Below are 144,179 nucleotides of genomic sequence, written 5' to 3'. Positions count from 1 at the left end.
AATATCACATAGAAGAAAAAGGAGAAAGACAGCTGAGGCTTCAGATTTCCAGATTTCCAGTTACAACCTGCTGCTTGTTACAGTGGCTGCTTACATACATGAAGAGATGCATCACCAAGAGAGAGAGAGAGAGAGAGAGAGAGAGAGATGCACGCATGCAAAAAAAAATGTATATGTATATATGCTAATGTATATGTGCTAATGCATATAGGTGCTAATTTAGAAATACTTAATATAATCAGGGGCATGGTAACCAGGAAACCCAAGTATCTGCATAGTGTGGTGTCCATGTGCTCAGTGTTGATGGGCAGCTTCCTGTCCTGTCTTGTTCTTGATCTTTCACTAGAGGTGGAGTATATAGCCCTTTAAATTAGGCACTCTGGACCTTTTTCAGACTGAGAGCTGTACTGGGCCTCTGAATGACATGCCAGGGACCACACTCAGGAGATCGAAAAGGCCAGAACAAATACTAAACTTAAGGTTTATATTTAAATATAATTAAATTGGTTAAGGACAATTAAAATTATTCCCAATGTATTTAATACTTTTCTTATTCTGGCACATTAACAATGACAATTTGGTGGCAGCTGTTGGAGGGATTCTGAGACTGCACCCAGTGTTTTTGAGAGGCCACCACAGTCCTATGCACCCTGTTGATGAAGGACTGTACACTGAAACCACATCAAATAGAAAACTGTCCCCAATGAAGTAGGAAACATAGCAACCACCTTACTGCTAATTTATTATGTATTACCAGGGATGGGTTAGAACTTTCTGCATGTCTGAAATAAACCCACATTAAGGTTAATGTAAAGAAATATAAAACACAATACATACAATATACATGATTGCTTGCTTGTTTTCTTGCCTTCGAATCCATATTGTGTCCTGGTGACTGCCTGGACTAGTCTCTGCAGTCTTCTTCGGCAAGATTTTCAGAAATGGGTTACCATTTCTTTCTTCCTAGGGTTGAGAGAAAGTGACTGGCCCAAAGTTACCCAGTTGGCTCTCATGCCTAGGCAGGACTACAACTCACACTCTCCCAGTTTCTAGCCTGGTGCCTTAACCACACACCAAACTGGCTCTCATATGTAATTTCTGCCTTTGCCTTATTATCACATTCATTGACATAAATCAAACATTATCTACTGAGGGGATAATTTATCTTAGCTAAAACCTGCTTCTTATTGATCTTGTAAGAAGTAGTTACATGTTTGTATTTTGATATCATCAATCTTTAGTTTTAATTTGTGCCATTCAGCTTAAGATTTGGCTTGATAAATGTTGAAGGAAATTGCTTAACTGAAAACAGGAAAAACAGAAAAATAATATTTTTCTGCTCACTTGTCTGAAAATAGTTGAAATCACTTCTATAGGACCTCTTTGTTTCTCCAGGTTTAAAAAAGCTAAATTTTATTTGATGTAGAAATTTTATGGGATTTTTAAACTGAAAAAAGCTGAGACTTATACTAGAAATGACAATTTCAAAGAAAAATGGTATATGGTAGATTTCTTCTATGTTAATAAAGCTTTACCTACACAAAATTAACTTACATTAGGTTGATTTCCAACTGCTTAAATCTCAAAACAGAACTTTAAAGCTTTTATTTTATCCAGTTATTATCTTCATTGCCTGCAGACTTTTTGTTAAATTTAATAACATAGTCTAAGCAACATTTGGATCCAATAGGATATCAATATTGCTTTAGAAATGAAGATAGGGACATTTAATCCAGGAACAGCATATTTTGAGTCACCTTTCAGATAACTAGAGAGGATTGTATACAGGCTTATAAAACCATAAACAATATGAAGGAAGAACAGGAAAACCATTTTTTTTGGGGGGGGGGGTCTTCAGATTACTCCTTAAGAATAACTGGTAGTATAATCAGGCCATAGATGACAAGTCTCTTCACAACTCAAATTATTAACTTGTGGAATATAGTAAAACAAGATGTAGTGATGATCACTAGCTTAGAGAGCTTCCAGAAAAAGGTGACTTGCCCTACTAGTCAAAAGACTTCCTTCTTTCCTGTTTTTCCTTTGTAATATTTTTTTTTCAGTGAAATTAGGAAATGGGAGGTTTCTGAATTAGTAACTGCTTGAGATATATAAACTGGGCTAAACTTTTTACATCTTTGCTTCTGCATGGGCAAACATTTTTTTAAAAATAGAGTTTTACATAAGAGATTAAGGAACCTAATTATAAATGCTAATGGGTTATGACTGGGTTCTAGATTTATTTAAATTGATGTTTTCTTAAGAGCCTTAGACAGTTTGCTTCAAATATTGTTTTCTTTTCTTTCTTTTTTTTAGACATGCTTAAATGAGAGATCTTCTGACCATCATAGATCTGGAAAGGAGCACATAGGCAGACTCCACCTTTACACTACCTGTTGAAAGAATGGTTTCTACTACTCAATATTGAACAGCATTGGTAAAGACAATATTATCAACTAATCTGGTGGTGCTACAAGAAGCTCATCAATAGCACTATCTCATCAAATGGATATTATCATAATACTGTAGATGGAGGATATGATTGTATGATTGCCTTACTCAGTCTGGTACCCTTAGGTTGGGACTGCAACTCCCCATATTTCATGCCTGGTGAGTATTTTGTGAGTCATCAGATTAATCAGATGTAGTTTCAGATCTGTACAGGAATCCAAATGAACTCCCTCCCCACCAGTTAGTCAGTGACATTATTGGTAGCTTTCAACTGAATCAGGTTCTGGCTTCCTCCAGCTGTGATGGTAAAGCAAACAAGAATTATCACAGCAGGAAGAAGCTGAGATTCAGCAACTGCCCAGTGACTGAATTCTTATCAACTAGGATCTCAATTGACTTCCTGTATGGATTTGAAATCATGTCTGATAAGGTCCTTTGTATTGTATCACCTACTTGGTAGAGGTAGGAAAAAATTCAGGGAACATTAGTTCTCGTTTAACCACAACTCATTCAGTGACTGTTTGAAGTTACGATGGCGCCGAATGAGAAGACTTATGAGGAGACAGTACCAGTCCTGTACTTGTGGCTGTTGGAGCATTCCCACAGTCACGTGATCAAAATTTGGGCGCTTGGCAACTGGCTAACAATTATGACAGTTGCAGTGTCCTGCGGTCATGTGATTTCCATTTGTAACCTTCACTGCTGGCTGACAAGCAAAGTCAATGGGGAAGCCAGCAGGAGGTTGCAAATAACGATCATGTGATGTTGCACCTAATAACTGCATGGGTTTTGCTTAACAACAGCAACTGGAACTGCTGCAATTGCTCTTGTAAGTTGGCACATTCATGGGATGTTGCACTTTATGATGTGTCACTTAGCGACGGAGTTGCTGGTTCCAATTACTGTCGTTAAGTGAGGACTACCTTTATTTCATTTCCTATAAGCTGAATATACATAATTTTCTTAGTGTTACGAAGAGTGTCATCTTGTTTGGTGTTTTTCTTTTTAATTTCCAAAAGTATGCTATAGCATTATTTGGACCTTTAACTTAGCAAAAAATAACTGATTGAACCAGCAGTTTCCATAACCAAACATTACAGGAACTGCAATATATAGTTTCAAACTGTAATGCTTCTTTCATGGGCTGGAGAACAGGAGGAAACATTTCTGAAGTGTTTGATGCATGTGTATGCTATGGCAAACTGTTTATTTGGGGCTGCCAAGTCAACCTGCCACCTACTGAATCTGTGGTATTCACAGAAATGATTTCTTGTAAGAACTTTCTCTTAAGAAAAGAGGATTAAATACCTGCAACAGAATTTATATTCATGAAAAAAAGAGACATGAATGCAAAAGAAATCTCTTTCAAGTGGCAATCCTATATTTGTTTACTCAAAAGTAAGTCTTATAGAATTCAATAGAGCTTATAGGATTGTAACCTTAAAGAGATTTCTTTAGCATTTGTGTCTTTTTTTTTCCTACACATGCATTCCTGATATAACAAAATATTATTATTATTATTATGGAAGACAAGAATTATTATTTTTGCAAAAAGAGATTCTATTGTTAGCTGTAATCTAGGAACAGCAGAGTCAGTAACAAGAAAGAAAATGAAAAAAAAAAGAATAAAGCTCTGAAAAAAAGTTTAAATATCCTAGTTAAACATTTCATTGTGGTCAAAAATCCTCCTGTATACTGTACATTTTTTACAATACTGGTAAAACATTTAAAACTACAATATTTCCATGATACAATAGTACTTATAACTTGCAGGATTTAACTGAGAGTGTTATTAACCTCAGAATTAGGTGACTAACCAATAGTAGGTGTCACTGAGATAATCATACTGCTTGCCTATTTTGCTACAATTGTAAATACGATTAATAGGAAAAAAGTCACTTGATTTATCTTTTACCTGTTGCAATGAACTGAGACCCACAGCACCAGTTCGAATCTGACACTGTAGGTTATTAAACAGACTGAGGCAATCAGGAAGTCAAACTATGAAACCATAATTAATAAATAAGTAAATAACAACTGAGCTAGTGGCAATGGCATACAAGGCATTCAAATAATTACTTGGCATTCAGTAGTTACAATTAGCAGTTTCCAGGCTAACACAATGATCTCAAGCAGTTAAAGGACTAAAGAGAAATCTGAACAGTTAATGCTTTATGGAGAATTCAAATACAATCAGTTCTGGTGAGAAACATGGAGGAGTGAGCTAGAATGAGGATTTTTATCAACCAAATAGGTCAAGAGGTTTAAAATTGTTAATAATCTACTGGTTAACAAAGAGAGCTTCAGCAGTTAACAACTTAAAGATTAACACAGATCTCAACTAGTTAGCAGTTTAAAAGTTGACTAAAGATCTTGGGCTATGATGGTCAAGGCCTTAGACTGGCCGAAAGGAAAGAAGGAAGGTGGTGGATAAAGCAAGCTTACAAGAAGAAAGGGGGAAGGAGTTTTGCAGAAGGGGAACTTGTGAGGCAAACTTATGAAGAAAAAGATATTGAGAGAAGTTACTTAGTTTCTGCATCAGAAAATAAATGAAAAGAAGTTTGATCTTTGTTTGATGGCTTGTGGGTATTGGAAACTGGCTTCAATTTCTTTTGGATAAAGAGAAGAGAGGAGAAAGAGAAAGTTGCTCAACTGTGCATAAGTTCCTCTGAATAAAAACAAAAGAGAAAGAAAAAGAGTTGTTATGTTTTCCTCTAACTTGCTGGATGATTGAGGACATTTTAATACTTTTCCTAGAGATATCAAAATTGAATTCTCACTTTAGGCTTTGGGAAATCATCAATAAGGTATCAGACAGAAGAAATCTTCCTTTTCCTTCTCCTTCCTAGGGAGAACGAAGAAGAGTTTCTTTAGCATAACGATCCGGGATAGACGATATATTATCAGATTATCTTTAAACAAAAAATGTAGTGAAGTGATTAGATTTAGCAGTGATGTGACAAATTAGAACAGTGAAATTACAGATTAGTTAATGTTTCAGGATTTGCAGTAGTTTGTTTCTTCCACATTCAACATTGAGGGTTTCTCCCTGTGCTAACCTTTTCATCTCTTTTGACTTAATTAAGAAAGTTCAAATCAGCATGAATCTTACTTGCTGACTATTTCTATAACTCTCGCCTTTAAGCAATATCTGGAATTTTTTAAGTGTTAATCAGAAAATGGAAAGCATTAGGAGAGTGGGGGGTTGGGAGAATACTTGGAAATGTTCATGTATGGTATTCAAAGTGAGTTTTAAGAATGAAGATGCTTCTCCTGTACTGATGCTAAGCTGGGATGGAACCCCTCAAAAAATCAGGCAATACTGTGTTTAGTGTTTTTGGTTCCCAAAAATAAATTAACTTCAGTTGTTGTATTGGATTCAGTTCATGCTGGATTAGTGTATGCAACTACCTCTCAATTGAAGAAATTATGAATTATATATTAGTTAAACAAGAGCCAGTTTGGTGTAGTGGTTAAAGCACCAGGCTAGAAACCAGGAGACTGTGAGTTCTAGTCCTGCCTTAGGCACAAAAGCTGGGTGATCTTGGGCCAGTCACTCTCTCTCAGCCCTAGGAAGGAGGCTATGGCAAACTACTTCCGAAATCTTGCCACGTAAACTGCAAGGACACATCCAGGCAGTCTCCAGGAGTTGACACTGACTTGAAAGCATCCCCCAAAAAGTTAATTAATATATTGGAAGATGACAAATTCAGATGTAATGAAAACTGTATCACATAATCATGAAGCTCCCAGGTAGTCATGAGCCAACTATTCTCTCTCAGGGTGACTCCTCTAGATTCACCCAACAAGTAACAGTAATGAGGACAGGTTTTATATTGCCGCAACCATTGCAGGGTAATGCTAGACTATTTTATAAGGGGGAAATGGACTTAGTCCCATCCATCTTACAAGGTGGTTGACTGACTGATTACGTGCCATTAGGTTGGTGTTGACTCTTAGTGACCACATGGATAAATTTTCTCTAGGCGTATCTGTATCCAACCTGGTTTTTCAGATCTTCCATTGGTGTACCCATTGCTGCTGTAATTGAATATATCCACCTTGCTGTTGGTCATCTTCTTTCTTTCCTTCCACCTTTCCCAGCATTATAGACTTCTCAAGAGAACTAGGTCATTTATAATGAGTCCAAAGTATGACAAATTGAGCCTGGCCATTTGTTCCTCGAGTGAGACCTCCGAGTTGAGTTCAAAAGCATCAATACGCTTTCTATCCCGATTCTTCAAAGTCCAATTTTAACTTCCATGGGACATCAAAGGGAAAACCATATCCTGCACAATTCTGATCTTTGTAGGTATCTGAATATTTTTTCTAAGGCCTTCATTGATACTCTACCAAGTGCTAGTCTGCGGACTATTTCTTGGCTACTGGTTCTTTAAATATTGATAGTTGATCATAGAAGGCAGAAACTGTCCACCACTTCAGTATCTTCATTGTCAGTTCTAAGGCCAGTTGCTGCATCTGTAATCATTAGTTTGGTCTTTATATTTAATTTTAACCCCATTTTTTTTTCATTGTGCTCCTTGACTTTCATTAATACAGCTTGCAGATCCTTTGTATTTACAACTATCAGAGCAGTCTCATCTGCATAGCACAGATTATTGATGATTCTTCCTCCCATTTTAAATCCACACTAATTTTTTTCCAGTCCAGCTTCCCTCACTATATATTCTGCATATGGGCTGATTTGTTTATGAATGAACGAATACTTATTCCATAAGTAATTATAGTGGGGGAAATCCCCACTTCTCGAATGTATTTCTATTGCTAACTCAAGCCACATCTTCATGGCAGCAGCTTCTGTATAAAAATCACAATTAATGAGTTTCATGCTTCAAACATGCATTCTGTGTGTGAAAAGAGGAAAAAGTCTTCTTAAATAATCCTCCCTCCCTTCCAATTTTAAACATAGTCAAAGATTGCTTAAATTGAACTCCAATTTTCCCATCCTAGTACTTTTCAGATGTGCTTGATTTCAAATCTCAGTAGGGCCAAGGTTGCTGAGCCGAGCTACAGCCTAACCTCTCTCTATTGTTCATCTGTTTGGGGAAGGCTGTTTCAATCTTATACCCACTTACTTGACAATATCCTCTGTTGGAAGCAGAGGGAAGTATCTTTGAGTGGGAATGCAAAGAGTTATGTCGTAAACATGGCCATACTGTAGTAAAGCTTTCCCGGGTTGATGATTTGATGAGGCACCATTCATCATCTAGGAGAGCCTTCAGCACTGGTTAGTTGCTTGACAAACGTGAAAGAGGCAAAATAAACAGCAGAAGGTGAAAAGAGTGATTTTATTTTTCAGATACGTAAACAGGAAATTTCTGAACAAAAAACAATATTGCAATTCTATGTATCATAATTCAAAAATAAATCTCACTGTATTTATTGGAGCTTATTCCTGTGGAAGAATGCCAAAGAATGGGTGCTTATTAGTCATTTCTTCCTGGTGAAACTATTGTTAATAATTGTCTGAGTATAAGCTGTAATAGTTGTATTTAACCATGGTTCATCATTATAAATTAATTTGATAAAATCTCTGTTTAAGTGCTGTTCTCTCTTATTCTTAAGAACCCAGTGCTAAAAACAGGCAAGTGTTCTTTTGCTCCCTTTTAATAGAACAAAACATGATACAATAATAGTCTTTCCTGAATGCTGCTGGTATCTAGTGACCTTCTGGAAATAACACTGCTTTTGGGGGGATTAAATTTGATTTTTCTCATCAGTATGCAAGGAAAACAATGCTAGAGCATATTATTATGACTGAAAGAGGCTACATGTCTACACTTATTTTATGTACGTTTTTTTCTCCAAATAACTACAATATGTATACAATTCCACATTTTTATGTACACATTTTGAGTTCTGAATAATACAGTAACAAATATTAGACAATCAGTTTGTAGCTTATTACTCTATCTTACCTTGATTAGCAGTCACTTCTGTAGTAATCTACAAGTAGCAATGAAAATACCAAAGATCATTATGCAAATCCCATTTTTAATGAATTCAAGCCAGCATGTGGCAAATAGTAGAGTTTAAATCTGTTTTATAAGTAAGCTGAACAGTGGTTCTTCTGAGGTTAGTCCATAGGTATGTGCCCAAAGTACACCTTAGTCCTCTCTTTAATTTTTGCTGTGGTTCAAGAGGAAATAGACAACATTCAGTCTTTTTGCATACCTGTGGGGAGAATTAAGGATATGAAGTTTGAAAAATCCTGAATTAATTGAGCAATAAATAAGTAGAAAGATGAGAAGATTGGGATGGTAGATTAATGAGGAGAGGAGTAAATCAATTGAAAGGCAGGGATTTGAATAGACTGGATGTGTATTGGATACTAATTAGTTTGTTTTCTCTACAATGTTTGCTATTTTGTATAATTGGAAAGGCTGTGTAATAAAAAGAGACAACATAAAAGAGCAATTTTATGTTTGTGAGTCAAAATGTAGGAGTTGGCATAGAGAGCTACAAAGGTGACCTTGGAGAAAGTATGCAGCAACAGTTACAAAAATATGTTTTAAGCCTGGGAAACAAAAACAAAAAAAAATTAAAAAGAAACTTAAATTGGTTCTACTTTAATTCCCTGGGGCATAAGAAGAGGGAAGGGAAAACACAGTCAGGCTTTCAAGATTTGGTTACTATAGCCTATGTCAATAAAGCAGACTTGCTTATTCTTGAGGAGTCTGTTTCTTGACCTGTCCTACCTTGAAGGGCTGACAGTTAAGACATCCCAGCTGTCCATTGTGTATGTACATGGCAGCCTCGGGCTACCAGGTTCTCATGCCATCTCTGGACAATATCTAAATTACTGCTTCCAAGGGCTGTTGACCAAATACTGTATGTTGTAGTGTGTCAAACAAGGATTGAGATTTTGCTTCAAATCCTTGCTCAGTTGCTAAGCTTACAAGGGAGCCACAAAGCGTTCACTCCCTTACAACACAGTACAACTTACATGGTTCTTTGAGGAGTGTAAATTGTTTCCAGGAGAAAACCATATACGTGTCCGGAGGAATAGCCTGGACAACAGAATAATTAACAAATGTCTCAGAAGAGAAAAAAAAAAGCCAGAGTTTTGCAGTTGTTTAAATCTCTCATCCTTAAATGTTATGTTCCCACAGATGAACCTTTTCTGAAAAATCTCTTATAAAGCTTAATTCCTTGAAGATGTACTTGAGTTATCTAAAGTGAAAGTCTTGTCTTTTTTCCAGCTGTGCTACAATTGTAGTTTGGATTGTGTTTATCTGTAGCTGACAAATATCATGGCTGAATCACGCTGACTGGTAGCATAGGATTTAGAAGTACATAAAAGCAATGGAGAGTCAACGGAGAGGTAGGATGGAGAGGGTGGAAAGGAGGAGAGCAAGTCATGTAGGGTGAAGTTTGTCTCAGTTTTCATATAAATGCACACACGCACACACAGTATTTAAACTGATATTGGTTTTTATATACATAAATAGCTAATAGAGTAAAGCAGCTGCAGTGGATCCATTATGTATATAATGTAGTGAGCTCCAAAAATCTTGTTGGTGCTACAAAGTTCTAATAGCAAATTCTTATTATGAAAGCCAACCTAATATTTCCACCTATATATACAAATTAACATGTGTGTTTATGTAACATGTAAAATGCATGTCACATAAACCTATACTTCCTACCTGTGAATGATCCTTAAGCCTTCAGAAGCTATAGCCTGCCAGGGGCTAGCAAAAGATGTTTCAAGAACTCAAACCCTCTGAAAGCAGGCTACTTTATTTCTGTATTAAGTGAGGAAAAATTAGATTTCCTTCTTAGAAAGCCTGCTTGGTACAGTTACTGGGTAATCTGTCCCTCTTCTGCCAGTCAGTTCACCTGCAAGCAATACCTGGTCATCTATGGCTCCAAGGCAACTAATAAAATGCAAGTTGATTTAATTAAATTGCCATTCCTGGTAGGGCATTTATTAATAAAGATATTCTGGTTACTAAGTTGATTTGTATGTAGGTCTCCATCAACTTTCTATGTGAATGCATTTTGTATGAATTTGAAGATGCTGACACCGAGCAATCAGCTCTTACCAATAATTAGTTGCAACAATTAGAACTGAATTGTGGACCTAGATTTTTATACCATACATTTTCTGAAGTCAGAATAATCTTCATGTGCAACTACAGGTAGTCCCCAAGTTAAGAACGCCCAGGTTACAGACGACCCATAGTTAAGAACAGAGCCTATTGCAGCAAACTTTGAGTTAAATACGAAATGGTTCAAGTTCATTACACAATACTACTTATACAGTATTATACAATAATACTGTTCTGGCTTATATACAAATTCGACTTAAGGACAGACTTTGAGAACAGAACTCATTCTTAAACTGGGGACTATCTGTACTTTTGGCATCTTGAAGCACTAATGAAGAATGACTACCTCCTGCCTTTTAGGCCAAAACTTAACTGAGATTCAGCTACTCTAGGATGATCCAGAAAGTAGCTCCTTATCTGAGTACTGGTACAATGTAGAATTAAACTGAAGGTACAGCATAGGATTTTGTACAGTAACCTCTAGGTAAAACCCAGTTCAGAGTATTCATTTATGTCTTGAAGCTACTATCTAGGCTTGCTGCACAATAATTGGCACCATTCTCACCTAATTTTTAATTCATTGGAACTGATGCACTGAATCTGTACATCAAACCAGAACAGCTGAAGCTTAGGTTTATGGATACTCTAGCCCAGTGTTTCTCAATCTTGGCAGCTTGAAGATGTGTGGACTTCAATTCCCAGAATTCCCCAGCCAGCCTTGCTGGCTGGGGAATTCTGGGAGTTGAAGTCCACACATCTTCAAGCTGCCAAGATTGAAAAACACTGCTGTAGCCACTTCATAAACTGAAGCTGTGAAATGTAGCATTCTGCCTACATACAAGAATGCCGTATGCATCTAAACCATGCACTGAAATTTTGGTAGATTACAAAATAACTAAAAATCCTTTAACTAGGAAGGGCTTGGTTAATATTAAAAAGGAATATCTTCGCTGTTTCTTTTGTTTTTTGGCAATTCTTTTAAATTTAAAGAGTTTGTGGATCCTAAAAAACTAATGGCCTGAAGTATCATTTTAGCATATTGACCAGTAACTATCTCTGTGATGGACAGATCTACTAATGTTTTAATAGCTGAAAACAAAAAGGAATGTTAATAAGTGCAACAATCCTTATACCTTCTAAAATTCCTTTCTTTAAACAACTACTGATATAAGAGGCCTCTCTTTGCCTTTCCCAACCTAGATTTAGACAGCCTACCTTAGTTTGTGTGTTCTTATTTTGCCAGTAGTATTATTGAGGAGAGTCACAGGCAAACCTTCCCAATCTGTGTAGTGTATCCTGCAGATGTGCGGTTTTCAACTCAGAATTCCTTAGCCACCATGGCTGAGAATTCCAACCATTAAATTCCACACATCTGAAGGGTCTACCTGTAACAGATAAACTTAAGGATACACAAACTAAGTTAAGCGGTCTAAGTCTCACTGGAATTAATAGGGTACAGATATATAGTTAAAGGCTTATGAACACTGGATTTTCATAGGAGTTTAGGATCAACAGCTGAAGCCAAAATTGAATGTTCCAATATCTCACCACAGTCTACCCTTCTCCTTCTTCTTTCACCAGGTTCTCCATTCTCCCACAGCTATCAACCAATAATCCTTGGCTACTGAGGATGTTCTGTCCTTATAGGCCTTATAGTACTCCTCCCATTTACTGTTTGAAGGTAGTTTGTATTTCCGCAAACCTTGGAGTTTTCTCAATTCAGGGTATGCAATTAAGTTGGATATAGATGCTTTGAACTACATAAGGATTGGCATTTAGAAGTCCATTTTTTTCCCTAGTACAAGTGGGTCCTGTAGCATAGAATGCATCGTTTCTATTCTATTCTATTCCATTCTGTTCTGTTCCGTTCCATTCCAGCCTTACCATAACATTCTGAGCATGCTATTGTAAAGAACTTCCCATCCCTCTTATTGTTCTGATACTAGAGGTTTTTGTTGTTCTATCACACCTTGGCAAGCCTGCTAATATTTTTCTCTTGTGTAACATTAATACTATTTTGGCTACAAAGAGTTCAGCACCTGGAGAATTAATTTGCTGTTAGTATATAGAATATATTTTGTTCTTCACTCCTGCTGGTGACAATTGTGCTTAATTAACTGTGTGAAGTTTTCAAATGGTTACACAGTGTGTTTTATTAGACAAAAAATATATTTGTCTGATAAAGTATATCATTTGGTATATTCTTCATTTTAAAGTTAACACCAATTGGGAAAATTTGTGGAATTTTAAAAAACAAGTACATGAACTGTCTCAGTGCTAAAACAATCCCCTCCGTCAGTCCTATCTTTTTAGAAGCTTTGAAAAATATTTTGGATAATTAACAAATCCATTAGTTGGAAATGGCAATTGAATTTATTTTTCTGTTACCAAGGAACATGTGGAAGTAATTACCAGAGTCGAAATATGATTAAAAAGGGATAAAACAGGAGCCAAATGATGCTTATTGATCATGGGGAAAAGTAGAGGTTCAGAAAATCACCATGTAATACACATTGCTGGAATTTTTTTTTTTTTAATGAATTGAGGAGTGTAATATTAATCCCCTCAAATAATTCAATAAACTCCAGGATTCAGCAGCAAATGTAAGATGCATTTTCATGAACCAGTACAGTGGTGTAACTGGAGGGTTGTACCAGAAAAAAAAGCTTTTGTACTTTTAACAATAGCTTGATCTCTGGGAATCAGCATTCAAAAAGCTGGTCATTACCTTTAAAGCTGTTTATGGTACAGCTCTGGGCTATATCTGGCTTTGCCAGAATTGATTCTGGCTGTTTGGTGTAATCATATAGAAAAGGCCTGTTGAGAGTTGTTCCTCCTTGTAAGATACATGGGGTGCTGGCTAGACCACAAGCCTTCTCAGTGGTAGTCTCCAATGTGGAGAACACCTTTCCCTCAGAGATATATGCAGCCCAACCCTGTCTGCATTCTGCAAACAAGCAAAATTGTTTGAGAGTATTTTCTTTTTTATTTATAATTTCAATTTCTAAGGCCACCTACTTGGTATCAACTCTAGGTGGCTTATAAAGTGCGGTTTTCAAGTCAGTTTTTAAGACTTTCCAGAATGATAGCAGGATTAGATCAAGAAGATGTTAGGGGGATGCTGTTCCAAAGGACAGGTACAGTGACAGAGAAGGCACTGCTCTGTGTCTTGCAAGATTATATGGCTTAGTAGATGGGATCCAAAACTTGCCAATCCTGTCAGATCTATGGGATGGGCAGAGACAAATGAAAGAGGCAATCCACTAATATCTAGGTCCTGTGCCATGTAGGACTTTATAAATGACCACCAGCACCTTGAATTGCATCCAGAAGCTCACTGATAACCAGCGTAGCTTGTGTGGCAAAGGTGTTACATGGGTATACTGAGACATGTCCGTAATTACTCACGCTGCTGCATTCTGGACCAGTTGTAGCTTCCAAGTGGCCTTTAAGGGCAACCCCATGCAGACAGCATTGCAGTAAATCATCTGTGAGATGTTTAATGTGTGGATGACCATGAGAAAGTCCAGGAAAGGGCACAACTGGCATACAAATATTATTCCAAGATGCGTTGGGCCCTAGCTGATTGAGAGTGTCCATGACAGTAATTTTGATGTATTGTTTTTATTGTAATTTTATAAAATTATTTTTTACTTTGTTGTTAGCTGACCAGAGTCCATATGAATTGGTGCAGGTTATAAATATTGTCAAAGTAAGTAAGTAATAAAGGAGTTGATTCAAATATGCTGCAGGGAATTAAAGAACTGGATATTATAATGGAAGGCATATCCATTTTGAAAAATATACGGGGTATATTTAATCTTTAAAATCTTGATATCCCTTAAGTAAAATATGGAACGTGCAATTTATTTTTTACCAGGCTCCTTCCTGGATCTGTCCAAATGAGAATCAAGAACTCAGTTTTACTGATCTGAAAGACCTTCTCTCAGAATGGAATACATGAAAGTGGCAATAATTTAGTCTCTCTGAAAATGTTGGGGAATGGTTGTATTATGTTCTCATATAGCCTTTGGAGACAGTCACAACTCGTCCTTATTAGGTCAATTGTAAGACAAATGCCTGAAGGGAGTCAGAAATGAATTGAGTTTTGTAGATTGAAATGATTGTGTGGGACCATTTTGGTTTTAATATATACCCAGGGGAGATCTCCTGGAGGAACATGGGGACTTTATAATAAGAATCATTCCTTGGCTGGAGATCTTTATCTCATTATAGTAATAATTCACTAGGCTGTGTGTGCACGCACATGTGTGTGTGTACGTGCTCATGGGGGATAAAATAGGATTTCAATGAAAAGAAAATGTTTAAGACTGCCTGATAAAATATCTTCATAGATCCATATGATATAGAGATGGCCAGCCGGGATAAAGAGACTAGGGAAGTTATCTGATTTAGTATCAGACTGGCTTAGGAAACAATATACAGGAGGTCATTAAGATCAGAATCAGATTATATAAACTGATATCTAATTGGTGTGTTTAAATCACTACATAGGACATGGGAACTATAATGGTATACGGAATGGAAATCATTATGGTATTGGTGCCCAGGGTTCTCTTATTCTAGATCAGACAATTTCTCCCAGACTAAGTATCAACTTGAGGGAACAATATTTTTTCAAAGATCAAAGCCCTGCCACTGAATGATCTAACAACTGCATATGATATATACTGTATGACTTTATTTTTATTCATTACAGTTATTTCAGACTTTGTTGTTGTTGTTGCAGGAGATGAACAGTCTGCCTCAAAGCATCACAATTTAGTTTAAATTTTCCAACATAGTTCCCTCCAGATGTATTGAACTGCAACCCAGGATTCCCTCCAAGTTAGCATGAAAAAACAATGTCAGACTGAGATGATTAGTGTGTTGTAGCCTATGTTAATTACTGGCTGTTACTACTTATACTGAGACAGTATCGAGATATAACATTTCTTTTTATGTTTCCATATTTGGTTGTATTGGCAGAATCAGAATTCATGCAGAGGTGAAATGAAACGTTTTAAGAACTTCTGGCACACATCCCTAAAATACATTCCTTCTATGAGTAATTTTTCATGACTTCTTTTTAAAGTAAATAAAACAATTTGATGGCTTAATCTAGTAGCATACTCTTGACTAGTTAGACCAGAATGTGAAGGATCTGAATTCAGATGCTATCCCATCTATGGGATCCCTAGTTATTTGGGATCAGACAATGAAGGAGTGCTTTGAAGTAAATATTTTTACAAGTCAAAAAGAAGCCCATTTGAGGGAAAAGGCTGTGAAAAGATATGAAAAATGTTCAAAATAATGGAAGATAAGAACTTTCTGCATCATTTAGTTGTTCTTCCACCATACTTTTTGTACCAATATTGAACTTTTAAAAAATGGTTGTATTTGGAATGCATCTGGAAAATGAGCAAACATATTTAATAATTGCTCTTTGTAGAAGGGGTGTGCAAAAAATAACAAACTTACTCTGAAATATTTATTTTATTTGTATGGCCACCCACTCAACAATACAACTCTGGGCAGTGAACAAGTTAAAATCAATAAAAATATCAACAAAACTGAAACTTATCAGTTTTGGCAGCACACATATCCAGATCAATAACTCCCTAAGCACAGACTCACTTAACTTCCTGGCCCAGTGCTCGGGAAAAAGCAAAGTTTTTAATGCCTTACGAAAGGCCATCAGCATCAGGGCCATCCAAATCTGGGGAAATATGCTGTTCCAGAGGGCAGGCACAGTGACAGAGAAGGCACACATCCTAGGTTCCATCAGATGGCATTGTCCCAGGGAAGGGACCTAGACTGTCAGATCTTGTGGGATGGGCAGAAATAACTGGAGAAGATAAACAGGCCCTGGGTCATGAAGGGCTTTATAGGTAGTAACCAGCATTTTGAACTGCACCAGGAAACACACTGGAGCCAGTGCAGTTTGTGAAGTTGTGATGTTACAAGGGTGTTATCAGGATATGCCCATAACCACCTGCATGGCCGCACTGGATCAGCTGTTGCTTTGGAGCGATCTTCAACGGCAGCCTTATCTAGAATGTAGTGCAATAGGCAAATCCCAGAGACAAGTATCACCACATTCTCCAGTTCTTAATTTGCGTTGCACTGCCTTGAAAACATTCACAAATATTTGTCTGATGGTTCATATGCTGAGTGATGCTTCTCCATGGCTAAAGGAACCTAAAAAATCCTGTCATCCTGCTCACTTTAGCACAGAAAACAGCCTCTCTTCTTGTATAAGTTTGTTTCTTGCATTAAATCCATGTTGGACATAAACAGCAGCTGTAATTCCATGTTAGGGCACATTATCATCTCTGTAAAGTTGTACACTTATTCAGAAGTGCCAGTCTCTAACTAGGCCTCTCTATTGTTTGCAAATTGTTGGGCATCAGCAAACTTTGCTACTAGTAAACTTTTCAAGCAGAGCTGGCCCAAATAAGAGTTTATCAAAAGTGATTCCTTATAAGGATTTAAACCAATTCTCCTTGAGGAAAAACTATAGTAGGCTTCTTGGTCAAAGAAAGTGTCAAGCGCAGAATGTGCTGAGACAGGATTGATTGCCCGTGTCACACCCAGTTGCCAACTTCACTCAGTCTCTTCCTCAAGAGAAGGAGGAGAGGCTACCTTTGACACAGGCTTACAAAAATTCCACCATACATCCTGCAGGCCATCATTCTGTTCTTGTTGATCATGGAGGAATTGTTGGAGATTTGAATTCAGCACGACTCCTTCTTCCTAAAGGATGTGTTCCAGAACATCAGTATTGTTTTGAAAGAATACTAAATAATTAAGTAGTTGAGCATCCTATTTTTCTTAAAAAAGGAAAAGAGTTTTCTTGGTTATAGGGTATGGGCATAGTCCAACTCTCAATTTAATTCTACCTACCTACCTACCTCAGAATATAGATTTATTAAGAAATATATGAGGATAGAAAATTTCACTTCTACCTAAATTACATCTTGAAGGGGGTGGGGGGTGGGGATGGAAAAATTCCTTTGTTCCCTAAAACACAGAGACTCATTTAATGAACAATATGCCAAATGAGAAACAGATGCAGCTGCAGTATATGAAAATCTTTTTCATCATCTACCTCTCACCATTTGCTTTAGTGGTTTAAACAGCTCATAGGTGCAAAGAGATTGTGCCATATCCAACAGAAAGGGTCAGAACTGTTCAACCATTTCTTGTCTTTTTTACTAGTCCCATCTTAGAAGAATCAAATGCATTTTAGGGCATTATTCAGAAGCTGAAGTGCCGGCTGCTGTATTATTCTACAATAAATATGTCAGAAGTTTCATAATGATACCAGGTGAAATCAGTGGAAGCAGTTTTCAGGTTTTTGTCACAAAATGTGGTTACTGCAAAAGAACTTGAGGTTTTTTTCCACCTGGATGTTGATTAGGGTTAGCATCTCTTAATATCAGAAATCTGTGAGCTCTTCAGACACTCTAGAGACATCTTCTGCCTAGATCTCTTAAATGACAGCTGCAGTGTATCTCTACCTTTATCTTTATCTCTCTATCCCTATCCCTATCTTCTTACAGCTTTTGAAATATTTCTCTGAGAATGAATTTTAATTATTTTAAATGCAGTTAGCTTTGACAAAATTTCCAAAGAATAGCTAAAGTTCCTATTCAGTTCATAGGTAGCTCTTCATTGTACAAATTAAATTAGTCAAAAATGGTAAAAAGCTAATGATCCACTTGGGAGTAAAATTAGTTCCTTAATGAAGGAAATGGAGTTAAGAAAATTATAACAGAATGATAGCAGATGTGCCTTTGGAAATTATACATTTGCACACACAATATCCCCCCAAGTAGATGAGTTGAATTATCAGAAATGTGACCCTGGAGATGTGGCATGAGTACATTCTTTAGGATCTGTTCATAGATATGACAATTTCCACTACCAATATGCTGAAGTCTGTGAGTGACTACAGTTCTAAACTAAATACTAAATAGATTTCTGTGGCATTTATTTATTTAATCAATTTCTAAGGACATCAAGGGCTCTAGGTGGCTTACAGAGGATTAAAAACAGATAAGTACAAGTGAAAAAGAATAACAACAAAAAGCAACTACACCAGGGAGGCAAAACCGCCTGTACTACCTCACAACTGATGTGGCAGATTATATGTCATCCCTAATTCAGTGTCTGTGAGAAGGGCCAGGTCTTTAATGCCCTCCTAAATGTCAGCAGGGTTGGGTCTATATGGACCTGGGGGCCGGGGAAGAGGATGCCGTACCAAAGGGTAGGCACAAATACATCCTTCGAGCTGCCATAAGATGACATTGCTTTATTGATGGGACTCAGGACATGGCAACCTCTGTCTGATCTTATAGGATGGGCAGAAACATGTTATCCTTTGGGAATTCATTATATTGGTCATTACATCGTTTTTTATGGAGTATATGTGGCAATAGCATTCAATTTCATATCCAGCATTGTTGATTCTCTTAAGAGATTAGGTGGGCAAGGATCATATGGCACATGAGATAACTTCTTAGCCACTGTATGATGAAAACATACCATCAGTATATGCATACCTGTTGTTTCATCCAAACACAGCAAAGATCAACTCAAGGCATTTTCTTGCCTGCATGGAGGGATGGAATGCATCTTTCCTCCTTCTACACCGAGAAATTAATTAGTTATTTCAACAGTGGTGATGGAACAAGGTAGAGCAGACAGGAAGCACGGCCAGATGAGCTAATTCTACTTTATTGTAAGGTTACATTAACAGAGTCTTGAAAATCCAAAAATATGTTTCTCCCCTTGTCCCCTTTCACCTTTACAGCCCAAAAAACGAGGGAGAGTCCTTTCTGAGCTGCTTGCCCCACCCATATTTCTGCTGTGGGCTAAGTTGCCTTTTATCTGCTCATTCCCTTGGCTGTATCTCTTTGCCCTGTCTTCTAGGGTCATTCCCACATACCATTACAATATCTGAGGACAGTCAGCAAGCCAGCTTAGGTAGTCCACGGCAGACTGTGTAGGATCAATACAGTAGCTTTGTCTTCCAACATCTCACTGCTGCTCTGTCAGGACCTGCTTGGGTCAGCCACCATTTGCCTGAAGATAAGGGTAGCCATTACACTATCTTAATGAAAACAGAATTTACCTCTGACTCTCCTCCAGCAACATTCACATTAAGACTGTTCCATATCACTACTGACATAAACCACCAGATGGTGGGAAGTGCATGGAAATGCACTCTAAAATGGGTAGTATCTGTATGTTTAAGCTAGTGTCAAATCCAATTTCTCTTCCCAATTCTTTCTTCTCTTGGACTGATCTCTTGCTTCCAAGCTAAACAAACATGATAGCCTCTGCCCCCTTCCTTACACTGTATGTATTGACAGCTAGACATGCAAATAGGTTAGAGAATATAGTTAGGAGTAACAGTGACCAATACCACACAAAACATATATGATTCCCTAAAATAGGAGGGAATAGAACTATATCTAGTACTATGTTAGTAGTAGTCACAGTAACAAATATTTAAATAAGACTGTACTCACACAAGCAAATGTGCAGGGTCTCAAAAATCAGCAGTCTTGTTCCTAGTTATAATACCTGATTGATAAAAGGAAGAAAATAGTGATCTGGTTCACACATCAAACTAAGTCACAGTTTGCTTATCCATGGTTTATTGAATAGGCCAAAACTAAACATTATGGCCAGCGTGATGAATAAATTCATCCAGTGAAATACAGCCAAAGAGATTCAAGGAAAGCAGAAAAGGGTCATAAAAAGATGACTTTTTTCTTCCTTTCCATATTTGAAGTTTAACTACAGCAGGGACAGGCAATCTACTGCCTTCCAAATGTTGTGAATGTCAATATTACTTTCCTCTGTTATTGGCCATGCTAGCTGAGATTGATAAGGCTGAAGTCCAAAACATTTGGGGGAATATAGTTTGTTGTTGAATTAAAGCATAATTCACTTGAGTATGCTGCATGTCTTGCCATGCACAGTACACACTACAGCAGACACTGTATGAACAGATGTTATTCACTATACTAGCTGTAATAAGGTTAATAGTGTATCTGATGGGATCAGTTCCCCAAATCTTCTGAATCCAGATAGTAGTGCCTTACTTCATGTACCTGCATTAAAAGGATAAATGCACAAGGCAAACACTTGTTACAGATCTAGAATTTTCTTTTTGCTACCACTCAGTAAAAGATTTTACAGAAGTCAATTTTATTTCAGGATGTCCCCTTATTTCTGAGTTTTATTGTTTATTAGTTGTAAATCTGTTCAGAGTTAAATAGTTATAAAATCTAAAATACTGTAGACTCCAAAGTCTATTAAAATATTTAATAAGGGTGTTATTAGAAAGGAGTGCAACATCAAGAACAGTTTATGTAAATTAACATGGTTTCCTAGAAACAAAGTATATCCCAAACATCCCAAACATTAATGGAAAGTACTGTCTCCTCTTTACTGCCTAACAATGATATTCAGATAGACTGAAGAAAGAACCAAAATGGAAAGAATGTGATTTTAAAGCCAGGAGGAAAAAAATTCCACAAAGAAATTACATATTGTGATCATTCTCAGCTGTTCATGGAACAATGCCTGGTTTTGGGACGTATGGGTGTCAAGATGGAATAGGGGTGAAGTGGAATGAAGAATGTCCTGAAAAAGTGCACAGCTGCAACATTTTGTTGCTGGTCCTACTGTTTTTCTACTGAATGTTCAGTAGACATTGTTAATATACACAAGGTGGCCATCAAACATTGAAAGTACAAAATACAAATCGAAAAGTAAAAAATAAATAAAACAAACATACTTAAAAGCCTAGCAGAATATATTGGCTGGTCTTCTACAGCCAGATTGGGAGTGGGGTGCTAAATCAATTCTTGAGGGAATGAACTACCTAGGAATATAACTGAACTCCTGAGAGCAGAGACACCTCCCAAAGGGCTTCTCCTGCAGATAAATGGCCAGACTAGTTAGAAACAGTCCCTCGTCTAGTCCGGGCCTAAACCAGGGTGCTCCAAAGTGGTCAGTATTGACCCCCAAGGGACAATGGGACTCTCCAAGGGGTCAATATTGTTTTTATTATTGTTGTTATTATTATTCCTAGTACTAATAACGTTGTATTTATTAAATTATTTCCATACAATAAAAGTTTGGGAGTTGATGAACTATCTACAACTTAATGAAGGCGTCAATGAGCTGAAAAGTTTGGGGACCCCTGCCCTAAGTGGTAGCCAAGTTAACACCAACATCTTAAATTGGGGCCAGTAGGCAAGTGCAATTGGAACAGATCTTTCACTACAGGGCATCATATGGTCATTACATCAGGTAGCAGCCTACAGTGGCTGCACAACCACAATTTCCATATAGAACACCTTGTGAGATGGGATGTAATGAAGATGTGGATAACTTGACCAATCTGATCAACTCAGGAATGGTTGCAGCTGACGCCCTAAACCTAACTGTAGAAATGAACTCCTTACCACACACATCACCTGTGACACCAGTAATACCCAAGGAACAAGGAACAACATGTGACAATGAGCCTGCTCTTTCAGGGAGAATACCAAATTGCCTGAACTTCAAACTCTGAATCCAATTTCTTATTGACCCAACAGTACTTCTGCCTTTTCTGGATTGATTTTCAATTTGTTCTATTTCATTCAAGTTATTTTTGAATTTAGGCAACGTTCACGTCTCATAATGGCTCATAATGGAGGTGAATGGCAAGCAGCAGTATTACTGGCTGTCATCAACAAACCGATAGTACTCCTTTCCAATGCTTTAACTCACTTCCCTCAATGGTAGATATTGACAGAATAAGGTCCACAATGGGACTTTGTCAGCAGCAGCCTAGGTGTTAAACAAGTGTTCCAGCACTATCTTTCAGAAAAAGCCTAACAGGAAGGACTAGTATCAATGCAAGCAATAGCCTTAAGGCCCAATTCTGGCAGGCAATCCAGGAAGATACCATAGCTGAGGGTATTGAAAGCCACCAAAAGACACATGCATACACCAAACTGACCAAAACATTTTCAGTAATATATCCCAGTCCAAAATGAATCCATTTAATCTGTAATCTGTATTCACTAGATGTGTTTGGAGTTGAGACCCACCATGTTCTAGGTCACATTCTCTAAAATGAATGTTGGAGATTGATCTATAATTGCATGGATCTTTCAGGCCAAGGAGGGCTTCTCCAGTATACATTTTATAACCACCTCCTCCTGGCAGTGGGGAGCATATGCACTTGCAAGGAGGCATTGATCATCTCCCTTAACAATAGGGCCCAGTACTGCAAGCTAGGAGAAGCAAATGAGGAAATAATAGATGGTACCCCTATTTCTCCATATACATTGCACATATCCAAGTACTGACAAATGTAACATTTATACTACAGTTAAAAAAAAAAAAAAAGCACTGGCTTCTTTCTCAGCTCCATTTATTCTGCTGCTGACCATAAAGGCTAGGCCCAAAGATTGTCCTCACCCAATTTATTTTTCCTTGTCCCTTTTCTGTATACTGCAACATTTTAAACTATAGGGGATGGCTACTAAAGAGAAGGCCTTTTCTGTGGTGGCATTCAGGTTAGCCATGTTTATCTGGCACTTTATTGTTACCTTTCATATACAAGCAAAATCAGTTCTATTCTCACTGGCTTTGCGAAGCTCTTTGTATTGATTTTTCCATTTCTTTTTATAGAGGTGCTCAGCTGCTGTTTAATTTTTTATAGTTTCTATTGGAATGTTTATTTATTATGCTTTTATATAGATCTATTTTAGAAGCCACCTTGAGGACTTTTGTTGAAAAAAGGGACATTAATCCTGTTAGTAAGGGACTAAATAAATCAGACTTAATAGAATGAAAAGGACTTTGAAAAGGCAGGTATATATGTATAAAGGGCAATATTTCCCTGAATAAGAGGTTACAGCATCATTATAAAGGCTCACAAATCTGCTAAATACAAAAAGGACTATGAGTAGAATATAAATATCTACTAGTTCTCCTCTACTAATGTTTGCACAAGAATTATTGGAGAAGTTGAGCTGATCCTTGATAGACAGGTCTATAGCTCTCTTATGCCATCTGTTATACAAGCAGAATGAAATATCTTGCCTTTCACATAAACTACTGGAATATGGTCCTTCAATGACTACTGGTGCATTCTATCAAGTGAAGGATACATCTGAATACAGCCCACAATTTTTTGGGATTGGAAAAAATGCTTTAAATAGTTTTAAGGTATTAAAGTTGCAATTCTATGCATGTTACCTAAGTTTCATAGTAATTATTTATGTAAATGGGCATAACATTGGACTGTGTAATTATTTCTAGGGAGTTCATTAATTTGAAATTAATGTCTATTATGCAATTAAATAAGCATGGATGTTTATAGCCAGGTTTGCTTTTGTTTTTTGTTTAAACTTTTCCTTTAAGTGAATTCCTGTCCTATAAATGCACTTTATATATGAATAGTTAAGAAGAGAATGTCAGATATAGGCTATCAAAGCTAGCTAGAGGTACTAGAATTCAAGAAAATGAGAAACAATCTGAGTGGCTTCAGAATGATGTCAGTCTTAACAAGAACTTGGGCTGATAAGAACAAAATATATCACAAATGTTAGATAATAAATCTAAATGCAATGTACCAAGAGAAAGAGTACATTTTAAGTGGAACAGTAATTCATAGCAAGTGGAGCAGGAAAGAAATTTGCTCCAGGAGTTATTTTAGTAAAAACCTTGCAGTCATTAAGACAATGTATGACTCTTGTATAAAAGACAAGTCAGATACTGGAGTGATAAAGGAGTAGAATATAAATCACAATAAATGGTAAGATTACTGCAGAAGGCACCTCACATCTTCATTGTAATGCAATACTTAAGTCACCTTCTCTTGAAAAAGAGCATTAAAACTCTGCTGTACAATCTCAGCTTTGAGAAAAGGTTTCCTACCAATGCAACTTTTCTTACCGGAAAAAGAGGAAATTTGCAGTAAATATATAAAAGCATTCAGATAATAAAAAAGTAAATCTGAGACTGGTTCTTGATTTCAGTTCTCAGGACTGGCATCACATACTTCTACATGCTTCTAAATATATATATACAAGACAAATCATGTTTGAAGAATTGTTTCACAGAACTCATGGCACAAGGCCTGGTTATTGGAGGGACCACCTATCTCCAAGAGTTTCTACCCACCCAGTAAGATCAGGCAGAGTTGGTGAACTGCAGGTCCCTTCGATTAACCAGTGCCATCTATCAGGACCTAGGAAGTATGTTTCTGTCATAGCACTTTTCTGTGACAGCATTTTCCAGAAGTCCATATGGCTCTGACTTGATGATATTTCCAAAATACCTTGAAAACCTGGTTGTTCTCCCAGGTGTTGGATGTTTGCTGAGTCTCTGTTGGTTGCTTCTTTGGTATGGTATGTATGTTTTTTCCCCTAGACCAGTGTTTCTCAACCGTGGCAACATTAAGATATGTGGCTCGGGGTAGTCCACACATTTTAAAGTTGCTAAGGTTGAGAAACACTACCCTAGACATACAATTTTTTTCCTGTATTTCTTCTATTTTGTTGCTTTCTCTCTTTTAAAGTGTAAGCTGCCTAGAGTTGTTTGGAGTTGGGCAGCTTCTAAATTTCATAAAAGAAATAAATAAAATAAACTCAGAATTAGGAGAGTTTTTCCTTCCCATCCCTACAATGGAAAACAATTTATGGTTTGTGTCAGTACAATTATTGTAACTATTGTTGAGGAAAATCATATATTGATTTTTTTTTTAATTTTAGAAAATAATAAGTATTTGCAGGACAGATTTTCTCTCCATGTGTCCAGTTATGTGTAATAGACACAGACATGCACAGAGCTATAAGGAAGCTAACATAGACACAATAAATGATTAGACCTCTATACAAAGTTTTGCATCAACATTTATGCTTGACAGAAGCCTAGTTTCAGAGCATACATGGGAATCTATGGGTGTGTTCCCCCTTGTTCCTGGCAAACATGCTCTATCAACATTTATTTTTCTGGCATGACCCCATGAAGTTACCTTACTCTTGTCCGTAGCCTATAAGACAGGTTTAAACTGTCCTCAAGTGCATGAAGTATGTTAGTATTCTTATTCCAACATGGTCCAAGGTATGTAAGATATATTAGGTGTTACCACCCATTACCTTGGAGGGAAGTTATATAATTGTACTCTACAGAAGGAGTAGAGATAGGATAGAAATCAGCAACAGGGACAGCAGATTTCATGCCAGTAAAAGATGAGTAGAGAGCATGATTAAGTTGCTTATGGGGAAGGCCCTACATGTTCCTCCATAATCAAACTAAAAAGTACACCCAGGTCTTGACTCTAATACTTGCCAATTAATTGCATTTATTTATTTATTTATCAAACTTATCCCCACCCATCTCCCCCCAACGGGGGACTCTGGGCGGCTTACAACAGATTAAAACAATAAATAAATACATAGTTAAAATTTATAAAAAAACACATTTACACAAAGTAAAAGGAAGAGGAAAAATCCAGGAGGCCGATGGAAGCAACAGCAGGCCTCTAGGGGGCTAGCCAACCCCATATCTAATGACCTCCCTCCCCACCCCAGGCCAGATGGCAGAGCCAGGTCTTCAAGTCCCTCCGAAAGGCCGGGAGTGAGGGGGCCTGTCTCACTTCCAGGGGCAAGATGTTCCAAAGGCGGGGGCTACAGCAGAGAAGGCCTGCCTTCTGGACCCCACTAATTGGAGTTCTTTTGCTGAGGGGGCCCAGAGCATGCCCTCTCTGTGTGATCAGGTGGGATGGGTTGAAATCATTTGTCATTTAATTGTACTCAGAGTCAATCTAAAGATGGCAAGGGATCTGGGGAAGGTAAGGACACTATACACAGTCAAGTTGAAAGAGGGGTTTAAAGAGAATTTTGTATTAGAACTCAGGGCAGGTGCACCCTGTTTGGCCCATCACTAGGATGGTCCACTCACCACAACCTGCATGCAGGAACTGATAGCATCATTTTCTTCCCACTCACAGCCCATTGCAGATGCCCCCGTGCACCTGTGTTTTCCAGCTTTGATTCAAAAGTGCTGCTTTTGACCAGAACTGCCTTCAAAGTGAACAGTTTGGAGTACTTTGTTTTATTCAAGTAGCAGCCCCACATCTCCTTCAATGACTGGTTACTGCTGAGGTGCTATGTTCTCTGCTGACTGGCAGCTGATGCTCTTTTAATAATGATCAATGGCCTATTAACTCAATGAACTATCCTCAACCTTCTGCCCAGGCTGGGTGAAGCATACTCCCTTGTTTTCCACCTCCTGTCCACAAATACTGCAAAGCTAGTACTTCCCTTCAAATAATAATAATAATTATGTTGCAACATAGGAATGTTGCTACTTTCGTTCCATGAAGCTCAGTTCTTCCATGTTACAAAGTTTCCATGGACCACTGATCAAGAGGCAAAGCCCTAGTGATAGAAAATTGGCTGGCTTTGAGTGAACTTTTTTTTCCTTTGCTCTCACGGGACCCATCAAAGGTTCCATGAAATACTGTTTGGAAAACTCTGCCATCAGGGAAAAAGAGAAAAAGAAAGGGTCTGCATCAATGTTAAAAGAGGTACAGGTGGTCCTCATTTAACCACTTGTTCAATGACTATTCAAACTTACAACGGTGCTGAACCAATGGTAGTTATGACTGGCCCTTGCAATTATGATGTTGCAGCATCCCGTGGTCATGTGATTGCCATTTGCAAGCTTTGCCAACTTCCTACGAGCAAAGTCAATGGAGAAGCCAGCAGGAGGTTGCAATTGGCAACCACATGATGTCCTCACTTAATGACCTGTGGTGATTTGCTTAACGATGGCAACTGGAAGTGCCAAAACTGCCATTGCTAAGGAGTGTGGTCACATGATGTTGTGCTTTACAATCATGTTGCTTAGTGACGGAAATTCTGGTCCCAATTGCGGTTAAGTGAGGACTACAATACCTGTAAAGTGAGGTGAGGGATGAAGGTATCTATGTGTGCAAAGCTAAGGGCAGTGATGGCAAACCTACGACACACATGTCAAAGGTGACATGCCACGTTTTGGGTGACTCACCAGTGTTCAGCAATACCCAACAACTATTCTCCCTGCTTGAGTTTGTTTTACTCACATTTCATTTTTGTAATTATTTGATGTTTCTTTATATAATACATAGGACCACATGATTGGACTGTATTTTTTTTTAATAAATGAATACGTAAAGAATTGTTTCTCTTTTGTTCAGGGGTGGTGACATGCCAGCAGAGTCAAGTTAGGCATTTTCTGAATTTTTGACATGCCAAGTCCAAAAAGTTCACCATCACTGGCCTAGGGACCAGTGAAGATGAAACAATCTCTAAAAGGAAAAGGATGCAGAGGCCAGCCAGGAAGGCTTCCCTTTGCAGCATGGATGGGAAGGGCAAGAAGAAGGGAACACACAATCTGGACTTGTGGTGACCTTAGTTTGGACTGAGCACCAGTCCAGTCCCATTGCAATCCAGGCTGGAATTTCTTAGGTTGGTTTAAGAAACAGCTGGGAGCAGCATGGGAGAGAAGCATCTTAGCCTGCAGTATGGAATTGCCCTCAGCTTGAGAAAACAGTTGTTGAACAGAGACCTTCATTTGTTCCTTAAATTAAATCTGTCTCTCACTTCCTATGTTATTACTGCAGATATGGAATTAAAGACACTCATCCGCTTCCTTCCCAGCTAGTTTTGTTCTGCCAAACTATAAACAAGGCTCATATGTTTGTACATGTGTGTGCACTTTGGTAGCTAATGAGTGATTGCCACAATCCCTCTTCTACAGTACACACAAACATCTACGTTTTCCGTCGGATGCGGTATTAACCAAGTGGGAATAATGCAGTGCAGCGGCTCAAAACTGATCTTGAAAAAACACTCAGGCTCCCTTAAATTTAACCAGTTTCATTCTGCCCCTTCCCTCTTTTTCATTAAAGACACAGGCCCTTCCAAGAAAGAATAAAAGAGGGAGGCCAGACGTTGCAAATCCTGGTACCGGTGAAAAACGACCACTTTCAGCAGAAGGTTGTCACCAAGAGGATGCTAAGAGTTGGTCCCCTTACTAGCGCCCCACTTTTTAACCTCAGGTCATTTCTTCCTCTCTTGATGCTTGTTGCCGTTTTTAAAACTCTCTTGCAGTTGCCTCCTCCGTGAAATCGCCACAAGCCGCGTCATTCTGAATGATTTTGCACCGAAAGCCGCACGTGCGCGTCCCGCCAGCCGTCTTCCGGACTCCCGCTCCGCGCAGAGACGGTGTCCCGTCCCCCTCCCGCCCAGCAATTCTAGAGCGGCGCGTGCGTGCCGACGCCCTCCGCCCGCGAGGCAACTCTGGCAAGCATGCTCGGCGGGAGCCCTTGACGGAGCGAACCACCTGACGGCCTCTTTTCTCACTGGCTGCTGCCTGTTGCTAACCCACGTGACGGCCGGGCGGCTCTTGCGATCAGAGCAAGGGGAGGCTGCTGCTAGCCCGGGGCTTTCCCGATGGGTCCTTAGGAGCTTCTGGCCAGCCTGAACTTTAGAAAGTTAGACGCTGTTGGTCTCCTTCGTCAGGCTTGATTCAACCGAGGCTTTTCGAAGCACGCCACGGGGAACCTGCTGTGCTCCAGGTGGACAGAAGGTGGCGCTGGAGGTCCTTCTTGCTTCCTCCCCCCACCAGCTCTTTTCTTTCTTTAGTACGCCAAAATTGGTTGACTCATTCCTAAAACGTTTAGAGATGGACACGAACCAGCTGCACAGTGCAACCCATCCTTGAACGCTAGCATGGGAGGCCTTTTTTTTGGAACCGAAATGTGGATCCAGATGTGGTGCCTCCTCCATCTACCTGGAACACAATCCCAAGCAGGCTAGTTCGGGTTGTTTTCAGAGCTAAAATGATTTCTAACTTTCTTAAAATCTTAAGGGGGCCTTCTTGCAACCTCTGGGGTTGGCTGTGTGAATAAAGACAGCCGTTTGCTTATACCATCAGGCTGAGCTGTGGACCACTTGTCTAATCTGGTCCTAGATTAATTCCCCCCAGCCTGGTGCTTTCCAGAAGTATTGGATTACAAGTCCCAGAATTCCCAGCCTTGTAGCCTTCTGATTTGGGGCTTGGAGGAACTATAGAGGATATAGGAATGGGAAGGCTGACCTGCAGAATGTATTTCCTGGTTCAGCATCTTGGAGGTGGGCTGCAGAAAGCAGAATGGACTCTCCTTAATGGCACATGTATGTAGCCTCTTGATGTTCCTTGAGCTGTATCTTTGTTCCAGATTAAGTGCGTGGCAGCTGTAGCTATATAGCCTTTTGTTCATCTTTACTTGGGTAGGCCAGCTCTGCGTGTTTCTGGGATAAGCAGATTTTGCCACAGTTGTTTTGGTGAAAAATTGGTATTAGCAACAATCAATTTTTTTCCTAGTACTTGTCGGTATTTTAGTGGCTCCCCATTTCACCAGTTCTGGATTATTTTTAATTGGAAAGCCCCAAAGAATGTGGAACTAACTGAAGGACTGTTTTCTCCCACACAAAGCTGCTTAGGTTCTCTGTTCATGAAGGGAGAGTCACATTCCACTTCTTTTGTCCTGTGAGAAATAGGCTAGATCAGTGTTTTTCAAGCTTGGCAACTTTAAGATGTGTGGACTTCTAGAATTCCTGTACATGCTGACTGGGGAATTCTGAGAGTTGAAGTCCACACATCTTAAAAACTGGGCTAGATTCACACATGGTGCTAAGCTATAATGTGGTTTGAGTTTGACTTAGTTTGCTGTGTGAACCCAGCCCTGGTGGCTACTAAATTATGATTTGCAGCTTTGTGTGATCTGTTAACCCTGGTGATAGTGGCCTAGTTAGCAAACTCTGGTTAAAGCAAGAATGATAAGGCAGTATTTGAATCCAGTCATAATGGAGGGCCTCTCATTGGTGCTATATAAAGAAGTATTTATTCATTCAGGTCTTCCCCTGATATCAGATTTTAGTATTTTGCATATATGTATATGTCTTAATTGGACATGCTTGAATTACCTAAGATCAGGCAGAATCTATCACTCCTCAGACCTAATCCTTAATGGGAATAGTGACTTGATCCAAAAATTGATTGTATACTATTTTGCTGGTTTACAACAGGCAAAAGAATGCCTACCTATATCTTAAGTATCTTCATGTTAGATCTGAAGAGCTGCCTATTTTAAGCCTGGAAGCTGTTCGTTGGCTGCCTTTCATTTTGGTAACTACACAGAATTCAGACTCCCATCAATAAATATCAATCTACCACCACCACCACCACATAAACCAATAGAGAAATACATTTTACTCATAATCTTTGGAAAAATAGGATGTTTGAATAAAAAATAATACTCCATAACTTTAAATAGGGATAATTTAATCAGTGAAACAGGAAAAATAATCTTTGAAGTGAGCTCTTTTGCTACCTGTATTTACTTCTCCACATCATCCCAACCATTCATCACACGTTTCTGCTAACAGTGGACAAGCTTCTTAAAGATTTTGTAAAGATTTTTTAAATTCCTCCTTTATTATTTTTATAAATAACTCAAGGCAGCAAACATACCTAATACTCCTCCCTCCTCCTATTTTCCTTACAGCAACAACCCTGTGAGGTGATTTGGGCTGAGTGAGAGTGACTGGCGCAAAGTCACCCAGCTGGCTTTCATGCTTAAGTCAGGACTAAACTCACAGTCTCCTGGTTTCTAGCCTGGTGCCTTAATTACTAGACCTAACTGGTCACAAAAAACCCCACACTTAGCTCTTTAGCCAGGTATAGACAGTCCTTCACATCTCTTCATTTGAGTCAAGCAGATGCCCACAAAGGTATTCCTTCAATTTTGAGAAAAGGTGGAAGTTGCATGGTGCCAAGTATGGATGGGAGGGTGGATGGGGTAAGACAGTGAGATCTAGCTTCACAATGGCCTCTTGGATGGTCTATGAGATGTGAGGCGTAGTGTTGTCATGTTATAGCAAGTTTTTCCTCTTGTGCTTCCAAACTCTGCTTAATTATTGTGTGAAAGCTTTGAGTATTTTGATGTAGAGTTCTGAGTTGATAGTGGTGCCAAGTTCAAGGAAATCCATATGAATAACACCATCTGTGTCACAAAAAAGGGTAACCATATGTTTTCCTGCTGAAACTTGGGGCTTGAATTTTTAAATTGTTTTGCAGGTGAAGCTTTGTCCATTGACACTTCATTTCTGATAAGCCCATATTTCATCAGTTGGCACAGTATCTTGAAGCTTTCATCTCTGCCATCAGCATGCAAGGAACCCATTTTGCACAAACTTTCCAATATTGAAGAACACCATATATGCTTACCACACATTGCTATGAAATGCCAAACTTGATAGCAATTTCCCTTTGAGCAATACCCCGATTGTCCTTAATCATTTCATCAGCTTTTCTCATCTGAAATTTGTCAGTTGCTCTCATAGGTTGTACATGCTGTTCTTGATCACACAAATCAGCTCTTCCTGGTTTACCATCTTTACATTTTTGACCTAGTGACACACAGTAACAGGTCAACACTGTCATCACTATAAACCTGCATTTGGCAGTGAGGGACTTTTAAAAATACCTGCTTATTGCTTAAAGCAGACTGATGAGTACTCACTGTAGGCTTTCATTTTACAAAAAATAGCAACACAACCTTTTCTTACAGCAGCTGAAGTGGAAGAGCAGATATTAAAAGAACTTGTCAGAGCTTTTAGCATGTCGGTACTGCCATCTGTTGGTGACTTTTAACATTGGAAACATTCCTTTTCATCCAACCCTCATTCAATATATGTTAGAGATGTGCATGAAACAGAAAATGTGGTGGATTTTTTTGAGCTTAGAACAAAATATCCCACCCAGATAATTTCATTGAAACATTTTGTGCTGGCTGAAGATCAGTGGAGCAAAACTCTAATCAGTGTTTGGATTCATAATCAAATCAAATCACGTTTCGTACTTGAATCAAAACTGTTCTCTTTTGAGTACTAAGCATATGACAGCAGATGTTTTCAGCTTGAACCATTTTGCAGTTCTATTACTTGTTATTTCTGCATGGTTTCCATTGCATGAAGTATATGTATAAACACCCATAAAACTATAGGGAGAACTCTCTTTATGGATTCCTTCCAATCAGCTTAGAACATATTTAAAACACAGTTCTCTGAATCTATTTTTAGAAACATCTTCCCCTCTCCAGCATTTTTATGGTAAATGTTATTAACATACAAATTTGTACTCCAAAATGAAAGGGGAGGGGGTTAGCCAATCCTTTATAAAACTATCACAACCTGTAGATCCTAAAGACAACGTGAGATTCCTCTCCAGCCTCCTCTTTCTCCTCCAGCATCCTTCCATTAGTTTCTGTGAAAGTTCAATAGCCTCTAAAAGGGGTTTATAGACCTTTTTATTTGACAAGTGAGTTAGTGTAGGTCCTGTTTATCCCACCCTACTCTCATTAAACTTGGCAGTTCCTAGATCAATAACTGTTTTGTGCTAATTATGGATGCAGAGTCAATTGGTCATATCGTCTTTTGTTGTTTTAAATATGTATGATTGTTGTCTTTGGTTTTCTTAGTTAATATGTGTTTACTGGTCTCTGTTCAGCTGTGCAGTAAGTTTGTAATTATGTTTTTCTGATAATACTACAAAGTAGTAAAGGCATGTAGTAAATTATTGTTGTTGTTGTTTAGAATAGTTTTATCTTTCTGGGGTTGAGGTGGTGGGCAGACTTTCAGGCAAAGTACTAATATATAAAAATATCAAAGAGGTGTATTGTTAAGAAAGATCATTATGGTCAATGGTGGAGGCATTTAGCATCTGCCCATGGAGTATACCAGTTTCCTGTTTATGTTTCTTAGCAGTCAGGCAGCAGAGGGACACTGCTGAACGCCATGGATATTGGTGCTTATTGCCTACCTTTATTCCAGGTCAAGACAGCGATCTCAAAGCAAATGTTCCAGTTTCACGACTGTACTCTATTCAGCAGCCTAGTCTGTCTCGGTTCAGCTAGTAATCAGTATAGATAGAAACTTCTGTTTATTACGTGATATACTTGCTGCGTGACTGTACTGGGCAGTGGAAAGAAAGCCTGGAGGCAATAATATTGCCTTCAAAGAAACAGGCATATAGCTTGTCTTTCAATAAAAGCATGGGGTGACAAAGAGGGCCTTTGCCCACTGTTGGCTGATGTGGCAGCTATGACTTTACCTGGATCAAGATAGCCTAGTCTCAGTTTTCCACACCCAAACAACCTTTTGATTGGATTACTACAGTGCACTCTGTATGAAGCTACATTTGAAGATGGTTCAGAGGTTACTACTCCTGCAGAATGCAGTTGCCTAATTGTGACATAAGGTGTCTAAATAGGACTCCTAATGCTGTCCCTGAAAATGCTGAACTGGTTGTCTGTGAATTTCTGGCCCCAGCTTAAAGTGTTGAAATTAGACTATAAAGCCCTAATCTTAGCACAAAGATACTTAAAAGATACTTAATCTTCCAATACTAGCCAACTCCTTCATCAGAATCAGTTGGAGACGTCCTGTTTGGGGTCTTACAAGGGTGTTTTGCTCATACCGGGGTGGCTGGGAGTAGGGCTTTCTCAGTTGAAGTGCCCCAATTCTGAAACTCTCTCGTAATGGGCATTTGACTGGCACCCAAGCTGTCATTTTCTGATTCCTGCAACACAGATCTTGCGTTTTATGTTTTATTCTTGATCCAACCTATTCTTATAAAAAGCATTCATTGACCAGGGAATGGGTTATCAACAAATAAATACATCCCATACATTCATAATAATGGGCAGTGTCCTAAAGAAAAAGTTAACTCACTGCATAAATTAGTTGTTTCAAATCATTCAGTGCTTTAATTAACAGAAATGGTGTACTTTACTTCCTCTGCAGCATGTTAATGAACTGCCCCTAAGGGCAAGTTGCATCAAGAAATGCATCATTTTACTTTAACATATGCTTATAGTAGATGACAGCAGAAAAAAGAATGGGTAGGGAGAAATAAAAAGAAAATACAATAATCCTTAAGTAATTAGTTATCAGTGTAAAAAGTGACCTGTCTGATGAGACATTGATGAACTATTTAATATCCTTAATTGACCTGTAATCTCAGTCTGGAAATAAAAATTATTATTATTATTATTATTAATAATAATAATAATAATAATAATAATGAACTAAGTGTCAAATCCTGTACCTCCCAGAAACAACTTCAACTAGATTCATGCATACTGAGCATTTTGATTTTTCCCCATCATTTCTTTTTTATGCTGTGCATTTTCCTCTTTCAATTTAGGTGGTTCCAGGGTTTTATCATTTGGTCCCCCTGCCCCTTTTAAAAAACATTAGCTTTCCACACAAAAATCGGTTAAAGAAGAAAAGATAGAATGGCTGAATTCCCAAATTGCACTAAATCATGGTTTGGCTGACCATGTTTTATTAAATAAAACATGATTAAAATCAGTCCACACAACACACTACATCATACAGTCTGGTTTTTGTTGTTCAGTCGTTAAGTCGTGTCCGACTCTTCGTGACCCCATGAACCATATTGCGCCAGGCCTTCCTGTCCTTCACTGCCTCCCTGAGTTTGCTCAGTTTCATGCTCATTGCTTCAGTGATGCTATCTAACCATCTCATCCTCTGCTGTCCTCTTCTCCTTTTGCCTTCAATCTTTCCCAGCATCAGGGTCTTTTCCAAAGAGATCTCTCTTTGCATTAGGTGATCAAAGTATCTGAGCTTGAGCTTCATTATCAATCCTTCCAATGAGCAAAGGGTTGATTTCCTTACAGTCTGGTTTACAAACCACAATATCTGTTAGACATACTAAGCTCAAACAAAACAAATCATGTTTGTGTTTAACATTATATGGGAATCTGCTAGATCCCATTTAATCAGGAATTCATTAGCATCATGATCTGAATAGTTCAGTACATAGTTGATTATTAGGATGTACATATGTACTAAATTTAATTTCTCAAGCTTGATGGGAGTCTGTGTAATCTTTTATGCCACTGCACAGTTCTGTTATTTGGTTTCTCAGTCTGCTTGATAATATACCCACATGATTCTTGTTTCTTTAGCTGCTTTCAACAGGTTAGAATTTCCTTTCTTCTTTTTAACCAAAGAGTATGAGAATGTGTAGCTGAGATTAATAAAAAAAGTTCAAAGAGGGAAGAAATATATCATTTTTCTTTTTTGTAACCTTATTTGGGGAACCCCAAGTCACAGTGTGTTAGAAAGAGTTAGGAGAACAAATGAAAAACAAGGATGAAAAAAATCGTACTTATAATTTAAAAATCATAATGGTGTTTATTTAAAAAAACACTTCCATACTTTTTACGTTATGATGTAAGCATTATATAATTTTGGAACATCTTTTGAATGGAAAAAAAATAGTTTGTATAGAAACAGTGATAACCGTTTATTTTGGGGGATTATATTGCTGAGTCTCTTGATTGGTTTGGGACCATGAGGCAAAAATAGAAAGGTCTGGAATTATTTAGCAGAGAAGGGTGTTTTGTGGGTAAAGTAGTAATTTCAAAGACTTTAAAAGTTCAGGAATTGGCTTTGCATTAAAGCAAAGCAGATTAAAAAGGGATATTGGCATAATATTATACCATTAATCTTTGGGGAAAGAATCAATTTGGTTGGAGAATCATAGGAATTCCATGTGGGTTGTGCAGTAATAATTTTATGTGAAATGGCTTTGTAATAAATGGAGACTTGTAGGCTTCGTTTATTTGTAGTAGTTAGAAATTCATTACATATTGCATTCTGAGCACTATTTAATCTACTGTTTGCAGTCCAAGAGTACAGCACATGAGAATCAGTGTGGTATGCTTCTTCAAATGTTGGATTTGGAGTGGAAAGATTAACATTCACTAAGCCATGAAGCTTACCAGCTGATCTTCAGCAAGTCAATCATGGTATTTGCATACTGTGCTAAGCCACGCATAAACAAGCATAATTGTGTCCATAGGTTTCTCCAGTGAGTAGCTGTGGCCAATAAAGTATATACAGCTCCCTCCGTGGCTTGTTTACTATCTTGGGTAAACCAGGAAGTCAAAGAGGAACAATTATAGAAGAAAAAAACATGGTTCTAGTTCTTTCTTGCCATTCTTCTTGGAGTTTCCAATAATATAACATGCCAAAGATGCTTGTACTTTATAAGCAGTGCCCATGCATGGGAGAATCCAGCAGGCACAGTCTGTCCTTATTTGAGATTAAAGCATTGTATATCACAGCATGATATTCAAACTGGTTAGTGTTAGCTCCCCTCTCCGTGGACTAAATACCGTACTATGTTTTTAGACCTACAAAAATTATTACCTACCTTTGACTAGTTGAAAATTTACTTCCCTCTGAAAATAAGGTTTTAGAAAAGAAAAAGCCTGAGGAAGGTGCTGGAATAACCTTTTCTAATCTCTGACCAATGCCCACATGGACCAGGCTTGATAAAAGTTTGAATCCAACATCTGGAATACCACAGTTTATCTTCCATTGATGTATACCAGAAGTAGGCAATCTGGTGTCCTTTAGATATTCTGAAGTACATCTCCCATAATCCCTTGCCATTGGACCTGCTGAATAAGATTGATGGGAGATGGAATTCAGCAGCATGGGGCAGGGGGCTGGGTGGAAAGGGTTTCTGTACCGTTGGAATACATGATCAGAATATGCATCAATTTAGACATCTCGTTACTCTCAGCAGACATGGATGACTCACACACAATCCAATCATTATGCAAGATTTAAAAATGGAGGATTTTTGGCAGCTGTTCAGAGAATGATGGGTTATATTCAGTGCAATATCAGCAGAAGGAAAGAAAGTAGGTCATGAAAGTTTATCCCTCCTCTTTTTCCTGCAAACCCCAGAGCCCTCAAAAAGCCTGTCTTTAGGGTTAATACATCATCCTATATAGACAAGGTATGACACGTGGTAGTTGAGAGGGATCCTGCAAATCAGGTGAGGAGGTATCTAATGATGTGTGCTCTGCCTATTAGCAGAATACTGTTGAATACAATCCCAAACAGTGCCCTGTCCATGCCGGGCAACTTGATGCCTATCCAATGCTTTGCATTACAATTCTCATAATCTATGGTTTGGCTAGGCTGTCAAGGGTTAATGACGATTGTGGTCCCAAACATTAGGCAGTGGTTTGCCTACCCTTGGTTTAAATTGATTCTGTGGCCCTTTCTGAAACCTTGCCTCCATTAACAAGGAAACGAAAAAACTTTTTTTTAAAAAAGCCTCTTTATATTCAGGTAAAAAAGAACAGCTATGTAACGTTCCATGTTAAACAGGCTATCAAAAAGACAGTTCACATATTTAAGTCTTGCAGTATCTTTTATAGTTTACATTCCACAAGAATTGCAGCTTTTATCTTCTTCTTCTGCACCATATTTAGTAATAGAATTCCAGATAATTGGTCCAATTAAAGGGATGTCAAACAAGGCTGTCACTGAAGTCAAAGATATGCATTAATGCCAATACTGTAATATTAAGAGTCTTTGGGAGCCAGGCAGCATACAAATTCAATAATAAAATTTATAAAATAAAATAAAATAGTCTGGTACAACATATTGTCCCACTGACATCCAAATACGTTTTCATTTCAGGAAGTTCTTGCCCTGTGAACTGCTCTTTATTGGCTGATAAATATACTCTATTGTTGGATTTTATGGATTAATGTTATCTGCTGTTATAAAGTAATGTTTGTATTTTTAAAAAATTATGCTTTTTTTTTTCTTTTTCGTGAAGTGGCTTTGACACAAATGTGGAAAGGCATGCCATTGATCTATAAAGAAATATATCATCACCAACTTGGTATTCTTGAACTCATATTTTGGGAAACACAAGGTAATGACATTTTTTCCACATTACATTTGTGTTGGGTTTACAGGAATCTCCTTAAACCTGGTACTTCAGAGTTCCCAATCAGCATGTCTGGGAAATAACATTGCTTAAAGCTTCCAGCTCAAAGGTTAAAGGATCTTTTTCTTACTTATTCCCACAGACATGCCCAGCTAATAGCAATAAACTGATGATACCAAAATTACGACACATGCATGTTGAAATTATCATGCAATTGGTACCATTATGTTATTGCGCATCATAACATCTAACTCAGGTATGTAGTCTGTGGCATTTATCTAAAGACATCACACACATTACATCATTTGTTCCCACTATCCCCCTCCCTTGTAGAAACTCATGGAGAGGCAACCTACTTTTGTTGTTGTGACCCCAGGGCATTGCTTTCATATTGTCCTTGTTCCATGAATGAGACAGTCTTAAGTTATCCTTATCTATAGGGTGTTAAACTAGAGGTTTCCTTCTTATTCTGACATTGTCCAAAGGTAGCTTCAAGGTGTATAAAATCTGTTAGGCTCTGTCACTTATTATCTTGGAGGAAAGTCAAGTAACCACTGTGATTGAAACAGAGGCAAGAGAAGCAGCATAGTAATTAGCAATGAGGACAGCATATTTCATACCACTACAATTTTTTTCTGCTAACTCTCAAGGGACCTTTCCCAGTTGGGTAGAGAACACTGTAAGTGATTAACAGGGAAATATCGATCTAATGAAGGAAGTGTCAGAAATATTCAGTTTTGTGTCCTGGCATTTTTGCCTACATAATCTTGGTTGTGGATTAACTGAGCCAATAATGTTAAAAGAATTCTGTTTTGCTTGGGAATGGAAGCCAATTTTTTTTTTCAGTGCTATTCATAAACTGTTCTCTCAGGGATCATCACAGTGAAGTCTTGCTGAAATCTGTGGAGTCGTTTTAGGATTACTAAACTGATTATGTGCGGTTTTGATATTGCTATTGTAGTTCAGCCAAGAAAAGCTATTTTAGATACTAAAAAGCAGATCACCTGGACAGAAGTTGGCATGTGTGTTTGTTTATTTAAATGTTGTGGTAGACAATTTGAAAATACCATCTGAAATTACAGTACTTTGTCATCCTCACTTGATTAGCAAAATTAAATTAGAACTAATTTTTAAAATTAAATTATTTTTATTTATTTTTTAATTAAAGGAAATTAATTTTTCAGGACATCATTTGTTACAGAAAAGTCATAATAAATTAGTACTTAGTACTAGTATGCAACTAGATGTAATGACAGAGTTCTGTGACAGGATCTCAAAAACAAAAGTGAATGCCAGCTGCCCCAAAGACAGAAGTATATGCACGCACGTGTCTCTTGCTTGGAAACTGTGGCATAAGGCTTTTGAAAACCCTTTTCCTTTGAAAATCATTCCTCCCCGATGCATATTTTTCCTGAATGGAAAAGCCATTTAATGAGGATTATTTTAGTTTTTAGAAAGTAGCATATCAGGGCTGCAGCCTTGATCTGAATTCCCCTGCCTTGTCTGCTTTTACATATTTTTTAAATGGAAGATTCTGTTCATATGACAACATAACAATGAAGTAATTAAAATAAATCAACAATAAACAGTTGCAAAAAGCCACCAGTTCAGAGCCAACAATCAAGGAACACTAACTTTTGAAAGCTCTGCTGAAAGCTTGGTCTTCATAGTTTTAGAAAATGATATCAAGATTTGTGCCTGAAGGAGGCTGTCCCAGAGAAACATTGTTTTAGGGTCTGCACAGTTCTTACTTCATGTATAAGGTACATTAATATCCTGTGGGCAGAGTATTAACCATAGGTCTGAATTATTGAGGAAACTCCTTCAAGCAAATCAGTATTTCTCAGTTCTTCCATCTGTGAAACAGTCATAATGATTTCTTTCTAACTTAAAGGACTTGGCCTCCCATGCCATTGCAATCAACCTCTCTGAGAAAGGGATAGAGGATAAGGGATCTGGGGCTTTCTGGTGAAGGTAAAGCTTCAAACTATCTTTTATTTTCAGGATGTTGCTGTTACGAAGGATATTTTATTTACTTGCTTGCTTGCTTGCTTGCTTACATGATTTTATATACTCCATGTAGTGTATGTTTAAAAAAAATATAGCAATCATATAGCAATCCAAACATATAATCATAACAAGACTCGCCCAAATCATCACCAAACATCCACTGAAATAAAACTGTTGTCACAGTTTTGCAGAAAACAAATAAGGAGGGTGCCTAGTGAGCAAGGGGCCCACTACAGAGAAGAATTGCTTTTGGAATCACGATCCTTTGACCTCATATAGGATGAGACTTAAGCATCTCCTTAATGCATGCATACATGAGATAGGCGGATTCCATCTGGCAGACACGGTCCTTAAGGTAGCGTGGAGCCAAGCTGTATGGAACTTTATAGATCAAAACCAGCACTTTCACTTGGATTCAGAAATCTACTGGTAATCAGTGGCAGTGACCAGGTTAAACTGAGGGTTTATATCCACCTTCTCTAAGGTGCCCTCCAAGTGCCTTTGACTATAGCTCCTGCCATCCTCAGTCAGTATAGCTGGTGCTCTGGAATTATGCTGGCAGGGGGCAATAGGAGTTGTCATCCGCATATCTGGAGAGCACAGGTTTAAATAGCCAACTGGCTCCCCATCTGGCCAAGAGACGCTGGATTAATTTCTCTTAACATGACACAGTAAATCATGGTAAGTAATGCACATTGAACAGAAAACAAAGAGCGAGAAAAATCACTTTCAGAATTTCTTTCCCACCAGACAATCAGTTAGATGAAAATGACAGGACCAGGCTGCTCCTTGGGGACCTGCAAGAGAATTAATGACTTCATGGGGGTTACCTCAGTGTATCAGCTCCTCTCAGCTGGTCGTTAATCATACGCAAATGCCTCAAGTGCCGTTTATTCTGACTTGAACATTTGAAAGCAACCTTAGTCCAGGGAACATCTTTTTCACCCATGTTTCCCTGATGAAATGTGAGTAGTTACATCAATATTATAGATAAAGTGACTAGATGTGTTGGGGCAGAGTCTCAGTGCTCATGTGGGGAATCAAGTACACTAAAGGCTAAACAAATTAAAAGCATATTTGATGGTGAGGGGTGGCTGGCTGTGACAAAGGAAACTTACACTTCTGGTACATTTAGAACATTGTGGTTTTCCCCGTTTTTAAATGAATGCTTCAGTTCTTAGTTCAAGTTGTGAGTTATTAGTGCTTGATCTGCCACACAAGTTATTGATGGTGCAAGACTCATAAGATCTGTGTGTCACTCACAATTGGGCCTGTGGTCTTTCATGCCTGTCTACTACCTATGTTCCAGTTCTATATCTTGAGAACAAAATGGCACCAAAGTGAGGAGAGAGTGTCAAAGGAAACAGCAAAACCAGAAGGCTGCAGTCCCTAAGCTGGCAGAAAAGTGTGCTGGCATAAATTGTGGTACCCTCAATGCCGAATCCTATTCTGCCACAGGCGGAAGGCTGGTATCTGATGATATTCTTACTGATTTAATGCAAGACAAACTAAAGTAACTGATTGGTGGATTCCACTGGCTTCGTTTCCCCACCCATTAGATATTGCTTGTCAGCAGGAAAACAACCACCAATCATTCTCTCTAATGTGGAATGAGGTAAGACTAGACAAGTGTAAGCGGGTCCTTGGAATGGCATGTTTATGTGCCCATCAAGTTGCCTGGTAAATAGGTTGCTGTGGAGGTGTTCCATGCCTGTGATCAGTCAGTTGGGCTATTCCTGAACTAATTTAAAATTCTTCTGAAAGAATGCTAATCCTTTGTCTAGAAATAGCCTAAGTAGCAGCCTTGGCAGAGAGAGCAGGGTGAAGAAGGAAGGAGTGATCCATAATGAGTGAGCCGCATCCTTGATTGGCATTGCACAGGAATGTCAGTACTGGCAGCAAATGACCAAAGAGCCTGGTTCTGACCTCATGGCCAGTAGCATCCTGAATGAACTAATGGACTGCTATGAAGAACATGCAGTTGTGGTTGGCCTGTGCCTAATAACATTAATCACCATAGCACATGATAATGCCAAAGCTGGAAAGGAAAAGGCAAAAGTAGTAAAAAAAAAAAAAACAGCATTAAAAGTACAGCCACACAAAACCCTTTATGGGCAGAAGCAGTGGAAAACTGATAATGTAACCAATGGAGACAGAGCCAGTAACTCAGAGCAGGCAGAATCTGGTTGTCTCTTCCTGTTTCAGTTGACCTTCTATGCAGCATAGGACTAGCATTCTCTAAAGAGAGTCTCAAGCTGGAGTTCTGCAGATGTTAGCTTTCATAATCTCTAGCTAGCATGACCAAGGACACCAGGTTGGGAAACCTTCTTTTTACTTTCATAGGATTGCATTGCTTCCTTTGAGAGGTTACTGTTTTTTTATTCCTTAGACTCAGGGCTCTAGCCTTTAAAATGCTTAATAATGTACTATTGATAAATGTTGTAAAAGTAGTAGACTTGCACTCAGCAGAATAAGACATTATATTTTTGACCTCTGGTGTTGTTTAATGCCATAGAGTTGGTTAGGTGGCAGCGTAATGCAGTCGTTTAAAACAGGAATGATCAGTTGATAGTCCATTAGTGATACCCTGCCCTTGCCATTTTTTATCTGTGCCTTTCACCTTTCTTCATGCTACAACATGACAGGTCCCATTGATTTAAAAACTTTCCAAATGATGATAGAAATTAGAATTAGCTTTTAGCTGTTTAAGATACTTTAAAATAATAGAACCTTAGTGTGAACTAGCAGTGTATACCTCCCTTTCCTGCTAGAAGGGGAGGGAGAAGTTGTTACATAAAGATGGGGGATATAGTTGAAAAGTGACAGCATATTTTTAAAGGAGTCACTGTACAAGGGGAAGGAATGTAATTCAGTGATAGGGTACCTGCCCTGTGCAGATGGTCTCAATCTCTTGCTGCTTGCTTCAGTTAGGGCTGAGAAAACCCCATTCTGAAGTCCCAGAGAGGTGTTCTTAGTCAGCATAGTCAAGACTGTTCTAGTGATCTCATCCATTATTAAAAGTATTTTCTTTTATAAAAGTGTGTGAAGGATACCAGGACAGGGACCAAAGACATGGCACTGACAAGTCATCTTCTCTATTCCTCTTATTTGGAGCCCTCTATGCATGGAAAGATCACCTCCTTCAATGTGGAGATTCCTTTGCCCAGGGAATCCTCTGCTCAGGGAATATATTGGCTTGTCGCTAATATACAGTAATTTAGTGCTTGCATAATCAATGATTTAAATCCTTCAAGGAGGCTCCTCATTTCAGAAGTTGTACCTTTAACTTTGGGAGAGGTGTGGATGAGGAGGCATCTTCATTATTGGAAGAATTGAGAATGCATGGGGAGAGTTACTGTGTTTCTGTGAAAGTGGTTAAGGGAGTGTTTAGCCTGTATGAAGGAATATTATAAAAAAAAAATCAATCAGTCTATTTTTTAAATTTATTCAATTTTGTCCTGTTCTCAGAGACTGTCCGGACAAGTCCCTGCAGTTTTCTTGCCAAGGTTTTTCAGAAGTGGTTTGCCATTGCCTCCTTCCTAGGGATGAGAGAAAGTGATTGGCCCAATGTCACCCAGCTGGCTTTGTACCTAAGCAGGATTACAACTCATGGTCTCCCGGTTTCTAGCCTGATGCCTTAACCACTACACCAAACTGGTTTTCATCCATCTCTCTCTCTCTCTCCCTCTCCCCCTCCCCCTCCCTCCCTCTCAGAGGATTCTTACTTCATGCAGACACACACAAGCACACAGTGTTTGTAAGGTGTACCTCCAAAATTCATGTCTGGTAGGTAGAACTTATTTAAAGCAAGCCCACCCATTCAGTGTGAACTGAATTGAAATATAGTATAAAGGTCAAAAAGTCATGTGAAGAGTTACAGAACCATTGCTTTTTGAGGCAAAAAGGACCTTCCAGTGCTTTATAACTGTGAGAGACATGGTGTCTGTGATTTTAATACAACTATTGGATGTTTCTGGTGGACAAACAAGACCTTATATTCTACAGTAACATGATGTGATCTGCTCCTGTTAGAAGCTGGATTTCACAAGTCTGTCCTCAGCTCAGAGTGACCATTGTGATCAGTTCACCCCTTGTTTGCCCTAACCCTTGTTTGCCCTAATTTAGAAGGGTAGTGAAATTATGAGGATAGAGACTCCCATACATTGATTGGGTAATACAGGAGATGATAAAAGAGACTGTGGAAAGGCAGAGCAAGAACAGGTCTCTGTCAAATTGCTAGTACAAGGAGTTACTGGGAGATATGGGAATGCTGGATAAATGGTTGCTAGAATTCAAAAGCAAACAACAATATCATATGAGCTACTTGGTATGGATAGTCCCAAACTCAGAGTAAGGGATGTCATCTGGTTTGGGGGATACTGGGATTGCTGTCATCTCAAGGGGCTCCACAAGATTATCAAGATGGGAAAGGAATGTCACCCTTGTCTCCTAAGGCAACCAGCCATTCTAAAGACTTAGATAGGTCCTTTGTGATCATGCATTGGAGACAATTGATACCCTTTCAGCAAGAAGGAAATTCTGTTTTTCTTCCAGATATGCTTCGGAACCAGGAACAAATCAAATCAGACCAATGCAAGGCAGAATTCACATTTTTAAGTCTCAGATTTGACTTTTGAGCTGAATTGGGCGATCTGAAATTAGCATTCCTAGCAGCAATGGGCAGCCCAGTCCCAAGGAACCCAATGGCATGGGCTGTTCAGCTAACATTAGACTGGGTGAAGCTGTGCTATGTCATATATCATCTGTACTGAGACTGGCGTTAGAAGATTATTGGCCAGACCAGCTGCTTACTGTGAAAGGGAAAAACTGAAGATAAATTATAATAAAACAAAGATAGTTTTTGGCAAAAGTAATACTAAACACAGATGGTCAATTAATGCCCAACAAATAGAGCAATGTCCTCCTTTTAAATACCTGGGCATCACCTTTCGTAAGTCCCTTTTATGGAAAGCACACTTATCTACTGTCTTGGCAACTGCCCAGCGTACAGTAGGTGCTATTCTGACATTTTTTTATTCTGAAGGAGGGCAGTTAGTAGCCCCTGCACTTGAAATATTCCAAAGCAAGATGATAGCCCAGATGCTATATGGGGCTGAGATTTGGAGGTGGGATGAGAAGGTCATCCATTTTGGAAGTAGTCCAAAACAACTTCATAAGGAAGATCTTGGGCCTCCCCCAGGGTACCCCCGCTGCCTATTTAAGGATGGAGGAAGGGCTACCTTCCATTGCCATTAGAATTCATCTTGCATTGTTGGGGCACTATACACAACTAGAAAGCCTTCAAGAATTCCATCTTGCCAAACTCTGGTTTCTCCATTACACAGCTGGGAAGCAATGGACTAAAGTTTTGTCACCCATTCTGCAAATGTGTTACTTACCACCTTTGGGAGAACTTAGACCTGGGAATAGAGGAAATATTAGAGACTGGCTTTTTGAAAGGGATGCTAATAAAGATGCCACTGGAGTACAATCATCTTTCACCTTGGTATCATCATTATAAAAAACATAGAACCCTTTCCCAGTACCTGATTAACATAACCAGTGCTTCACTGTGAAGGGCTTTAACATCCCTTTGCCTGCAGACCAGATCTTTCCCTCCGCATATCTCAAAAGGAGATTTTGTAAGCTGGTGAACAACGCCTCTGTCCTTGTGGTGTTGGTCAAGTGGAGGACATTATCCATTATGTTCTCCACTGTCCCATTTACAATGAGATCAGGGCCAAATTATTAATGGCAGATGAACTCAAGGGCTCTGACCTTGAAACATTGAACTATCTTCTTGCAGATGTGTTTCCAACTGTTAGCAATCAAGTTGCTACTTTTGCTCTACTGTCATTTAAACTTAGAAAGAAATACTTAAGTTCTTAGTTGTAGCTTTGGCTTTATTTTTTTGTAACCTTTTTACATCTAATACTTCTTCTGTTACTCTATTTTATAGTTTCACTATTTTATAGTTTGTTATTTTGTTGTATTTTATGGCATTCCTATGTTATGACGTGGTGACAACAATGAACTTCCTTCCTTACTATACCATTACCTCAGTCATTTCAAGAGAATATAGGATTTTTTTTAAATAGCTCCAGCTGGATTGGAAATTAGTTAGGGCAGCCTTCAATCCATCTTATCTCAGCAAGTGGCAACACCTAGTTAAGCTTGGATGATCTTGGAAGCTAAGCAGGGTCTGTCATGGCTAGTACTGGAATGGGGGTTAATTTGGCAATTCCAGGGCTCTTGGTTTGACTGGAAATTAAAAAAAAATCCTGTAATAAGGCAGCAGAGGCCACTTCTATAACACTGCCAAGAAAACAGTGGGTGCACTTACCAGAAGTCAAGCTCAACTCAAGTGCATCTTTACTTTTTTTCCTACCATCAGCCTAACTATCTGCTGGGATTAAGGGTTTGTGCATAGAGATGGATGTTGCAGAATTTGGTTGCTCTTTTGCCCCTCCCCTTCTCCATCCCTTTTTTTTGGCTCTTCTGTCAGTGTGATGTGACCAGCAGGGCAGCTCTCCTAACAGATCTCTCTGTCAGCAGTTCCCTATGGCACGTAACAAAAGAGGATTTCTGCTGATGGACATAATTTATGCTTCATCCAATCACACTCAGCTTGTGCATCTTTAAATTAGCGTGGTGCTGTTAATTGGATTGCAGAACTGTAAGAACAAGTAAAATATGATGAAGCTGCTTGGAGACCCCGCTTGCCCCGTAAAGTCAGATTACAACAAAAAGAGAAAAAAAATAGCTTGACAACATAATAAAAACAATGGTTAGTTCCCAATGGAATATAGAAATGAATTCACAGTGTCAAACACTGTCAGGACAACAAGTACTCTGTGTGTGTTGGGGGGTGTGTGTAGTAAATCAACTGATGGACTATTGTGGGAACATCAATTGAATTACATTCCACTTACTCATTTAGGGTGTATATTCTATTTTTCCTGAGCTGTATTATTATTATTACATCCAAGAGAAGGAAATTTGAACTGGAAATGAAGGATTCAGGGGAATTATTATATATGTATCTAATGTAGACTTCAAATAAGGTAAACAGAAATTCATAACAAATAATTGTAAATGATTGTGAAAACTGGCACCGATGAAGTCACTTTGCAACATTTAACCAATGGCTTAAAATGGGGGTTGGTTGTTAATTTAACAACCTGATCCACAACCCAAATAAACCGCAGTAGCTGAATTAAATTCAGTTTAGTTTGGGAGGAATTTGGCATAAATACAAAGTATTGCTGATGAATGAGACTGAAAATTTGGCTACTCACTTGTTTTCTACTGTTTAATTTACAAGTATACAAAACAAAAGCAAACAACATTGAATTAATGGTACAGCCTGGATCTATCAAATATGTAAGTTATGTGGCTACATCTAATGTTTAGGATACATTATTTTTAATGTATTTGTCACTTTTGTGCCAAAGTGCCAAAGAATAGCGAAATTTGAAATAGTGGCTTAATTATACAACACTTTCTTCTTGGAGTCAGGCTGGTACCAGTCTTAGTTTCTTTTTAGTGCTAAGCTATTTGCCCTAGTTTTTGTGTCTCATTTTTATTTATTTATTTATTTATCATTTATTTATTTATTTTATTTATTTATTCAATTTATATGCTGCCCATCCCGCCCCCAGAGGGTGACTCTGGGCAGCTCACAATTAAAATCAAACCTCAAAAACAGTTAAAAATATGAATATCCACATTAAATTAGCTAAAAAATCAAAACTATATAAAAAGACTATATACATAAAAATACTATAAAATTCAAGATGATGTTGGGGGGGGGTAAAATCAATTACCCCTTCAGCCAATTCCAACGATGTGAGCCCACATCAGGCCCACAGGCCATCTGGCATAGCCAAGATTTCACATTCTTCCTGAAGGCCATGAAAGTGGGGGCGCACCACACCTCAGATGGTAAGTTGTTACTTGTTATAGCCACCCATCTCACAAAAAAGTGACTCTGGCAGTGTACAACACTCAGTTAAAAAAGGAAACCAATAAATACATATAAAACATTATTAAAACTATAAAAACGATTAAAAAGCACACAGAACAAGAGAGGATGATATTAACCACAATAAGGGAGCCATTACAAAATCTCCCCAGTCCCCTGGGATCCCCAGGCATGATCACATAGCCAGGTCTTGAGGGATGGAACTAACCTCACTTCTGGAGAGAGAAGATTCACAAGGTGGGTGCCTTGGCAGAGAAGACCCGCCTCCTGAGACCTGCCAACTGTAATTCCCTAACAGATGGGATCCACAGCATGCCTTCTCTGCTAGACCTGATGGAACAGGCAGATGTAATCGGGGAGAGGTGGTGGTCAAATAACCTGGCCCCATGTCATGAAGGGCTTTAAAGGTCAAAACCAGCACCATGAATTGGACCCCCGGAAGCAAACTGGCAACAAGTGCAGGTTGCAGAGCAGAGCAGAGGTGTATTGTAGGGGCACACATAACTCTCTGCGCTGCTGCAGTTTGCACCAGCTGAAGCTTCTGGATATGTGCTCTACAAGGGCAGCCCCATGTAGAGCACATTACAGAAGTCCAAACGAGAGCTGACCAAAGCATGAGTGACTGTGAGCAGAGCTCCCTGATCCAAGGAACAGGTGCAACTGGCACACAGCACGAAGCTGTGGAAAGGCCCTCCTAGTTACGGCTGCCACCTGCTCTTCAAGCAGGAGTTGTGAGTCCAGGAGGATCCCCAGATTGTGTACTGGTCTGTCTGGGGCAGTGCCACCCTATCCAGCACCAAAGATGGTATAGTCCTAACACCGGAAGGTCCCAAAGCCACTCAGTCTTTCCAGAGTTTAGCTGAAGCCTTTTGTTCCCCATCCAGACCCTCACAGCCTCCAGGCACCGGGATAAGACACTCACAGCATCGCTTAATTTGCCAGAGGCAGATATGTATAATCGGGTATCATCAGCATACTGATGATACCTCACCCCATGGTGACAGATGAGCTCACCCAATGGCCCCATGTAGATGTTAAACAGGAGGGGGGAGAGTACTGAACCCTGCAGCACCCCACATAGTAGGGGCCGAGGGCAGGATCTCTCTTCCTTAACTACCACTGCTTGGGTTCGGCCCCAGAGAAAGGAGGTGAATTAGTACAACGCTGTGCCGCCCACCCCCAATCCTCTGAGCCGATCCAAAAGGATACCATGGTTGATGGTATCAAAAGCCACAGAGAAGTCAAGTAAGGCAAGGATGGATGCATAGCCTCCATCCCGCCTTCACCAGAGATCATCTGAAAGTGCAACCAATGCTGTTTCAGTTCCATACCCAGATCTGAATCCAGACTGAAAGTGATCCAGATAATCCGCTTCATTCAAGGTCCTCCAAAGCTGCAGCACAATCACCTTCCCCAAAAAGGGGAGGTTGGATACTGGATGAAAATTGTCCAGTATAGGGGGGTCCAGGGATGGCTTCTTGGGGGGGGTGAACAAAGCCTCCTTAAGAGGTGAAGGAACAACACCTCTCACTCAAGGAAGCCTTAACCATCACTAGAACTCACTCACATGACACCCCTTGGGCCACTTTAACCAGCCAGGAGAGGCATGGATCTAAAGAGCAGGTGGCTGAGCTCACAGTCCTAAGGACCATGTCCACTTCCACAGGTCCAGCAGGTTCAAACTGTTCCCAGTTAACAGGGCAAGATTCCACCCTAGGCATCTCCTCCAGACCTGCAACAAAGCCAGGTCCAACTGAGAACAAATCTGAGCAACTTTGTCCAACAGATGCTGAGCAAATTCCTCTGCATGCCCCTGAAAGAGGTTCCCCAAACCTCCAGGATGGCTCATGTCACCAGAAACAGGGCTACAGGGCGGGTCTTGTTGACCACACTGTGTGGTTATCATTTGAGTATTCCTTGGCAGCTTATTGTTTTTAATTGATTGTATCCCTCCATGACTTCTACTGATAGAGTTCTACTGATATAGGATAAGTTACAATATAGGGTAAGTTTCATTTGATAGTTCAAATAATGCTCAATTAATAGTTTAATTAATGCCTTGTTCTCTTTGAAAGGCTAGAAATGGCTAAAAAGTTATAATTTATTATTTACTTATTACATTAATTTATATCCCACTTGCACTCAAAAGAATATGGATAGTTCACAGTCCTTACAGACACTCAGGTAAAACAATAGCAGGATCATCATAGCTTCAAATTCAAAGGAATTGCCAGTTAATATGAAATTAACAATGACTGTAAACATGCTTTTCCACATTAAAAAATATATTTCCTTACAGAAAACTATGTGTGAGGAGAAGATGAGCTTTAGCCTTCTCTTTGACATCTAGTTCAGGGATTGTTATGATGATAGAAACGATTCTGTGGAGGAGCATCAAATCACCTGAACTTCTACCTGATGTAGAGAGGGTCAAGAAGATCTCCCTGTTTCTGGAATTCCAGAGTATTTGATCTGCTTCATCTCACCAACTTGATCAGTATCACACATGAAAGATTATTGAGCAAAGTAGTAACCACCCACCTTAAAATTAGAGAGCATATATCCAAGAAGACATTTCAATGGACAAGAGTTAAATGGAAACAGGATAACAAACTGAGAAACAAAAACCTTTCCCTTCACTGAATTTTGCCTCACTCACTATATTAACAAATGTAGTACAATGCCATCATGTTCAGTTTAAACACCAAATTATTTGTCGTCATAGGCAAATGTGAATTCAAAGAAACTGCCTTTATTCAGCCTTGGTTCAGGCTTGACTTGATTGAGGAATAACAGGAGTGAGAAAGGTGCCACAATATTGCAACTGTACATGAAACTCTTGATATAGAATATGTTTACCAAAATAACTTTCCAATCTTTTTTTTGAGAAGCATGCATTAAAGTTAATTGAAGCCACATAGTATTATTTTCAAGTTATTCAGGAAGTATAAAAGTGCAGTATTTATTTCTTCTCAGACCTCCTACTTCGAGTCTTACGGCATGTATTTTACAATATTGTATGATAATTGCAATTGTCAAAAAGTTCATGGCAGTTTATTCCATTTATATAATATTCCATTATATAATATTAATATATTATGTAATTTTATAATACTATATATAATAGATTTTGGTGCCTTCAAGTCATCATCAGTTCCTGGCAGCTGCCTGGACTAGTCTCTGCAGTTTTCTTGGCAGCATTTTTCAGAAGTAGTTTGCCATTGTCTTCTTCCTAGGTCTGAGAAAGAGTGATGGGTCCAAAATCACTCAGCTGGCTTTGTGCCTCAGGTGGGACTAGAATTCAGTCTCCTGGTTTCTAGCTGGGTGCCTTAACCACTACAACAAACTGGCTCTAATATAATATTAAAATATACTGTTACATTAATATATTATTAAGTAATATAATATTGCAATTTAATACTATAATGCTGTTGAAAGATGAGTAATCCCAAAGGAAAAGTTTCAGTAATGCATTGCATAGAAGAGCTGTCAAAGGGGAAATACTATTCCCACTTAAAATCCAAACATTACTTCTGATCTCTAAATTGTACTGCTGTAAATAACATCAGAGCCATCATTTGATACTGTCTAGGAACTTTGTGAATGAAAAACAATTATTCATACATCAGAATCAGAATTAGCAGTTCCAGTTACCTGTCACAAATAATTAATGGCTTGACACATGCTGGAGGCCACACCCTAGATCTGGTGTTTCTCTTGGGGAAGTCAAGAAGTGATCTGGCAGTGGAGGACACTAGTGTCAATCAGTTGCCATGCACAGATCATGTCCTGGTTGCCTTTTGACTCACTGGCAACACCCTACCCTGTAGGGAACAGGGCCCATTCAATCAGTTCACCCCAGGCAATTGGTGGATCCAGTGGGGTTCCAGGGACAGCTTTAGGTTTTCCTTAAGGATCTGGTGGGTGGTTTGGCTGAGGCCCTAGTTGTTGCCTGGAATGGGTGGGTGGCCAGGACTTTGGACTATATCACCTCTATGATGCCTCTCCCTGTGCACCGATTACGGGGTACACCTTGGTTCACTGAGGACCTTGGAAAGATGAAGTGCCAGAAGTGATGCGTGGAGTGCTGTTGGAGGACATGAGTAAGAGCCCATATTAGGGATTAATATGGCAATAAGAAATACTGACATTTCCCCACCCTTAATGCATCTGTCCAGCAGCACTGTTCAGGGTGACCCAGCCCCTATACAGTAGGGAAGGCCCCTCAAAACATCTGCTAGACCACTGTGGAGATTATTTAGACCATCTGTTCAATAAAGTTGCTCAGATCTGCTCCAGTCTGGACTCTGACTTGGCAGGGCAGGCTGAGGTGCCTGGGGCACAGTATGCTGGTGTGATCTGGGTGAGTTTGAGCTGGTGACTCCTGAGGAAGTGGACAAGGTCCTCTATACTGTTAACTTGGGCACCTGTTTATGGGATCTGGGCCCCTCCTGGGTCATAAAAGCAGCCAAGGAGGTGACCTGCAGTTTGGTCCATGCTGTGGTGTCATCTTCTTTGATAGAGGGGCTAGTATCTCCTGCCTTAAATTTGCTTGTTACAAGAATAATTTGTCATGTTCCTAACGAAGTAGGGTAAAAATTGTAGATTTCCTTAACTTGGTACCCTCAGGATGTATTAGACGGTGTACAGTGTACGGTATACAGTTTGGGGGGATTATGACAATAGAAGTCCAAAAGATCTGGAAGGCATCGAATTGGTAAAGCTTGTTGTAACTGTACCAAGCTACAACAACCAAGCTGTAGCTGAACTGGAATGGTTCACAACTGCTGAAAGTTCACATTGGATAATGTTTACCATACACTATCATTTAGGATTCCTAAACAGACAGCATTTTGTAATAGGCAGTGGTGGTAGGTATGTGTGAAAACAAGCCAATGCTCAGTATTCATTAAACTTAATAATCTAGGAGAGAGAAAGAGAGGTAGCTTTTAGTTACTTCGTTTCAACTTTTCAAATGAAATCTAAAGCAGACTTCAAACAGTGTTTAAAGTGGGCAGTATTATTTTCTCAGCAAGGAAGAGGAAGGATGAACAAGTATTAATGCACATCATTCTTAAAATAATTGCAGACTTGACATATCTAAATTAGTTTCCCAAAGAAAATGTGGCAGACTACAGCTTATTAATTAGAGGAATACCAAGATTGTAGCATCCAATTCTAGACTAAGACTACCTGGAGTCACAACTAATAACATGAAATGCAGCTCCCACAATCTTTTATAGGTAGGAGAAACTCCCCCCCACCATCTCTCCATTTTCTGCATTTATGGGTAAAAAAGTCCATCTGCCCTAATTTACCAAAGGTATTCCAGTTTGAAGAGCTATCTATATCAAGTCCACATGAAAGATGGGTAAATGTAAATGTTAAATAATATATGGCAAGCGTACAGACTCCCAGTTCAGATTGGTACTATCATATGTAGTTTGGAGAGGCTTAATCTTCCTCCTCTCACAACACTATGTTTGGAAGTCTTCCGACACAATTTTAAAGAAAGAAAGAACAAAGCATGTTTTACTTTTAATTTGTGTACACATAGGGTGATGGGAGATTAAAAAATGAAGCAGGTTGGAGAGGAAAGGTTTAATCCCCACCAAATATACATAGTGGCTTTGATCTAAGTCAGGAGGTCACATGCTATACCAAAGTTTAAAAAAAGGTTAAAGACCGTACACACATCCTTTGTATGTAATGCAAATATACTATGTAATAAGAAGGGGGAGCTGCAAGGTCTTGGTCCATCAGCAGTTAGTATCTGAATAACAGACTGAGCAGCAAGCCTTCCAGCCTTCCTGCCTTCCAGCCTTCCTGCCTTCCTGCCTTCCTTCCTTCCTTCTTTTTAAATCTGCCTCTATAAATTAGATATGCACATTTTTAAGAAAATTGGTGGCCTCTTTTATATTTTTTCTCAGTAATATATCCTTGATTTCATCAATGCCCAAGTGGCTATCATAAATGTGTAAGTTGCTATGAGGCAGTATTGTGGGTCCCATAAAATTCAATAGGTATGCTATCTAGTAGTATTAGGGAGAGATACTTCATGATAGCAAAGGCAGAGAGGTTGGTACTTTATGCAGAATTTATGAAAGTTCTCTGTTTCTCTCTGTATAGTTAGCAATTACATTTCTATCTCATTTGTGTTATGTTCACATACTGCAAATATTATTTATCTCTCTTCATGCTTAACTTTAAACTACAGCACAAAGCCCTATGCACTTTGTCCAATAAATCTGCTATGTGACAGTGACACAAAATGGCTTGAATTATTTGGATTTCTAATAGTTGGGCAATTTAACTTGTCCAATTTCAATTCTTCTAGAGCCCATTCTAGACCATCTCTTCCCTAAATCCCCTTCTGAAGAGTTAATCAATTCAAAGTTAGCAACTGTTGGGAGGAATTAATTGCTAAACAGGGATATATTCTCATTTTGTACAGACTTCGTGTAAGTGAGCAAGAAAAATGACAGAGAATATCTGCAGAAAGTTTACATTTTCTTTTTTATTGTGTTTTTATCCTTAAAAAATTAAGTTTGATATAAAGGAGAACGTCAAAGGTTATTGTTTCATATTGTGTTACCAACAGAATACATGTAGCTTAGGGTTGAACTGTGGAATCCTTGGTGCTCTCTGAACTTGGTTGTTTGGTTGCAGATGTTTCATTACCCGACTAGGTAACATCATCAGTGCTAGTGAATGTGAGGTCTCCTCTACCAAGGAGACAAGTAATCAAACAGAAAACAATACCCTAATCAAGGAACTACCAAGGAGAAAACCATACACCCACCAACACTGGCAAGATAAGCTACTGTATACAAACAGGGAACAAACCCCACATTCACTAGCACTGATGTTACCTAGTTGGGTAATGAAATGTCTGCAATCAAACAATCAAGCTCAGAGAGCGCCAAGGACTCCACCGTATTATGTGTGTTATGTCTTTTATAACAGCTTTCTCCAAATTCTGCCTCATGCAAGTTAGATTGTAAATCCTAACTCCTTACGCATTGGCCGAGATGATGAGAACTCACATCACATATGAATTGTAAGTTGGGAAATACTGGTTTAAATATATTATCTTAGCAAGTACGCTTGAGCTGTATTATATGTAAGACACTGAAAACACAAATTGACTCTAATGGCTGACTTCCACAACTGTGGAAGATGTTTACTTGACAGACTCCAAAAGACTCGCAACCTGAAAATATCATGGTGATTGATGAAGATGAAGAAGGAGGAGGAGGAGGAGAAGATTGTTGCTGAATGCAGCTTATAAATATGTCCTGGTTAAGAATTTTGTTCTGCTTCTGTGCCAATGTACAATTTAGAATGTCAACAAATCCTAGATTTCACATGGAAAACTATCACAGGTGAAAGACTAATGAAAGACAGTACATCAGACGATGCTGGAGAGAAGCTAGTATTTTTAAACTTAAATTGGATGACATAGACTGAGATCTTAAGTCTAGCCTAGCCTGTAGGCAAGATACTTACTTAATTAAATACTCCTCCCACTAAGGGGGGAAAAATTAAAACCTTACAAAGGGTTTAGGATTAGGCCTCTTTTCCCTAATGTTTTCCACATGTTAGGAACGTACATTTATACATCCCAATTTGCTGCTTTGTCTTAATTAGGGTAGCCCAGCCACAAGTTTACTCCTTTGCTGAGAGATAGATCTCTGAATCAGAACAAAAGCAGGGGTAGGGTGTATAAGCAACCCACCTTAGGTGCTGCAAATCCTCCAGGGACAGGAGGTCTGTGGATGCCCCATGTAAGTAGCTGCAGTCTATTGTTCAAACTGAACAAGGAAGTCAGGTGATGCAAGCAAGAAGGATGCTTAGCAGCAATGTCTGTTCATTTGTGACTTCTCCTCAGACACATCTTGTTAGCTCACAAGTGAATCAGGTCTGTCATGCAACTCATATTCTGTCACAGTTGAAGTGATTGATGTTAATGCCATTCTGAAGCTATTCACATAAAAAGGTCAACAGTGAAATCAGATCAGTGGGCATTAACATATTCTTTATGCATTTCCTTTCCTCCCCTCTCCAAAGTGAAGAGGTTTGTAAGTCTGCATTCCTTCTGCCTTCTCCTGTTCTGATGCAGTTGATTATATTAGAAGCTGCTGCTGCTGCTTTTTTTTAAAGTGAGGAATGTGCATTTTCTTAAAAGGACCAACAAGCTCTTAGGTGCCAAATATGTCCAGTTAGGACAGCTCATAAGACAGCTGTCTTCTTAGCAAGCAAGACAGTTGCCATGACAACTTCCAGACTTCACCCATCAATTGACAATTCTGAAGAGGACTATGAAGGAATTTCAATTAGAGTAAGCACTAATATATTTAAAGAACAGTCAACTTTTTTTTAAAGTAAAAGAATCCAGTTAAGGTAATACTAACCCAAATCACATCACGTTTCCCCCCCCCCAAAGAAAGTGTTAGTGGTAGAAGATGTAGATGAAAAAAAGACCAAATATTAAATGCCAAAGCTGGTTGAATATAGGGGATTTTTGATGCTCAGCATGTGTGGAACATGGTGTGTACAGCACAGTAACATTTTGGGACCAAACTCTTGGCCAAAAAGGACAATGAAATACTGGAATTTTATCAATGTACTGAAAGTGTAACATTTCATTGTATTTATTTATAATATGTATATGCCATCCGGCAATAGTGTTTCCTGAGCATTAATCAAATCAAAAATAAAATATAAAAGCAACCAATAAAACAATTAGAGAACAATATACACTATGTCACTATAGATACACAATATCACTAAAAGTACAAAGAAGATCTAAATTTAATAGATTGAAAAAGTATGGTAAAATAAAAACAGCATTCACCCTGAGTTAAAAGTGATAAGCCTTTACTATAAGCAAAATGTCACTACCCAGAAAAAGGCCTCTAAAGATTAATTCATTAAGTAATTCTTAGCAACTAGGTTACAAAGGAATGCAGTCTAAGGACATTTCAAGGCATACTTGTGAAGGTTCAAGGACCTACTTTACAAAATTTCAGTAGGGGGGTGTATACCTCAGATATAATTAGGAGAAGTATTTTGAGCCTTGCAGGAATGTGAGAATTTTTCTGTTATTCATTAAAGCAGCCATTTCTTGTTTCAAGCTTCTGTTGCAAACCTGAAAAGTGATGGGGATGCTTCAATTATTTTCTGGAAATGAGTTGAATTCTTAAACAATGGCTTCTGTTTAAAAATGTCATGTCTGTTTTAGTTAGCAGCAAAGAAGTGCAGTTTTCACTTCATTTTTGAAGCATACACAGTCTTACCGAGCAGGGCCATCACTTGCTGATACTAGATAACAATTCTTAGCTGAATCCTGGTACATCCAGTTAAAGAATTCTTTGGAAAGAGTAATTTTGTGGAGTAACTGCCAGAGTGAATATATCTTTCTGAGCTAAATTGACCCTTAACACATCTCCTTATAGAGCAGCTTCATTGGATTTTCCCCCCAAAATAAATGACAGCTTAGGAAAATATCTGGAAACTAGAAGCAGATCTGGACTTAATCTCTTAGCCCATTATCAGAACTGGTTGACAACCATAACTGGAGGGCAGCAACCAATGATGTCACCCTCCATCCAATAGAAGGGAATATGTGTAGCTCAGGGTTGAACTGTGGAGTCCTTGGGGTTCTCTGAGCTTGGCTGTTTTCTTGCAAATGTTTTGTTACCTGGCTAGGTAACATCTTCAGTGCTAGAATGGAATGGGGTTTGCTCTCTGTTTATATACAGTGGCATGCCCTGCCAGTGTTGGTGGGGGTGTGGGTTTTGTTTTGTTTTATTTTTTCCCTCTAGTAGTTCCTTGATTAGGATATTGATTAGGCAGTAAACAATACCCTAATCAAGGAACTACTGGGCGGGGGGAACAAAACAAAACCCCCACCCCACCCCCACCAACACTGGCAGGGCATGCCACTGTATATAAACAGAGACCAAACCCCATTCCATTCTATCACTGAAGATGTTACCTAGCCGGGTAGTGAAACGTTTGCAAAAAAACAGCCAAGCTCAAAGAATCCCAAGGACTTCACCCTCCATTCACTCTGAAAGCAACCGCCAAACTCAATTCTCTGCTCCACTTCAAAATATACTTCTCCTCCCTATGCTGGCTCAAGTGGTCCCATCCCTTTGGCCTAGAGCACTTTTTGTTTGATGCAGCCTAATTGGCTGCTTTGCAGCAGAAGGACCACCCCTTCAACTGCAGTGCTTTTCAACATCCTGTTTACAGTAGTACAATACAAATAGTACATTGTTGTTGTTGTTGTTTAGTCGTTAAGTCGTGTCCGACTCTTCGTGACCCCATGAACCATATTGTGCCAGGCCTTCCTGTCCTTCACTGCCTCCCTGAGTTTGCTCAGTTTCATGCTCATTGCTTCAGTGATGCTATCTAACCATCTCATCCTCTGCTGTCCTCTTCTCCTTTTGCCTTCAATCTTTCCCAGCATCAGGGTCTTCTCCAAAGAGATCTCTCTTCGCATTAGGTGACCAAAATATCTGAGCTTGAGCTTCATTATCGATCCTTCCAATGAGCAATCAGGGTTGATTTCCTTTAAGATTGACTGGTTTGACCTCCTAGCAGTCCAGGGGACTCTCAAGAGTCTTCTCCAGCACCACAGTTCAAAGGCATCAATTCTTCGGCGCTCGGCCTTTTTTATGGTCCAGCTCTCACAGCCATACATTACTACTGGAAAAACCATAGCTTTGACTATGCGGATCTTTGTCGGCAAGGTGACGTCTCTGCTTTTTAATATGCTATCTAGGCTTGCCATAGCTTTCCTCCCAAGGAGCAAGCGTCTTTTAATTTCATGGCTGCAGTCTCCGTCTGCGGTGATCTTGGAGCCCAAATAAATGAAGTCTGTTACTGCTTCCATTTCTACCCCTTCTATTTGCCAGGAATTGATGGGTCCAGATGCCATGATCTTAGTTTTTTTAATGTTGAGTTTCAAGCCAGCTTTTGCACTCTCCTCTTTCACCCTCATCAAGAGGCTCTTTAGTTCTTCTTCACTTTCTGCCATTAGGGTGGTATCGTCTGCATATCTGAGGTTGTTGATGATTCTCCCTGCAATCTTGATTCCGGCTTGTGATTCTTCCAGCCTGGCATTTCTCATGATGTACTCTGCATATAGGTTAAATAAGCAGGGTGACAGTATACAGCCTTGTTGTACACCTTTCCCTATTTTGAACCAATTGGTTGTTCCATGACCGGTTCTAACTGTTGCTTCTTGGCCTGCATACAGATTTCTCAGGAGACAGGTAAGGTGGTCTGGTACTCCCATCTCTTTAAGAATTTGCCACAGTTTGTTGTGATCCACACAATCAAAGGCTTTTGCATAGTCAATGAAGCAGAAGTAGATATTTTTCTGGAACTCTCGTGCTTTCTCCATGATCCAGTGAATGTTGGCGATTTGATCTCTAGTTCCTCTGCCTCTTCGAAACCCAGCTTGTACATCCGGTAGTTCTCGGTTCATGTATTGCTGAAGCCTAGCTTGTAGGATTTTGAGCATAACCTTGCTAGCATGTGAAATGAGTGCAATTGTGCGATAGTTTGAGCATTCTTTGGCGTTGCCCTTCTTTGGAATTGGAACATAAACTGACCTTTTCCAATCCCGTGGCCACTGTTGCGTTTTCCAAACTTGCTGGCATATTGAGTGCAGCACTTTAACACCATCATCTTTTAGTATTTTAAATAACTCAGCTGGAATACGGTCATCTCCACTAGCTTTGTTGTTAGCAATGCTTCCTAAGGCCCACTTGACTTCACTCTCTAGGATGTCTGGCTCAAGGTCAGTGATCACACCAGCGTGGACATCAGGGACATTAAGATCTTTCTTGTATAGTTCTTCTGTGTATTCTTGCCACCTCTTCTTAATCTCTTCTGCTTCTGTTAGGTCCCTGCCTTTTTTGTCCTTTATCATGCCCATCTTTGCACTAAACGTTCCTTTCATATCTCCAATTTTCTTGTAGAGATCTCTAGTCTTCCCCATTCTATTGTTTTCCTCAATTTCTTTGCATTGTTCATTTAAGAAGGCCTTCTTATCTCTCCTTGCTATTCTCTGGAAATCTGCATTCAGTTGCTTATATCTTTCCCTTTCACCCTTGCTTTTCACATTCCTTCTTTCCACAGCTATTTGTAATGCCTCATCAGACAGCCATTTTGCTTTCTTGCATTTCTTTTTCTTTGGGATGGTTTTAGTTGCTGCCTCCTGTACAATGTTACGGACCTCCATCCATAGTTCTTCAGGCACTCTGTCTACCAAATCTAATCCTCTAAATCTATTCATCACCTTCACTGTGAACTCACAAGGAATATGATCTAAGTCATACCTGAGTGGTCTAGTGGTTTTCCCTACATTCTTCAATTTAACCCTAAATTTTGCAGTAAGAAGCTCATGATCTGAGCCACAGTCAGCTCCTGGTCTTGTTTTTGCTGTCTGTATAGAGCTTCTCCATCTTTGGCTGCAAAGTATATAATCAATCTGGTTTCGGTATTGACCATCTGGTGATGTCCATGTGTAGAGTCGTCTCTTGTGTTGTTGGAAAAGAGTGTTTGCTATGACTAGCTTGTTCTCTTGACAGAACTCTATTAGCCTTTGCCCTGCTTCATTTTGTACTCCAAGGCCAAACTTGCCTGTTATTCCGATTACTCCTTGACTTCCTACTTTAGCATTCCAATCCCCTATGATGAAAAGGACATCTTTTTGGTGCTAGTTCTAGAAGGTGTTGTAGGTCTTCATAGAAGCGGTCAACTTCAGTTTCTTCAGCATCAGTGGTTGGGGCATAGACTTGGATGACTGTGATATTGAATGGTTTGCCTTGGATACGCACTGAGATCATTCTGTCGTTTTTGAGGTTGTACCCCATTACTGCCTTTCCCACTCTCTTATTGACTATGAGTGCAACTCCATTTCTTCTAAGGGTTTCTTGCCCACAGTAGTAGATATAATGGTCACCCGAATTAAATTCACCCATTCCCGTCCATTTCAGTTCGCTGATTCCCAAGATGTCGATGTTCAATCTTGTCATCTCATGTTTGACCACATCCAGCTTGCCTTGGTTCATAGATCTTACATTCCAGGTACCTATACAATATTGTTCTTTACAGCATCGGACCTTCTTTTCGCTTCCAGATACATCCACAGCTGAACGTCCTTTCGGCTTTGGCCCAGCCGCTTCACTCTTTCTGGAGCTACTTGGAATTGCCCTCCGCTCTTCCCCAGTAGCATATTGGACACCTTCCGACCTGAGGGGCTCATCTTCCGGCATCATATCTTTTAGCCTTTTGACATTGTCCATGGGGTTTTCTTGGCAAGGATACTGGAGTGGGTTGCTGTTTCCTTCTCCGGTGGACCACATTTTGTCAGAACTCTCTGTCATGACCTGTCCATCTTGGGTCGCCCTGCACGGTATAGCTCATGGCTTCACTGAGTTACGCAAGCCCCTTTGCCACGACAAGGCAGTGATCCATGAAGGGGAAATAGTACATTACAATAGTATAATCAGTAACACTTTTGCCTTGCAATTCAGATGTTGCTGGTATTAAACCCAGCAGGAAATTGTTTTGCTTTGTTTTATGTTTTTCTTTACAAGATTCCTCCTTTTTCATTTGTTTTATGACTTTTTTCATTAGTGCAGTCCCACCATTTCACTAATTTTCCATTCACTTGAGGCAGAAGATTTTCCTATCAGCTTTCATATAGCTCAAATAACCTCTTGGCTATTTGAAGACTGGATGCTGAATGACCTTGGGCAGTCACTCTTTCTCTGACGGAGGGAGAGTCTGCAACAAGCTGGCTGAAGAACTAACTACTCATTGCATCGTGCTTTGATAGCTTTGCCATATGAACCAGGCAAGCGCATTGCAAAAAAACCCACCCCACCCCCACCCCCCGAAACCGGAACTTGCAGCTAAGGAGGACAGACATTAAGATGAAGAAGAACAATAATTGTACTGGCTTCCAGTGTGTAATCCCAGATACAATATATTACAACGCATTAACATTAATGAATTGAGAGCTGGTGTGGTATAATGGTTAAGGTGCTGGACTAGAAGCAGGGAGACCCGGGTCTAGTCCGTAGCCTGCCAGCTGGGTGATTTTGGGCCCTAGACTGGGAAGTCAAGAAAGACGTATCTATCTATCCGCACTTGACCAGCGTGGTAGAATATGGTCCCTAGCCTTCAATGAAGAGGTCTTCATCCTGCAGTGGATTGATCTGGGCTATAATATTATTTATTATTAAAATAAAAATATATCGTTATACACATATAGAAGTATATACATCCAGGATGACCCATCCACAGGAAGAAAAATGATTGGCCACTGTTTTCCAGAAATAGAAAGATGGTAGGACAGAGCAGCAGAGGAATTGTCTAATGGGAGGATGTGGTAGCCTGCAGTCCAGACTGAATCCTTTAAGCGGTTGCCAAAATGTCTCGGTCTGGACAGGATTTTCTTAAAGCAGTTTAGGGTCAAGCTGGCATGTGCGCAGGATAGGAGCAGCTTAAATGTTAAGTGAATAATGCCCTAGAAATCAGTCTGTCCCACCCTAGCTAATGGAGAAACAGAAGCTGTTCACCCTCCTTTTTAATTAAAGTAGGAATGTGCTGGGGCCAGGGAAACAGGGAAAACACATACTTTCAAAAACAAAAAGAGACAACAGAAGCAGAAAACTCTTGTTCCTGATAGTGTATGAGGCAGTGATGAATACCGTTTTTTGTGTTGGTACATACATACAAATAAGTGTTTGCTCACAGAAGAACGGTGATTTTTCAGCCTCTTGGGCAGTAGGCACCTTACATTCTTACAAGCAGTTGTTTTCCCACAATCTCAGAGAGATAGGAACTGGATTTTCCTTACCCTTTTAAATAAAGCAATATGTACACAGTACTCTGTAACTTGATTGTTATACTATTTATTTTAAAAATGTGTATATTGTGCCCTTCAAAACAGGGTTTTATTCCTAACAATTATAACTTTCTGTTGTCCAAAATCCAATTTAAATTGATATCGTTTTAAAAGATAAAAATGGAGTTGTGATAAAGAGCCAATAAGACTTTTTAAACAGAAAAAATATGTTTAATTACAACTTTTTGGCCATGATGCCAAAATACAAACTTACAATACACATTCTCTGTGTAAAAGATCATACCTCATGCAGTGATAATGTTTTGGGGGCTTTGAGTGAAGTTACATATTAATCTATTTCTAAAAGGATTTCTATGTAATTTAAATTACAAATACAACTGCTGGATGCCTTCAGCATTTCTAACCTAATAATTTTTAGTATAATACTGTAGGGAACCTCATGCTGTGGAACTAAGAGCTCTTAGATTGTTCTGTTGTAGCTCCTGAATTTCTTCATTTTAAAGTCATGTTATGGTGAAAAGAGTCTTTATTTTAATGAAATAAATGTTTTCTGCTTCTGCTTTATGTTTTTTCTGAACTGTTTTATAGCTCAGTTATCTAGATGTGGTCGTTTTGGAGGCAGGGCATTCACGCCCGTTACATTTTCCAGTTGAAATATTGGGTGATTCTAAATAAGAAATGAGACAATCACTTCAGTCTAAGAGAAGCATAGATGCATTAGTAGATGCATTAGAAGCATAGATACATTTGATTTTCTTGTCCTTTTTTTATGCAGTGGATTTGTCTCACTGTAATTTCAGATTTTTTCCTTAGAGCTTTTAGGCATCTTTTTTCCACTGAGTATCATTTGCCCTGAAAATGCGTATTTCTAATCATATTTATTCAGAAGATGGAACGTCCAATGGGATTCACTCTCTATTAACACATTTAGGATTGTAGTTCAAATCCCAACCATACACACACATTAACTTAATATGTATGTGGTAATATATTCAGTGTACTTACAAGAGCCTCTAGTTCTATCCAAGCATTTAAAAAGGAAAAAAAATTGGAAAAACTTGTTTCCAAGGAATATGGTGGTACTAAGAAGCTCCACATTATAATCACTGAGTAACCTTTCCTCCTTATGTCCATGCCCATAAGAAGACACCATAGAAAATAAATGTCGTGTATACAGCTGTACATCCTTTAGTTGCGCATGGGGAATCTGTGACCTCTGAGATGGTGTTAGACTCCAACTTCCATTAACCCCAGTTAGCATAGCCAGTGATCTGAGAGATGATGGGAATCATACTGTCTTACTGCCTGTTTATAAGGTACAGAAGCCTGTTCACAGATAGTTGGGATATTTTGCATAGTTCCTGCCAGGAAGGCAGGAAATGGTGCAAGCAGACAGGAGCCTTATTTCTCACTGTTAGGTCATTTCCCCCAGTTTGTTGGGCTTGTTGAATATGAATACATGCATACCTGCATACCTGCTTTAAATATAAGCCAAACTAGGTAAAATGTGCAAAATAGTATTATAACTATCTGTAATCCCTTTTACTCCTCCCAAACGTAGAAGAAAGAGAGCGACTGCAAAGTTAAGACAAGGGTCAGTGACTTCACTGGCCAGGAGCTAAAGTTGGAACAAACTATAACAAATATCAGCATTATGTCTCAAGTTTTGTGCAATGTATTCAGAAGTCAATCCACACCAGTCTTATGTATTATAAAATATTGTTAATATAAAATATGGTATGTATTTATAGGATGTGGAATATTTGAGTTTTGATTTTAAAAACTGCTTTGATACACGTGGGAGCATGAAAGTAACACCCCTTCAGCTGTTTAAAGCTGCCACATCTTTTCCCAGTATCGTGTGGCAGCTGCAGAGGGGATTCACAAGCATGGCAGTAAAGTGATTCAGTTTGACATGCCAATTTTGTTTCTCTCTCGCTCCTTAAAATTGAAAAAAGCAACATTGTATTTTTTCTGCAGTAATTGGCACTGAAACACTTAGAAGCTATAGTATTTGAAAAGTCACTCTGAATCTCAGCTCATGGGCTGCTATAAATTTCAAGAAAGTCAATTAAAAACTTATTTAGCCAATATTAGTAATGGATAGTGGGAGCATTGACATGATTGCCAGCATCTGGATTTATATTATGCCCCAAAGTATATGTTATGAAATTTGGAAGCAGTATAAAATTAGGCCTATGATTAGCATTATAAAAGGTCTATAACATAGGATAACTGCTTTATCTAGCAGTGGCTGGATAAATAAATATTTATATTGATTAAAGAAAAATAACATTGACACAATGTACTTCAAAGAATCTAAGCAACCTCTACAAGAAGAATTTAGATGTTATCTTGTTTTTTTTTTCCTATGCCAAAAATACAACTATCATAATCTTATAGAGTTTGAAGGAACAATGCTTAAAGTAGTCAATGAACAGGTGTGGGAGAGGAGCTGTGCAGTCTCCCTCCCATTTCACCCATTTTAGCTCCCCCCAGAACTTGTCAACTATTAGTCATATTCCTTTTGGACTCACCTGTGCAAAACATTTGTGCGCGGCCTGGAGCAAGCTTTGACAGGTGGCTAAATCTGCTGGTATAGCTCTCCATCAAAACTTGCCTCCTCCCCAGCAGTGGCTGCATCACATCCCATGTGAAAGAGAGGAGTGGATATTTTCCCACTAGCTAGTGACATCTGATGTGAGGGGAGGGAGACAAATCTGGAGTAATCCACCAATCTCTTCCCTTAACATGCCTTGCTCACATTAAACAACGAATCACCATTTGGCAATATACCTGTGCAGGACAGGGGTTGCCAGTAGGGGCAACAAATGTTATGCCATTATAGTTTCCTACTGGCTCAAGGATGGCACCTTAAATAAGCTCTGAATAAGAGCGCAAGTTTAGATTATTAACTCTACACTATCTTCTGGTAGATACAGTTTTCTTAGTACTAGCTTCATAAATGACTGAACCCTAAATTACAGTCAAACCACATATTGTAATCCATAAGTCCTATGATCACCCTGTAATGAAAGAATTATAACAGTTGTGGATTTAATTTTCTGATTTCCTATAATTTTCTGATTTCCTATAATTTAGTCCCTTACGCCGTTCTACTCCATTATAAGCCAAATGACGTCCTTGTGGCTAGAGGCAGTGTACTTTGCTTCTAACATATGATGCCCATTGCTTGTATACTGGATTAGATATGAGCCTTGATATGAACTAGCCAGTAATTCATATATTCTTCATTGTGCTTAGATCTTGAGCTAATGACATTTCTTTAATATATATCTGACGTGGAACCAAGCAGAAAAAAGAAACCCTTGCCCACCTTTTTCACAGACATCTTAAAATGTATTGATAAGGTAGGGTGGCCACTTAAGCATCTGTGAGAAAGAAAGAAAGAATGCGTCACCAAAAAAAAGAACAGAAGAGGACATAGTTTTGAGGAACAATCATAAAAAAGGAAGGAAGGAAGGAAGGAAGGAAGGAAGGAAGGAAGGAAGGAAGGAAGGAAGGAAGGAAGGAAGGAAGGAATGAATTTGGGGAAAAATTATTGTAATCAGTTAACTTGGATTTAGTCTGTTGTCCAACAGCACATTGTTGATTGGCAACTTCAACTCTTCCTCTTTATGAATCTTTGTTTTTCAACCAACCTTTCAAAGAGAGAATTTATTTGATTACTTTGATTAAGAGTGTTGGGGAACAGGCAAAATATGAGGCACTATTGTAGTCTCCTGGTACAAACTTTTGCTGAAGCATGTTACTGAGCAGAAAATGTTAAGTTCCTGAAACCACAAACTTGCTGTTCTGACTTCAATTAACTGAAGGAATGCTCTGGCTTTTTAGTGAACTGATGTGATTTTCAGGGCATCCAGGTGTACGATCTTTTGAGAACTGCAACATGGCAATTATACAGAATCCATTATTTTATACTTCAGACTTACAAAACAGTAGAAAGATTGATTTATATACAGACTTTTCTCCCTGAAATTCTAAAATGATGAATGGTTGAGAGGTTTTTCTTAGCCAAGTATGCAGTGCCCAGTTACTAGTGAATAGGTTTAATGGAACTCAGTGGAATTTTCTTCTCCATCAACATACTATCGAATCTCTGCCCATCCACTTTCACTTTTATTTCATGTTTTGTTAACAGCCTTTAAATATTACAGGATGGGAATCATCAGGAGCAAAGATATTTCAGTGGATATACTACATTCTTCAGAAGATATCTGGTTGTGTTCAGATTCAGTCATACATGGAGTCAATCCATTCAAATTAACGAGACATAAATTAATCATTCTCAATACTGACCCAGTTGATTTTAGTAGATCAACTTTATGTATGATGAAATCTGCATCCCAATTCTGGCTCTAAATCTTCATTTTTAACAAAGAACAACTATGAAATATACTGTTATGTATATTTTGTCTGTTATGTATATATTTCAATGCATAACTAGTATGTTTTCATTTGGGATTTTGGTTATTTGGTTGAAAGCAAATCAAACATTATAAATCTTATAAGTAAATATTTGGCAATATAGTATTTACAAATCAGAGAGAAAGCTCCTTTGGAGGAAGGTATCAAGACCAAATCACACAAATCTAAACAGGTGTACTTAAACTCTGATTGCTTTTATTTTGGAGGGAAAAAGTGGATCTGAGTCCCAGTTTGGAACACACTGGATTTAGTTTGGCCGTTCAGACAGGATATAGGAATGAGACAACTTTGGCTGTCTCAATCAATGATCTAGCTGGAAGATGAATGTGGGGATTTCAGCCTTCTTAGTTCTCTTGAACCTCTTGATGGCTTTTAGTGCCACTGACCAAGGTGTCCTGGGCTGCCTGTGAAATTGGACTTTGAAAGTACTATTTTACAATGGATCCATTCTTTCCTCTTGGGTCATGTGATTCTGGGTACTACTAAAAATTCTGGGAATTATTGATGCTGCGGTTACTGGTTTGTAGTATTCTACAATATTCCATCTTGTCCTCCATGCTGTTCAGTATTTATATCAAACTACTGGAAGAAATAGTCCAGTGCTTTAAAATAATAATACCACCGATACACAGAAAACATCCAGCTGTGTTGCTCTTTGCCATCAAATGCTAAGTAAGCACAGTCCCTTGATCATTACTTAAGTTCAATAATGGGCTGTTTGGGAAATTAACAAGTTGAAATTAATTGCTGGCAAGTGGAGGTCCTGTATATTATTAGGAAGCTGAAATGGGGTTCAGCCATTTCATGTATGGAGTTGCCCTTCGACTGAAAAGAGTCTGGGAATGCTCCTTGACCCCTGCTGTTTCTGGATTCCCAGGAAATGCTGGTGGCAAGGAGTGTGCACAATTATATCTAGTGCACCAGCTGAGACCATTCCTGAGCTGATCAGACCTGGCAACAGTTATCTATACCTTAGTTACATTCCAATTTTATTAGTGCAATATGCGCTACATGGGGGTACCTTTCAGGAGTGTCTAGAAGCTTCAATTAATCATTGGACAATACCAGGAACATATTATAGCCAGTTGTTTTCAGGGCAGAATTTAAGGGGCTGGTTTTAAACTTTAAAGGCCTGAATGACTTAGAGATTAACTATCTGGACATCCATTTTTCTCAATGTGAACCAGCTGGATGCTTAATCAGCAGGAGAGACTTCTTAAAAATGCCTTCACTTTGTGAAGTCCATTTGCTTAGCAAACAGAACAAAGTCTTCTCCCATGTTCTCCCAAATTATGGAAATGCACGTGCTTAGGCCCTACTTCTACTTTTAGAACAGCATCAAAGATCTTCCTTTTTAGAGAGAACTTTTCCCTTTCAGCTAATTTATGTTTTTAACTTTGTGATGTCTTAAATGTTTCTGATGTATTTTTATTGTTGTTAGATGCCTTCAGTGCCTGAAAGCAGAAAGGGAGAATAAATATTGAAACAACAACAATACCAATAATAATTTACTACTGAATTGAATTGGATTATAGTGTGTGTTATAGTCTGCAACCAATACAGAGTTCACTACTGAAAATTGCCTGCTACATGTTTGAACTCTGCCCAGAAGATGCTGTTTGCTGCAAACCAACTTTTAATGACAAAATTGGTGAGGAATACGTTGCATTTTCTCTTCAGGATCACTTAAAGCCATCCCATTTTGTTCTTCCATTTCCAACACTATATATCCTTTCTTGCTTTTGCAGTACTGTGGGTGAGTGGGGAGGGATTTATTTATGTATTTAAATATTTCCAAGCCACTCTATATCAGTAGTGTAGGTCACAATATAGGGCTCATTCAATAAACAGTTTGGTATAAAAAAAATCTGCAATCCATCATAACTACTATCAATGAATAGCCTTAGGCTGTCAACAAATACAATAAACCCATAACCAGAGCTTAAATAAAATTAGCTGTGTGGTGTTCTTACCTTAATAGCAGTACAAAAAAACTTTGCAAACATTTCAGTTATATCTGGGCTCACATCTGCAAGACAGTAGGCTACCTGAAATAAATAATTTCTTCTTGAAAGCCTCAAAAGTAGTGAATCTATAAATTCCTTATATTTTGATAAAGACACAGTATAGACGTATATGTGTCACAGTTTACAAGGCACCAGAGTTGCTGAGACAGATACCACTAGAGGATTGGTGCTCTGAAAGCCTCTTTTCTAGGATCAAAGTACATTAACACTGACCTCTGTAAACACAACACTAAACTTGGAAAAGGTAAATGAAAACAGGTAAATTTGCCTTTGTTGTCCAATGAAAAACATATACCAAAATTGAGAGGAAAGCAGTTCCTCTGAGCCGGAGATAGTAGATTCTGACACTCAACACTGGAGAAAGATAGGAGAGTTTCTGTATAATAGAGCTCATTATAATCCATCTAGTGCCCAGGCTTTGCATACGTTACAAAACAGTCAGTTTCTAAATACAGAATAGTGTATGATAGGAACCCCCATAATGGCTTTAAAAAAACCAAAACCCAGATCAAATTATTTCTAACTTGTCTGCAAGAACCTGCAGCCATATGGGGGCTCCATAAAGAAGCTGGGATAAGATCTTTGAATGAGAAATTTGGTGTCACAAGAACAACCTGATTATCTTTAGAATACTGAAATTTGAGGAAAATACTAAGTGTTCCTGGCAAACAGCAGGGTTGATGACCGTATATACTCTAATTAGAATTCCACTGAAAATGATGCCTAAATATTTATATTTATATCTATTCAAATGTTTTGCATATACTATCCATTCATATAATTTCCAGAAGCTGGAAAAGACCAGTATCTTAGTTTCAGAATAATTTATAGCTTACCTATTATCAACAGGAACAATGCAAATCAATAGCAAGCCAGAACTTAGTTAATAAAATCCAAGGACCTGAATGAATATCCCAAATTTATCTTGGCACCAAAATAAAGTTAACCACTGTATGCCAGGCTGTCTTCCAGGGATAGGCTATTAATGGTATGCTAAAATCTGCCTTCCTGCCATTTTTCTTCCCCCTGAAAGATTCTGTTTTTCTCCCTTATCTTGGGTATCCATGGCTGGGGTGGGGGGACAAGGGGGTAAATGGCATCATATGTGTCATGATGTCACTGCAGAAATGACAGACCTTATGTGATTTGCAATCATTTGCTCTATGATGACATGACCTCATCAGGTGTCACTGTGGCTTGTACAGGATGCCTATATAACTTATTCCCTTGGTGCCTGAGAATGTGTTTATTTTATTTATTGCTTAATTTATTGTTGGAGGTGGTTTTCTTTTACAAACTTTTCCATCAATCTGGGAACATTTTCTGGCTGACCACGCTTTTGAATGTGAAAAATCCCAGTGGCAGGATTCCCTCCTGATGTCTTCCCTTGGAGTTCAGTGGTAACATGGGAAGCCAGAGAGACTGCAGATCACTAGAAGGCTTATTGTAGAATGAAAGACAGTACATTCACAAACATCACTTGGCCATCCCATAACCATACTACACCCATGAGAATTTAACTGAAAAATTGCTGGGCTTTGAAAGAAATTTCAAAAGCAAGTTCTCTTTCATCAGATTGAGTGAGAACTGGTATAAGAATGTAGGATTATTTTTTTCTGCATGGCACTAGAGGGCATTCCATAACCAGGGCACCACAGATGAGGAAGTCCTCTTTTATGTCTCTACCTAATAGGCAATCTTAAACAAAACACAAGGATAAGCCCTAAGGAGATCTTAATATTTATGGAGGTGTACCATATAGCACAGCCCTATATACTTCTACTCAGAAATAAATACCATTAACTTTCCTGGTTTTTTTTAACCAGTTAATTATATATAACATTGCAATGTTCATTATATGTGAAGGATCTACTGGGCAACAAAAGCATCCTCCTGCTCAAAAACTGCAGAGAATTTTGATTGCAATATGGGATGGTGGTTGTGGGACAGAAGAAGGCAACTCTGCCCTCTATTACTTAAAAAAATTGATGGCATGGGAGATGGTTCCAGCCATCGCAAGAATAAAAGCAGAAACAATAAGAGACATTGTTTGGATTTTAAATCCACCTAAAATCCTAGCTAAGCAAACACTTTATTAACCAAGCACATTAACAAAAAAGGGTATGCAAGCGTTCAGATTTTCCTGAATTTCTTATTAGGCGCAATGTTATAAAAATACAGAGAAAGTAGGAATAGATTCAAAAATTAATTTGAAATTGATTTCACATATTACACAAGATTTGTGACAGTGTGTGTTTTGCAGACTGTTTGGAATTGAGCTGAAAACTTAAGCAACATGTTGGTTCTTCTAGCAAACAAATATGGTAGTCAAAACAGTCATATGCTCCATCACCTCTTAATTTATTAGCAATTCCTGTAAAATAAATTAGGTATATCAGTCTCCTTCAACTGGATGTTGTGAGAAGGAAATCAAATTTTCTCCACCACCCCCCCCCCCCATGTCAGCAGGGAGTCAAAGCTCCCATTTGTCTCACCCTACCATTGTTTATCTTAAACAGCAATCAAAGCATATGGGTAAATTATAGTAAGAATGGGCTCACCTAAACCGATTAAGACTAACAGAAAGAATCACGAGTCCTCCACTCTAGCCCCAAATTAAATAACTAAAGACCTGGCAGGAAAGGCCAACATTCCTTAAAACCAAAAATCAAATCATAAAAAGATTTCTTCCCCAAGAGATTTACATTCTCATTAGACCATACCAGATAAGGCAAACACAGGAAACCCCAGCTCAGTAGGGTGCCTAGTCAATTGCTCCCAAGTCAATTTCACCAGCCAGGCTCTCTCTTGGAATCCCAGCTAATTACCTTTTCTAAGAAATCCTAGAGAGCAGGTTTCCCTTTGCACCTTTTAAGGATCTTCCCTATAAAAGGGATTCCTGGGAAGCCCCAAGCACTGCCTGACAGCTGATTGTCTTGTGTACCTGGCTCTCAGAAATAAAGTCTTCTCTCTCCTTCAAGCAACTGCCTGCATGCTTATTCTGAGACTAACCTCCTAAGTTTGCATTCTAACAATGTCTTCCAGGTATTTTGGACCACAATGCTCAGAATTTCCATCATATTTGAAATTACAGGTTGGGGAAGTCTGGGTTAAATATAACTCAAAACCAATATCCTTTTTCTTTTCCAATGACAAGTGAGTCATATTTTTATTTGTTTTGAAACCCTCCAACAGTGTGTTGCCTTTCCATTATCCTGTTCCCACATACTTTGCCTCTGGGTTTAAGTGGGCAGTTAATCTGCCAAATGAGAACACACCATTTATTTAGATAGGATGTTTAATTTTAGCAGAGGTGGCAGGATTGAAGAGTGACTGGAAGTTCTCCTTAGATGCAGAAGGGTTGTTTTCAATGACTCAGAGGGAAGGAAAAGATTTGGTGGCTATTCTGCCTTTATCACTGCTTCATCGATATTAGGCACAGCCAAGACATTGATCCAGGGCACCAAATCTCTGTACATATAGCTTGACTGTAAATGAGTAGACGAATGAAAGAGAAATTATTTATGAAAGAGATGAATGAAAATATTTATGGATTAAAACATATTTCTGCATACCGGTGTATAATGTCATGCGATGACAAGATAAAAGGCTCATCTAGCGACAGTAGAAATTTGCAAATGTGTTTCTGAAGTTCATAATCCAGACACTACATCTCAACCTGCAAATCTCCTAAAGCTGCTAAAATGCCTGAGCCACTGTTTTCAAAATATCAGGTAGGAAATGGCACAGTTCTGTAGTAATGTAATGTCAGCTGTGTTACCTGAGAAATCTGGTGCGATACATTCAAGTAGCCTTGTAGGTCTGTGCCATTATCTTTGCTAGACAGAATGAGAAGTATCCACTGATTCAGAAAGCAATTCATGCACCCCAAAAACTAAATAAAAGGGAAAAAGAGAGAGCCTACTCAGCTCTTTCAGAAGTGTGAGAACTCCAAAGGGAGCCAAGTCCAAACAGCACAGGCTGTTAAAACTGGCCAAGTTAAACAAGTCACAATTAGAGCTAAAGTTTCCTCACAAACTCTCCTTTACGACTTTATGAACCTTAAGGGGCTGAGTTAAGCCATAATGGTCTCTTGTTTCTTTTGGCCAGTTATAAGCACTAGCTCACACTTCCTCTCTCTGGTTTTATATTTTTGCAGATCTCATATATTTTAATCTGAGTGCATTATCCACAGTTTTCAAATATGTCCCTCATTTATTTTTATTAGATGAACACTAGAGAGTGTTTTTTAAAGATCCAACCAGTTAATATTTATCAAGAGATGAGCAATGTTTAGATATTTGCCTTTTTCTGAAAAGCACCAGGATTTTGACATGGACTTGTGATACCTAGCAGAAACAGCCTCCTACACAGTTCTCCTGATACTCACCTGGAGACCTGGTAAAGAGAGCGTTCAGTCCCCTTTCTAAAAAATATTTGGATCAGCTAGCTTGATAGTTTGAATAGGTTTTAAAGGCACTGATATATAAAACCCAAGAAAATCAGAGCATTTTGAAATTAAATTAGTAAAGAGCAATTGTACTTTAATAAATTTAAAAAAAGGTTTAAACCGTGATCAACCATAATGCTTTTATAAGTGACACTATAGATACATATCTATAATAGCCTTGTCATGGCCTGTATGCAAGAGGAATATTAAAAATGCAACAGAAGTTCTTGGGGTGTTATAAAGGACCACATACCAAAAGTCAGCCACATTTTGAATTTTGCCAGGGAGATGTTAAATATGTATTTTTTATTAAGAACAGTATATTAAAATTTGCAACATTACATCCATGTTATATTAAACCAGAGTTTATTCTCAAATATGGGATTAAGCCACCATAAATGCAGTGGGGAAAGAACCATGAGCAGCCAAACACTATTAGTAACTTCAGGGACTTTTTTTATCAGAGTAAGCTTTGTGTTCTCCACTGATTTTTAGTACATCAGAGAGATGCAAAATGTTCACTTCCTTGAAAGAGCTAACTTTGGAGAAATACAGTGGTACCTCTACTTACGAACGCCCCTACTTACGAAATTTTTGAGATACAATCAATTCCGGCCCCAAAAATTTACCTCTACTTATGAATTCGCCTCGACTTACGAGCCATTTTCTGCCCGTTCTACGTGGTCCGCGGCCATTTTTCCGCCCGTGCCACGTGGTCCGCGGCCATTTTTCCGCCCGTGCCACATGGTCGGTGGCCATTTTCCGCCCGTTCCACGTGGTTCGCGACCATTTTCTGCCCGTTCCACATGGTCCGCGGCCATTTTCCCGCCCATTCCACGTGGTCCGGGGCCGTTTTTCCGCCCTTGACACATGGTCTGCGGCCATTTTTTCCACCCTGCCGCGTGGTCAGTGGCCATTTTTCTGCCCCTGACGTGTGGTCCGCAGACACCGGAACGGATTAACGGTAATTACATTGAACCTTATGGGAAAATTTACTTCGACTTGCGACCAACTCGACTTGCGATCAGAGTCACAGAACGGATTAAGTTCGTAAGTAGAGGTACCACTGTAATCTTGTTGAGAGAAAACTTTAAAAATGCACTTGTATTATGCCTCCTGGTTTTATTTACTCACTCACTCACTTAGTTACAAGTGCTTCTGTACCACCCAGCTCAATAATACTTCCTGTGGTTTACAAAAAGATTACAGCAAAATCCAAAAATAAAATAAACAGAAATAAATATTGCCACTCATCAGTCAATAATCTAATTCCCAAATGCCACATATGTGAAAATTTGTGAAACTCCTTTGTGAAATAACTAGCAAAGCTGTGTTTTCAAACTGAGAATTTCAGAGATGGGAGAACTTTTTAAAAGAAAAACCTTGTTGACGCAGCTCATATTTTAATCCCTTTGGTTACTACACACGTCATACTATTTAAATGACAGGTTGTGATTAATGTTTTACAGGATAGTTTGAGGGGAAAACAGTTATACATAAGTTTTCAGTTAAATAACAATTAGCCCTCATTAGAAAACTTTCCACTTGGTGGTAATTGTTTTAATACTACTACCAAAGGCCATGATTTACTGCAACCAAGATGAAAGCCAATCCTGTGAATATGTGCAAATTGAATAAGAATGTGTGTGTGTGTTATAAGTTCACCTGTGTGCATATATAACAAGGAGAAACAGGAATAATGAGCAGTTAAATGTTCTTCACTATGCAAATATAAGCATAACATTTTCCCCTCACTATTGGTTGTGTTTCAGCTGATCTTGTTCATAAGATTCAATCCTTTTGCTGTTATTTTACCTTTGGGGAAGATGACCTGAGACATTTTAGAAATACACTACAGTAGTAATATTAGCTCACATAGATACACACTGGGAATTTTCCAGCCTCCCCAATCTCTTGAAATTATATTCTGTGATGGGGGAGATTCATCTTTACATGCCTGCTACATACAGAAGTACACACAAGGATGCAAAACATCAGTGGATGGTTTTTCTTTCAACCTTCTGGATTATAAATAATATAGAGTGAGTTGCAATAGCTCTGTAGTAAATGCAACCAGATTTGTTGCAAGATTGAAATATGGCCCTAAACACTTGGTGGTCTTTGCAGGAGAACCCAGTTTATCTGCAGGAAGGATGACAGTTGCATGTTATGTGTCCTTCAGATTTGAAGGATGAAGGGTAATTCAGCATCTGTAGCACCTATCTTTAGATCCTTAAACCCGTGTGATCCCTACAAAGACCCAGCTGCTTTAACGAGTTGCATACAGGTGTTATGTAAGCATCTCCTGCATGCTCCAAAATGCCTTCTGGCCTTTGAATCTGAAACACTGCATAGTTTTCTATGTATAATAAACACAAATAGTGTCCTCCAGTAACAGGTTCCTGATCTGTATCTATGTATGAGTATTTGTGTATGGACACACAGCACATGCATATGTGGCAACATACAGGTCATCTTCATTTAGTGATCACAATTGGGACAGGCAAGTTGGTCGTTAAGCGAAGCGATCGCTAAGTCAAACCACGACTGTGCTTACAATCGTACTTTCCTTTCCTTTGCTTTACAGACCTGCAAGGTCGTAAATGTGAGGATTGGTCATAAAGTTACTTTTTCATCACTGTCGTGAGCAGTCACTAAACAAGGACTACCTGTATAGGTTTGTGTTTCTGGTTAAGGTGGACCAAACAGTCTATTTCGTGAGCATTTCAGTTTTACTCATAGAGTATTCATCAATAAGCCAAACTCCTGCTTTGATATTTGGACGAAAAAACGTGTCCCAATGAGCGTGTATTTCAGTATGCATTTGGTCTCTAGATATGTCTTTCTAAATGTATTTAAGCTTAAACTATAAATGTACATCTTAATATGTACTTAATAAGTACTTTGAGCGAAAAAGTACATCATAAAAAATGAGCCAAGTTGGAAGCCTGAAAGATAGCCTCAGGCTATTTCCTCACTGGTGAATTATACTACAGTATATTCTAGAGTTAATATACCCTTGTTTTGCTGTTATATCTATTTATCTGTCTGTCCATCACCTGAAATGGCTGAGTGATACTGCAAGTTGCTGTAAATTACTGGTGGGGAAATGCCGTAACAGACGTTGCTACCAATAGGAAGCCACTATGTCCCATAGCTCCAAAGCAAATGCAATGAAACTATTGTCACATTTGCTCTGGAGCAGCAGTGGAGCTGATTAAGTTAAGAAATTAATTAGCTTGGCTTTCCAAAACTGCACTTTGGGGTATGCTGTCTCAGATCAACTCATCCCTTGTATGTGGAAGAGTCCTACAACTCCCAGCCCTCAGTTCATTTATTGTACAAAACCACAATTCCTTTAAAGCAAATACACATTCTACACGCTTACCAGATGCCTTCTTACTGTTTTGAATGGAGGGATATCTTCAAGTAATCAGAGACATTGGATAGGAATTGGCTATATACATTACATTTTAAATTTTAGAGCAGTCTGTATAGTGTAATATTCCTTCTCAAGCTGTGTAATTGACTACAGAGCATTCCTTTGGATGAGATGGTGGCCAAAGTAAGTTGCATCAGAAGTGCTTACAGAAAGTAGGGATCAGTTCCCAGACAGGCACAAAGGTACAAATTACATTTTTGGTCCCTACAGTGATCCTAATACATGATCTTTCACATTTATGTTTCAGAGGGGAACATATTTCCTGCCAAGGTATCCTCATTCACCCTTGTCCATGTTTTAACAGTAGAAGAATAGGCTGTATGAACAGTTGTGCTAAGGCACCAAAATGCTTGTACATTTTGGAAAAAAAGATAGGTCAGTCTTGTTTCCAAATTGTAGTTCTGTTCATTTCTCAAAATCAATCCATTAATACTACAAAATGAAACCATGGCTGTTTTATAACATCTGTACATTTTATGAAAACTCTGCATTTTTCTTCTTCCTATTAAAACTGAAGTGGAGCATTGAAGACCTCTTCACCAGAGACTGGAAAGCAGTTTTTAAATGATAAACAGAGTTGTGCAGCTAACAGAATTTGCTTGGTGTATTTTAGCGCTGGCAAGGATTGGCTTGTGGTTACAGGTTACTTTGGGCATTAAAAGCTTCCTTGTCTTTTCACCTCCCCCTACACATTTCATCATTTCCTATTCTAACATTGTTTCTGCCCATTGCTGTTCACTATACCATTACATCTTCTTCTCAAATTGAAAAGCTAACATTTTCAGTTCAGCATGCAGAAGATTTCATATTTAATTATTTTTTCAATTTTGTAACCAATTTGTATTTCTCCATATGTATACAAACACAGACACATGCACGCTGCCACCTCATATTTCTCTTGAATATTTTGTTTTCTTGAATTTGGGATTTATTTTCTTACTCGGCTCATGTAAATGATTTATGTATCTGTGCTTTCTAGATGGATTTTATTATCATCTTTGAGTCGCTATTGCTTGTTTGCTTCATGACAGAAAGAATATGATATTAAAGACGTATGTTGAAAGCAACTGGTAAGTTATACTTCTAGAGCCGATAAACCAATTATCAGAGCAGTCACGTGGGACAGAATTTCTGCTAGGCTAAAGTATTTTAGACTATAGGTAGAATGGCATGTTTGATTACTTCCCCAGGCTTAAACAATCTGGCTGTTCATTCTGGGGAAAAGGTCTTATTTCAGGCTTCTAGGTGATATCCTGCCCTTGACAGGAGTGGTCCCACGATTACATTTACTGTTTTATTATAAACTGCCCAGAGAGCTTTAGCTATTGGGCGGTTTAAAAAAATTAATAAATAAACAAATAAATGAAATGTTAGGTGAGGGAGGCAACCATCTCAGGTGGCCGGCTTGGCATCAGCCCACCTGTTTCCCTAAGTCACATGATGTCCCCTATTTCCCGCAGGTGCAGCGGAGAATGCTGTACCATCATTGGTGTTAAGGGATAGTCCAGGCAGCCACCATCTATGGCAGTGTTGTCCAAACTTGGCCACTTTAAGATGAATGGACTTCAACTCCAAGCATGGCTGGCTGGGGAATTCTGGGAGTTGAAGTCCACTCATCTTAAAGTGGCCAAGTTTGGACAATACTGATCTATGGTATGGGGAAGGAGAATCCTGCCTTGAATTCTTTCATACCTAAAGGGCTTTAATATTTATAGATTGAAATCCACTGCTAGTGATATTTCAAGCAGAGCTCACTGTATGTGCAGATGACGTGGTTGAACTGGCGTCAAGGCAAAGCAGAATTGTTTTAACATTGCCATTATTTTGTTTACATACAGTTCTCAAAGTTCCTAATGTGAACAGTAACTCCTTTTGTAACTCTTCTCCCATGCTGTTTAAATAATTAAATGGCTAATTCCTCCTCTCTTTATCCCTGTTCCTTTTCTCTGCACAAAAAGACAAGAGAGAGAGCGAGAATGAGAGAGAGAGAATTTTACTTTTTATGTTACAAAAGTCTTTGGCTACCAAATAGTTTGCTGTTAGTAAAGCAAAGAAAGTCTTGCTGATAAAAAGCCAGGAATTTCACAATTACACTTTAGGTTGCAATAATTGATTTTAATTTGCACCTTTTTACTTCTGTTTGTTGGCACAGCAGTTATGGTTAAGGTCAGCGTGTCAAGCTAGGCTTAAGCAATTGCTGCTTGTATTGTAGTGTGTTCCTATGGGAGCCACCAAGATTATGATAGAATGCAAGATTATTTTTTTCTTCTCTGAGAATGGCAATAAACTTGAAAAATCTGTAGTATAACGTACTGTAAGTGTGTTATAGTAGTTCTGGAATTGTGGGCCATAATAAGCAAATAATGATACTCTTCATCTGGGGAGGGATTATAAACATAGTGGTATCATGCATGATTGTTTTACATGCTAATGATGCTGGTTTCAATCCCTGCCACCTGCAGAAAACGATCCTGGGTAATAGATGATGTGAAAAAATTCTGACTTAGATGCGGTTGCCAATTAAGTGTTGATCAGAGGACACCTTTGGAATTTAGAGAACATGTCGTGAAAAATTTCACAAAATGATTACCATGTGGGAGGGTTTGCCCTTTCATAAAATAATGACATGGAATCACAAAATACCCATATATCAGTACAGGTGAGGATGCTCTTCATAATCCCATCTAGCTTTTCTACCCAACAACCCCACCGCACTTTGAAGCAACTGGGGCACAGCAAGTCACTATTTTTTTATTTTGTTAGATTGCCTATGGAGGATATTCAAGTCCCAAAGACATTCTTTAAAATACAGTGTATTCCAGAGGCTGAAGCTTTACTTTGCAATATGCTAGCTTCCCAACTAATTTATATTTTTATTAAACTATCTAATTTTTAATAGAATAGACAGTACTTAGATTAATAGTTGGACCTCAAATAAGACTGCTTCCTATTAATTATATTTATACCTCAACTGTCCTCCAAGGATTTCAGTCTGGTATATCCGGATCACCTGTCCCCACAACGGTCCTGTGAAATAGATACAGCTATGAATGATTGGCGCGATATATCCTGGTAAGCTTAAGGACAGAGGGGAGTTTCTCCAATCTGAGCCCAACACTATATTCAACACACACTTTATGCCTTTGGGTTCACTTCTAGAGACCACTGTCTTGATGGTGATTCATTGCTCTACCCTAGATTAATTCCAATTAGACATTTTCAGAAAGTGTTTAATTCAACTTTGTTTCTGTCAGCCCTCAGAGTAAACCAGACAGGAAACTTGACCAGATGAACTAAGTCTACTTTACTGTAAGGCTACATTAACAGAATCTTGCAAGTCCCTATTTACCGCCTGAGCAGTTAGGGCAGGACCTTTCTAAGTTTCCTTCTCTGCCTGTTACTCAGTTGTGGGCTCCTCCCCCTTTTATCTGATTGTTCCCCCCTCCCCCCGCCCAGTCTTCCAAGGTCATTCTCACATTCAATTACAGTTGCTGCATCATGTGTGATTATGTGATTATTCAGTTGCTCCCAGTGCAAATGTATATCCATCTACTTGTCTGTAAAATAGTGCTCACTCAGAAGCACTGTTACATCCCAAGTGGCAGAAATGGCCTTGGAGGAAAGGTTGGTGGAACAGGATGTGGAGGACACTGGTGTGCCGTATGCTTCGCCAGATTCCTCTTCCAGTATTGACATGCCCAGGAGACTTGAATGCCAGGCTAGTCTAGCCTTTGTGTAAAGATGCCTCACCATGTGGAAGTGGGCAATATGTGAGTAGGGTATAAGTACTTCCAGACACATTTAACAGCTAAGGCTCTACAGCTATGTAAGCCTAGCTAGCAGGGTACTTAAACCAAGCCATCACAGTCCCCCAGTTGCTGTAAGCAGATTTCGCATCCAGATCCACCTTGTACTCCTGGCCTAGATGATCTCCAATTTGCTCCAGAGAATGACTTCAGTTCAGACCTCATTATAGACAATGTTACTTCCTGTGCTTCACTGACTTGACTTTACATATGTTCACTTTATGTCAATTCCTGTTCTCCACTGATCTCAGAGTACCTGACCATGCTTCATGCCTCCGCTCTCCCACATACAGTCTCTTGGTTTTTGTGCTGATAACTCAGCATGTAAGCGCAAACACAATGCTCATCTGCCTGCTCTTCATGCTGGTAGCTTGACACACAAGCGTATATATCCAATCTTGTACCTTCTTTGCTCTGTGTTTCCAGCAGCTGGACCATAAAAAGCACAAGAGTTGGCTCCTTTGAGGGCAAATGGTCTGCAGCCATATAAGTACCATTCTGTTTTCAAATAAATTTAGAAAAAAATTGCATCAATTTCAGTGGCACAGAAAGTTGCCTTAGGCTGAGTGAGTTTGCTGCTCTGTCTAGCCTTGCATTGTCAACATGGCTGGCAGCAGCTGTCCAGGATTTAACCAGATATTTTTTACAGCCTGAAGCATTTTTAGCCTGAAATAATTATGGGAACTGAATCTTGGATTTTCTACATTCAAACCGTGCCTCCTTCCTGGTGTATCATATTGGTGGATACTGTTCAGATAACTTTTAAAGAATCTGCACAACATAATCCTCCTTGGTGCTCCACATTGGCTTTCTTTTTCACCAAGAATAAATGAAGTTTTTTTTTTAGATTTTTTTTTATCCCGCCTTTATTATTTTTATAAATAACTCAAGGTGGCAAACATACCTAATACTCCTTCCTCCTCCTATTTTCTCCACAACAACAATCCTGTGAAATGAGTTGGGTTGAGAGAGAATGACTGGCCCAAAGTCACCCAGCCGGCTTTCGTGCCTAAGGCCGGACTAGAACTCACCGTCTCCTGGTTTCTAGCCTGGTGCCTTAACTACTAGACCAAGCTGGCTCTAAGTTTGCATTATTTATCATTGCAGTTCAGTTTAATCCATGTTTTTTCAAGTCAAAATTATGGGTGTATGATCTGCTGTTAAGGCACACATTCTGAAATAATTCCAGGCTGTTTTTTTTACTAAATCAGAACTAAACCATTTTATTTTTTATTGATTTGCATCCCAATTTCTAAGTCCTTGTACAAAGGACAGTTTGTAAATGCAAATGTGATTGATGGACAGATACATTTATATTCATGAGAGCTAAGCAGGTTAGAGTTATTGTACACTCCCGTGTTGTCAGTAATAATCAAGAAATAGGGGGATTAATCAGAAGACGTGTAAATAACCGAAGTCTTTAATCTGATCATATCACTGCTGTTGAGCTAAGCTGACAATAAGGGGAAAATATTTTGCCTATGGATAATAGAGTTTTTATCCTAATAGTTATTCTTCAGTTTCTTACCTATAATAACTGAGGAAGAGGACAGATAATTTGTTTGGTTACTTGCTTTATTTGTTACTTCTCTTATTCAGGTCAATTTTCATGAACTACAATATAAAAGTTTTCAGTAACAAATGGACACAACTGGAGTTGATTTGGGTCACTGATTTGTCATCAGTTTGGGATAGAAGGTACTACTTTTTAAAAAGTAATTTTATTGAAGTTTTTAATAAATATAGTAAAAACTAATAGAAACTAAACTAGAAGAAGAAAGAAAAATAAAAGTTCAGAAGGTGCAGAAAAAAGAAAAAAAAAGAGAAAAGAAAAGAAAAAGAAAAAGAAAAAGGCAACAAAGACAATAATAAAGATGTGGTTTCCAACCTTCATCATACCAACCATAAGCTAATATAGTAACTTTTCACCCTCTTTTAAAGTTACAAATAAAAAAACTCTTCTCCCCATAACCTAATTTTTATCTATACACAATCCAGAAATCATCATCTTTTCAGTCCTTGTTCAGCAAAAAGTCTATTAGGGGTTACCAGAAATATCAAACAAATAGTTTATCCTTGATCAAATAGTCCAAATTTATATTCCTTCTTTTTGCTCTTCACAATCTTGACCTTTAAATCATTCCAATGGCATTACAAATTTTGATCTTTTATTAATCTTTGGCATTCAAGAGGAATCTTCAAAGCTTTCACCAGCCTCCTTTGTAAAACCCATAAAGAGGCATTGTCCAGGATTTCTTGTTGCAGCTGTTCCACATCCAGATCCTTTTCTTGATATGTCTTTTGTGTTACTATTTTGATAATCTCAATTTTGTTGTCTTCCATGTCTTCAAACTCTATGTCTGTGTCAGGTAAAAGTTTTTAAAGTTTTTCTCATCATCTTCTAAAATTTTATCTATTGAAGTCTGTATCCTTTCTGAGATATTAGTTATTAATAGTCCAATTAAAAAAAAACTCTTTAAGGTAAGAAAAAGTTATAGTCAGCTTAGCCATTTTAACTCTTTTCTGCCTGGTCCCTTAGTTCCCCCAGGGTTCATTTGCAACCTTTATCAAGCCTCAGCTCCTAATATGGGGTTAGTTCCATTTCAGTAGTTTCCCACAAGTATATTATTTAATTATATACTTGTTTTTCAAATGTGACAGCAAAAATAACCAATATTTCAAATCTCTTTGGTCTTCCAATCCATTTAAAACTTTCTTAAATCAAAATCCTTTTTTCTTTTTTCTGGTTTTTGCCAATTGTATATTATTTTAAATTCTTAAGTCTCTGTTTAAAATTTCTTAAATCCAAAGAAGAAGGTAAAACTCACCAGGTGTCAAATTAAGCTTGCCGTTTTGAAGGTCTCTAATATCCATAGTGGTTAAACTGGACATTTCCAAATGTGTTTAGAAAGTGAGTTTGGCTGGCTTGGCATTCTTATTAAAGGCTTCACCACTGCTGAGAGCAAAGTCATGGGGGACTGCTGTTTTATGGTCTCCTCACGAGGAGCTGCCATTCAGAGCACTCATGGGTGATCTCCCATTCTCTCCTTTTCTGGAGAGATTCAAAGGACTGGTCTGCTCGACGGTCCTTCATTCTTCTCAGTGGTTGCTGTCTCCACTCATTCACAGAGATGTCTTCAGTCAGCCATGACTCATACTGGAAGCTGAAGGTACTTACTTTTTCAGGTGGTTGCATAGGGACTGCTCAAAACCTACCTCTAGACAACCATCATCTTATGTTCCTAAGATGCTCCAAACACTGTATCAGTAAAGGAGGTATTTAATAATGAAAATAAATTTAATTGAAAAGCATTTTATAGTTACTGGGCAGCTATGTTTTGGGTGGCATGTGATTATTGTAATGGAGTCCTATTGTTTAATATGTGGTTGTTTCTGTCGGGAGTTGTTTGAATGGGTGGTATATTAATTTCTCTAAACAGTTTTCTCTCTCTTTTTCTACAATGCACTGTATTGATACAATGATAAGGGAAATGAATTCTGCCCATAATTAGATTCTCTCTTTTTAATTAATATTTCATATGTTCTAGAGCAGAAATAGGAAACCTGAAATCTGGGGGTCATGCATAGCTTCCCTGCATCTCATTTGCACTCTTCCCCTGGCACCATAAGACCTCACTACTGAATTTTGGCAGCATAGTTGATTCATTTTTGTCAGCCCTCTCCCCAGACAGACTGAATTTGCTAGTTTGGGGGCAGATTTTGATCTGTTTTGAGGATAGGGCTGGCAGGTAGGAAGCCTCTAGGTACCAAAGCATGTCCATCCCCATCTTTAATGCCCCCTGTCTTGACATTGCCCTCAGTGGAAATTTGGCCTGTTTGGGAAGGGGCGTAAAGGTGAGGATAGGATTCATTTGCTTCCCAGAAGTCTACTCCCATTCCTATCCCTCAAACCCCCAAAACTGTACCCCCCAATCAACCCTGTCCATTCCAGTGATTTTATTACCTCACCAGGTGGCTTGAATCTCCTGTAACCTTCCAGAAGGTCAAGAAATAGGGTTCTTGCCTCCAATCCCTCAAACGTTCCTCTCATATAGAATCTAGTGCATGCTGGCTGGGGAATTCTGGGAGGTGACATCCACATGTCTTAAAGTTGCCAAGGTTGAGAAACAAGATACAGTGGAACCTTGGGTTATGAACGCTTCTGTTAATGAACTTTTCAGGTTACGACCAGCTCCAGCCGCAAAATTTTGCTTCGGTTTGCGAACTCCGCCTCGGGGTATGAACAGGATATGTGGCCATTTTCTCTCCCGTGACACGGTCCGCGGCCATTTTCCGCCCCTGACACATGGTCCGCGGCCATTTTTCTGCCCCTGACACGTGGTCCACGGCCATTTTTCCGCCCCTGACACGTGGTCCGCGGCCATTTTCCACCCCTGACACGTGGTCATAGGGAGGGGGACTCTCCCTCCAAGCAATAGCCGCCTCCCTGTCCTCCACGCCAGAACGGATTAACGGTAATTACATTGAACCTTATGGGGAAATTTGCTTCGGGTTGCGACCAATTCGAGCTGCGACCAGAGTCACGGAACGAATTAAGTTCGTAACCCGAGGTACCACTGTATAGTCCAATTCTATTGCAGTTTTAGCTTTCAATATAGCTCTGACAAACCTTGCTGGCAATTATGTTCTAGAGAGGTGGATCAGGGTTGGACAACCTCCAGCTCTAAGAACTATAATTGGTAATGAATGAACTACATAGTCTATGCAGTGATCCTACCCCATTTTGTTGCCCTGGCACCTCTAAAATCACAATCTAAAATCCTGCCAAAATTTGGTAGGAAATCACCAATATTTAGCATGATTTTTTTTTTACTTAATAATTCAGCCAGAGAGGTATGTTACAACAAAAGTGGGGGAATATAAGAAGCCACTTCATATTCTTTCTGTTTATCATTTAAAGTTGTATCTGCATGGACTGGTGATACTCCTTAGGCAAACAAAAATCTTTCCTACCATCTACCCATTGCTTTTTGCTAGAAATGGCATGAACTGAATCTGGGACATTTTGCAAAGCATTTTACTCTACCACTGAGCTTTCCTAAATGTTCTCTTATTCCTAAGGGAAAGCATGTCCTCATAAAATATCAGTGTGTGAAAATCCCTAAATTGGGAAATATGTTCTCCTGCAAAGACACATTAAACATGAGGGATTAAGGATTGGATGGCCTTTTTGGGTTCATTCTGTCCAAGTTTACAAATATCACATTTTCATTTCATGTTCTAGAAGTGGTTATTTTTTTTCCTAGTCCTCAGTTTGTTTTTTGAACTTGCAAGATAAGTCAAATACAGTAAATGGCATGAGCAAAAACTGGGTGTGTTCACTTTGGGTACATTTCTTATGTAAAAATACACAAGCTTGCTGTGTCTACAGGTGGCATCATTTTTTTTTCAAGATGGTGTCAAAAAGGATGATCAATGCTGTGTGGACTTAATGGTGAAGAATCGTTAGCTGGAAGAATATGTTTTGGACTGAGTTTTGGTATATGTACAGGAAAAGACTTGATCTGGAAGGCTACCACAGAATCTCATAGAGCCTTCAGAGAAAACTGGCTGATCTGTAGATGGTCAAGAAACCTGGAAGATAGAAGGAAAGAACAGTCTTGGATTGGAATTTAGTAGTAGTAGTGCTGGTAGTGACACTACTGCATTTGGGATGCTAATGTGTGGTGACTGCTATTATTGGAAGGAAGCTGGCTGGGGCTGGAGCAGCAAGCAGTGGCAGCAGGGGAACAATTAGATATGGGGCCACCATTGCTGCCATCATTGGAAGCATAATCAGAGTATTGGTGGACTAGCTGCATTTAACTGGATGTTATTGCAGACAGCAGAGCAGTGGAGTGAGGTGACCACTGCAGCTGAGGATTATGGGCTGGAACTAGAGTGGCGGCAGCAACAGCAGGAGTAATGGAATGGGGGAATTGGGTATCTTTTGTTTTCAGGGGCTACAACAGCAATCACAGGGGAGAGTGGTAGAAGCAGATCTGAATTTGGACGAAGAGATTTTGATGGGATTAAGGACTGGACTCGAGAGGAAACCAACCTGATAAAGATGACTGCAATGATTAGACTTGGGAGACCCACTTGGACTGGCAGAAGGTGGGGAGGTCAGGAATGTAAATCTCAGACCACTCACCTAGTTAGCAGTAGAAGTAAATGAAAGGTGGGTGCTGGCAGAGAGTGGAGCATGGGACATGCAGATATTTGGGAGTCATGTTAAGGGTCCTGGGGACTCTTACTGTGTGAGACCTGGTGTTCTGAGTCTTGGGTGGTCAGGTGGGGTCTGTGAGGTTGGTTCCAGTCAGTAGTTGTAGGAGAGGAGAGGTTGGCTTGGTGGCTGCTCCATTGTGAGGTGCTTTAGGGGTCAGTTCTGTTCCCCCTCTTTTATTTAATATATAGACAAAGCCACTAGAAGATATCATATGCCAATTCCTGGTTTGATACAATCATTATGCTGGTGATACCCAGCTTTTTGTTGCTAGGCTTTGTTGGTGATGCTGTTGAGGTCTTGTCCTGTGCCTGGAGGCTGGAGGGTCTAGACGGGGAGAGAATAGGCTAAAAGCGAACTAAAGAAAGATGGAGTTATTGCTTATCCATTGGGCGGCTCTAGTGATGTCTCTGGATGGGAACCACTATCCCTGAAGTAGCAAGTCACCAACTTGGAGGTCCTCTAGGACTCATGGATTCTGTGGAACAGCAGGTAGAAGCTTTTCCCAGGGATCCTTTGCCCAAGCTTCAACTGCTCTGCCAGTTGTGGCCCTACTGGGAACAAGAGGACCTTGCTACAGTGACTCATTCCCTCATTCCCTTGCCACACCCTCACTTGAACTAATCCAATGTGTTCTACATGGGGCGGCCTTTAAAGACCACTCAGAAGTTTCAGGTGGTCTGCAGTGCAGTGGCCATGAATTATTTGGTATCTGCCAGTGGGAGCACATTACACCTGCTCTAGTCTTCCATAGGAATCCAGGTGCAATTTAAAGTGCCGGTGTTGACCTATAAAGCCCTTTATTGGTCAGCACCAGGTTACCTTCATAACCCCATTTGTTCACTAGAATTGGCCTGGCCAATTCAATCTTGCAGGAGAAGCATCTGGAAGTTCCCCACTTACAGGAGATGTGGGGGGTCGAAGCTTGGAGGTGCTGCTTCCCCACAGCAGCGCTGGCCCTCTGGAATGGAATGGAACCCACTTGAAAATGGGTTAACTGCTTTCAGAACCAGCTGAAAACAGATTTCTTCCAGAAGGCATTTGAAACACAACTCTATGATTTTGGTGTATTCTACAGTATATGCTTTTATTTTTTATTCTGGACTATGGATGTTATAATTGTTATCATACTCCTTTAAACCACTGACAATCCTGTAGGATTGTGACAGGGAATAATAATAATCAATCAATCAAATATCTTGTGTGTACCTATGTCCTTCAACTTCTTATAGTAAAATGTCATTCTAGGAGATATCTGCCCAGTGCCTTCTGTGGGAAAGGAGAAATAAGTGTACTTAACTATTAATTCCAACACCAATCTGATGTTTTTTTTTAAAAGCCTCCATTCCTTCTACATCTCCTAAAAAAAAAAAAAGAATTCCTTTGAATGGGAACAAGAAATGCCTTTTATTTTTCTTCATTTCAATCCACACCTGGGAGGATTGACACTGGGAGGGAGAATGGATGAAGGATTCAGCTTTCCAGCTAGGTTTCTGTCAACCTGTTTTCTCTGAATGAAATTATTTACAATTAGTTTTAATGATTTTCATAATGTTATGGAAAAATAAAAAATAAAATAAAAATGGATAAAATATTAATTCATAATGACCCTGTGGAACCTCTTGCCAGAGGAAGCCTGAGACCACCATTGGTGGGATCTGGACACAATAATTTAGATCTACGCTACAGAATGTCTGCAACTGAGTGTACTGAATAAACCTATAACAATACATTTTTGTGCTTGTTGCTTTTGAATCCCTCCTAAGGATTGCCTAATGACAAAACACATAAAAAGCAAAGATTGCCTCATTAGTCTGTAAGGAAGAAAAAGGAAAAGCCACATTGGGCAGTGTCTTTATCAGGATCAATCACAGTGTGAGCTTCATCAGGATCAGTGGAATCAAAGGAAAAGACTGGAAATCCAAAGATAGAACCAGATTTTGTGGCCATGAAGTCAACATGGATCTTATGGGCGGCCAATAAATTTATATACATAAATAAATGCTGCTGCTGCTGCTGCTGCTGCTGCTGCTGCTGCTGCTGATGATGATGATGATGATGATGATGATGATGGAGACAGCCAAGTGAGGGTAGAATACAAAGACAAGGCCTCTCCAAGGTATTTTGCTGTCTTGGAGAAAAAGACTCCTTGACCATTCCATGTATAAAATCTGGTTAGATGCAGTTGCAGTATTACTTCAATTCTTCTGGTAGACTAGCATTCTCTTCTTTCTGCTATCCCTGGAAACAGCATGCTAGGGAAATGCAGAGAAGTGGTGTGGGGAGAATGTCACAACAGTGCCTCCTCTAGCATCTGCCACTTGAGGCAGTTGTCTCACTCCACCTAATGGGAAGGGCCAGACGTGTCAATCACAGTTCTGCTTACGGAACTGCTTCTATCAGCAAAATTTGGAGGCAAGTAATTCCCCCTCCAATTGCATGTTCCCATAATAGTGGGTTTCCTCAAAATATTATCTGGAGATAACCATCCCTGAACAAATAAGTTGCTGCTAAATGCTGCAGGTGTCACATTGCACCTGAGATTCTAGGACAAAAAAACTATCTTTGGTTCCCCTTTTTGACAACATGAGGGACAGCTATAACCCAAATCTGTCTTTCACCTTAGCTGATTGTTTGAGATTACTGGGTAAGCAGAGAAGAGAACTAAAGAGAAACCTGACAGTCTTTAAATATGCAAAGCTGGAGATTCATTTTGGTGGTATGCTAGATAAAAAAGTAAATCAGATCAAAATTGTGTAGTATTATCTACTGATTGGAAGAAAGGGAAACCTGTAAAGTACAAAGTAATCCCATTAAAAAAGAGACGGATAAACAGTTGGCTGCCAATTGATCTCAAAATAATGGCTTCTTATGTATAAGCAAACAGAGGGATTATTTTATTAAACAGTAAACAAAATGGGATGTGGATGTGCACAAAGATTTTTGTATGTTTTATTTTAAAAATTATAGCATAGCCAGAGTATCCATGGGGGGAGGGGGGTGATTAAAAAAAATCAAAGTAACAGCCATGATTGTACAATCAAACCCTGTCTCTTTTTTATGTGCATTGCACATACAACTCATGGAAAAATAGCACTGGGCTTTGATCTCACAGTCGCAATTGCCATCCTGACTTTTTTTGACAATTGCCCCCCTGCCAGATGCCTCTGAATGCAGGTCCACACTTGGGAGAAGCTGAGACTAAGTGACCTGGGACAGGCAGCTTCTGGACCCCTGCTCATACTCCTGAGCTTTAAAACAAAGTTTGATTAGAAATTGCTTCAGATAGAGGATTGCACTATGAAAAGTGAGACACATGACTGTAATAGGGTGTAAGAATAACCTTGGGAGACAGGAGGAACAGCTGCAGCCTAGGCAACAGTCAGACAAAAGGTATCAGTCAGATAGAAGAAATGGGTGGAGAAAGCATCTCAGAAGAGACCCTCCCTCGTTCTTTGGAAAGTAAAAGTAAAGGAGGGGAGAAGGGCTTTCAGACTTGCAAGATTCTGTTACTGTAACCTTACATTAAAGGTAGTGTTAGTACTCATGGTTGGTGCTTCTTGTCTGGACTATCTCAAAGGGCTGACACGACTGCCCTAAATAAGAACTGAAGCTGATCTATGCTCTGCCCTTAAGTGGTTCAGAGCATAAGGACAACTAAATAATCTGGCAATTCCACTGAACAGTTCTTAACACACAAGCCCTTTTTCTGTGCTTAATGCCCTGCTCACCAGTGAATGAACTGGTCTGAAGCACAATCTAGCAAAAGCCTCCGGTGGCTTTTGTACTTGAATCTTTAGAATAAAACTGCTTTCTGAAGCTGCAGTTGTTTTGTACTGTTCCCTGCAGTCAAGACAGGGATGAATTTCTAGCCCTGCCTCTGATGAATAACTTGCTCCATATGGTGCTCAGTTCCCATTCCCAGATGCCCCACCTGAGCCCAAGAGGAGCCTGGGGGTAAAATGAAGGAGAAACACAGGAAGCTTGGGGAATGGATGCTCTCAGGTTTCTTCACATTCCAGTTCAGATCAGGTTAATTGTTTGCTAGATGAACAACTACCCTCTTAATTAACATTTTTAAAATTTGCTAACAAAGGAAATTTTAAAATGTCTTAATTGGGAAAGATTTCTAATTTGCAGTGAGGGCATGTTAGGCAAACAAGACACAGATCTCCCTTTTCTTCACCAGCTCAGCAGCAGCAGAGATTACGTTATATGACAAAACAGGTCCTAGGTTTGCCATTTATCATTCTACAGTATAGCCTTTTACACACCCAGGAAATATAATTAGTGCCTTGGCTAATTTTTACCTGTGATATTGTTTGTCTTGTGACTGGGAGAGATGAGATTCTGATGATGATGTGTGATTTAGACTAGAGCAATCAGCTGGCATGTTGCCCTAGGCCTGATGCCATGTGACTGCAAGGAAGTACATGTACTGCAAAATACAGGGAAGCTTTCACTGACTTAATGTAGGTAATTGTATGGTACAAGTTGAACAGCTCCCTTTAGTTTACTTTTTTTCTCCCCTTGCTAATGTGTGAACTGTTTCTTGGACAACATCAAAATACAGGTAGTCCTGGGGTTACCACGGCAATTGGGACCAGAATTTCTGTCGCTAAGCGATGTGGTTGTAAAGCACAATGTCATGTGACTGCATTGCTTAGCAACGGAAATTCTGGTCCCAATTGCTGTGGTAACCCCAATATCGTGTGGGTCGTTAAATGGGAAGAGGTGGGAGTCCCAGGCAAGGAATGTGGGAGGGTGCATGGGTGCTGCGGGCAGGCGGTATGGAGTGCAGGCAGGTCAGTGGGGGCTGTGGGCAGGTTGATGGTGGCCACAGGTGGGCACTATGAAGCATGGGAGGGTTGGCAGGGGCCATGGGGGGGGTGGGAGGGCATGCACTACAGAGTGTGGGTGAGCGGTGTGTGTGTGCTATGGAGTAGGGGATCCCTGTAGCAGGGCTCCTCAGGAGAAAAAGTGGTGGGAGCGACATACAGGAGCAACTTGTGACTTTCCCTGCCAGCTTCACCATTGACTTTCTTGTGGGAAGCTGGCAGGGAAGGACGCAAATGGCAATCACATGACTGCGGGACGCTGCAACCATCGTAAATGCAAGCTGGTCTCAATCACATAACAGTGGGGGTTCTGCAAATTCCTGAACTTCAAGGGCTGGTCACTTATGAGTATCGCTTGTTCGGCACCATCGTATCTGGCATTTTCTACCTTTTCCTTTGGAGGTAATGTCAGAAAACGACAGACACGGGTTCGGTTGTCCAGTAGACAGAAGTTGTTTTATTGGGCACGTTTGCAAAGGTGGGTCCCTCCCGCAGCAATGGAGGAACCCCGAAACAAGGTCTGACAGGTTTTTATACCCCCTATCTGTCCTCCCCCTCCTATGAGGGCTTGGCTCACAATCTCACCTTTTTTTACCGCCCCGGAGCGCCGCTAATTAACCGCAAAACCGCAGACATTCCACTTTCCTAATCCAATCAGCTCAATACACATTGCAATACCCACTTGACCCAACAGCCGCCCCCTGCCGTTTCTCTTCACTCTGGTGCGAACGTGCCTCCTGCCCACAGTTTTTCCTCCCTCCTGCCGTCCCCCCCAAGGCTGCCCCATGGTGCACAGCGCTCTCCCCTAGCAAACATGGTTCGTTTGAGGCCCTCACTTCTCCCTGCCTTCTCACAATCCCCCCTTTTTCTTTTCATGCCTCTGTTGGGCCTCAAACCTGGCTAACAGGATTGCTCCCTCGTCCCGGACCCGGGGCTTCACACACTGGGACAGGTAATTCCCACAAGCAGGGAGGCATTGCATTAAGCAACATACTAGGACCAGTAAGGCAATGAAGCCAATAGCTAGCACAGAAAGTTGTTTTAACCAAGCAAAGTTAGGTAACCAACTAGTGAGCCACAACCAATTCCATCCCTCTGGATCCTCGGATATGCGAGAGGCTAAGGTCTTCAACTTGGCTAGTTTTGCTTCAGTATAATTCTCATTGTTGGTTAGGTTAAAGCAACAAAGACCTTGAAAAGATTCACAGCCTTGTCCTGCCCTTAATAGGAGATAGTCTATAGCTATCCGATTTTGAATGACCGCCCTCCTGATCTCAGTGACTTCTTCAGTGAGAGCTGCAATGAGAGAGGATGTAAGGTTGACACTTTTAGCCAGGAGGCAGGCCACCTTCCTTAGGTCCAGGTAAGCTCTTCCGCTTAGTGCAGGAACCCCTACTAAGGAGAGGGCCAGAGCCATGGCTTCTGTTTCGGACAAGAGTGTCACATCACTCTCACAATCAGATGGCAGCTCCCTTTTTCTTTTTTCTTTTGATGGGTGCGCTTGCATTGGAGGCAGGGCATATAGAGAGGTCAGGCGCCCTACAGCACAAGGGCCCCCTGAACTATAGGCTGTAACATAGGTATAAGCTTCATGTCCACACAACAAAAAGAAACCTTTAGGTAGGTATAGAGGGGTTGAAGCGTAAGGGATATTATAGACCCCTCCACAAGTGAAAGCAGGACCTTTTGAGGGCAATGGGTGGGTACGGTTCTGGGTATTGTTGAAATATACACATTGAGTTGCATTGGTTATCCCCAAGAGATTTAGAGCCATTTGCCTTTGATTAGTCCAGGGTCTTGGTGTGGGAGAAGACCCAAAATGATAGATCATCCCCCCCCACGGGGGATCATCCCCAGTGATATCAATATTCGCTATCTGAGTAACATTCTTCAATGCTTCCAAGCTGATGGGCATTCCAAAGAAACAGGTGGAAGTGACACCATTCACAGTCAAGAGTTGCCCCACACAAAAAGTTGTGCTGTTCAAAGCTGTCTGTGCCAATTCTACAAAAAAATTGTTGTTAGAGCTGTGCTGTAGAGCATCTAAGCAGTGACATAACAGAATAACCTGGATGCAAGCCTTTACGTTGGTCATCTCCTCCCCTGCCTTAGTTCAGTTCCTTTTAAGTTTTACTTTGAGTCCGTCTCCCGGTTGGGCAGTCCACGGTCGGGGGTCGGGAGCTCGCTTATCCCGGTGGTAGTGGGTCCAACCCCCCTGTCGGGTCCGAACCGCTGATTCAGTTGTCAGGAGAACTTGGTATGGTCCCTCCCAAGACGGTTTCAGCTTCTCATCCTTCCACGTCTTTATCAGGACCCAATCCCCTGGCTTGTGGGGGTGTTGGTCTTTCAGCAAGGGGGGCCGTTGAGTGAGGAGTCCCTGTTTTCTTAAAGACAAGAGAGATTGTGACAGTACCAAGAGATACTTTCTTAGGAAGGCATCCTTTAGCTCGGGGATAGGCTCTCCCATTGGAGCCAGGAAAGGTCTTCCCATCATCAGCTTGAATGGGGAGACCCCCACATCCTTGCGAGGGGCTGTCCGCATTCGAAGCAGGGCAACCGGAAGTGTCTTTGTCCAAGGTAACCCTGTTTCCAATCCCAGTTTGGTGAGATGTTGCTTCAATACCCCGTTAGCCCTTTCCACTTTCCCACTGGATTCAGGATGCCAAGGGGTGTGGAGTTCCCATCGAACCCCCAGGCTTTGCATGACCTCCTGCAGCACCTTGTGGGTGAAGCAGGTCCCCCTGTCGGAATCCAGACTCTCTACTATCCCATACCGGGGGATGATCTGTTCCAGGAGAACTTTTGCTACTACCTGTGCAGTTGCCCTCCGGCTGGGCACCGCTTCCACCCAGCCAGTGAGGTGATCTTTGAGTACCAACAGGTACTTCAACCCAGCCACAGGAGGGAGTTCCGTAAAGTCCACCTGGACTCGCTGAAAGGGCCACACTGCCAAGGGCCTTCCTCCCCTCTCCCTTCTCCTCATGGCTTTGCGATTGGTTTTCTGACAAATCAGGCATTTCCAGCACACAGCCTGTGCCTCTGTCCACATCCCCAGGCTCCAGTACCACAGCTTTACAGTGTCTACCAAAGCCTGCACCCCCCAGTGAGACCCTTCGTGCAGTTTCTCCAACATCCCCCTCATGTCAGCACGGCTCACTACTGGGGTCCCCTCAATGGTAACCCAACGACCTGCTTCCTCCCTGCAACCTTCCCTTTCCAGCAGCACCTCGTCCAACTTCCCCGGCGCCCAAGCCGGAGGTTCTTCTGTTTGGGGGATTGCAATCATGATGGCAATGGGGACACCCTCCGCTGCCTCCTTTGCTACTCGATCAGCAAGTCGGTTCCCTCTTGCCTCCATCGAGTCCTCCTTCTGATGTCCCATTACATGCACCACTGCAATCCTGTCGGGTTCTTGAAGAGCTTCCATCATCCCCTCTATCAGTTGCCGAGCTTTCACCTCCTTCCCAGCAGTTGAGAGTAAACCCCGTTCCAGCCAAATTTTCCCGAAAGTGTGCACTACTCCCCAGGCGTATCGCGAGTCTGTGTAGATGGTGAGGGACACTCCCTTTCCCAACTCTAGTGCCCGTTTCAAAGCGTGCACTTCACACAGCTGGGCCGACCAGTCCGCTGGTAGTGCCCCCTTCTCTACTGTCTCTCCCTCCGCTGTCACTATCGCATATCCTGACTTCCTTTGTCCCTGCTCTACTCGGCTAGACCCATCCATAAACCAGACCTCACCCTCCTCCAGCGGAACCTCCTGCAGGTCCTCCCGGGTCTTTGTTTGCAGCTGCAACAGGGTGGAGCACTCGTGCTCCGCCGGCTCCCATTCTTTCCACTCCCCCGCAAGAAACTCCGCTGGGTTCAAATTCCTGTCTGTTCCTACCACCACATCAGGACTTATCCAGAGAAATGTCTCATATTTCAACATCCTTCCTTCTATCATCCAAGCAGCCGCCTGCTGACTAAGCACACTTAAGATCTGATGGGGCGAATGGACAATCACGGGGCTCCCAAAAGTGAATTTTTTCCCTTCTGTCACTAGCACAGCAGCGGCAGCCAGTGCCTGCACACAAGTCGGCTATCCCCTCACCACCGGTTCTAGGGCTTTGCTCAGGAAGGCCACTGGTTGATATTTCCCAGCCCGTCTCTGAGTCAGCACTCCAATGGCGGTTCCCCCATGGGCTGTAACGTACAGGTGAAAGGGGAGGACCAGGTTCGGTAGAGCCAGAGCCGGGGCCGTCACCAGGCTCCTTCGTAATTCTCCCCACTTCTCTGTGTCCCCGTCTGTCCATTCTACCCTGTCAGATGATCCTTTCAACTTCTCATACAGAAACTGAGCCTTGCTCATGTACTCATCTATCCATAGCTGGCAATATCCTACTAGACCCAGAAACTGCCGCACCTCCGTTTTAGTATGAGGGGGCTTCAACTGCATTATCCCCTGTATCCGAGAAGGATCAATCAACTTCTCGCCCTTCCGGAGTACATGTCCTAAATACTTGACCTCCCTTTCCACAAATTGGACCTTCCCTTTTGACACCTTCAATCCTTCCTCAGCCAACCAGTTCAATAAAGCCACTGAGTCTTCTCTCACCTTTACCTCCTTCTCTCCAGACACCAACAAATCATCCACATACTGCAGCACCTGAGAACCCCCGGGGGCCCGGAACCCCTGGAGTTTCTCTTCCAATGCCTGTCCAAACAAGAGGGGGCTCTCGGTGTACCCCTGGGGCAGCACCGTCCATCTCAGTTGTTGCTTCCTCCCAGTCTCTGGATCTTCCCACTCAAAGGCGAACAGATCCCTACTTTCCTCTGCCAGAGGGCATGACCAAAAAGCATCCTTCAAGTCTATCACCGTGAACCACCGATCCCCGGGAGGGATCTTCCCCATCAAAGTGTAGGGGTCAGGCACTACCGGGGTCTGGGCCAAGACCAAATCATTGACCCTCCTCAGATCCTGCACCAGCCTGTAACTATTGTCCTTCTTCTTCACAGCTAAGATAGGGGAGTTGAAGGGAGACATAGCCGGTTCCAACAGCCCTTGCCGCCTCAGCCCATCTATGATGGGCTTCAGCCCGCGCCTCCCATCCTGGGACAGCGGGTATTGGGCTTGCCGCAAACCCGTCACCCCCGGTTTCAAGGGGATGCTAATTGGGGCGATGCGAAACCGACCCACCCCCCCTGCCCATACCTCAGGGTTCACAACCTCCACGTCCGCCTCCCGCAACAAACACATCCTTTCTGCCTGTTCCACATTCCACAACTCCACTCCTAGACTACCCATTAGATCCCTTCCCAGCAGGTTCACTCCCGCCTGTGGGATCAGTAACACATCTGCAGTTACCTCCTTCCCATTCCACTCCAGTCTCACTCCCTCCAGTACGTCTGCCTTGACCGGAGAGCCTCCCACCCCCATCACCGATACCGACGCGCCCCGGGATTTCACAATCCCTGGGATCGGTTGGCACAGCGATGTTCGAGAGGCTCCGGTGTCCACGAGGAACTGCCGTTCCTCGCCGGTGGGACCCACCGTGATGTTTACCAAGGGTTCCCCATGGGTCCTGGTTGGGGAACCATGACCCCCCTAGTCGTACAGGGGGAAACTCCTCTCACCCGTGGGGCGATCCACCTGACAGTCCCGAGCAAAGTGTCCTACCCGCCCGCAGCGGAAACAACCTTGCCTATCCCCAGTCCACCTCTCCCTTCTGGGGTCGACGCCACCTCTCCGGGGCCAAGGTCCCCGGACCAGATGGGGAGAAGGTCGCGCCTCCCTCAGTCCCTCCCCCTTCGTCTCATTCTTGGCCGCCGCCTGAACGGCTGCCATCATCATTTGAGTTTTCTGCCTGGTCTTCGCCTCCTCCCTCCCCACATAGGTCTGTTGAGCAATCCTTAGGAGTTCCCCTATCCCCTGTTCGGTCCAACCGTCCTGTTTTTGTATCTTCTTCTGAATGTCTGGCCACGCTTTGGTGACGAACTGCATTTTTAACAAGGTCTCAAAGGCTGGGGTGTCCGGAGTCACGCCCGAGAATTTGGTCAGGCCAACCCGGATCCTCTCACAAAAATCTCCGGGCGATTCATCCTTCCCCTGGGTTACCTCAAAAGCCTTGGTCAAATTCTTCCCCTGGGGCACTGCTGTTCGGATGCCCTCCAAAATCATCTCTTTCATGTCTCTCATGTTCTGCCGATGTGCGGCATTATTGGGATCCCAATTTGGGTCTGCCAGAGGGAATTTAGTATCCACGGCCGGGGTATTCGGGACGTTTGCATTCCTTCGCTCCCAAGCCCTGAGCGCGGCTCACCGAATCTGGCCCCTCTCTTCTGGCGTATAGAGGTGGGCTAAAATGTAATTCAGTTCCCCCCAGGAGTATTCCACCGGGCCGAGAAAAAGTTCCAATTGTTCGGTGGTGGTATGGGCGTTCTCTTGCATACGAGGGAGGGTCCTTTTTAATTCCCTCAACTCACTGGGTTTGATGGGAACCGTTACGTAACTGGTGACGGCCATCCCCTGTGCGTTCGTTCTGTTCGGGACCTCCCGGACGGGGAAGGCACTGGCCGACCTTAGAATAAAGGGCAAGTTCTGAATGTCTTGGTTCAGCTGGTCCAGCTCTTTCCTCAGCCCGGGATAGGGTGGGGGTGCCGGAGGGGGAGCGGTAGGAGGAGGAGGAGGAGGAGGTGGCGGCCCCCATTGGGGTCCAGTCAGCCAGAGGTCCTCCTCATCCTCCTGTTCTTTTTGGACAAAAATTTTGGCTAACTTGGGTCGAGGCCCCTCCCAATGAACATGGAACCAGACTTCCACATAGGGTTCCTGTGTTAACAATTTATGCTCCACAATGTAGTTTTTTAGTTGGGTCACCCAGTAATTACTGGGGATTCCAAGAGTATCCCAATGGTAGGGGAATTCGGGGTCCACTAGTGGATATTTTGGCCATTCTTTAGTGCACAAAGTTATCATGGTCAGTTTTTCCAGACCCCTGGTGAATGGACACAACCAGGGTGTCTCCCATTGTTGCAACAATTGTCCTAATGGAGAATCCATGGGGATTTCCCCTACTTCATTTTTCCCACTGGCCCCTGGCCTTACACTCTTACTCTGCGCCTTACCCATCCTTCCTGACTACGTTTCCCACCTTACAGAAGGTCCCGGACTCTTCTGTCCCCTTGAGGCGTCTAACACCTCGTAACCACGCTAATCTCCCTGAGATTATGGGTCGGCTGTACTCACCAGACCTCCCGGAGGTCCCCTCGTCAGCCGACTTCCTCTTTACTTCTGTTTGACTGGCGATTGGAGTCCCGTCCCGGACCTGACTCCGGGGAAAACGGGAGACACCTCAACGGGGTGTTACGGCCGATTACTCACCGGTTCCCCACAGTCCGGTCCACGTCGAGGACTCCTGGCTGGCTCGCCAATTTTGTCAGAAAACGACAGACACGGGTTCGGTTGTCCAGTAGACAGAAGTTTTTTTATTGGGCACGTTTGCAAAGGTGGGTCCCTCCCGCAGCAATGGAGGAACCCCGAAACAAGGTCTGACAGGTTTTTATACCCCCTATCTGTCCTCCCCCTCCTACGAGGGCTTGGCTCACAATCTCACCTTTTTTTACCGCCCCAGAGCGCCGCTAATTAACCGCAAAACCGCAGACATTCCACTTTCCTAATCCAATCAGCGCAATACACATTGCAATACCCACTTGACCCAACAGCCGCCCCCTGCCGTTTCTCTTCACTCTGGTGCGAACGTGCCTCCTGCCCACAGTTTTTCCTCCCTCCTGCCGTCCCCCCCAAGGCTGCCCCATGGTGCACAGCGCTCTCCCCTAGCAAACATGGTTCGTTTGAGGCCCTCACTTCTCCGTGCCTTCTCACAATAATATTTCCTCTAAGATAGTGTCACTGGTCCAAAGTCACCCAATAAGCTTCCAGGCTTGGAGATTATTTGAATTTGGATATTCCCAATTCTAAACCTGTTGGTTTACAACAACAACTATTTATTAAAATTGTATGCTGCCCGACTCTCAATGACTCTGGGAGGCTTACAACAATCAAACAAAGAGATTACAATAAAACATAAAAAATAAAGAAAAAAAGAAAAAAAGATGGCAAGCACAATGAAGTCAGGGATCTCCTTTTCCCTTGGTGAAGGCCTGGGTGAAGAGCCAGATCTTGACAGCTCTTTTAAACAACAGCAGAGTGGGGGCCATCTAGATCTTGGGGAGAACCTCATTCTAGAGGGTTGGCGCTGCTACAGAGAAAGTGCACTTCTGGGGTCCTGAGAGATGACATTTTTTAATTGAAGGAACCCAAATTGCACTAACCTGGCAGGATTGAACTGGCCAGGCAGAGGCATTCCTTCAAGTAACCAGGCCCTATGCCAGATTGAGTTTTACAGGTAACAACCAGCACCTTGAATCACATTCAGAAGCAAACTGGCAACCAGTACAATTTGCGAAGCAGTGGTGTTATATGGGCATGCCGAGGACCATAATATATCAGTATAATGTGCCATAGATGTATCGGTCCTCTGGTAACCGATAAGGTCAACCCAGAGTTTTGGCTGAAAAAGAAATAGCCCAATCTGAAGCAACTAGAAGCTCCCTGAGATTTCTTTTCACTGCTCAGGTTGTATCTACTGTTGTTCCCACCCCTTTGGAGAACAACTCCAAAGTCACAGAGTACTTTCTAGTTGTCTCTAAAATGCTGTAACTGTTCTGTTTAGATACTGATGGGTTTTTCTTTTGCCACCCATCTTGCCACCCATTTGCTATCTTACCTGGAATCTCTATGCACTGCTTTAGCACAAGAAATTGGTCCAGGATTCACTTTGTTTCCTAGTTCCTTTTTTGTAACATTTATCTACCAACATCTTTGCTCTGCTCTCATGCAACCCACAATTTAGGGCCAAAGCATTTCTCAACACATTTGTTGCCTCAGTAATCTAGGGAGACCCATTTGCTTTAAGAATGCTTGGTAAAGTACTCTATCATAAAAGCATAAAGTCAATGAAATTGGGCAATAAAAAGTGTGGGTTGTGAACTGCTATAGCAGATATTGTTTGTACCCTCCTTTAAAAGAAGATTATGCATCCATTATTAATGCAGTGATGGGGGTGATGATGATGAAAATAATGAGGATGATGTATATTTTGTTGTTGTATTCTGGTGACAAATGCAAGTTTGTTTTTTTTAATGACACATGCAAACATTTTAATTGTACATAATTGAAAGCAAATCAAAGTCTTGACAACACAGGCCTCTGGAGTTTGGGATTTAGCAACAAAGTGAAACGTGACAGCCAGTAATCTAGAGATCGGCAGATAGTTTCATAGAAGGCAATCAAGGCAGGAATGAACACAAAGAAGTGGGTCATTTTATTCATGTGAAATAAGTTGCTGACACAAACAGCTAAAATAAGAAGCATCATAAAGCCAGAAGGGATCCTCTTGGTGCCTTGTGTCCCTGCTGGGCTGGAAGATAAGACGGTCATTCTCTGACCATCTGCAGCTGCGGCACTGTAGCATGGCAGATCAGCAGCTTCTGTTGCTAGAAAGCTGTCAAAAGACAGAGGAAATAGACCGAGCCTGTACATGTGATGAAACAATTATTCTCAGATGAATCAGATCCAGAACTGGAAGAGGCTGTTTAGGAAATTTGGCTGAGAATTGGGCTGCTAAACAGAAAACTTCTCGCTCTAACCAGAAGGCAGTGAAAATTCCTTTCTAAAGAGAAGATTACAGAAACAGGAATAGTAGAAAGAGCTTACGAAAGACAAAAAACCCCCCAAAAACGAAAAACACAGATCACGAATCCGTAAAAATGGAGAAACCCAATCCTTCTATCTTATCTTCTTTTACCTTACTTTACCTATTTTTCTATCCTTCTAATTTCCTTTTGCTGGTTCCAGCCGTCAGCATTCCAAATTCATGTTACCTTATAACCATGGTTTGTGCTATTTGTGTTTCTTTGAAATTTTGAATTAACTGACTTGGCAACTGATTTGTGATTTGTCTCAGACTTATCTCATTTTTCACTCCGGAATGATTCTTGAAATGAAAACTTTGATCTTATTTTATCTCTTGAAGGAACTCTGCTAGAGATCTGCAGCTTTGGGCAGACAATCCTATGATGTCGTTTCAATGTTCTTGCAACCACATGGGAACAGCTTATGGATTTGCAGCCCAATGTGGCTGGGAGTATGTCCAAGGAACTTCTCTCTTAGAATAAAGAGAGGGTTGTTGCAATTACAGGTGAACTACCCGAACTTTCTCCGTGCATAAAACAAATACATAGAAAACGAGGATATAAAACAGCATAGGTGGCTCCTCTCTCTTATAATCTATTCTTTGTCTCGTCTCTCTTTGCCTCTTTTCTGCACATTGATCCTATGTGCTGATATCATCCGAACAGGACAGTTTTGTAAACTTCTGTATCTCATTATCTTTGGAATAACAACATTCAGGGCTATATCTGTTCATATCATACATTTTTCTTGTGATCTTATACACAATTATTTTTGCAGAGAGAAAAATGCATACGCATGTGAATGAAAGAGAAAAAACTTATCAAGAATTTGATAAAAATAGCAAATAACGGTTTTTGATAACAGGAATGCATTTTGATTGATTGATTTGCTCTTCCAGAGTCACGTGCAATTTGGGAGCTTGCCTCCTGGTTATTCTCTGTTACAGTCTGAAAGTGCCACTCTAGCTCCTTCTACTTGTTTGTTTGCCTGATGATACTGTAGATGTAAACCTCATCCTCTTGTCTGTCCCAACATTTCCTCCTTGACTCTTTTCCCTTTTCTGTTCATTTTCTCATGCTGAGATCCCTTTTCACCAAGTAGCCTCAGTAATGATAATTTCAGTCATTTCATCTTCTTTCGCAGTTCCAAATCTCATCAAGCATATAAAGTTCCCTGAGCTACATTAAGACTGTCAAGACAAATTCTTTGCTCGGCTTCTGATGTTACCATTTTTGCTCATGGGAATAAGCTTATAAATGATTCCCATGGAGAAAAATTTATATTGAACAGACTCATTCTCTCACAGCTACTGCCAAGTCAGAAAACATGACAATTGAGCCATGTCCTGTTCTTGTGTTGTGTGTGTTGAATGTACATTTTTACACACAGGATTAAGTATTTTTTATATTCTCACATGTGCTGTTTGTGTGCAAATGTTTATAAGGTAAGATAGAAAATGAAAAAGTGTTATTTATAATTTGAAGTACATAATGCTATTTATTTTTCCACTCAATTATAGGTGGAAACAAGGTTTATGTATATAGGTTTCATACATGAAAATAGCCTATTATTATTTAGTCATTCTACACATGACACTGTAGATTTTCATATGTAAAAATTACTTTAAAACAATTGTCAGGTCTCTCTTCCTTGAACCAAAATGAGTAGATTATAAATTAAATTTATACCCTTCCATCTTCAGTATCTTTCTTAGAACAACAATAAAATGCTGTTGAGGGCCTCCTGTGTTTCTGGTCTCAGTATACCATAAATTAATAAATATTTACCAATGCCCCATAACATTCAAATACTGAACTTGTATAAATGGAGACATCCCTCTTTGGCTAAGAACAATGGCAGATACAAATTGGCTCATTTCATTAAACAATTAGGCAGAATATTGTCTGCATATTTTATCTCATGTCTCTGATTCCATAGGATCAGGTCATTCATTTTGCCTTAGCTAATATAGTTACATAACCTTGTACTTACTTTTTTTTAGTGATAATGTACTACCAGGGAAAATTCCTTCCAACTATTGTTGTGAAGGTGATGTTGCTTTATGGTGTGGTGGTCTCTAAAAACGTAGCTGCCATGTCATGGTCCCTTGAGAGTATACTAGATACCTTTCTGAATGTTCAGCTCTTATTTTAAAGTCAGTAGTTTTTATACATGTGATGATATAACAAAAAAACATGTAGGTGGGTATGTAAGTAAGTCTGAGGTATTAAATCAGTATATGTCCATGCTTTTCTTTATATCACTACAAGTTATATGATTTAATACCCCTTTAAAAAGTCAGCTTCTCCATTTATATTTCGGTTGTTTTGCAATAAAGCTTCATCCCCTTAGGCCTCACCTCCACAACATTTATGGTTATGGGCCTTATGGCTTTTGGAAATATATCCCTTCAAAGTCCAGCAGAAAATAATACGTCGCTTTAGATGAAGGAGAAGATGTTACCCCTTTACCACCATAAGCTGACTGAATCTCAGTACTGGTGATGGTAATCTCTGCCACCTGACTGAGATGCTAATCACTTTTAGGGGCTCCAGGATAGCTTATGTAACATACATACTTTTTTCTCTCAATAGAGGCAAATATTGGAAAATGCGAGAAACAGCTTTTGCTGTTTTTTCTATTCTGTCCAGTGATTGGGCCTGATCTTCCTTCTTTACCACAGCCCTGAGGGTAATTTAAAATACCAAATTTTAACAGGAATTAACTTTTCTCATAATTTTTCAAAATGTTACTGTGTTTCTAATCTGGATTATTTAAATAGCATTGCTAAATTTGTAACCTAATACAATCATACTATGAAAAGCCAACTGTATATTTATGTTTTCTTCCTCTCACTGAAATCAAACCAGGTTCTGGAAGTTTCGTAAGGCAGTAGGGATTAGTTCTTTATTTAAATGTCATTGTTGATTAATTACTATGATATATGAATCATGTCCCCTTTGACATATTTGATATTTACTCTTTTACAGTCTGATTCAGTCAGTACCAGAAATCTAAAGCCAACTTATCTTTAGTTCCCTGGTTGAAGCACACATGACATGGACTTGTGGCAGTTCTGTGGTTCTGAAGCTCCATTTCTTCTCTGAGGTTCTCCATTTCCCACTTCTCCATTGACAGCCCCTCTCCCAAATCTTATGCAGTTGCTTATGTGGTTTTGCAGATAAACTGCTAATCACAGCATGAGAATGAATTTTCTTATTGCAAAAGTGAACAAAGATTTACATTAATATGCACAAACCGCATTTATGCAAATTTAGAAATGATTTCTAAAACGTAAATAGAAATGTAGCATAGAAAATCCCATTTTCACCCAAATGGGAAAGACTTTTGACCAGGTGGTTTGTTTTCTTTCTCAGTCTGCTGTCTCAAGCTTTCCCTTCTTCTATTTATGGGTCAGGATTGATTAAGATGATTCCAGATATTGCTTTCAGCTCTGCAACTCTGCTTAGTTCTTGACACTAAGCTTCCTGTGAGTGGAGCTATCAGTGTGGGTGCCCTGAGGCAACATCTCTGAAGACCCGATAACAGCTAGTTGATAACTGATTCCATTCTGATGTATGTTTCAGTGGGAGCTCAAATGGCTCAAGATGTTATGGGCACTTTTATAAAATGGCTGCCATGGTTTGATTAATTACAAAAAGCATTTGTTTGCCAGAAGGCAAACTGGTAAAGTTATTCCCCACCATCCTCTGCAGCCTTCCAGGATGCTGCCTGTCACCTGAGTTTGTTTGTTTGTTTGTTTCTGGCCAGGCAGGCATACTTTCAGCGAAAGGTCTGGACTGCAGCGCCCGCTATTTTTATTTTCTATGAATACTTCTGCAGTCTCTATGGAGTTTAGAGACATCTTTGGACATAAATATTATACTGGAGACTAGTACTTTACTTTGTAACATGTTAGGGTTCTTTTTTCCCCTCCTCTGTCTCAGGTAGAATTGGGTGTCTTATGAGCACTGAGAAAGATGTTGCTGGGTGCAGAGACCATGTTCGTGACCAAGATTTTATCCTTTAGACTATGGATTTCTCCAGAAATCTGATGGGCGACAAGACTCATTGGCATGTTAATGTTGTGAACCTTCATCCTACACTAAGTGTATGGTACTTATATCACAGAAACATCCCCAGCCTTCTGTAACCCATCTTCCATGGACACCGAAAACTCAGACCTCTGAAACGTATTACTTGGAAATGGAATGCAAATGAATAATAATTATTTTTATGTGAAGCAGATTGGGCAGACCTTCCAATAACAAATGCCATTCAGGTGAGGACTCTGATAGCCTTTCAGACAGAGGAGTGTATTCTGTAGAGTAGGACCTATGGTGAAACATAATTTTCTACACAGAACACATGAAGATAATATGTAATAAATAAATAGAATGGGGCACTGATTTAAAACAGGGCATTAATTTGCATCAGAAGCTGGTCCAGAAGCATTAACCCTTTGCCTCTTTGCCTGTTTTTACCAACTGACCACTAGAGGCATTAGAGTAGAGATAGCAAGCAAGGGACATCCTCTTGTTCCTCTCTGTCTCTTCTCTGCTTTTCCCTGATTGGAAGGCTCTTAGGTTCTTCCCCTTTAGCCTGATTGCTATAAAAAGAATACTTCACTCTTTCTTCTTCTCCTACCATGAGGACTGAAAGTAGAGAGATATAGGCTGTGTCTTGTATCATGTAACTTCTTCAGTAAACAATATTGTCTTTTTGAACCTAAGCATATGTCTCTAGATACTCTTCATGGACTTGGTTCTACTCTCACACAGTATGTTTTGCTAAATATTAATCTCACAGGATATATTGGAGGCTTCCACCTGAATTATCTTAATCTTTCCCCTGCAGAATATTGGGATGATATTACACAGTAGGCTGGTTAAAGAACTGTAGTAGTTAGAAGGTTGACCCAAAATAGGTGGGACTATATCACAAGTAGGATTTTCCATATTGTTCTGGGTATTGCGGAAATTTGTATTTTTCTTTCTTTTTTAAACCTAAGCTTATTTTAGGACTTACACATCCATTTTCTTTTCCTTCTCAAAATGATGGGAAGCTATGCTATCAACTTTCAGTAATGATATTGTTGAAATTTGGAGACATGGTCAGAGAGGGTTCCTGTGGCTATAAAAATGGTGTTTGGGGAGCCATGAATGGTCCTGGCCAAATGATGTTATTATCCTGATTACACATGTACAGCACATGACAGACAAAGCAATTGATTAAATCTACTGGCTTTGCTGTCCTCCCTGAGCATGTCGCTAGCCAGTAAGAAGAAGATCTGTCAATCACAGTACTGCAGTAAAAATGGAATAGGTGAGACACCAGGACTCTGCCAGTTTTCTGTAGACTGCTTTAGCTGTTCTTCCTGCTAAACCCCATTCTGTCAGAACTCAAATCTAATAAAGTGAAATGTGAAGTAAAATAAAGTGGAAAAATGAATTATGAATAGAACTGAGATGAGTATATTAAGGGGCAGGAGTGTATTTAGGATTCCTCTCCCACTCTTTTTTTTTTTTTTCCTGTATAGTCATCAATTGTAGACCTGCAGATTCTTCTGTATTATGTTCTGGAGATTAAAGGGGAAGTTGGTGATGTCATTTCACTTTTACACTGTGACTGTGACGCTATTTCAGCCTTGCACAAACTCAATAAAGCTAGCAGTAGCAATTGGACTGGTCCATCACTCATGTGCAAATCTAGTGGACCACCAACACAAAAGCAGCTAGATTGGTGCAGTTCTTTAAAGAGACAAGGGCAGATGCTTCTCTCTCATGCTGCTCCCAGCTTCAGAAATTTCACTTTGGATTGCAATAGGTTGGCAATGTGGCTGGGCTGGTGTCAGTCCTACGAGGTAAATCAAATCAGGAAACTGACTCCAGAGGAAGACTAGAACTATACTTTATTAAGATAGGCTATGCTAACAGAATCTTGCAAGTCTCAATGTCTTCTCCAAGGTCATCTTCATGGGTCCCTATATCTGGTCCTTGCTCTGCACTATGACTACCACAAGTTCTGATTGGTCATTCTGTCGGGCAGAGTGATAATCACAAACACTCCTGTTTGTGCAGAGCGCAGCAAAAACTCCAGGAAGATATTAGCCATGACAGCAAACACAATGCAATGTCCATTTCTTGTTTCCCAAAGAAATCCAGTCAGAAAATATATACTAACTGGTGTTTATTGATAAAAATGCAAAATTCCATAAAATGCAAATATCATACAAAATATAAAGAAAAACACATCTTCTCATTTAATGTAGCATCCAAGACTTATTAGCAACACAAGCTTAACAAAATCTCTAGCTACAAACTCTTAGAGAAGAGGTACACTACTTGGTACTTTGTTACAACTACGTAGCCCATAAAACCTACATAGTGGCTAACACTAAAACAACTAACAACTACTCAGAGAGGCTGCACATTTTCCTCCCTTTGTATTATAGCTCTATGCCACCCCCACTGGGTAACTAGCATACACACGCCAATAGGTGGCAGTAAATAGCACAATACACAACACACAATAACAGGTGTTTTTCACATGATCTCTGTAGTCAAAATATTATTTGTTATTGTTGTAGAGATAACGGGATGAATCCTTTCCCATGAGAAAGACAATCCTGACACATTCTTCTGCTTTTTGCCCTTCCCATCCATGCAGAAAAGGCCAGCCTGGCTGGCTGTCTCCTGTGTGGAAAACACCAATACAGGTGCCTATGCAATTGACTGGGAAGGGGAAGAAGATGTCCTTATCTGTTCCTGCACTCGTAATGCTGGGTGGTCCTACTGGTAATGGGCCAAGGAGAAAGTGCAGCTCTGCCCAATAGCAAAAGAGCAGTAAACAAGACTGACTGGCACCTGATGGGAGGAAGCTTGCCTGCATCAGCCTAGAACAGTCAATAGGTGCCACTGTTTACACCCACTGTCGGCCACCTAGCTTTGCCTTCAGTGTAATGGGTTCCAGAGCATGAGAGATTTTGCACACCTTGAGAAATAATGGCATACAAATGAGGAAATACTAGTTTAATATGGGTACAGCTAAGGACAACTTAAGCCTGAGGTGAAGACAATGCCATGTGGAAAAGAGGGCAGTTGCTCTTGTCAAGGAATGGCTGGGCTGTGGTCAAATGCAAATGGGGACTCAGGCTAAGTTACCTGTGATAAAAAGGGCAGAGATTCAGTTGCAAGCATAAATAATAGCCTAGCAAGATGGAGTGAGAGTAGCAGTCCTCTTGCTTCAAGAATGCAATTCTTGCCTGTCTCATTAGGTCTAGATAAGTCAAATGGCTCACCTGTTTTCTATAAAATGCAACTTATGTTCGTTATCTTAATAAGAAGATTGTCTTTGTGGCATTTTCTTTGAGATATTTTCTTCCTTGAGAAGTTTCTTGTGGCATCCATGAAAGGACAGCCCGCTGATAGGAATAAATTATGCTAAGCATCAGGATACAATCTTGAAGAAGGCTAAATAAATAAACAACAACATCTTTACATTAAATGAATAATGTCAATGTATTTAATTTTTTAACTTGCACCAAATCTTTTGTGCAAAAAGATAGTTCCTGATTAAATATTGTTACAGTGTGCTGTTAATACAATTTTGGCTATTTGGATAATGAGAGTCAAAGCGAAAGGGAATTCACATTTTTACTATGTTCCTCCAATTAAAAATTAGCCTGACAGTCTATGGTTTCTTTGAAGGAACAACTCCACAAAGGTTTTGCAGCACTTCTGAAGCAGCTCCAGACCTTTCCAATCTCAGAACATTGCTTGGCTTGTGAAACTGAGTCTATTTAATTCAGTACTGTTTTATACATAATCAGAACAAAGATTTTTTTTAAATTGTTTTCCTTTGTAACGTTGCAGTTCTGCAGAGCTTGTGGTAGACCATTTTTCCAGTGAAGGATTACTTGCTTCACTCCATTGTCTGCTTCTTGGATTCAAGGCAACCATCTCTCTCTCCCCCCCTTATCCAGAGCTTTAGTGTCCTGTCCATGAATGTATTTCCCTCTCTCCTATCTAGTCATTGGAGCAACATACAAACTTGATTACAGATACTGGGAACAGCATCTGGACACAAAGGATGCATAGCATGCAGGGACATGCAGGGCCTTTTAAGTGCAATAGAGGAAAGGTGCCTTTGCAGCCAGGAAGCTTTCTTTCTAAGCAGCTATTCAGATGTGTGTGTCTTGTTGGAAAACAACCAAACAGATTCACACAATATATATTGAAAATGTGTAAGAGAAGCAAGGAAGAGGTGCTAGCAGGGAAATGAGGGGTGAGTAGCTCATTTTGAGGAATCCTGGTTGAAGGTTAACTCAGACTATGTTCTGAAGGATTGGGAAGTGAAAATGGTGTGGTGTGGTATGGAAATTGCCCTGAGCATTGAACCATAAATAATAGTTGTTATGGGTGCCTGAACACCCATCACTGAAAATGATATCACATAGTCAACATGTCCATAACAAAGATCTCTGTAAATAATGTTGCTAGATTTGTCTGTATCCCATATGCTGGCTGTTTCATTTGGAGTCAAGTGTTGAGGAAACAGACACTTCATTTCAAATGAATCTGTCCACAGTCAGGCTGTTCTTAAATGCTGTCAGGTTTGCTGGAGTAATGAAGTAATGAAGGTGGAATCTGTCTGTACTGTAGCTTAATGTTAAAGTTTCACCAGGATAACTGAATATGTGAACAGGTTTCCATATACTGGCAATGCTGGCTGAAAATTTTTGAAATTGAAATTCCAGAGTATTTGGAGGGCATCAAGATAGGAAGGGCTGCAATACATCTTTTCAGAATAGTTGTGTTTTTCATTCTGGGTTACCAGTAGCCTGCCAACATGATTGAAACAGCCATGTTCCTTTTTATGCCTTCATCACTTGCTTTGGTACTGCATTAGTTTGGGAAATTTGCCTTTTGTACAAAATAGAGATGGACTCCACTGAGCTTTTTATTATATTGCTTTGATTGCATTCTGTCAAATGTGCACCAACCCAGGCATAACTCTAATGCAACATAATTGTGGCTATACCTAGAATGGATTCTCATTAGTCATCTAGAATGGATTTTCATTAGTCACATCCATTGAAAAAAGCAAATGAAAGCCGTAATCTATCAGTCTGAGTGGAACTGCAGGACCTACAGATCAAAGCCCTATGTGATACTTCCTCCCTCCAAAAAAGATTTCATGAGTTACTGTTGAAAAAAATTGGTTCCCAGAATTTATCTTTTAAAAATGCTAATATCATATATTCACTCAAAGAGGAATAAAGGAAGGATTTATCTGAATGTACCAGTAGCTGTCTGAGCAACTAGTATTGTATGGCAAGGATTTCTGACCAACAGCAGCAATCAGATGACTGTCTTCCATTGTATTAAAATACAGTATTCCACTAAAATAAAGAAACCATGGGTAATCAGGTGTGGATTTTTGTATTGAAAAAATATGAGCTGTTTTATGTATGTATGTATGTATGTATGTATGTATGTATGTATGTATTTATTTATTTATTTATTTATTTATTTATTTATACAATTTGTCACTGCCCATCTTGTTAAAAAGCAACTCTGGGCAGTCTTAAATAAATAATAAATAAATTCCAAGAATGATGGAATTGGCGAATAGCTCAGGGAGTATCATCAGGGCGCCAGCCACCCTCAGGATTGATTAACATTCTTATCACCCCATGCAAGCTGGAGAGCCAGGCCTTTAACCCTTTCTGGAAGGCCAGGAGGGTAGGGCCCTGCCGCACCTCTGGGGGGAGGATATTCCAAAGGGTGGGGGCAATGGCAGAGGAGGCTCTCCTCCTGGGCCCCACCAGCCAACATGCTCTCGCTGACGGGGTCTGCAACATGCCCTCTCTGCCTGACCAGGTAGGATGGGTTGATGTAATGGGGATGAGACAGTCCCTCAAGTTTTCAATTCTGCTAGTCAAAATATATTCTTGGGATCAGAATTCTTTCATTCTGAGTAGATTTTTTGTTTTTTGCATTACACTGATTGAAGGATCTCAAGATTCAGACAGCAAATATAACAGATGCTACATATCCAGAAAGAATCTCTGGGCCTTCCCCAAACCCCCCTCCCCAAGAGTGCTTCCTTCTTATCTTCCACAGCCAATGGCTGTGCCAGATAAATCATGATTGCTGTAATCCAGCATGTTCAGAGAGTGCAGCTTGGGAAGTCCTCTAAAGAGCTTCAAGGGAGTTGTGGTCCAATATATTTGGAAGGCATCCACTTGACAGTTTCAGAAACTATAGTTGTTTTTAAGTTTAATTACTATTAAGCTGCAGCCCAGGCCATCTTGACTTTCCTTACTGCAGTGCCTGTCCAAACATTCCAAAACATTAATCCAGATGCTTCATTTCTGAGAAAGCTGAAACTAAATGAAAGCCAAGAGCCAATTTTTATGGGGCAACCAACTTTCATACCAACAAATGGTAGCAAACAGAATTTATCCTTGTAAATGCCAAGTATCAGATGCACCAGAAAATACTTTTTTTTTTTTGCATGGAGTCTAATAATTGCTCCCTCTTTCTCCCCCCACCCCTCAACCAAAATCATTTCAGATCAAGCAGAAAAGCTTTTCAAGAGGCAGGCAGAATTTTGGAGAAAAACAAGGATGCAGTAAGTCAGAAGAAATACACTGGGCATGGGGGCAGAACAGAATAAATATATAAATATTCAGCTTTATTTTTCATGTCGGAAAGGCCTGGTTGTAAATTCTGTTTTTGATATTCATCCCAGAGCCACTTTAAAGCAACCGATGGCCTCATCAGGGAGACAGTAAACACTAAGTCATAATTACTTCGTAAAAACAAGCAGCCTGTGCTCCTTCCACATGCTCAAATGTTGGTTTTGTTTCACTAAAATAATGTTTTTAAAAAGGATCATAAATCTATTATGCTCTATCTTTGGCTTCTTTCAATCCAATTAGTGCTTATATTAAAGGAAATTAAGACGAGAGTCTGAGTATCCAAGCTTCCCTTTTCTAGTGTGAAAAGTCTGAAAGGCTGGTTCTCTGCTCTCATTAAAACAGCCATTTATTCCAGGAGAGGATGTTGCGTGGCTGTGAAGGCTTACATTCACACTGAACTATGGAAAAATGTCTCCCCTTTGGCAGCCTGAGGTAACATTTCTCCAGCAAAGGGACTTCTCTTTAACACAATGGCACTGCTTTATGAATTACCATGCAATAAAAGAAAATATTTTTGACACAATCTCATCTCAGTTTTAATATCCTACCAGGTGACATCTGACACTGTGCTGGGGAGAATAACGCCTCTCTAGGTAGTCTTTCCAGCACAGCCAGAAAATGAACAGTCTATGCCATAAATATGGCCAACATAATTAGCAGAAACAGTGCAAGCCATGTTTAAAAATAAAGATGTTGTTAACATTTCCTACACTTTTCCAGTATCCAGTGTTTCATCTCTCCAATTTTGCAGCTTGTCTTATTTCTGGGCCTGCCTTGAAACTAAATGTGAGGTGGTCACTGAGAGTGCAAAGGCATGATCCAAAGTATTCATTCCATCAAAAATCTGGCAAAGAATCTTTTTTAGGACAACAGTCCCTGATTTTGAAATCAAGTTTCTAGCTTTCATAAACATGGAGCCAAGCTCTGCAAAAAGATCTGATGCTCAAAAAGCTGAGCTTCAGTTCCTTGTCTCTGGTTCATATTCATACTGTAGTGTACATTCTTCTATTACCATGTTGATCCGTGCCAAGTATTTGTCATTTATACACTTTTAAGAGAAAACTTGGTCCAGAGGGAATGGTTATAATTTTTCAACCTGCCTCGTCTAGAAGAGCAACCAAGCATTTATGTGTGAATACTGTATAGCATGATTTCACTGTGCTATAGTCTTACCATACAATGAATATAACAGATCATAAGTGTTTCACTTTTTTCTCTCCTTTGGCTAATATCAGCAAGCCACCTTTTATTACCCATTTCCTGATAGGTGTTGCTCCATTCTCCCACCACTTATCTTGCTTGTAATTAAAGTGGTGTTTTTAACCATCAGAAGAGAAGAAGTCGCCTTCTTTTGTCCTCCACATAGCATTTTAAATGATTCAGCTAGTCCTCATTTGGTGACTACCTCGTTTAGTGACTGTTCATGGTTACAGTGGTGAGGAAAAAATAACTTTACAACCAATCATCACATTTACAACATTCCCAGGTCTGTAAAGCAAAGGAAAGCTGAAGTAAGATCATAAGCACATTTGTGGTTTTACTTAGCGAGCACTTCGCTTAATGACCAAGTTGCTGGTCCCAAATGTGATTGCTAAATGAAGACTACCTGTATGTATGTATGTCTTTTCTCCCTCTTCCCCTTGCTATTTCCTGTTTTAAAGTTTTATTGGCCATTTGCATTTTCAGCTGAGTACAAAACATATTTCCTACACTGTGTTGGTTTTTCAAAAAAGAAAAACAAAGCTCTGTGGGGCTAACATTGTACTTTCTGGGAGTCTAAGTGGGGAATTACAACAGCAGAGGGACAGGTAAGAGGGAATTAAATCAGGAATACCTGCTCATGGAGAACTCAGATGAAAAGTAGGGAAAGCTGTCCTGAACAGAATAAACACTGGCTGCACAGGGTGGAGAAAACTAACTTTTCAGTTCCTGCTTTCCCTGAACCTACTTAAGTATTAGCTGCCTTAATTGGCTCAAAATGATAACACTGATACCTTGATTTCCCCACTTCTGTTTATTAGTTCACTTATCCCAGCACATGCTTTCATGCAAGGCATCAAATCTCATTCATTCATTCATTCATTCATTCATTCATTCATTCATTCATTCATTCATTCATTCATTCATTTCTGCTTTATCTCTGAGAGTTCAGTGTCCGTGAGATATCTTTCCTTTTTATCCCCATAACCAAAATCCTAAGAGGTAGGGCAGATGAGAGTGATGTACCCAAAGTCACCCATCCACTCTGTGGTTGGAGGAGCTGTTCTGATTCAAGTCTAATATACAGTGGTACCTCGGGTTACGAACGCCTCTGCTTACGAACTTTTTGGGTTATGACCAGCTCCGGCCGCAAAAATTTACCTCGGTTTGCGAACTCCGCCTCGGGGTACAAACCAGATCCGCAGCCATTTTCCGCCGTGCCACATGGTCCATGGCCATTTCCTCCCCGTGCCACGTGGTCCGCAGCCATTTGCCACCCGTGCCACATGGTCCGCGGCCGTTTTTCCACCCTGGCGTGCGGTCCGTGGCGGTTTTTCTGCCCGTGCCGCGCGGTCCACGGCGGTTTTTCCGCCCTGCCGCGCGGTCCGCGGCCGTTTTTCCGCCCTGCCTCGTGGTCCGCGGCCGTTTTTCCGCCCTTGACGCGTGGTCCGCGGACGCTGGAACAGATTAACGGTAATTACATTGAACCTTATGGGAAAATTTGCTTCGGGTTGCGAACAAATCGGGTTGCGACCGGAGTCACGGAACGGATTAAATTTGTAACCCGATGTACCACTGTATTGACAACTACACAGAAACAAAATGTCCAGAAACAACTGTAACTACATTCAGTTGTGAAACATCATTGCTTGCACCCAAACTACTGCATACCAGAAAGTTGAAAGAAGAGTGAAGCAGTGAGGTACAAGAAGAGCTACAACAATGCTCAGTACTTTCTGTTTTTCAAAGCCTGATTGTCTAGACTCATTAAAAAAGAAGAAGCAGAGGGAAAACACAGGACAGCAACAAGTTGGTTGTGAGATTGTATGGTGATTTTGTAAAAAATTTTTTTAAAAATGAAACAATTCCATGTTAAATATCTTATGTGGAATTGGCCAAATTATTTATTTATGTTTTATTTATTCTCTCCTACTTTCCTCTGGGAGCTCAAGCCAACACATGTGGCAAGGCTTCTCATTTGATTCTCTGGTTGGGCTGAAAGATACAGACTGATCCCAAACCAGACTGTGAGCTCCACAGTTGAGTGGGGACTTGACACTATATCCTAGTGAATCTCACAAACGTTTTACAAATAGTAGTTCATTTTTTTCACAATGGCCATTTCAGATTGGCCACCATTCTTTCAGTTTGCTAGATAGGGATGTCAAGCTAAGAAACAATGTTATGTAGAAGGCAAGTAATGGCTTTGAAGCTATGGACATCAGTCACAGACTGGACTAAGCCTATTGGCAATTTCCATTCCTTTGCTATGCAGGTGTGTCTGCCAGGGAGGGTCAGAAAAAGAGCAGGGCTTTTTAAAAACACAACACAAAAAAGGGGCAGGGCTTCAATGTCATGGTCACAGCCACCATCCTGACTTTTTGGAACCTTCCTCCCCATGCCTAAACCCATGTCCCTATGTCCTTTCCATTGGGTTGAATCTCTTGCTTAGGTGCAAAAGACAGATGTGTATTTATTTATTTATTTATTGGGAACTTCCATTTTCAGCAATGAGAAATGCTGCAGAAGTGATTGTGTTTTGCCCTACAAGTTTACAAAGGGTATTCGTGCAGTCATCAGAAGGAATACCTAACGTATCCGCCTCCAATTCCTGATCTTCTGGCATCATGGGAGGATAGCAGGCCTGAGTAATGGGAACCACATATATATGTCATATCAGGATGTATGTCACCAGGATAAGCAGATAACACAAATCCTATTTACTCTCTGTTTTTCAGTGTGAAACTGAGGGGGCAGGATGCTTAGTAGCTGAGCCCTGATTGGCTGAGAGATGTCTGCTGGCCTATAGTCCAGGAAAGGCATGTTCTGATTGGCTGTCAGTTCCCAGGGAGGGATGCAGCCTGGCAGGACAGGAGGTTCTCTAAGATGGTGAAAATTGATCATTCAAGCCCTGCTTCATCTCTACACAGAAATCCAAAAATATGGGCTCAGGAATGATGGTTGCCCAAAAGTGTTCTGTATCCCAGCACCAACCAGACTGAAATTTAATAATCCTGTTGTTCCTTTGCAGGAAAAATCAAGTCATATGGCATGACAGTGTGAAGCCTAATAGCAAATGAAGAAATGAATGCATTTCTCTCCTCAACCCCACCCTCCGTTTTCTTTTCTTTCTTTTCTCCTTCTCTTTCAGGCCAATGGAATCACTTATGAAAGCAGCTCTAGGAGTTCCTGTCATTGTATATTCCATCTCAAGGAAGCTCAGTCTGAAAATTGACAGTGAATGTACAATGGAACAACCCCAAAACTGACTAAGTGGAGAGCCCACTTAAAAGAAATGATTCCAGATTAATTGGCCGGTATGTTAGAGCAAGAGCCTTGGCTGCACATAAATACCTATGGAATCAGAAAACAAGAGCCATGAATTAAGATGAGAAAGGTGACATGATGGCACTCTTTGGAGAATGTCTGTGGACACATCTTGGCATATAATGGAGCTTATTTGGCAGCCTCACAGTGAATTCATTATGGATTTTACTGACAATTCTTGCATGAGAACTGTGCTTTTCTGGCTTATTGCAAAGGGTACTGTTAAAGTCACAAGCAGGGCTGCAAAAATTCTCCAGGATGTGGTCAACATCAGAACTCATTATATGTGTTAAAGGAATCATTTTCTCATAAAAGACCTGCTGATACTCACACTGATTCACTCTATCACATACAAAGTAAAGCTTGAGTGCGATATTCATCATTTTTATGTATGTGATTTAACAAGATTTTCTTAATTATTTCTCTATAGGAGTTTAGATTTGGGGAGAATTCTTTTCTTTTACGTTGTTTTTTATTTAAACATACAATGATAAAAAGTGCAATTGTTAAAAAATTACCTTAAAAATAGAAAATTAAAATTAAAATCAGAAAACAGAAATCACACCAAAGCAAAAAAAACAAAGAAGCAAAACAACAACAAAACAACCCCACACACAATTTGTGTGTGTGTGTGTGTATGTATGTATGTATGTATTACATACATTTGTAATCTTACGGAGAGATACAGAATTGTAAACATTTTCAAAATTGCTACCAAAAAAGATATATTAAAGGAAGCAAGCTATTATGAATTATTTTATTTCTGTAACCAAAAATGGAATTGGGGCTATTTCTGTCATAAGATTTGACACTAATTCAAAAGTTAACCATATAAGCATTTCCATGTAGAAACTCTAGAGACTGGATAGCCAAACCCCCCAGATATAGCTATGAACTGGCTTCTAGATTTATATCAGATCTTCCACATCAATAAATGTGCATAGTTGATTAATAGTCACATAAAGTTTCCATGAGGGAACACTGGTCATGAGGAGTGGCATAGCTGCTTTTATAAGCCTGGCTCTTATCTGCAAATATTATGCTAGAAATAGCCTTTTTGAACAAAAATGAGTGAAACTGGCCCTCCAGATACCATTGAACTACAACTTTCCAAAGTTTCAAGGCCAGTGATGAGGAATGCTGAGAGTTATACTTCAGCCACATCTGGAAGGTCACAGATTTCCCACCCTTGTTTTTAAATGTGGGCAGGCAGTTTCTGGAGACTGTTGTTCACATTTTAACATTCTTGGCCCCTGAGGATTAGTGGCAGATGAAATGGGAGCAGATGTAAGACAGGAGGATTGACATTTTCATCTGGTTTGTAAAATTTGTTGGGAGTAGGGTAGGATGGGGGGGTTCCAGAGTTTCACTCCTTATTTTTCCAAATACATTGCAAAAAATGATGTTGGAACCCATGTAGTCCACAGCCTGCAGGTTGCCCATCCCTGCTCTAAAAGATCTGAAAAATTCATTTATTTACTCCAAGTTTATTTAATCTACCTTCATCCTAAACTATGAAGACAGCCTTCAAGAAGCATAAAACCAAACATGTCACAAAATAATACAATAACACACTGTCACAATAAATATAAAGGATACGAACAGGAGTGAAAAGAAAACCAGCATAATACCCCAAAATACCTGCTCAAATAAGTAAGTTTTAATCTGACATTGAAATAATGGCAGTGGTGTGCTATTAAACATCAGTGGGAAAGTGTTCTAAAAATAAGATGTCAACAGAGAGAAAAATCTTCTGTGGCCTATTTCTACTATACTGAATTTTTCCTGGCAAAAGGGAAAAAATGTGTGGAGGATAGCTTCCTCTAAAAATGCTTGACAAAGGCAGTCTGGAACAGAATAGATTCTTTTTCAGCTATTTGTCTCCTAAATGGTTTAAGGCTTTAAATATAAGAACTGCTACCTTGAATTAGGCTCAGAATTAAAAAGACATTCAGGGGGCTTCACAAGGTGGAGTGACAATACATGCATCATATCATCAATGTGCAAATGATGTAAATTCCATACTGATGTCATTTTACATCATGTAAATGTATACAATGTCATTTTGAGGTCATTGTGACTGCTACTGGATGCCTGTGTATATTATGGTCCCATCTAATTGTGCCAACTAAAATTCTGCCTTTAACTTCATTTATCTTCAAGGGCAGCCCTATATAGTGAAAGGTTACCAAAGCATGGCTTGCTGTGGTTAGGTTTGCACTCAGTTTGTACTCAGGCAGCGATAAACAGATGCAAAGCACTTTTTTTTTCACTGATTATTCTCAATTTTCTGTGCTAAGAAGATGTGGTATCATGTTCCTGTTCTCTCTTTCACTCTTTGAAAAGTTCTATTTAATACAAAACTCCAATTGTTCCAAAAGCCAGAAGAATAGGCTGCTATGAATTTGTAGTAGATTAATCCCAACATAGCCTGTTGCTTTCCAAACCCAGAATTCACTTAACTTATAGTTGAAAGCTGGCTTGTTAGAATTAATCATATTTAACATTTGTTGTATTTCAAATAGCACAGCAGGCTATGGTTAATCAAAAACAGAAGTTCTACATGAGAAGAGCATAGCATACTGTATATGCGTGCCTTTTCTTGCACACACACATATTATGCACCATCCAGTTAGATCTCCAAGAACTGCCTCATCTGATTTTGCAGTTTTAGGGTACAAGAAAGGGTAATCTCACTTTTGCTATGGAGCTACATGCAACCTTTCACAAGTGTACTTTCTTTTGCATAACATAATTTTCCCCTCCCTTCCTCTCTTCTGAAATCTGTATGTTCTCAAAAACTGCTCCAAACTTCTAGAATATATATGAGGGTTTGGGGGTGGTCCTGAAGGGAATCGACAGAAGCAGTTGTGTTGGGCAAGAGGCATCTATTGGATTTTAACTTTGTTAAAAGAATTCATAGTGACTCACAAGCATGTGTTAAAGGTTGGGGAAACCACCTTTGGAAGGAAGTTATAGAGTATTCTGCAATAAACAGCTGGAGAATTTAACCTTTGTATGAGTGTATCCGGACTGCCAGTATATAAGTATTTGGAGTAGTGTGCCTAATGTGAAGTAGTCCACATATGGGGTGGGTAGAGGGAGGGAATGTGTGATCTCTCATGAAATAAAGAGAATGTGTGGTCCCTGCTGAATTGTTGAAATGAACTCTAGATGAACAAGATTTTTTGTTTTTCAGTGAAGAAGTAACAAGGGAAAAATAACTCTGGAGCTGAAAAGAGAAATAATATACTACCTTTAGAAAGCAACATCTACTGTTCTTGGCTTGGACAATGTACTAAAGCTAAAGTGCAGGTAAGCCAATAGAAGTGATGTCTCCACGGCAGGTACTTCTGAGACTCACTTGTGTGGGTTGAAAGAGTCTGCTCCAATCCGTGGGTGGGGAGCAAGTTTTTGTCATGACACTGCAACATACATTTTGCCTCTTACAAGTTATACGTTTTACTTCTAGGCAGCACTGCAATGCACATACAAAAGGATGGAGCTTGAATTGTGATCTCAAAATGCAAGTGTTGTCATTCTGGCATCATCGGGGTTAGGAACAGATGCCTGTGGCCTACATTTACCTCATTCTCTAGTGCTAATGTAGCTGGGTACTGTGAATCCTAAACTCACCCATTTAATTTTCTATTTAAATAGGAAGGTTTATTCCATACAAGTAATGATAAGGTCAAGGCTGAAGCTTTTCTAACTTATTTATTTGGACTCAGCACCACCATGGATCAAAAGCTTAGAAATAAGTTCCAAGCATCCAGGTGAGATGACACCAGAGGATTCCAGCCTGGCAGATTTATGGAAACTTTAGTTCAACCTGGATCAGTTCAGCTGTCTCCAGGGCTCCTGCAGTGGCAGTCGATGAAAAAAACATCCATATTGGTGGAAGTCTGCTTGCTTAGAAAATGTTTTTACAATGAGACTAAGAAAATATATGAAGTGGACTCCAGTGACTTTCTTGCTTCTTGTCACTACAAGATTCAGAGGCACCACCCCACCAGTGGAAAAAAATCAAAAGAATACTCTGATTTACTGTGTTATGGAAACCATCACAATCTCTGCATAAAAGGGAAGGGAAATGAAAAGGAAACACATCTGGTAGGAGAGAGAGGGTAGGCGGGGGAAGCATCATTAAATCTATAATTCTTTAGTGAAACTTGTCTCTCATGGAATGTTAGTGAAACTTGTCTCTCATGGAATGTTACAGGGGAGAAGAAGTAGGAAGACTCTTGTGTCATCCTGTCCTAAATGTACGCAACAGCTCGCAACAATATTTCAGTAGCAAACATCCGGTAGAAGTGAGAGCCACTGTTGGCCCTTTGATGGTCACTTGTTTTCTAGAATTCACAGATCCATTATATAGCTAAGTGTGATTGTTGCATGAGCTTTCTAAATCAAAAATGGGGGGAAAGGAAAGTTTTTGAAATACAATTAGGCTAACCAGACAATAGCATCCCCACAGCAGTTCTTCTGCTCTTTCTTGATCATGCTGTGGCTTTCCTCCATTTCTCCTCTCATTAATTTGTAACAAAGCTCCCTGCCAGTCTCTCAAGCTCAGCAATCTCCAGCAATTTAGGAGCTCAAGCACAACCCCTTTCTTAGCCCCACAATTTAAAATTCTGCTTCTAAGATAAGATCCTCTCCAAGGCACATTTTCTAGGGATGGGGGAGAAATTAATTCAGTATCTGATTCTTCCCCCAAACTCATCAGTTATGTGAGGCTTTGATTTTCTTCAGTCAGGTGCTTTGTGTCCTATGATTCTTGTTGAACATGCCTCTTCTCAAGGCAGTGCTTCATGTCCTCTTGAGGCCACATCTGGCAGTCCCAGGAACTGACTGGAAGAGTCAGAAGAAGCTTCTCTGTCTCCATAGCAATTAGAACTGCTGGGTGAGAGCTCTAGGGTGACAGTAAGACCACTTTTAGGGGCAAGATGGGTGCATGGGTTCAGAAACCAGTTTCCAAGGGCTATTTTGCATGGTACTTCACAGAAGAAAAATTTTCCTTCAAAGCTTTGCATAACCTTATGATAAGTCAATATAATAGCCAAACATCTTTCAAAAAATTGTTCTGTACTCTGCAACTTAAAATAGGTAGGCAAAAATGCATATATTAGAAAAAAGAACAGGTAAATATTTGTACACTAAAGGAGCAAAAAAGCACAGCCTAGGGACTGCATGCAGCCTACCAGCATCCGTTTTGTAACCCTTGGAGCTCTCCAAATTAGAGGGGTTCAGGGGCAGGAGGGTGCTTTAAGCCTTGTAAATTTTTATAGTCATAATCTGTTTGGGCAACATGATTTTTTATTTTAAAATGGGAATGGGAATGCTCCCATTTCTATCCTTAAAACCATCCAAAAGTACTCCAAATGATGAAAAACATCAAAATGTTTCCACTTTATCCCTTCCAGTGACATCTCAAAGTTACCATGTGCAGCTTGAGGGCATTCAGGAGCAGAGGCATTGGGGGAAGGGGGAATGTCAACATGATGGCTGAAACCACTTGATTGAAGCCCCACCCTTTTTATTTGCACAATAAACAAAACAATAACAAAACCTGGCTTGGCACTTGTGAACCCCTCAACACGTAAGTCAATAACAACATCACTGTCCAATTCAAAGAAGGCTTTTAAAAATCAATTCTTACTTGTTTTATACTGAAATCTTTGAAGTTAATTTTTTAAAGAATGGGCACTAAAATGGTAAACATTTTCTGTATGAAGTATAGTTGCATTGTCAGCAGAACCAAGAGTGTGAAGAATGCTATATATGGGAACCCACTATCACATGGTCAGCCCAGTTGATGAGAACATAGCTTTAAGTCATGTTCTACTAGATCATGACATATTAATCAGTTTGTAGGGTGGGGTGGGTGGAGAGATTAATACTTTGAACAGTTGAAACAGACTACCGAGATCTTTTATATTTTGGTGATGCATTTCCTAGATGTGCATGGTGCAATCCCATAAGATAAACCAATTGCATCAGGGGTTTTCCCCCCATTATATCATCAGCAAGCTAACCTGGAAGATGCTGACTGAATGGGAAAGGCTCATGTGATTGGCTCCAACCACACAATGGATTCATTGCTGCCCAGTGAAATAAAACATGGACAGCAGCTCCTAATCAGTTGTGGCTACATGTGAAGAAGGCCTGATGTATCCTAGCTTTCCCAGTTGCCAATACAGAGTGTCAAATAGAGTTTGCCTAGAATTAGTCCCCCAAATTCCTAAGGATTATGATCAGTGTTCTGAACTCTCATCTCATACTGTATCATGGCGCTGCAGGCCTTCATGATCAGTCTGTTTAAATTAGCAGTGTAAGTGATACATCAGACATATCACAGAAGTTGTCAAATGAATTTTTAGCAGGAAGTGCTATTACCATGGCAGTTTTCTGTGAATGGCCTCTTACCTGTTTTGTTATAATTCATCCTGGATTGTTATGGGCATCCCAATTTTCTGAACACAGCCATGCACAAATAAAGCTGATGAGAAGTGAGAGGTTGATGGCCATTACAGTTCAAAAAGGAGAAAATTCTTCACTCTGTTCCCTGCAGGCACAAGGGTACAGAGAAAGCAAATGTGGTTCATCCAAATATCACTAACTTGTAATATTGTGGGCATTTAGAAACAGATAAGCTGAGAGACATTCAGGCAGATAGATGAGTGCATGAAACAGGAAGTGAATGAACAACATAAAAGCCCATTTGTATTTCTGACAATCCTCACCATTCTGAATATGTTTATGTTTGCATGATAGCTTTGCCTCCATCTAAATCAAATATTTGCAAATGGGTAAGGGCCTTTAGGGCTCCAAGATAACCCATGTGTAACAAAAATGTATGAGTTGACATGCAAATGTCCGATAAGTAGCATGTGTTTTACATAATAGTGAAAGCGTGTATTGCCGAACTTAAACCTATCTATTTTTATACGTTGCTCTTTGAATTGCTGACAGTCTGCTGCTGCATATTTTTTAGAGGCTTGTAAGTTCTGTCATTTGGGCCTGTTGTGCTCTCTAGGTAGATGTTCTCCAAATATCTTTAAAAAACAAACAAACCCAAACCTTGCATTTGCTTCCAAATCACTGATGCTGTAAATGAAACGCTACTACTTCAGTTCTGAACTGCTGCCTGAAACTTTGATCTGAAACATATCCATCCCCTGATCCAGAGGAGCAGGGACAGAGGAGGAGGAGCTCCATGAACTAATCCCCCGTCCCCCCCTTTTTTTAAAAAAAATGCAAAAATGCAAAAAGCTGTTAAGCAGGGAAGGACAACTGGAGGATATAGGTAGAGATCTCCTTTTGCTTTTCCTGCCAACTGGTCAATGGATGAGATTTTTGTTTTTACTGTATAACAAAGCTTCATATGCATAATCCCGTCTAATGGATTGGAGAGAGGAACCATGCATGCAGTACTTATCTGGGCAAGTGGATTACCTCCAAGTAAGTACTTGCTTAAAAGCCTGCTGCTTCTGAATACTTGCCTATGTTTGTGGTCGTATTTTAGAAGCAATATTTGAACAATTATTCTGCATCTGTTGATTTCATTGTTCTGTTAGGGAATTGTAGTGCCCTGTACAGAGCAAAGACATTTCCCCCCTTTCTTCCTGCTACCTAAGTACTTAAATGTTCTACGTTATAGTCAGCAACACAGCACTGGATTGTATCACACTTATTTTTTTTATTAAAACTTTTATTAAGATATATAAAAAGTACAAATCAAATACAAATCAAAAAGAAGAGAAGAGAAAAAAGATAGAACTAAAAGAAAAAGGCAGAAACTAAGATAGTGAGAATAGTTAGAAAGATGAAACAGAAAATGACTTCCGACTATCTCCAATACAGATATGAATACAAATTTGGAAAAAGGTTATTTCTTACCACTAATTAATCCAAATTCACATTATTTCTATCAACACAAAGCACGTGTCACACTTAGATGTCATCAGTAGATCCCCACATTTAAACAAAAATATTTATTTATATAATTTATTTAATTTATAGGCCACCCAACTCACAAACAACTCTGGGCTGCTTACAACTAAAAAAACAACATATGAAAAGAATGCAACAGATCAGAAGAGCAAAATACAAGAACAAAACTAATTAAAAAAAAAAACAGGTGAAACCAAACCAAACAGAAAGGGCTTGACAGTCACCCTGTCCCCAAGGCCTGGAAGAACAACCAGGTCTTCAATACTTTCCTGAAAAAATGAGGGTGAGAGTCACCCACATCTCTGGAGGACAGGAGATCATTCCAGAGGGCAGGAATTTCCACAAAATAGGTGTGCTTCCTGGGTCCTGCAAGATAACATTCTTTAATTAATGGGACCCAGAGCACTCCCATCCTACTGGACTAAACAAGACAGGCAGAGACAACTGGAGATAAGCACTTCCTGAAATAGCCAGTCCCTATGCCATGAAGGGCTTTAAAGATGATCACCAGCATCTTGAATTGCACCTGGAAGCCAACATGTGCATAGCATGGTGCCCTCATCACTGCCTATGCCAACATGTTCTGGACCAGCTGTAGCTCCAGATGATCTTCAAGGGCTGGCCCATGTAGAGTGTGTTACAGTAGTCTAATCGTGAGGCAACTATGGCATGAGTGTCTGAAGGTCTTCCCAGATCAAAAAAGGATGCAACTGGAGCACTTCAAGGTGGTCCAGACAAGAAGTACCAACCATGAGTACTAACACTACCTTTATTGTGAGGTTACAGTAACAAAATCTTACAAGTCTGAAAGTACCTCTCCCCTCCCTTACTTTTACTCTCCCAAAAACTAGGGAGGGTCCCTTCTGCGATACTTTTGCCACCCCCACCCCTCCTTCGGACTCAGATTTTATTTATCAGACTGTTTTGCAAGCTGCAGCTCTTCTTCTTGTCTCCTGAGGTCATTCCCACGTACCAATACATACCTGTGCATGAGTATCCTCTTGGGCACAGCTTCTACCTGCTCTGTGATCCAAAATGTTTAAAAAAATAGTCAAGGCCATACTCTTTAAAAAATTAAATCATCTGAGATCTCACAAAATTTGGCCATTTTTTGAGATTTCAGGTGATTTGATATTTAAACAGATCTTCTAGAGGCTTGCACCTGATATGGAGGTAGCGCAAGGCAAAGATCCAGATTTTCTGCTCCTGCTGTAGGGCATAGCTGGCAGTTGGCAGTACTTGAATCAGTAGAAAAGTATGCTGGCATAAACTGTGCTGTCCCCACTGCCAAGGGCATTCTGCCTCAGGAAACAGGCCGTGGGGTGGTGCTGTCCTTACTCTTTTAGTGCAAGCCAAACTGAGGAAAATGCTTGGTGTACATACAGCTTTCCACATTACAAGAAGGTAGCTATTATTTTTCTGTTGAGAGAACTGAAACCCTTGCAGGGTTTTGTAGCATCTGAGATGCATGTGAATGAATGAATGCAGATGTGCCTTTTGCATTTCTTTTCAAGGCTGAAGTTTATTCTTTTTCCTAACAGGATAATTTTAGTCTTGGCCTGGTCTTGGGAGAAGTTCTGCCTTTTATGAGTAGAGGACTTCTATTTATAACCAGCTTTTTTCTTATCCTAGATAGCATGTTAAGCTCACACGAACTCTTTTCTGGTAGTCAAAAAAGCCAGTATGATACAGTTACCATTTCTTTTCTGTTTCCTTTCCTGGTCGTGACTTGGATCTTTCCTCTTAAGTACATGGAACTAGGTAAGCAGGGAGTTTCTCTTTCTGCTTTTATTTATTATACAATGCAGGTTCAGTGGGCCATAAAGTCTCCACTATTCAGGCTTTAATAAAGGATGATCCTCTACTCTTCCCTCCCCCCACCCAACCCCCAGCTTTGCATGTATAACCAAGCTGTGGTCAAAAAATGCAGCTGGTCCTTTGTTTGGCACATTTGGTGAAGAATGACCTTAGGGAAGGGGTGGAACATGGTGGAAAGCTTTGTTATTTTCCTCCACATTTCAAATATTCAAGGATTAGAACTGCCAGCTGAACTGACTTTGACAAGACACTCCTACCCCCAAAGAGACTCCATTATGTCCTGAATTAAAAATACCCCTTTCAGAATAGGTATGAGTTGGGGGCTTTATAAGTTGTATATCAAACTATGATTGAATACTGACTGAAAACTGAACTCCATAAAAAAACCAAGATGCTCCTGTTTGCTCCCCGCTCACAACTGATGAAGATTCCCCAATAGTTGAATATGTTTTACGCTAAAAAGCACAGATTCAGTCTCTGGTATCCTCAGTAAAAACCAGGAAAAGCTTCTGTCCAAGATTTTGGAAGTCCAGTATCAGTTGGAACGGGTAACACTAAGATACAGGGATAGATAGTTTAACTTGGTAGAAGGCAACTTTTCATATTCCAAGACCTTTACCAGCAGCCATTTTGAATTTCTGCAGCAGGCAGTTTGACATGGGAGTGGCAACAGAAGAGCAGCAGTTGAAGAAAACTTTGACTTATGCACTGAGTGACCATAAAATAACAACACACAAAAAACCCTTCCAAAATTAGACCTTGACATTTGAGGTAGTTTAAATTATTCCTAATTTAACTAAGGATGGTTGTGGTGAAAGGTGGATATGAAATACCCTGGTAGTTTTCTTTTGGATCCAAACTATCCAGGAATTAGTCACTGAAAGTGTGACTTTCATTCAACCTTCTAGTAAGTTATGAAGTGGGATGGAGATAATTCAAAACCTCATTGGTAGACCCTACTAATTCCCTTGCTTGCATGACCCCTTATGAATGATGATGATGGTTGCTGAAAAAATTAAATTTTCTCCAGTTTTGCATTGGGCAATTTTGTGGGCAAGTGATCAGGTGTACACATGAAAAGGTGGAGCTCTGTCACAACTTGCCCCACACCTTGCCTGGGTAATCACTGAAGTTGGAAGAGACTTCAGAAATCATCTGGTCCAACTCCCTGGTGGTGCAGGATCTGTTAAAGTATTCCGGTCAGACGCTATCAAGCCTGTTTGAACATACCGCTTAATGTGGTAACCTCACTGGGGTTCCTAGCATTATCTTACTTAAAGACCAAGTTCAATAACAAGTAGCAACTTATCTCCCAGGGCTATCCCATATAGAGGCAGAGACTACAAGGATCTTGAGAATATGGAGCCTTTAGGTCTTATGTTGTCATGGGAACTCAATGGCGTGTAGAGGCTTTTTGGAACTTTTTGACTCCATGTTCGGTCTGTATGAAAGTCATAATATCCTCAGAAAGCTTTAAAAAGCAGTTATTGTATATCCAGATCCGTCCCACTGTTCTTCCAAAAGTTAGCCAGATTTCATTCATCCTATCTAGATTATGTTTATCTCGTAAACATAGGAAAGCTATTCAGTTAAGTTTTCCCCATTTAAAACTAAAATTGCATAAAATTTTTAAACATTTCTCCTTTTTGGAAAGGAAAACTTGTGCTGTTACCCACTTCCATTAATGCTGGGAAACCTGCCTATTTCCTTCCTTTGGTTCTTAATTCAGTGCAACCTAGTAAAGAGAACAGATAAAAGGTAGCTTAAAAAAAAAAAAGTAAATATGCCGCCAGTGTGTGTGTCTATCTATCTCTATATAATATATAGCTATATCTATATGTCTTTTCCTTTATGAAGAAAAAGCCATGAGATTTTGGCATCTGAAAAGAAGGTGTTTATTTGACTTCAGTTCCATGACTGGTATCAAACTGTCCAGCCTGCAGTGCAAAGAAACATGAAAAGGCAGGCAAGCGCTTGTTCCAAATTTAGTTGCTCCCAGTAGGTCGGTGTTAGAATTTGGAAGCTATTGCTCACAACAATTATTTCTTAAGTCTGCAAATGGCATGCCTGGAAAGGCAAACAAGCTATGAATTATGCAAGGAGGGGGAAGCTTGAGGAGGAGGAGGAGGAAGAAGAAGGGAGCTAAAGATATTGTGGGGAATATGGAGCCTTGGATGGCTATCTTTCAGGCCTGCTGAAGGAAACTTCCTTGTGATACACATTCAGTAACAGAAAAATTAAAGCAAATAATGTGAGTTATGGCATTTCGAAGATTTGCAAGGCAAAGCATCTTCAAGTCTAAAACACATTTCTGTGCTTTTTAATTTACAGACCTATTACTACTGTAAGTTCTTCTCCATGAGGAGGCTCATGGCCTGGTGGCAGACTGCATGCATTGTCTTCAGAGAATACTAGGTTCAGTCATTAGTATCTGTGGTTTAATTAGCTCAGGGAGCAGTCTGGGAAAGACTTTTTCCTCAAAACCCAGGAAGTCCATCATGTCAGCACAAATAATGGTGAGCTTGCTGGACAAAAGATATGTTTATAATTTCAAAAGCAGTAATGATGGACAAGCTTCTCTCAATCTTCTCTGCACTGTGCAGAGATTGGCAGTGAGGCCCCAAAAGCTTCATCAGTACCGCAGTTGAGCAATAGCCACCATGAGTCCTGTAGGAGCCTGTGGCATACAATTGAAATGAATGAACAAATGAATGTGCAATTCTGTGGCAAGTCTCCAGTATAGTTTAGTAGAGAGGTCAATATAGGAAGAGTTCTCTGGAATGTATTGCCTGAATTTAGAAGCACGGCTATTTTGTTAGTTACTTCCACCATTTTCATCATTACATAGACCATTGATTAAATGAGGATTAATCCCAAAATGCAGAATAAAAGCAAACAAATGCACTTTTTATCACTTTCTGTTATACCAATGACTTCCTTGGACTTTCATGATTGTATCACCAACCATCACCATTCTGATACTCAGTGTTATTTGTCTGCAACTGGAGTAGACAAGGTCAACTGAGAACTTCAACTATAAGAAAGAAATAGATTACAGCTGTTGCTAATTTCTTTCCTTCTTATAATTAAAGGCCCAAACTATTGCACATGACGTAAGTAAATTCTTTAAACAGAGCTGATTAATCTGTCAAATTTTATTTTTGTAAAAAAAGCAGCCATGGACTCCTGATGCAGAATAGTGTCCCAATCTGGATTAGCATCTGGCAGGAACGTTCTTATGAAAGTCATCTCCTCCCTCACTGCTATTTGTTCCAAAGTTGCTCATTGCACTCAGAATAACTTACTTTTTCAAAAGAATAAAAGAAAAAAAAGTATGAAAGAGCAATTTTCAGCAGAAAAGCTGCATGGGATCCTAGAGTAAACATAGCTTTGAGAACATAACTGAAAGCCATTGCTGTTTTCCCAGAAATCAAAAAATGTCTCTTTAATTAACCATTCCTGTTAAAACAAGTGAGAAACATCACATGTGTATTTAAACATTCCATGCATTCAGACTGAATGATCCTCCCCATGCCAGGTTGCATAGCACATTTAATTGCAGTGTAGCTACACTTCAATTGTGCCCAAACTCATTCCTGCTCTCCTTACTTGAATCACATATGGAAATAGAATTCTTTTTCCATGATCCCCTCCTTAGTTCCTTCCCCTGACATTCCTCTCAAAGCACATTTGTTAACTTGAGTGGCATTTGTAAAATTGCAATCCCGTTAACACAGCAAGTAATCTAACACATGAGCGGTTCATCAATCATTTAATTGGGACATCTTGCTCCCCTCCCAGATGTTCCCTTTCAACAGATATTATTGTGTTCTCAAAAAATTTGGATAATTACTGGCCCTATAAATATAGTGCACAAGATTAGTTGGCTTCAGCCACCTCTTCCTTTCTTCTATAATGGCTTCATTGTATCATAAATCACTGGCCCCAAGTCAAACAATAAACTTCTAGAGTTACTTCCTGCTATTGGTCTAAGAATGGAAGCCAACAGCCTATCAACATTACATATTTTACCTTTTTATTCCAATATACATATACTGAACTATATGTTCCTGTGCAAATATACACCTTAAATAGTAAATTGTCTTTGAAATATCTTGTTGGAATAGAGCAATCTTTTGTAAGATAGTGCACTGCAAACATAGCCCAACACAACTTCTGAATTCTCCATTGACCATACTGGCCAGGAAACCAAAGAGCTATAGGTAACACTTATATAGCCATCAGGCTGGAAATACTAGAATAGAGAGTTTATAACTTTATTCTTTTCTCCAGGAGCTCAAACTGTTGTAACAAAATCCTTTCTAGGAGGGAAAAAAATGTCTCCCTAGTCTCCATAGTCAAATTCTGGGCCAACCATTTCTACTCCCAAAGGTAGACAGAACTAACAATAGATGTTAGGGTACCGTAGAAGATGAAGCTGGTTTGCAGCACATTGCAGTCAGAGAGCTAGTAGACCCTCTTTCAAGCCTTATTTGCTGCTGCTCTAGCATAACAGTAGAGTTCAAACATGATGTAGCATTTTGGCCCTTCATTGTTGTGACCTCTTCTTTTTGTGTTTGTGAAGTCTTTATAGTAACTACATTATGTGTAGTGCATTTTTAAAGTGCCAACCTGAAACATAAAATTGATCAATGCAATAGGAAGGTGCATCAGAGGGAGATAAACATGGAGGAACCACAAATAATATAGCAACCTTTTTAAAGCTGGGGGTGCAGACTCCCCATTATTTTTTATCCCAGCTAATTTCAGGTAGCACTTCAAATTGTAATGTTTTCAGTCACTTGAGTCGTGGGGCCAACAGAAAGGGTTAATTCCTTTTGAGAAGCCGGGGCCAGAAGAACTTCCTTCCTGTTCCCTGGGAGGAAACCTTCAGGCTTTGGCTCTGCCTTCTTGAGAAGAGTAATTGTTTCCAGTTGGCTTCAGCCTTCCGAACTGGAAACCTAAAGGGAGCAAGATACAGAGGGAGAAGAAGAGAGAGAAGACGAGTCCTCAGAAATCCTAAGGAAGACTATGCTGCAACCCCCTTACAATGGATTCTTTCATCTGGCCGGTCACTGAGGCCTTGCTGTTAGTGGAAGAACCCTAAAGGTAGTTGGCAGGACTAATGGCAGCATTTCTCCAGCAAGCTAATCCAGAGACAGTAGCAAACACAAAATGCTTCTTGGCTGAGGAGCAGAACAAGGGGCTGAAAAAGCCTCAGAAATGGCCCCTGGTGGTGTCAAGTCCCATACCACTGGGCATGATCAAGGAAGCAAGAATCACACAGACTTGAATAAGGTGTTTTAATGCAAGAATTAGGGGTACAGGATACAAGGATACAGAATTCTGAAAGCTGCTATCTGAGATCTTCTTCATGAAGAAAGTGGATTTATCACTGGTCTCTTCCTCACTTACCCCAAGCAAGGTACAAACATGTCCTTAGACCTCTTTTTTTTCTGCCATGTTCTTATGACATTGACTTCTCATCTCCTGCCCATATGAGAGTCAGCTTAAAGTTATTCTGTTCCAGTGTTACATCAGTATTTACCATCTTCAGTTATTTCTCCCTTGATCGGAGAGTGCATTTTATCGACTCCATTTTGGCTTTGGTGGCATTAGGTGCCATGGTAATGACTGTGGTTTTACATAGGCCAATCATGATGGCATGTTCTCCATGGTTGTCCACCAGCTATTTCTGGGCACTGGGTCAGAATTCCTTGGACACTCTCTTGACAGCACTGCCATTTCCTTGCAGCACTAGCTGAAGACGGAGCTTACTCACTGGTGATTTCCCTTCTATTTTATCTCATGCCCTCTTTTATATCTTTTAATTATCAGCTATTTTTTCACATAAGCTTAGCATTCATTTGGAGGAGTGCTATGCCCATGTTCAGAAATAACCCAAGTGATAGGTAACAGGAGCAGAGGATGGGCTGGGAGGAACATCAAGAGGACTCCCTTCCACTCCACTCCACACACCTCCTTAGCACTTGCCACCTGTTAGGCAACTTGATAGAATTTACTTTAGGGAAAGTGATTGGTATTTGTTTCCCCCTAGCAGGTGACACTTCCCTGAGATGTTGTGGCAAAACAATGACAACAACAACAACAACAACCAGGCTTCCTCTATCTCTATGTCGTATTCTCTGTGTTGAATGCTGTGTATGTAAATTTGTAAAAGCATCTTTCCTGGGTCAACGAAACAAAAGTGGCCCAGCACATGCAGCAATCTGTCTACTTTGGGGTCACAACCAGTTTGCCACTGATGTATAATTGAAATATCGTTGGGGCTGACTGGAATGCTTTCACTCAAGCTTTGCTTGAATTGTGGTTTTGCCTGTTTCCTTCAGGTGACATTTAGGTGGTTTGTACCTTCAAAGAACCACATGCCTCCACAGTCCGGAAACTGTTCAGCTAATCTCCCATGAAAGTATAAGCTTTAGGCTGGGACTGGTTAGTCCCCATGATCTCAAGACCAAAGACGCAGGTGGTTTTACAAATACCTTGACTGCTGTTTTACTTTAGGTGTGTATGCTTGATGAGAGATACTATCAAGGAAAATGTGCAGTCAAATTATTTTTAGCTGTTGTGGTTTTTGTAATTGTACATGGTAGCTGAATTAAGTGAAACCTAGCTAACATAAATATTCTCAACTGAAGAATATGTGACAGATATTTAGTTATTTTCTGGGAAGGGGTCAAGAGAAGAGCCCTAATTTTCATATACCTTGTCTTCTTGCTGTGGGAAGTGACAAAGACTGGGTTGAGGGGAGAAGCAAGAAAATTGACAGCGGAACATTGATGGAAGGGAAGTTCACCAACAGCATTTTGCCCAAAATGTGTTCTCTAGCATACCTGAAAGGATACCAGAGGAGGTATGAATCTAAACTGGAACTGAACATCCAAAGTACCTATTCATCTATTTAACTATGGCATTTTTAGAAAGTTTTTAAAGCATCACATCTTTTGCTTGTATTATACGTCTAGCTTGTACGTGACATTAAATATTCCAATGAAATGCTCAGAACTCAAATAGAAGATTTGTTGAGTGAAGTAACTTTGCCTCATTGGAAGCAATACGTGTATAAATGCATTAAGAGTGCAGTATTATGCTGTTATTCATACTGATCTACACATAAAGATTCATACAAACTAATGGACTGAAGTATAACTTATTTACAAGTTAAACCAAGTTGGTGTTTTTGCATTCAAGCATTTACATTGGTTTAGATTGATTTAAATAGAGTGCCTTCAGTTTGCCTGTGATATGATAGCATTTTACAACATAATAAATCAAGTAATGATAAGAAAAGTAAACACATTTATTGCAGTTTTCTAGCATAGTTCATATATATTAAATCTGTAGGTTATTAAAGATGATTTAGTATTAAGGTGAAGAGCATAAGCTGTAAACTAGGTATATATCTTAAATTCAGATATGAACACATTAATAGAAAATTATTTGACTTCTGTTAAAGGAGTGCTGTATTTGAATAATTTTCTACTTCAAACCTGTTTTAAAGATAAAAACTTTTAAGAAGAGGAGCAAGGGACTTGAAGGTGTCCATTAAAGTTTAATGCCTGGGCCCCAGACTAAGCAGCACATTATTATAAATGAATGAATGAATGAATGAATGAATGAATGAATGAATGAATGAATGAATGAATGAAATGTAGGAACCAAATAGGCAAAATCCCCCAAATTGATATTATTTCTATGACAGTAATCACGTTTTTTGAGAAGATAGAATCATCAGTATGAAAGTTTCACAGCACAGAGCATCAATGTAGGGAAAAAAACGATACAGTTCTGATCTGAGAGGTAAAAAGTGCTCATGGAAGTGTATAAAGTGATTTCTGCATTGAAAGTTCTTAACCAAAGCTGATCACTTTGTAGGAAAGGAACTGATTCCAGCTTTACATGTCCTTTTTTTGCCTTCGAGTCAGTTTTTGACTCCTGGCAACTGCCAGACAAGTCCCTGCAGTTTTTCTTGGCAAGGTTTTTCAGAAGTGGTTTGCCATGGCCTCCTTCCTAGGGCTGAGAGAGAGTGACTGGTCCAAAGTCACCCAGCCGGCTTTGTGCCTAAGGTAGGACTAGAACTCATTGTCTCCCGGTTTCTAGCCTGGGGCCTTAACCACTACACCAAGCTGGCTCTATATGTCCTTCCCTCTCCCCAAATCCATATGACTACAGCCTCAACTTCCAGATTATGTGTGGCCAGTTTGGAACCCACCAGCCATATGCAGTCCATGGTGGCAAAGCTTGCAACTTCTAGAGCTGTGAAGGGTCCTCCCCACTTTTACTGCTGGACGGCTGATCAGGCAGTCCAGTTGGCCTCTGGGAAACAAGAAGCTGTTCTTCCCCTATTTTGGGCCCCACTAACTAGTTGATTAGTTGATCTTTTGGAGAAGTGCCTTCTTGCACTGAGAGCCAGTGATCTGCAGAGGAAAAGGAAAAAGGAAAGCTCCAGAATAAATGTTCAGGCCTAGGAAGAAGTTTTTTTCTTTTTCTAATCTGATCTCCACTAAACTCACATGAAGAAGAAATCCAAAATCTAGGGGAGGTAATAGCAAAATATGAGATTAAAAAAAAGAGGGCTTTAAAGTCAGCCTACATTTCACATTGGGTAGGATGGTTGCTCCGTAAAACAATAATGGGATACTTTGAATGATTGTTAAATAGGGCTGCAGAAAACATTTGAAAGAAGCTCTTTATTAAGTCTTCCAGAAGGCTTTGCACAGCTGCCTCTGAAGGTTCTCTGGCTCTCTCCACATGTGGATGCATGCACAGCTGCATTATAGTTACAGCTGTGGTCCCAGTGGAAACATTGCCAAGGCATACACTAACATGTACAGACCACCTGGGAAAGCCTTTGAAACAGCTGCACCAAGACCTCCAAAAGATGCAGCTGCTTTAAAGCTTTGACTTGAAGCACTGCTTTGCTTGTTCTTATACATATTGCCCACATTTTTTTTGGACTCACCTTGCTATTACATTTGTTCTCAAGAGACTGCTAAGGCATAGTGGGTGATAAAACCCAGAATTCCTTGCAATTTTTTCTTACATACTGAAAATGATTGTAAACAGGTATTACTATCAAATATAAGCATATTTGATTTCAGAGGAAACACTAAGCATTGGCTTAAAGAGCTGCTGTTGAAAGCAGTGGGGTTTAAAAGTGGTTAATCTGGCTAAATTGTGTCAGTTAACTATGAAATTTGTATTTGATGAGATCTTATAAGGAATTTAGTAATTTGTATTACGGTGTATTTCTTTCCAACAATAATTGCGAGGGAAACTGTCTCAGTTGAATGAATGCTGAATATTTTTCCAGATCTTACATACTTCATTAGCCATATGGAATATTTCCTACCTATTGAAAGCGATAAGGCATATAATTGAACAAATCTTCTGTAATACCCAGTTTATGTGAATTGAGTTTTTTTTTCCTGGTTAGTTATTCTTTCTGAGGAGAGCTTAGGGGTTATGAGCATAAAAGCACTTCTCACACATTAAATGACCTTCCATTCACTCCCAGCTGTCAGTGGTCACTCAGAATTGCAAAAGAAAAGGAAAAGAAGGAACATTTCTGGCATGTTGTATCTGTTGGCTTGATTCAATTGGCTTTCAAATTTGTTTTAGAAGGATCTCAAAGTGGGGGGGAAGGAAACCTCGCGTGAATAATCTCGCGTGAGAAATCCCCACATGAGGAAGCACTTTCTACCATCACTGTCTGGGGAATTCCTGGTTCACATATTATTTCTTTATAAGAGGACACAAACATGCAAACTGCCTGGCATTTCCACTTTGCCCAGGGCTCGCTCATTTTCAGCAGCCTCGACAGCTAAAGAGCAGGGATATTTCCCAAGAGAAGCCACTTTGTGCCATCCGTTTAAATACACCGTGCAAGAATTCAGTCTTTTCCTCAACCAATTGCCTATGGAAAGAAAAAAAATGTGAAAGAAGTAGTGAGAAAATATAAGTAGAATGTTCTGATGTCTGAACCCATAGTATTATATTATTTGAAAGGCAGGATGATTGCCCAATTAAAATCTTGTTTGGAAGGATTTATTTCTTAGATTTATATCCTGCCTTTTGTAAAGGAGTCAAGGTCGTATACATAGTGCTCCAGTCTCCTATGTTTTCTCACAACAAACCTGTGAGGTAGGTTGGGCTGAGAGAGCATGTTTGGCCCAAAGTCACCTGTGAGCTTCTGTGGCTGTGAGTGGACTAGCAACAGGGTCAACACCTGAACCACTACTCTACATTACATTACACTGGAAATACTACAAATCTATCCCCTATCTCTGTATCCTAGACAAGGAGAAAGCCATTCCTATCCTCAAGCACACCAAGCTGAATTAGATATCTGTATATTTAACAAAGATTCACTGCCCATTTAGCTACTTTTAAAAGAGTATGTGGGAGAAGAGAATTAAACGTAATCTCCCTCATCTCTCTGCTGCTTTCTATTGTATGCTTTTCCAGCCTGCCCTATTTCTGGTACTGAACTGGGCTGGAGGAAAATCTCTGAAACTGTTGTGTGAAACAAAGCCCAATGAAAGTGGAGTTGGTGAGGTTGGAAAAACCGGATACTTTTTTTTTTTTCCCTACCAAAAGAGGAAGGAAACAGCCTGCATCTCCCCTTGCCCTCTTTTCTTACAATTATAGCACAGTGCTTCTGTGGCATGTGTTCTTGCTGTAAAGACTGTGATAAAGAACACATCACTTTCCACATTTGTCCCCATCAAGTTCCTGAGAGGTGTCATGCAGAAGAAGGCCAGGACCTGTTCTCCAGCACCCCAGAGTACATGAAGTTACAGGAAAGCAAATTCCAGCCTGGTGTTCAGAAAAACTTCCCCATAAGAGCAGGTGGCCAATCACCAAGGAACCTATGTTTAAATGGAACTTGGACAGTCTTCTAATGGAGATGCTTTAATCTGGATTCTTGAGTGGGGGTTGGATTCAATGGCTTGACAGGCTCCTTGCAACTGGGAATTAGTAAAATCTCCAGCAGTGATCAGCACTGCTGCCTTCCCTACCGGAAAAAAGCCACCCGCCCCCTGATTGACAGGCTGACAGGGAATGCTGTGGTGCTTCCATCGTAGAGCAACCCACCGATCAGCAGAGAGGCAGGATACCAAGGGCCGCTAGTCCTCTGCACAACTGTGCTCTTTAGCTAGAGTGGCAGGAAAGCAGCAGTGTTCAGCCCTGTCCTTGTATGCCAGGCACCTCATCACCTTCTGCAGAATGCCGGGAGAGAAGGCGAGGTGTGCGTGGGAGGGTGCATTTAGGCCTTTAGAGTTACTGTATGGAAGTAGATTGTATTAGCCGATGCAGGATCCAAAACACCTTTCCAGCTTTAGATCCAAATCCTGCACACTTCCCTTTCTACCAGAAATATTGAAAAAGCACTGAGACATAAAGACTACTTTTGTTTGGATAACCAGTCTGAAGGTATAGTTGAAGTACATTAAGAGCTATATCGGATTCAAAGATTTCTACAGAAAAAGGACCTAAGCTGATAAACATCGGTGACAAACTTTCCTGAAACTGCATCATAAAAATACCAAAGTTCCCTTTTATTGCCGACTTACCAATCAGGCCACATTTGTTAATGTTCCAGGACTGCCTTTCTAAACATTGTCTCCTCCTCCTTATTTCTCTCCCCCCAACAAGATATGACAAATTACAGAGTCACTCCTTAATCGGTACAGAAGGAAAGCATTCATCATAACCCAAGAAGTTCAGTTCTATTGCCTGCCCCCATATGAGTCAAGATGACATGCTTCGCATTTATCTGCTGATGTACTATTACTATCAACCCAAGCCAGCAGTAAACTCTTTTACCAGTTCCTGTCACAACTGGATGTAGCAACTGGATGCAATTAAACTAGCAAGAGTTTTGCTGACTTAGGTCTCCCAAAGAGAAGTCCACTTCTACAATGGACTGGGAGAATCAGGGAGAGTTTGTTAATCCCGTGAGGGTGCCGTAGTCAGGTTAAGAGGTAGGAGGGGAAGAGGAGGCCAAATCTTCTGTTTATCTTGGAGTGACTCCCTTTACCCCTTCATCCCTGCCCTGTGCTATCTCCACCGAGGCAAGATTTGAAAACACCGTGCTCAACGACGGATGAGTTTTCCTTCCACCTCTAGAAAATGCTGGTTTTGGAGGCTTGGTTTATTTAGCCTAGAGAGGGTGTTTTTTTGTTTGCTTGTTTTAAGTAAAATAAAATATGGAGGAAAAAAACCCCAGAAGTTAGCAGCGCATTAATCAACTTGGGCTTATTTGCAAAGCATGTGTAAGATGAGATAAAGGCAAAATCCCTTGACAAACTGCTGGTAGAAATGGAAAGGCAGAAGATGGGAAGGAAAAGTATGAAAAACCTGGGAGGGAGTGAAGACACACACGTGGGCACCTTTGTGCACGCACACAGATACTGTTAGTGGCTTTCCTCAGATGATGTCATAGGTTATGCTGAGAAGAAGAGCCCCAAGAAATATCCCTAAACTTTGCAGAGTCTGATTACTGATACACATACCAAGTGCCTAATGCAGTGTATGTAATACATGTCCTACTCACAAAAGAGAATTGCGTCAGTTTGGGAGCGCAGCCAGAAAATCTCTCTAGCAGCCAGCAGATGAACTCAGACTCTAAAATATTTACATGATAGATGGCCAAGCCCAGGAGGAAGGCCCCCTTATTACAGAATTTATAGTCTTCCCACAGCGAGCTGCATTTTCTGCTCCTCAGTCCCCATGTGGCCATCTTTGTGTATATAGATGATGATACTACTTTGCAGATCTAAAATAATTGACGCCACCAACTGTTTATTCGTAGACAGAACTCAGGGTAGAATATTCAGGCTGGGTAGGGATGAACTTTGTTTCAGTTTATAAAATCAGCATAACTTTTAAAAATTTTAGTGGAATTAGGACTGACGCACAGCGTATACACACCTGGCAAAGTGGCTGATTTTAATGAAAGTTTTGTGGAGCCAGCTCTTGTGCTTGTTTACACGCCTAGAATCTAAAGGAAGATATTATTCCATAAACAATACCGTAAGTTCATTCAATTATACAAATTGGCAGATAGGATTAGGATGAATAAAAGCCAAACTCCATTAGTGCTTTTTAGTCTCAGGTACCATTTTATAGTCGATGTATGAGCCATAGAGAATCAGCATTTCCTTTCGTCCCATCTTCTGACAGCCTGATTCGCTGGCCAGTATGTCTTATAAAGATCTGTCAGTGGCGTACCAATTTCAGAACGAGAAACGAACCAACTTCTTCCATCCTCATCTTGTCAAATACATGTTGAGTGCTTTAAGAACAAAAGTGATAGATGAGTCTGATTTATGTTGGAACGTGTATTGCTGTTACTACTATTTGCCTTGGAAATGGAGAACGAATTGAACAGAGTGCTAGAAAGAAAAGAAGGAGATAAATGATAGCATAAAGGGCTGTGTCTTAGCTAATTGTTTCCTTGTTGCTTATTTATAAAAGTACATTTCTGCCTTTTAAAAAGATCTGATGGATCCCAGACTTTGAATTTAGAACCATCTCTGTTTGAATCCAGCGTGAAAAGAAAGCTTCTAACTACTGATTTTAAGTTAATAAAATTTTACTGGCGACTATGACCACTAGGCAAGTTTCTGTAGAACAAACCATTGCTATACAAAAACAGTAAGAAACTAGGATGGGTTTTTTTCTAGACAGATTAAAAAAACAAATGGTTCTGAGCTATGTTATAAGAGGCCTGTTGTCCAAAAGGTGATCTAGAAGTATCTGAAATAAGTCCATTTCCACTGGAAGCATCTGGGAGTTTTTACCCCCCAATCTAGCCTGGAGGCTGTCATCCCAGTAGTCACCAGGTACAGCTTTGCGCCCTGAAGCATTGTCACCTGCTGAGTCACAGTGTTGACACAGAAATTAGCTGGAATTTCTATAAAGAGATGAATTTGGATTACATTTTCTCCGAAGTGAAGGTACTATTGCATTTCTTCAGGAAGGTCAGGAGACAATGCTTTTGCATAATGGGTCCGGTTGGCTGGAAGGCCCTCTCATGGGAAGTTCAAATGGCTCCAATATTATCTACCTTCTGGAAACAGCTGAAAACACTTTTTCTGGAGGGCGTTTGGGGGTTGATGCCAGGTACTGTTTTGGGGTCTGTTTGTATTGCATTTTTAAATTATTTATGATTATGTTATTGTTCTTAATTGTGAGCCACCAAGAGTCTGTTTTTGATTGCAGTGGGATAAATAAATCTCTTTACTCAGAAAAATCTTTGGTTGAGGTAAATGGGATTTACATTCCAGTCAGTTTGCAGCTTTGCAGTCTTAGAAAGAAGTTCCTGAAAGAACAGGATCATAGCTTTGCAGTCACAGCGGAAGTAACTTGATCCCAGACATAATATTCCTTTGAAAACAATGGGTTCTAAAAATGCTTAACACAGGGCTTGCCTTGTATGCCAGCCCCTCCCACTAGACTTCCAGTACACATTCCCATGAGGAAGACATGCTCTTTGTCACATACACAGAAAGTCATATACTACTAGCCCTTCCTTCTCTTGTAGACAGAAAAAAGTTAAAAAAAAAAAAAAAACTAGGGAAAATTTACTAAATTGAGGCTGGAAAGAGTGGGGTTTACTCCCCCACCAACAGTCTCTGATAAGAAAGTGGAGGATCTTTGCTTCAAGAGGATGCTGTTTCTCTAAGAATAAACAAACTGCCTAGCCAGGAATTTGCATTAGCATTTTAGCTTCTGTTTTCTGTGTTGGATAAATCTGTCTTTTATTTCTCTGTATAAATTATCAAATTGGGTGTTTAAAACTCGGCTCGCATGTATCCTTCAGGCTGTGTTCATGAAGTGGTAATAGCTGTATAGATTATTGTAATCTGTAATATTAGCTTGGAACTCACTATTACCAAACTTTATGTAAAGAGCTCTTTTTAAATTATTTGTAGCAGACCAACATCATCCTGTGGTCTGCTCAGAGCATTATCTTTTATTCTGGATATTTTTTTACTCAACAGCTACTGTTTTCCAATAACATAAACAGCTCTGTAATTTATCTTCTTCAACACTGTTTGCATTTTAACGTTTAAAGTTAAAAAGAGGCCTTGCATTTTATCTTTTCGTCTTTATTTAAGCAAAGTTTGATTTATTGGTTTATCTCCCAAGGAGGGAAGGAAGCACTAAAATTTCTGTGTACAGGCCTCTATGCTATGCAGCCAGGAAATAGCATTACATTTCAACGTTCCACTTTCATACTTTGATTTTTTTATCTCCAGAAAGAACTGTGTAGCACAGATTGTGAGAGTCCCTCTCTCGCATCCCCTGGAAGATAGGTGGTAGCAAGGAACTACCAAGCCACTACTCGAAGCGAGAGGTGGGGCTGTTCTGTGTGGGTCCAGAAGGCTCTTGAAGGAGAAGTTTGAGACTTCCAATCTTCTACCCTATGGGTTCAACAGACTGCTATAGGGCCATTCTCCACTGCTGAGTTAAAGTGATATCTACCCAATTCTTGAACCTGCGGAAAACTATACTGGCATGAAGTTTGCTGCCCCTTTGCCAAGCTCTGTCTTGTTGTGTCTGTTCTGAACTATTTCCAAATGGTGTTATCCTGATTATCTGAAACTTATATTAGGCAGGACAATAAAGCTGAGTCTCCTGGCTTCCCTTTCTAGCATATCATCAGCTGGTGGGACAAAACATCCATTAGTCATGGTACTGCAACAGGAACAGGATAAATCTGACACCAGAATTCTTTCAGGTATCCCTAGACTGCTTTGTATGCCTCTGTCTCCATACCCCACTCTGTCATAACCCAAGTTTAATACAGTGTTTTATAGTTCCAGATAGGAATCACTAAATTAACTGATTCATTTGCAATTTCCTGGAACAGCTCTTGGCCTCCTCATTTCACTTTCATGCTGTTGCAGCCTTTTGCAAAAACTGGCAAGGATAATAGAGCAAGCACTCACAATACCAGTGGAGTAGTCTACCACTATAGCACCAGTTTGGTGGCAAGAAACACATATCTATGTAAGGTTTTGTTTGTTTGTTGCATCAGTGGAACTGAAATAAAGCAATGGTTAAAACAATGCTACCAAGCTTTAGGGAGTAAACAGTAGAAAGGTGGTGGAAGAGGCTGCCCAGGGACAAGAGGGTAGGGAGTGTGGCTTCATTAACCTGAAGTACTCAATAGGTGTCTCTGCTTACTGTCCCTAATGGTCACCTGACTTTGCCCCCGACATCAGAAGGGTCAAAGCATTAAAGATTTTATGCACCTTGAGGCTGCTGCTGGACAGCATTGGAATAAGGGGGAAAACTCTGCTTTAATATTGGGACAACTGAAGATGACTTTACCATGTCTCATTCTTTGGCTGGGGATAAGGCGTGAAAGAAGAAATTGGCTGCCAGGGCATGTTGGTGCTTGGGTTAGGTGCAAGTGTGAACACGTTCATAGAATGAATTGTATCCTTCCATCACATTTTCCTTTCCTGCTCCTTTAGCACATTTAATTGATTGATTGATTGACTGATTATGTGCCATCTAGTCATTTTTGACTCCTAGTGACCATATAGATAGATTTTCTCCATGATGATCTATCCCTAACCTTTTCTTTCACAGCTCCCAATGGTGCACTCGTCACCACTGTAACTGAGTCCGTCCACCTTGCAGCTAGTCTTCCTCTTCTTCTCTTTCCCTCTACCTTTCCCAACATTAAAAGCATATTCAAAGATTCCATAAATTCTGTTTGTTCTAAGTCTCTGTTTTGACCAGCAATTATTTTGTATTTCATACTTATGATTACATGTATTTTAATTTGGATTCATTTAGAAATCCATCAAGGTATGTACATTTCTTGTTTTCTCTCTTAGTTT

General features: G+C 40.0%; 1 protein-coding gene and 1 long non-coding RNA gene across 5 annotated transcripts in view; both read left to right on the top strand.

Annotated features, from left to right (window-relative positions):
* The window catches only part of CD83 (CD83 molecule), a 14,773-nt gene extending 9,506 nt beyond the window's left edge, over window positions 1-5,267 (top strand). The window contains exon 5 of the mRNA XM_088130908.1: window positions 2,317-5,267. Coding sequence (XP_087987034.1) covers window positions 2,317-2,400 — 84 coding nt within the window. The 3' untranslated portion in view covers window positions 2,401-5,267. The remainder of the gene's footprint in view (window positions 1-2,316) is intronic.
* A 23,752-nt stretch (window positions 5,268-29,019) lies between these two features.
* On the top strand, window positions 29,020-134,472 carry LOC112541480 (uncharacterized). Of its 4 annotated transcripts, none has more exons than XR_015793911.1 (4): window positions 29,020-29,411; window positions 117,347-117,512; window positions 120,727-120,837; window positions 120,995-134,472. It is a non-coding gene; the product is annotated as an uncharacterized LOC112541480 (long non-coding RNA). The 4 variants fall into 4 exon arrangements; XR_015793910.1 differs by having other exon boundaries at window positions 120,722-120,837; window positions 122,946-134,472; XR_015793908.1 differs by having other exon boundaries at window positions 120,722-120,837.
* Window positions 134,473-144,179: the final 9,707 nt, after the last annotated feature.

The sequence above is a fragment of the Python bivittatus genome, unplaced genomic scaffold, assembly GCF_059951505.1.
Source record: "Python bivittatus isolate LINGU-HERP-01145 unplaced genomic scaffold, Pbiv_v1 ctg000840_np1212, whole genome shotgun sequence".
Lineage (NCBI taxonomy): Eukaryota > Metazoa > Chordata > Lepidosauria > Squamata > Pythonidae > Python > Python bivittatus.
The sequence above is the reverse complement of the archived record's forward strand: the minus strand, read 5'-3'. Positions and strand labels throughout refer to the sequence as shown.